At 44.6% G+C, this 144,179-nt stretch overlaps 5 protein-coding genes and 2 pseudogenes across 9 annotated transcripts; 3 read left to right on the top strand and 4 right to left on the bottom strand.

Moving 5' to 3' along the window:
* Positions 1-46,331: 46,331 nt before the first annotated feature.
* On the top strand, positions 46,332-50,541 carry LOC109773216 (protein PHOSPHATE STARVATION RESPONSE 3). Of its 3 annotated transcripts, none has more exons than XM_073501071.1 (8): positions 46,332-46,600; positions 47,879-48,453; positions 48,600-48,813; positions 48,906-48,982; positions 49,071-49,110; positions 49,290-49,356; positions 49,455-49,524; positions 49,743-50,541. In XM_073501071.1, the coding sequence occupies exons 2-8, from the start codon at positions 47,929-47,931 to the stop codon at positions 49,908-49,910; spliced, it is 1,161 nt and encodes a 386-aa protein (XP_073357172.1). In that variant the 5' UTR covers positions 46,332-46,600; positions 47,879-47,928; the 3' UTR covers positions 49,911-50,541. The 3 variants fall into 3 exon arrangements, with proteins under 3 accessions (XP_073357172.1, XP_020187503.1, XP_073357171.1); XM_020331914.4 differs by having other exon boundaries at positions 47,873-48,453; XM_073501070.1 differs by having other exon boundaries at positions 47,835-48,453.
* A 73-nt stretch (positions 50,542-50,614) lies between these two features.
* On the bottom strand, positions 50,615-54,154 carry LOC109773219 (putative vacuolar cation/proton exchanger 4). Of its 3 annotated transcripts, XM_020331918.3 has the most exons (14): positions 53,920-54,154; positions 53,754-53,826; positions 53,502-53,543; positions 53,140-53,358; positions 52,952-53,019; positions 52,838-52,866; positions 52,554-52,750; positions 52,273-52,482; positions 52,015-52,149; positions 51,731-51,847; positions 51,602-51,655; positions 51,391-51,507; positions 51,205-51,301; positions 50,615-50,927 (listed from the first exon to the last, which is right to left on the bottom strand). In XM_020331918.3, the coding sequence occupies exons 2-14, from the start codon at positions 53,820-53,822 to the stop codon at positions 50,905-50,907; spliced, it is 1,377 nt and encodes a 458-aa protein (XP_020187507.2). In that variant the 5' UTR covers positions 53,823-53,826; positions 53,920-54,154; the 3' UTR covers positions 50,615-50,904. The 3 variants fall into 3 exon arrangements, with proteins under 3 accessions (XP_020187507.2, XP_040247935.1, XP_040247936.1); XM_040392001.2 differs by having other exon boundaries at positions 53,754-54,154; XM_040392002.3 differs by having other exon boundaries at positions 53,140-53,363; positions 53,754-54,151.
* A 1,216-nt stretch (positions 54,155-55,370) lies between these two features.
* Positions 55,371-58,376, bottom strand: LOC109773211 (uncharacterized). The gene is made up of 4 exons (XM_020331907.4): positions 58,055-58,376; positions 57,616-57,846; positions 56,600-57,136; positions 55,371-56,497 (listed from the first exon to the last, which is right to left on the bottom strand). The coding sequence occupies exons 1-4, from the start codon at positions 58,277-58,279 to the stop codon at positions 55,655-55,657; spliced, it is 1,836 nt and encodes a 611-aa protein (XP_020187496.3). The 5' UTR covers positions 58,280-58,376; the 3' UTR covers positions 55,371-55,654.
* Positions 58,377-70,662: 12,286 nt separating this feature from the next.
* On the top strand, positions 70,663-73,725 carry LOC109773210 (receptor-like protein EIX2; annotated as a pseudogene).
* A 4,637-nt stretch (positions 73,726-78,362) lies between these two features.
* Positions 78,363-81,681, bottom strand: LOC123494327 (receptor-like protein EIX1; annotated as a pseudogene).
* A 13,672-nt stretch (positions 81,682-95,353) lies between these two features.
* LOC109773214 (uncharacterized) lies at positions 95,354-98,414 on the bottom strand. Its single transcript, XM_020331909.3, has 6 exons — positions 98,286-98,414; positions 97,932-98,056; positions 97,593-97,649; positions 96,436-97,496; positions 96,032-96,302; positions 95,354-95,948 (listed from the first exon to the last, which is right to left on the bottom strand). The coding sequence occupies exons 1-6, from the start codon at positions 98,412-98,414 to the stop codon at positions 95,579-95,581; spliced, it is 2,013 nt and encodes a 670-aa protein (XP_020187498.2). The 3' UTR covers positions 95,354-95,578.
* A 5,446-nt stretch (positions 98,415-103,860) lies between these two features.
* LOC109773215 (NAC transcription factor NAM-A1) lies at positions 103,861-106,333 on the top strand. The gene is made up of 3 exons (XM_020331912.4): positions 103,861-104,334; positions 104,543-104,886; positions 105,002-106,333. Exons 1-3 carry the CDS (start codon positions 104,088-104,090, stop codon positions 105,644-105,646), a joined length of 1,236 nt encoding a protein of 411 aa, XP_020187501.1. The 5' UTR covers positions 103,861-104,087; the 3' UTR covers positions 105,647-106,333.
* Positions 106,334-144,179: the final 37,846 nt, after the last annotated feature.

Raw genomic sequence — 144,179 nt, 5'->3', positions numbered from 1 at the left:
GTATTCTGTGCAAGCACTGAAATTATCGGTAACAGATAGTTTTGCGATAAGGTAATTTGTAGCGGGTAACAAGTAACAAGTGTAGATAAAGTGCAGCAAGATGTCTCAATCCTTTTTGTAGCAAAGGACAAGCCTGGAAAACTCTTATATGAGGGAAAACGCTCCCAAGGACACATGGGAATTATCGTCAAGCTAGTTTTCATCACGCTCATATGATTCGCGTTCGTTACTTTGATAATTTGGTATTTGGGTGGACCGGTGCTTGGGTGCTGCCCTTCCTTGGACAAGCATCCCACTTATGATTAACCCCTATTGCAAGCATCCGCAACTACAAGAGAAGTATTAAGGTAAACCTAACCATAGCATGAAACATATGGATCCAAATCAGTCCCTTACGAAGCAACTCATAAACTAGGGTTTAAGCTTCTGTCACTATAGCAACCCATCATCTACTTATTACTTCCCAATTCCTTCCTCTAGGCACAAACAATGGTGAAGTGTCATGTAGTCGACGTTCACATAACACCACTAGAGGAAAGACAACATACATCTCATCAAAATATTGAACGAATACCAAATTTCACATGACTACTTATAGCAAGACTTCTCCCATGTCCTCAGGAACAAACGTAACTACTCACAAATCATATCCATGTTCATAATCAGAGGGGTATTAATATGCATAAAGGATCTGAACATATGATCTTCCACCAAATAAACCAACTAGCATCAACTACAAGCGAGTAATCAACACTACTAGCAACCCACAGGTACCAATCTAAGGTTTTGGGACAAAGATTGGATACAAGAGATGAACTAGGGTTTTAGAGGAGATGGTGCTAGTGAAGATGTTGATGGAGATTGACCCCCTACCGCTGAGAGGATCGATGGTGATGACGGTGGCGATGGTTTCCCCCTCCCGGAGGGATGTTTCCCCGGCAGAACAGCTCTGCCGGAGCCCTAGATTTGTTCCGCCAAGGTTCCGCCTCGTGGCGGCGGAGTTTCTTCCCGAAAGCTTGCTTATGATTTTTTTTTCTAGGGTAAAAGACTTCATATAGTAGAAGATGGGCACCGGAGGCCTGCCAGGGGGCCCACGAGGCAGGGGGCGCGCCCAGGGGGTAGGGCGCGCCCCCCACCCTCGTGGCCAGAGGGTGGGCCCCCTCTAGTTAATTCTTCCTCCAGTATTTTTTATTAATTCCAAAAATAACTTCTGTGGAGTTTCAGGACTTTTGGAGTTGTGCAGAATAGGTCTCTAATATTTGCTCCTTTTCCAGCCCAGGATTCCAGCTGCCGGCATTCTCCCTCTTCATGTAAACCTTGTAAAATAAGAGAGAATAGGCATGAGTATTGTGACATACCGTGTAATAACAGCCCATAATGCCGTAAATATCGATATAAAAGCATGATGCAAAATGGACGTATCAACTCCCCCAAGCTTAGACCTCGCTTGTCCTCAAGCGGAAGCCGATAACGATAAATATGTCCACATGTTTAGAGAGAGAGGTGTCGATAAAATGAAATACGGACATGAGGGCATCATGATCATTCTTCTAACAGCAACATACATATATATTGTCATATGGTTTCTTATGCTAAAGTAACAATCTATTCACAATGTCAAGTATGAATCAGAAACTTCATTGAGAACTAACAAACTATGATCTCGGTCATTGAAGAAATTGCAATTTATCATAACATCGGAAAGAGTCAATATAAGAGCTTTTCAGCAAGTCCGCATACTCAACTATCATTTAGTATTTCACAATTGCTAACACTCACGCAATACTTGTGGTTATGGAGTTTTAATCGGACACAGAGAAAGATAGGGGATTATAGTGTTGCCTCCCAACCTTTTACCTCAAGGGTAATGTCAACAATAATAGCTCATGCTAACTTACATCCAATTGGATATATATATCAGGATCTTTCCAACACAATGTGCTTGCCAAAGAATAAAATATAAAAAGGAAAGGTGAAGATCACCATGACTCTTGTATAAGGTATAAGACAAGAATAAAAGATAGGCCCTTCGCAGAGGGAAGCAGAGGTTGTCATGTGTTTTTATGGTTGGATGCACGAAATCTTAATGCAAAAGAACGTCACTTTACATTGCCACTTGTGATATGGACCTTTATTATGCAGTATGTCGCTTTTATTACTTCCACATCACAAGATCGTATAAAGTTTATTTTCTCCACACTAATAAATCATACATATTTAGAGAGCAATTTTTATTGCATGCAACATGACAACTTACTTGAAGGATCTTACTCAATCCATAGGTAGATATGGTGGACTCTCATGGAAAAACTGGGTTTAAGGATATTTGGAAGCACAAGTAGTATCTCTACTTGGTGCAAAGAGTTTGGCTAGCATGAGGGAGAAAGGCAAGCTCAACATGTTGGATAATCCATGGCAATATACTTTATTCCGGATATAAGCAAACATAACCCATTATGTTGTCTTCCTTGTCCAACATCAACTCTTTAGCATGTCATATTTTAGTGAGTGCTCACAATCATAAAAGATGTCCAAGATAGTATATTTATATGTGAAAACCTCTCTTTCTTTATTACTTCCTATTAATTGCAACGATGACCAAAACTATGTTTGTCAACTCTCAACAACTTTTATTCATCATACTCTTTATATGTGAAGTCATTACTCTCCATAAGATCAATATGATCTCTTTACTTGTTTTTATTCTTTCTCTTTTCTTTTTATTCCCTCTCGATCATAACAAGATAATCAAGCCCTTGACTCAACACTAATCTTTATTATATATAGCTCACGGACTCGATTACATAGAGGGATCATAAAGCAAAGCTCGAGACTAGATCATACTAGTACTTTATTCTACTAGATCAAGATATTACTAAAAGGATCGAACTAAGAAAAACGGTAAAGATAGGAGTGTGATGGTGATACGATACCGGGGCACCTCCCTCAAGCTTGGCAGTTGCCAAGGGGAGTGCCCATACCCATGTGATTATGTCTCCTTCCTCGGAAGTGGTGGTGATGGAGTTGTTGATGACGTAAATTGTGCTTTCAGTTTCTTCATATTGTAATTGAGAAGAGAAATTTCCTCCTTTAAATCATCGGCCTCCGATTCCAGCTTTAAGATCTTGTCACATAAATCTCCTTTGCTTTTCTGCCGAAAACGAGAAGGAATAGATCGGTTGTTAGACAGTTTAGCTCTCTTAGGGAGACTAGACTTCTTGAACTTCACGTGCATATCCCCAGGTTGAGGTAGAGGGACATCCTCCTCCTCCGAACTTGAATCATTGATCCTCATCAAATGAGCATCCTCCTCCTCATCCGTAGTTCAACCACAAGGAGATAGGTCCCCATAGGTCTTTGGGTCAGCAATGAGGTGTGAAACATAGCTCTCTCCGTCGGAATCCTGAGATGACATCTTGCTCCAAATTTGTTACAGAAACAGCTCGAAACAAAAACAGAGGATATTTGCGTGATACGAGGGTCAAAACCTTCGGAAGATTATATAATGAATTTTTACCTACCAAAAGAAGTATCGTGCAAGAAAACGGAGTCCGGAGGGCACACGAGGTGCCCACGAGACAGGGGGTGCGCCCTCCACCCTCGTGGATGCCTAGTGTCCTTCCTGGACTGCTTCTTATTTTCCTATTTTCTTAAATATTCCAAAACGGAGAAAATTTGCCATTAGAACTGTTTTGGAGTCGGTTTACTTACCGTACCACGTACCTATTCCATTTCGGAGTCTGAAACGTTCTGGAAAGTGTCCCTTATGTATTTCTCCGGGGTTACAGTTTCAATAACATTAGTTTCAACATTTATAGGATTACCTGAGATATAATGTTTGATTCTTTGACCATTCACCACCTTCGGATTTGTGCCTTCGAAGTTGTTGATTTTTATGGCACCGGAACGATAGACCTCCTCTATAACGTAAGGACCTTCCCATTTAGAGAGAAGTTTTCCAGAAAAAAATCTTAAACGAGAGTTGAATAGCAACACATAATCACCTACATTAAACTCACGCTTTTGTATCCTTTTGTCATGCCATCTTTTAACTTTTTCTTTAAACAGTTTGGCATTCTTATAGGCTTGAGTTCTCCATTCATCAAGTGAGCTTATGTCAAATAACCTTTTCTCACCGGCAAGTTTGAAATCATAATTGAGCTCTTTAATGGCCCAATATGCCTTATGTTCTAATTCGAGAGGTAAGTGACATGCTTTTCCATAAACCATTTTATACGGAGACATACCCATAGGATTTTTATATGCAGTTCTGTAGGCCCATAATGCATCATCAAGTTTCTTGGACCAATTCTTTCTAGACCTATTAATAATCTTTTGCAAAATTAATTTGAGCTCTCTATTACTCAATTCTACTTGACCACTAGACAGTGGGTGATATGGGGATGCAATTCTATGATTAACATCATACTTAGCAAGCATTTTACGAAAGCACCATGAATAAAATGTGAACCACCATCAGTCATTTAATATGTAGGGACTCCAAACCTCGGAAAAATAACTTCTTTAAGCATCTTAATAGAGGTGTTATGATCAGCACTACTAGTTGGAATAGCTTCTACCCACTTAGTAACGTAAACAACAGCAACTAAAATATGTGTATACCCATTAGAGGAAGGAAACGGTCCCATATAATCAAAGCCCCAGACATCAAATGGTTCAATAACAAGTGAATAGTTCATAGGCATTTCTTGACGTCTACTGATATTACCAATTCTTTGGCATTCATCACAAGATAAGACAAACTTATGGGTATCTTTGAAGAGAGTAGGCCAATAAAACCGGATTGCAATACCTTATGTGCAGTTCTATCTCCAGCGTGGTGTCCTCCATAAGCCTCGTAGTGACACTTGCATAGGATCTGTTCCTGTTCATGCTCAGGTATACAACGTCTAATAACACCATCTACTCCTTCTTTATAAAGGTGTGGGTCATCCCAGAAGTAATGTCTTAAATCATAGAAAAACTTTTTCTTTTGCTGGTATGTGAAACTAGGAGGTATAAATTTAGCAACAATGTAATTAGCATAATCGGCATACCATGGAGCAGTGCGGGAAGCATTTATGACAGCTAATTGTTCATCAGGAAAGCTATCACCAATAGGTAGTGGGTCATCAAGAACATTCTCTAACCTAGACAAGTTGTCTGCAATGGGGTTCTCAGCTCCCTTTCTATCAATAATATGCAAATCAAATTCTTGTAGCAAGAGAACCCATCTAATAAGTCTAGGTTTAGCATCTTTCTTTTCCATAAGATATTTAATAGCAGCATGATCAGTGTGAACAGTTACTTTAGAATCAACAATATAAGGTCTGAACTTATCACAAGCAAATACAACTGCTAAAAATTCCTTTTCAGTAGTAGCATAATTTCTCTGGGCATTATCTAGGGTTTTACTAGCATATTGGATAACATTTAATTTCTTATCAACTCTTTGTCCTAGAACAGCACCTACAGCATAATCACTAGCATCGCACATAATTTCAAAGGGTAAATTCCAATCAGGTGGCTGAACAATAGGTGCAAAAACCAAAGCTTTCTTAAGTATTTCAAATGCTTCTACACAATCATCATCAAAGACAAAAGGAATATCTTTTTGTAAGAGGTTAGTCAGAGGCCTGGAGATTTTAGAGAAGTCCTTAATGAACCTCCTATAAAAACCGGCGTGACCAAGGAAGCTTCTTATACATTTGATGTCCTTGGGACACGACATCTTTTTAATAGCATCAACTTTAGCTTTATCAACTTCAATACCCCTCTCAGAAATTTTATGCCCCAAGACAATACCTTCATTAACCATAAAGTGCCACTTCTCCCAATTCAAGACAAGGTTAGTTTCTTCACATCTCTGCAAAACTCGATCAAAGTTGCTCAAGCAATCATCAAAAAAAGTTCCATAAACGGAGAAATCATCCATGAAAACCTAAACAATCTTTTCACAAAAATCAGAGAATATAGCCATCATGCATCTTTGAAAGGTAGCAGGTGCATTGCATAAACCAAAAGGCATACGTCTATAAGCAAAGGTACCGAAAGCGCAAGTAAAAGTGGTCTTTTCTTGGTCCTCTTTTGACACAGGTATTTGAGAGAAACCAGAATAACCATCTAGAAAGCAAAAATGTGTATGTTTGGATAGTCTTTCTAGCATTTGATCAATAAAAGGTAAAGGGTAATGATCCTTTTTAGTAGCTTTATTTAATTTGCGGAAATCAATTACCATTCTATAACCTGTAACAATTCTTTGTGGGATCAATTCATCTTTATCATTAGGAACAACAGTAATACATCCCTTCTTAGGGACACAATGGACAGGATAAATTATACCTGCCTCCAGAAGTTTGAGTATTTCTTTTCTTACCACTTCTTTCATCTTAGGATTTAACCGTCGTTGGTGATCAACAACTGGTTTAGCGTCTTTCTCCAATTTTATTTTGTGCTGGCATAGAGTGGGACTAATGCCCTTAAGATCATCAAGAGTATATCCAATAGCAGCACGGTGCTTCTTCAGAGTTTTCAATAATTTCTTTTCTTCATGCTCTGAAAGGTTAGCACTAATAATAACAGGATATATCTTCTTCTCATCAAGATAAGCATATGTAAGAGTATCAGGCAATGGTTTAAGCTCAAAATGGGATCACCCTTTGGTGGAGGATGATCCCCTAGGATTTCAACAGGCAAGTTGTGTTTCAAAATAGGTCCCTGTTTAAAGAATACTTCATCTATTTCCCTTCTTTCATTCATAAACATATCATTTTCATGGTTTAGCAAATATTGTTCTAAAGGATCATTAGGAGGCATGGCAATAGAAGCAAGACCAATAATTTCATCTTTACTAGGCAATTCCTCATCACGGGGTTGTCTCCGAAATTTAGCAAAGTAAAACTCATGAGACATATCCCCCAAACCAATAGTAACAACATCCTTTTCGCAGTCTATCCTAGCATTAACAGTATTCAAGAAGGGTCTACCAAATATGATGGGACAAAAGTCATCTTGTGGGGAGCCAAGAACAAGAAAATCAGCAGGATATTAAACTTTCCCACACAAAACTTCAACATCTCTAACAATCCCAACTGGTGAAATAGCGTCTCTATTGTCAAGCTTAATTGTAACATAAATTTCCTCTAACTCAGCAGGTGCAATATCATGCATAATTTCTTTGTATAAGGAATGAGGTATTGCACTTGCACTACCACCCATATCACATAAGCCATGATAACAATGATCTCCTATTTTAACAGAAATAACAAGCATGCCTACAATAGGTCTCTGTTTATTTTTAGTATCAGGTCTAGCAATTCTAGCAGCTTCATTACAGAAGTAAATAACATGCCCATCAATATTATCAGCCAAGAGATCCTTAACCATAGCAATACTAGGTTCAACTTTAATTTGCACAGGGGGTTTGGTGTCCTAATATTACTTTTGTTGACCACTGTTGAAGCTTTAGCATGATCCTTTATTCTAACAGGGAAAGGTGGTTTCTCAATATAAGCAGTAGGAATAACAGGATCATTATAAGTGATAGTCATTTCTTCAACTTTAATAGGTGCAACTACTTTTACTTCAATGGGAGGATTATATTTAAACCACTTCTCGTTTGGGAGATCAACATGAGTAGCAAAGGATTCACAGAAAGAAGCTACTATCTCAGAGTCAAGTCCATATTTAGTGCTAAATTCACGGAAAACATCGGTATCCATAAAAGATTTAACACAATCAAACTTAGGTGTTATACCTGACTCCTTACCTTCGTCGAGATCCCAATCTTCAGAGTTGCGTTTGATTCTTTCCAATAAATCCCATTTGAATTCAATAGTCTTCATCATAAAAGAGCCAGTACAAGAAGTATCGAGCATGGAGCGATTATTGAGAGAAAGCCGAGCATAAAAATTTTGAATAATCATTTTTCTTGAGAGCTCATGATTGGGGCATGAATATAACATTGACTTAAGCCTCCTCCAAGCTTGAGCGATGCTTTCTCCTTCGCGAGGCCAAAAATTATATATATAATTACGATCACAATGAACAAGATGCATAGGATAAAACTTCTGGTGAAATTCCAATTTCAATCGGTTGTAGTTCCATGATCCCATATCATCACATAGCCTAAACCATGTCAATGCCTCTCCCTTCAAAGATATAGGGAAGACCTTCTTCTTGATAACATCCTCGGGCATACCTGCAAGCTTAAATAATCCACAAACTTCATCGACATAGATTAGGTGCAAATCGGGATGTAATGTTCCATCTCCTGTAAAAGGATTAGCTAGCAGTTTCTCTATCATACCCAAAGGAATTTCAAAGTAAACATTTTCAGTAGGTTCAGTAGGTTGAGGAGCAACTCTTTGCTCTACTGGTCGGGGTGAAGATACCCCGAACAAGCCCCTCAAAGGATTACTTTCCATAGTAACAAGTGACAGTAAATTTCAGCACACTATATAAATTTTTCCTTACCAAATTCCACCTACCAAAGGCGCTTCACTCCCCGGCGACGGCGCCAGAAAAGAGTTTTGATGACCCACAAGTGTAGAGGATCTATCATAGCCTTTTCGATAAGTAAGAGTGTCGAACACAACGAGGAGCAGAAGGAAATGATAAGCGGTTTTCAGCAAGGTATTCTCTGCAAGCACTGAAATTATCGGTAACAGATAGTTTTGTGATAAGGTAATTTGTAGCGGGTAACAAGTGAAAGGGCATGTAGCCCCTAAGTGTGGTTTTGGTAATTGAATGACAATCTCTATGGACTAATGTTTTCAGCGAGATATATTTGAAGGTTTTGTCCATAGATGGTGCCTCAAGGATATTGGATGGAATCAAGGATGAAGTCCATATATATGAAGATAATGCCTCAAGGATATTGGATGGAATCAAGGATGAAGTCCATATATATGAAGTTATATTTGCTCTAAGCTTTGGTATTAAATGACAATTCCTATGGAGCATCAAGTGCATTGGATCTTATATGAAGATATGTTCCATAGTGATGCTTGAAGTTCTTTGGGTTGTTTTGTGAAGATTGCCATCAAAGCATCCGAAGAAGTCCTCATGGTATCCCTCTCTGGATACCCCATGCACACGGGCTTATACCGTGCGCACGGGGTCGAGTGTCAACTCTCTGGATACCCCGTGCTCACGGGGCCTAGGTGTTGGCTCTCGAGATTCCATATCCAGCGAGGTTTCAAGTTGGTCTTCTGAGGATCAAGGCTTGAGAGAATAATCAAAGAGAAGAATTCGAGTTATGGTTTCAAGACAAGATCATGGTGAGCTCATGTGTTGGGTTTCGGTTGATCAAGCCTTGAAGCAAGCAACTAGAGTGAAGAATCATTATGCCTCTCAAGACAAGATCATGTTGATCAAGTCTTGAAGCAAGCAACTAGAGTGACGAATTCATTATGCCTCTCAAGGGTTTGGGATGGAGTTTTTAGAAGGGCAAGTGGTGACCAAGATGATATTCATAGTGGAACTTGATATGGTCATGAAAGAGTCTTTGGTGATATTGTCTTGAAGCAATGAAGTGAAATGAAGAGTTCATTGTGGCTTTCAAGAAACCAAGATGGAGCTTGAAGTAAAGATGTTGGTTGACCAAGATGAAGCTCGAAGAGTATATCTAAGTGGTCAACTCACAAAGCACAAACAATGTACCACGTGAGATCAAGTGATCTAGTGGTATGGTAAGTAATTGTGAATTGTGCTTGGTTACCTAACCCATGCTATATGTTTGTTATGTCTATGTGGGTTAGGTGTTTCTCATAGGCTTGCATCAAAAGGAAAGATCTCGTGTAGCCTATGTGTGGATGACATCAAGTGGTGATGGTCATCGGATTCAAGGAGTCCAAGTGCAAGATGAGATGACATCAAGTGGTGATGGTCATCGAGTTCGGGGAGTCCAGGTGCAAGATGAGAAGCCGGAGGTTATATGCTTTGAAGCTTGCGGTCCACATCATGATAATGTGCATGTGAAGATGGGCTTGAGATAAGGCTTCCCTCATTGCATCATGAGGAAGCAATTCGAGTATCTTCACCAAGTGGTCGTGGACAAGAAAGGGATTCCAACTTGAGGCAAGCATTAAAGTCATCATCAAGCTCAAGTTGAATGTGCAAGGCAAAGGTATACCTTAGCTAGGTTTTCCTAGTTTTGCCGGTCTCATAGTGCTTGGTGGGAGACCGGATTATAGGTTTGATAGCCGTACTATCAAGAGGGACTCTCGGGCAACTAGCTTGATCACGTCGCATGTAGAGAGCTCAAACCTTTGAATTACTTGCATCATTCTTTCTTGTTGATCTTGGGTGGTTCTCTATGTGAGGACCTTGGGCTTTTCCATAGCTTCAAAACGAGCCCAAGATCATCGAATTCGGAGTCCGTATGCCCAAGTTATCGATGTTTTAGTGGGCTGCTGCTGGCTGTCCTGGGGACCCCGTGTGCACGGGGTGTCCAGAATTCTGGGTACTCCGTGCACACGGGCTCGTACAGTGCACACCGGACCCCGTGCACACGGGGTCTCAACCCCCGTGCGCACGGGGTGCCCAGGAAATGCCCGTTGGAGCCCCAACGGCTAGTTTCGGAGTTTGGCTATTTAAGGGCCCTTTCCTCTCACCGGTTGGGGGTTGGTTCACACACATTCTAAACACCATTTTGAGCCTCTCTCCACCTCTCCCAAACCCCTATCTCCCCTCTATGTGAAGGGGGATTTGTGGATGGATTAGTGAGCCATTTGTTGATCATATCCAAAGCATCCCCTCTCTTCAATCTCCTACTTTCAAGAGTGCATCTTATGAGATTGAGAGAGTGAGTTGAGCATTTGTTGCTTGACCTTGCATTGCATTTGTTGCATTGGTTTGAGCTCCCTGCATCGATTTGTTCGAGTGTGAGCCCGTGAGTTTATTACTCTTGGAGGCCTCCGCTTCCTAGACGGTTTGGTGATACATTGAGAAGATTGTGAAAGAGGCCTATGTGGCCAAGGTTCCCCCGGAAGCTTCCTCTTGTGGTGTGCTCCGGGGAAGGGTGTTGAAGTGGCCTAGGTGGTCAAGTTCCTCCGGAAGCTTCCTTGTTTGTGGTGTGCTTAGGAGAAGTTTGTAAAGGTGTGGTGGTCGCCTTCAAGACCAACCCCGAGTGAATCGAGGCTCATCCGTTGGGGGTGACTCAAAAAGGAGAATACGGTGAGTCACTTGGTGACGCCCCAGAGCTTTGGCTTCGGCACCGCTCTAACGGAGATTAGCACTCTCACGAATGTAAACTTTGGGATAAATCCGCGTCTCCGACTCACTTGTGGTTATCTCTTACCCACACCCTTTACTTACCGCAATTCATACTTGCTCATATTGATATATCTTGTGCTAGTTGAATTGCTTAGTTGCTCCTACATTTCCATATCTTGTGATATAGTTTGTGCTTGCTAGTTTCCTTAAGTGCCTATCTTGTTTAGCATAGGTTGTTGGTGCACTTAGTTGAGCCTAGCATATTTAGGATTTGTGCTTGAAAGGTATCCGTTTAGTTTAATTCCGCATTAGGATAAAGCCAAATCCGTAACAGTTTTAAAACGCCTATTCACCCCCCCCCCCCTCTAGTCGTGATCTAGATCCTTTCAACAAGTAACAAGTGTAAATAAAGTGCAGCAAGATTGCCCAATCCTTTTTGTAGCAAAGGACAAGCCTGGAAAAACTCTTATATGAAGGAAAACGCTCCCGGGGACACATGGGAATTATCGTCAAGCTAGTTTTCATCACGCTCATATGATTCGCGTTCGTTACTTTGATAATTTGGTATTTGGGTGGACCGGTGCTTGGGTGCTGCCCTTCCTTGGACAAGCATCCCACTTATGATTAACCCCTATTGCAAGCATCCGCAACTACAAGAGAAGTATTAAGGTAAACCTAACAATAGCATGAAACATATGGATCCAAATCAGTCCCTTACGAAGCAACTCATAAACTAGGGTTTAAGCTTCTGTCACTATAGCAACCCATCATCTACTTATTACTTCCCAATGCCTTCCTCTAGGCCCAAATAATGGTGAAGTGTCATGTAGTCGACGTTCACATAACACCACTATAGGAAAGACAACATACATCTCATCAAAATATCGAACGAATACCAAATTCACATGACTACTTATAGCAAGACTTCTCCCATGTCCTCAGGAACAAACGTAACTACTCACAAATCATATTCATGTTCATAATCAGAGGGGTATTAATATGCATAAAGGATCTGAACATATGATCTTCCACCAAATAAACCAACTAGCATCAACTACAAGGAGTAATCAACACTACTAGCAACCCACAGGTACCAATCTGAGGTTTTGGGACAAAGATTGGATACAAGAGATGAACTAGGGTTTTAGAGGAGATGGTGCTGGTGAAGATGTTGATGGAGATTGACCCCCTACCGCTGAGAGGATCGATGGCGATGACGATGGTGATGATTTCCCCCTCCCGGAGGGATGTTTCCCCGGCAGAACAGCTCCGCCGGAGCCCTAGATTGGTTCCGCCAAGGTTCCGCCTCGTGGCGGCGGAGTTTCTTCCCGAAAGCTTGCTTATGATTTTTTCCAGGGTAAAAGACTTCATATAGTAGAAGATGGGCACCGGAGGCCTGCCAGGGGGCCCACGAGGCTGGGGGTGCGCCCAGGGGGGTAGGGCGCGCCCCCCACCCTCGTGGCCAGGGTGTGGGCCCCCTCAGGTTAATTCTTCCTCCCATATTTTTTATTAATTCCAAAAATAAATTCCGTGGAGTTTCAGGACTTTTGGAGTTGTGCAGAATAGGTCTCTAATATTTGCTCCTTTTCCAGCCCAGAATTCCAGCTGCCGGCATTCTCCCTCTTCATGTAAACCTTGTAAAATAAGAGAGAATAGGCATGAGTATTGTGACATAACGTGTAATAACAGCCCATAGTGTCGTAAATATCGATATAAAAGCATGATGCAAAATGGACGTATCACCGGCCACGATGGAAACGGGATCCTATTCATCGGGAGGGGTCTGGCGTACTGCAAAACGGAGGAAACGGACTTCTGTTGGACCTCCTACGGTCGAAACAGGGTCCTGTTGACCGGGAGGGGTGTGGCGTACCGCAAAACGGAGGAAACTGACTTGTGTTGGAGCGCTACGGTCGAAACGGGGGTCCTGTTCATCGGGGGGGTGGCGTACCGCAAAACGGGAGTCCACGGGATACTGTTCATCTCCACCGTCGACCTCCTCCAGCCTCCACGGGCTACTGTTCATTCACCGTCGACCTCCTCTAGCCTCCACCTGCGACTGTTCATCCACGGGCTCCTGTTCATCCAGCCTCCACCGCGCGCTCCTCCACCGGCTACTGTTCAACTAGCCCTCCCCACGGAGGTCCTGTTCAACCACCCCTCCACGGGCTACTGTTCATCCTGCCCTCCACCGGCTACTGTTCAACCAGCCCTCCACCGGCTACTGTTCAACCAGACCTCCACGGGGTCCTGTTCATCTAGCCCTCTACGGGGTCCTGTTCATCCACTGGCTCGATCGATCGGGGTACTGTTCATCCAGCGGCAACGGCCTCTACTACCACGGGTTCCCATTCATCCAACCCCCACTGGGAACTGTTCATCCGAACCCCCCAACAACGCTCACTGTTCATCCAGAGGCAGCATCGATCGGCTTCAGTTAGCAGCAGTAGCGAAGGAATCGCTCGATCGGGTTCAGTTAACAGCCATCGATCGATCGCTCGGGTTCAATAACGCGTAGCCTGCAGTCCAATCGCTCCGGTTCAGTTAGAGCCCAACTCCTCGCTCGGGTTCAGTTAGAGCGCAACGCCTCGCACACACGCGCGTACGTACGAGAGAAACGCGCATTGCTCGGCCCCTGACCACCCACCGTAACCGGGAACTCCCCCGATATTTTCCTCGCCCTCGCTTCTACCACGGTTTTCTCCGTCATGGACGGCCCAAAGAATGTCATGCAGCTGCGTCTCCGGCCCGCCCAGGACGAAAAGCCCATTTTCTGTCATGATTTTTTGTCATAGAAGTAGGAGCCCACCACATCTATGATGATACCAGGTTTTGTCACAACTATCATCATAGAAGTGTCATAAGCATGACAGGAAACAAATTTGTTCGGCCCAAAATGTCACGGAAGTGTCTTTTTTTTTGTAGTGCACCCCGGAGCCCCATGAGAGGGTGGTGTTCATTCCCCACTTCGTCTGCGGGTTAGAGTTTCCTCTCCACCCCTTCGTCCGCGGACTCATGTTCGCCCCAAACTCCTTCTCAACATCTCGGCATTCATTGTCGTGTGTGAGGCCTTCCTCCGCATCCCACCCCACTTCGGATTGTGGCTGAAGACCTTCAATGTGAAGCCGAAGGTGGTGGATAGCGAACACGTAGAGTGCGGAGGCGCTATGTGAGCAAATTGCCCAACGTGACGTGGCCCAAAGGCACCTTTGTGGAGACTGTCAAAGGGTGGCAGCAGTAGTGGTTCTACGTCACAGAGCCCCACGACACCACCTAGGCCGCGGCTCCTGAATTCAAGTCCGGGGCCCCAATGCGGCTCACCTCCTGGCTAGAAAAGGGCCTGGACTGGGCGTCGTCGGACGAGGTGTCAGCACTGCAGGTGCGCATCAAGAGCATGGTGGACAAGAACATCAAGCTTGTCAATGTGATCCAGGTGATGCTTTTTCGCCGGATCCTTCCTTGCCAAAGCCGGACTTGCAATTTGTGGGAGTTCGATCCGGCCAAGCACCAGACCTTGCAGTAGTTCTTCAGCTCCAAGCACGAAGGCATCTGGAAGGTGCTTTTTAAGGCCAATGAGACGTGGCCGCAGACGACCGAGGACCGTGGGTACAACCTGACCCATCCCGCCAGTTCAGCAAGTTTTTCATATTTCAAGGTGTATCCTTCACCTGTACATTCAAGGAAGATGTCTAAGCTTCCCTATCTATCTTTTCAGGCCTGGACAAAGAAGGCGGAGCGGATCCAGTGTCCGGCACCGTTGCCCGAAAACCCAGCTATCCCACTTCTGACGAATATGCTGGTTCTGGCGCCCTACCAGGCGATAGAGAAGAAGGCCAAGGAGGCCAGAAGTGGCCTCCGCCGTAAAGGCATTTCGGACGTGACATTCGAAGACGCCGAAACCCACTCTCCCCCGCCACCGAAGACAAGGAGGAGGAAAGCAACTCTCCCCCCGAGGGGGGAAGGAAGAAAAGGGCGGCCTCCACAGATCTGGAGGCAGAGGCATCCAAGAAGGGGAGGGTCTCCCTTGCGGGCAACTCCGCGTTGGACACTGATAGCAGCTCCAAGTGGCGCCCCAGGGAGAAGCCCCTGCCCGAATTGTAAGTACTCGAAGGCACTTATACACACATATATCCAACCTCTTTACTCGTGGTTTTAATATGTTGAATCATGCGCTGCAGTCCGGCCCACGCCCGCCCCCAGCAATCCTCATCTTCGGGGAATTCGCTGGATCCAAAGGTGATGGACAGCGGGTCACTTCCGGAGGCCTCCTCTCCCAAGGCCATGGACGACACCGAGGTGTTGTCCCGAAGGACCTTCCCAGGCCAGGGAGAGGTACGGGAGGCCGTCCTGGTGGCGCCAGAGGGTGATACCTCGGCCGCCGGACACATGGGGGAGCAAATCCCCCTGGAGACTGGCGATGGGGGCCATATCCAATTCGGCCCCCAGCCGAATACTATTCAGGAGGCCCATACGGCTCCGGAATTAGGCAAGCAGCCTCCTTCGAAAGAAGGAGGTGCACCTATTCCGCCGGTGACCTCTGTCCATCCAGTGGCACCGGATACTCTACTGGAAGCACTGCAAAGTGCTTCCATTGTTGAGGAACACCGTATCCTCATGGGTACGGTGGTTGAGAGGGTTCAGTCCGCTAAGAGCAGACTGGCCGAAGCATGCACCAGCCTTCTAACAGGCTTTGAGGTATGCGACGTAATTATGCAAAAAGAATGTCATAGTATAGACAGTAGCCCCTAAGACTCTGTCTGGTGTTCGAAAAGAAAAGTCGGACAAAGGATCAAATAATTTTCGCAGGAGACTAACCATACATGTCTATGTGAATGAGCAGGCGTCGATGCTGGCTGCAACTTCCCATTCTACCGAAGTCTCCAAACTAAAGCAGAGTCTGGAGCAGGCCGAGGAAGAGCTCGGCCGTGTGAAAAAAACAACTAGAGGACAAGCAAGGTATGCAATGGCCTATTCAGATCTCGAAAGATATGAATTGTTTGTGTTGATCATATTAGCATGATATTTCATCGGAGGCGCGACCGAGGTAGAGACCCTCAAGAACACGCTGGCCGAGGCCCAGAAAAGAGCGGCAAAAGAACAAGCCGCCCGCGAAAAACACGAGGCAAGGGTCGGGGAGGTCCTGCAGGAGCTCCAGGACGTTGTAAAGAAATGCGAGTCCTTGGGGCGCAAGATTTCGGACCAAGAGCCCGAACTTGCTAAGGCCCGCCAAAGCACGCAAGAGGCCTAGGTTGAAGCCCAGGGCGCCCTCCAGGAAATCCAGGAGGCCAGGAAAATCGCGGCGGGTAAGGCCTTTATTATGCAGAGCAAATTTTTGAAGAAAAGATACCTCTTACTGACCCGGATTTGGAGTTCTCCACGAGCATTTGCGGATATGCTGCGCAGTGTTGCTGATGCTGCGGAGTTCTTCCAAGTCAAAGAGGGGAGCTCAATTGAGAAGCTGTTCTGGTCGCAATACCTTGCGCCAGAGCATCCGGTGCCCTTTAGGGATCAGCTGAAATAGCTGACCGAACTGCATAGGGTGGCCGAATTGGCCATGAAGGATTTGATAATCCGTCTATGGCCTACCGAAGCCATACCCAGCAGCTACTTAGGGCTCGTGAAGCGGCTGGTCGATGCCTGCCCTCGGCTTGATGCCATCAAGCGGTCGGTCTGCATCGAAGGTGCGCGGATGGCCTTCGCCCGTGTCAAGGTGCAGTGGGCAAAGATGGACTCCGTCAAGCTCGCGACCGAGGGACCGCCCGCGGGCAAGGAGCACCGCACGCCCGAGCGGTATTTTGAAGATGTCCTGAAGGGATCCCGCATTGTAGAGGGCCAGTGTGCAAAGGACATTATCTTTGAATGAATACGTTCATGTTATCAGTCCTGTATTATAAAACAAAGCCGATATGTAATATAGTGCTTGTTGTTTGTTTAAAATTTTGCCTCCTGTGCGGCCGTTTTATTAAATCTGAGAGTTGGCTAGTCGTCGGCTTCAGGCCCCACGTAGGTAGTACGGGGGTGTTCGGGTTGAAACCTAAACACTCTTGATCCAAGAGTTTGGTCCTTGAAGGAGGTGTTTAGCGCAACGAACCAGGCAATCGGACTATGTGGCTTTATCACCCTCACTTAGCCATAGGAGTTTGACAATAGAAATGTAGGCACAGCCCCTAGTTAGTATTTGTTAATCCGGACTAGGGTACTGTAGACACCTGATCGGGTGGAGGCCGATCCATTGCAGTAGCTGACCAGCTGACCAGCTCTCGCCGCATCATGACAGTCAGTTTTCGGCTTTCTCTACTGAGGTGTTTACCCGGATAAACCAGAAACACAATCGCAGTAGTTCTCCCTTTACTACCCTAGATGATAGGACGGAACGTAAGGTAGTAAGCACAGGAGTCGGGCAACCCAACTATTGACCAAAGACATGATTTGGAGCCGATGCATATAATGCTAAATTCGGGGTGTCGAACTATACTGTAAAAAGTGTTCGGACTTTGTTGCCGTAGTATTGGGCGCAATGAAGCCCCTGGCGAATTAAAGCGTACCAAAGTGTACGGGTGCAATCGATAAGAATAGCGAAATAAAATGAAGTAGTAAGCCAGTGCCACATAAGTTGGGCTGCAAACTGTTTCCATTATAATTTGATTAATATGTCAAAGCGCATTTGTACAAATAGTGTGATAAGCAACAGGGCTATTTAACATGCCAAGACCAAGGGGGAGCTGCGTGCGGGTCCTGAAAACAGGTAGAGTGATCGTCAAGAAGACCACCTAGAGATTCTTCCGCACGTCTATGCTGCTTGCTGCCTTGGTATATCCATCCTTCAAAAGGATCGATGATCAGGCCGTCCGAGGGGCCTGTGGAAAAGAAACCAAAAAAGGATAAAAAGAAAAGAGAAAGTATGTGAGCCCGGGGAAGGTCGAGCTGTATTATGGACCACAATCGAGTTATGCCTCCGTCTTTGCCCATGGTATTTTGAGTGCGTAGTTATGATTGCGCGGTATGTTCGCCGCCATTTGGTCGGGACTGAGACGGAGGCCGAATTGCTAGTCGAACTCCTGACGAGCTAGACTATCAAGCTGCGGAGTAGTCCGGACCCGTTTGATAGTGTCCGGGAGCTTGGCCGCTGAATTAAAATTCTGCTTGATAAGGCCGCTCTGTACTTCCGCTGCCAGGGCCGCGGTGTGCTCCTCGGTACGGAGGGAGCGTTCCGTGTTTCCATTGATTGTTATGACACCGCGTGGTCCGGGCATCTTGAGTTTGAGATAAGCATAGTGTGGCACCTCATTGAATCAAGCAAATGCAGTTCATCCCAGCAGTGCGTGATAGCCACTGGGGAAGGGGACGATATCGAAGAACAAGTCTTCGCTTTGGAAGTTGTCCGGGGATCGGAAGATGACTTCCAATGTGATTGAGCCCGTGCAGCGGGCCTCTACACCTGGTATTACTCCTTTAAAGGTAGTTTTGGTGGGCTTGATCCTTGATGGATCGATGCCCATCTTGCGGACTGTATCCTGATAGAGCAGGTTGAGGCTGCTGCCACCGTCCATGAGGACTCATGTGAGGTGGAATCCATCAATGATTGGGTCAAGGATCAGTGCGGCTGAACCGCCATGACGGATACTGGTCGGATGGTCCCTGCGATCAAAGGTGATCGGGCAGGATGACCATGGGTTGAATTTTGCGGTGACTGGCTCTATCGCGTAGACGTCCCTGAGCGCGCGTTTGCGCTCCCTTTTGGGAATATGGGTAACGTATATCATGCTCACCGTTTTAACCTGGGGGGAAACTTCTTCTGCCCCCTGTGTTCGGCGGACGGGACTCCTGGTCGTCGTCCTCACTTTGCAACCCCTTCTCCTTATTCTTGCTGGCCTGTTTAAAGACCCAACAGCTTCTGTTGGTATGATTGGCTGGTTTATCGGGGGTGTCGTGGATCTGACATGGACGATCGAGTATGCGGTCCAAGCTGGATGAGCCCGGATTGTTTCTTTTAAATGGCTTGTTCCGCTGGCCGGACTTGGAGCCACTGAATCCGGCGTTGACCGCCATGTCATCGGTATTGTCACCGTTGCTTCGACGCTTGTGCCTGTTGTGTCGGGGCTTGCCGTTGCTATTTCTGGCTTCAGAGGTGCCAGGTTCGCTTGCATTATTATTGCTGCGGGCTAGCCAGCTATCTTCGCCAGCACAAATGCGGGTCATAAGTGCTGTGAGGGCTGACATGGACTTCGGCTTTTCTTGGCCGAGGTGTTGGGCGAGCCATTCGTCGCGGATGCTATGCTTAAAGGCCGCTAGGGCTTCGTCATCCGGACAGTCGACGATCTAGTTCTTTTTAGTTAGGAACCTAGTCCAGAATTACCTGGCTGACTCTCCGGGCTGTTGAACTATGTGACTTAAGTCATCGGCATGCGGAGGTCAGACATATGTACCTTGGAAGTTGTCACGGAAGGCGTCTTCCAAGTCCTCCCAGCTGCCAATAGAGTTTTCTGGCAGGCTGTTTAACCAGTGCCGAGCTGGTCCCTTGAGTTTTAGCGGGAGGTATTTGATGGCATGAAGATCATCACCGCGGGCCATATGAATATGGAGAAGAAAGTCCTCAATCCATACCGCGGGGTCTGTTGTTCCATCATATGATTCGATATTCACGGGTTTAAACCCTTCTGGGAATTCGTGCTCCATTACTTCATCAGTGAAGCAGAGGGGGTGTGCGGCGCCTCTATATCGGGCCAAGTCGCGACATAGCTCGGGTGGAGTCCGTCTGCGGTTTTCGGCCCGGACGTGGTTATACTTGTCACGTCCGGCTAGATAGCCATCATCGCACGTTGGGGCACGCCCCCGCGATCCGTAGATCGATCTGGTCTGGCCTACTCTATTTTCCAGGTCCTGCCATAGGTCATATGTATATCCCCGAGCTGTTGTGTCTCTACCTTTACGGCGAGGTGGTATGGGCTGGTGTTCGGCTTGAGTTGCCGTTTTGTCCCGGCCACGTGGTGGTCGTTCAGCCGCGTTACGCACTGGTGGTACGGGCTCTAGTGCCTCGTCGTCGAATTGAGGTAGCAGTTTACGCTTCGGGTAACTTTTGATTGGGCGATCGAGGCTGTATTCCTTGGCTACCAGGACATTAGTCCACCTGTCGTTGAGTAGATCTTGATCAGCTTGAAGCTGCTGCTGCTTCTTTTTCAGGATCCTTGCAGTGGCTATTAGCTGGCGCTTAAAGCGCTCCTGCTCGAGAGGTTCCTCAGGCACGATAAAGTCTTCGTCGCCGAGGCTCACCTCATCCTCGAAGAGTGGAAGATAATTGATGTCCTCCGAGTCTTCGTTTACGGCCTGTTCATCAGGGCTAGCTTGCCCATCTTCCCGATCGTCCTGTTCGGAGGTCGGCTCACCGGGGTCTTCTTGGTCTTCGGCGTCGTCTGGAGTATTGTTGTCTCTCGTGCCGGTACTGCTGTCTTTTCCACGGCGTGATTTAGAGCAGCGCCGCTGATGTCAGCGCTTTGGTTGTATCTCAGGAGGTTTATCCTCGACTGCATTTTTCTCTTTATAGTTGTTGCCCTCTTTGGGTGTATCCACCATGTACACGTCATACGAAGAGGGGCCGTCCAGCGTCCGGTAAATGGCGGGTTTTGGGCCTGCTCTTCTCCGGCATCGTCGTCCATACTGTCGATGTCTTCGGAGCCGTAATCGAGCATGTCAGTTAAGTCCTCTACAGTGGCTATGAAGTGGGTGGTGGGTGGGATGTAAGATTCCCCGCTCTCAGCCCCTAGCCCAGGCTGGGTGTAGTTCAGACGTTGCTCCTCGTAATGACGAGGGATCGCATCAAGTCCAGAGCCTCGCTTACAGGCGAGGTTTGGCCAGGGAGAAGAGAGTTCGTGGAGTACAGTGGGAAGGAGACTCCTCGGCTGAGCTCACATGATGCTGACTCCGAGGGTTCGGAGACAGTGTCCGGAGAAGAGTTCGGCTTCATGATGGTTGCCAGCGACACTACTTCCTCCGGCTCCCCGTATTGGGCTTAGTGGCCGCAGATAGTCCGACGGGCTTAGGAATCCCGTCTTCGGACCTGGTGATGCACTCCGGATCTAAGGCCAGAGCAGAGGTTGGGGTCGTGAACCCTTGGAAGATCAAGTCTCCTCGGATATCAGCCACATAGTCCAGATTTCCAAAACTAATCTGGTGACCAGGGGCGTAGCTCTCGATCTGCTCTAGATGGCCAAGCGAGTTGGCCCGTAGTGCAAAGCAGCCGAATACGAATATCTGGCCGGGGAGAAAAACCTCTCCCAGGGCGGCGTTGTTGTAGATGAATGATGGAGCCATCGAACCTTCTGATGACGACATAGCGGAACTCTCAATGAAAGCACCAATGTCGGTGTCAAAACCGGCGGATCTCGGGTAGGGGTCCCAAACTGTGCGTCTAAGGTCGATGGTAACAAGAGACGGGGGACACGATGTTTACCCAGGTTCGGGCCCTCTTGATGGAGGTAATACCCTACTTCCTGCTTGATTGATCTTGATGGATATGAGGATTACAAGAGTTGATCTACCACGAGATCGTAATGGCTAAACCCTAGATGTCTAGCTTGTATGATTGTGATTCTGCCCTACGGACTAAACCCTCCGGTTTATATTGACACCGGAGGGGCCTAGGGTTGTATAGAGTCGGTTTACAGAGGAAGGAATCTTCATATCCGAACGCCAAGCTTGCCTTGCACGCAAAGGAGAGTCCCATCCGGACACGGGAGGTAGTCTTCTGTCTTGTATCTTCACGGCCCATCAGTCCGGCCCACGTCACATAGCCCGGACGCCCGAGCACCCCTTAATCTAGGACTCCCTCACCGGTTACCAGCCATTTTCTCGTGAATGATGAGCGGAGTCCACTCATCGTGAGAATAACCCACCTAGCATGGAAGATATTGACAACCCTAGTTGGTACATGAGCGATTCGAGCATACAAAATAGATTATTATTTGAAGGTTTGGAGTTTGGCACTTGCAAATTTACTTGGAACGGTAGGTGAATACCGCATATAGGAAGGTACGGTGGACTCATATGGAACAACTTTGGGGTTTATGAAAGTGGATGCACAAGCAGTATTCCCGCTTAGTACAAGTGAAGGCTAGAAAGAGAGTGGGAAGCGACCAACTAGAGAGCGACAACAGTCATAAACATGCATTGAGATTAACCAACATTGAGTGCAAGCATGAGTAGGATATAAATCACCATGAACATAAATATCGTAGAGGCTATGTTGATTTTGTTTCAACTACATGCGTGAACATGTGCCAAGTCAAGCCACTCGAATCATTCAAAGGAGGATACCATCTTATCATACTACATCACAACCATTTTAATTTCCGTGTTGGCACACAAGGTAAACCATTATAAACTCCTAGCTAATTAAGCATGGCATGAGTAACTATAATCTCTAATTGTCATTGCAAACACGTTTCATTCATAATAGGCTGAATCAGGAACGATGAACTAATCATATTTACAAAAACAAGATAGGTCCAGTTCATACCAGCTTTTCCTCATCTCAATCATTTCATCATGTATCATCATTATTGCCTTTCACTTGCACGACCGAACGGTGTGGATAATAATAATAGTGCACGTGCATTGGACGAAGCTAGAATCTGCAAACATTTATTCAAAGGAGAAGACAAGGTAATATGGGCTCTTTGTTAGATCAACAATAATGCATATGAGAGCCACTCAACATTTTCATCGTGGTCTTATCCTCTCCACCCCCAAAGAAAAGAAAAGAAATTCAAAGAAACACACTGAAATATTTTTGGAGTTTTTGTTTTTCTGAAGATAGAAGAACAAGAACGAGAAAACTATTTACACGGGAAAGCTCCCAAGAAGCAATAGAAGGACGAGAAATCTTTTGGGGTTTTCTTTTAATATTACTACTAAGCATGCATAGAAAGTAAACTAGCTACAACTAATTTTTTTGGCTTTTCTTAAGGTTTTTCTAACACATAAGAAGAAAGCGGGAAAAGGAAATAAACTGTCATGGATAATATAATGAAAAAGTATGAACACCGACAACTGAAATGAGTGTGTGAACATGAATATAATGTCGGTGAGAAATACGTACTCCCCCAAGCTTAAGCTTTTGGCCTAAGTTGGTCTACGGCCACGGCTGGCCTGGTGGATATCCAAAGTTGTAGTCGGGGTTGTACTGAGATGCATCGGCCATTGCCTGAAGTGCTGCAGCATGGAGGTGAGCAGCCTCCGCTGTTATCTCATACTCGTTTGCTTCCTCTCTAGTTATAAAATATCACCCATTTTCCTAAAAGTTAAAGAAAGCAGGAGCAGGAAGAGTAACATGGACGGCGTGCCGCCAATCGAAGATTAGTCGATACTGGAGGAACTATTCGTTCCTCTTAAGAAACTGGTAGCGTACCATGGCCTCATAATCTAGAAAAGCAGGTGGCAACTCAATATCATACCCTCTTACGGGTACTCCCAAATAATTAGCTAAACAAGGTGCATAAATCCCACCAAATAAATATCCATCCTTAGCATTATGGTGTAACCTCCTAGCAATAATAGCCCCCAAGTTATATCGCTTATCGCCTAAAGCCGCACATTTGAGGACACTAAGATATGGAACACATAGGTGGCAATGCTCGTGTTTACCATTAATGCATCTTCCTATAAAGAGAGCAAAGTAGTGTATGGCAGGAAAGTGAATGCTCCCTATGGTAGCTTGCGTGATATTTCTAGTTTCTCCCACGGTGATGCTAGCAAGGAAATCATTGTATTCAGATTTGTGAGGCTCACTAAGACTACCCCATTGTGAATTTTGCATGCATCACAAAATACTTCTAGGTCCATGGTATAAGATTCATCATAAAGATCAAACAAGACAGTATGAGTATTATGCTTGGATGAGAACTCAAACCTCCGCACAAACGAATCAGTGAGATAATAATATTGTAGGCACTTGTCTGATAGGAAATCCTCAAGGCCGGCATTTTGTACTTACGCATAGAATTCATCCTTGAAACCTGCACGATCCATAAATTCATCCGCCAGCCATTCACACGGCTTCACTTGAGCTTCCCTTGGTGGTTCAAGGTCCGGTTCACGTATCGCGCGCCTCGATGCTTGCTTCCTCGAAGAACCACCTTGATACATTCTCCTAGACATTTTTCTTTCTCTGAAAAATTTCTGAATTTTTTAGTGACTCAAAATAAAAGTGAACAAAACTCAACAAAACTGATAGCAACTACTCCTACAAGTTCCTAGAGGCCATATCATGCATCAAAACTACTTTGGACCATACAAATTTGACATGCAAGCTCAAGAACAAGGCCACCACAGCAGCAAAAATTTGCAATAAATAAAGCACTAGAACAAAAACTAATTGGACCATTGGAGGAGTCACATACCGAAGAACAATCTCCCAAAGCAGTTTTGTGAATGGAGCTTTGAGCAAGGAGATCAAAAATGGCAGCAAGATGAGCAAGAACACGAGTTTGAGCTATGGAGTGATTTTTTCTGGAGGAAGAAGGAGTGTATGGGTGCTGGAATAAGTGGAGGGGGCCACGTGGGGGCCCACAAGGATAGGTGATGCGCCCCCCACCCTTGTGGACAGCTGGTGAGGCCCCCTGGTGTGTGTTGAGTTCCAGAAATTCTTAAATATTCAATAAAAAATCATACTAAAATTTCAGTGCATTTGGAGAACTTTTATTTTCGGGACATATTTTTATTGCACGAATAATTCAGAAAACGGACAGAAAATACTATTTTACTTTATTTAATCTAAATAACAAAAAGTAAAAGATGGGTACAGAGAGTTGTGCCTTCTAAATTCATCCATCTCATGCTCATCAAAAGCAATCCATTAACAAGGTTAATCAAGTCTTATTAACAAACTTCTTCCGAATGACATGAAACCGGAGAATTTTCGAATAACAATATGTTACCTCAACGGGGATATGCATGTCCCCAACAATGAGAATATTGTATTTCTCTTTGACAGTAGGAAGAGGGAATTCAAAACCTCCGATAGTAATAGTTGAAAATTTTCCAATAGAATTGATACTATGAACTTGAGGTTGTTTCCTCATAAAGTGAACCGTATGCTCATTACCATTAACATGAAAAGTGACATTGCCTTTGTTGCAATCAATAACAGCCCCTGCAGTATTCAAAAAGGGTCTACCAAGGATGATCGACATACTGTCATCCTCGGGAATATCAAGAATAACAAAGTCCGTTAAGATAGTAACGTTTGCAACCACAATAGGCAGTTGATTTATCAGCCATTTGCAAAGAGATTTCAGTAGGTGTCAACTTATTCAATTCAAGTCTACGATACAAACAGAAAGGCATAACACTAACACCGGCTCCAAGATCACATAAAGCAGTTTTAACACAGTTTCTTTCAATGGAGCATGGTATAGTTGGTACTCCTGGATCTCCAAGTTTCTTTGGTATTCCACCCTTAAAAGTATAATTAGCAAGCATGGTGGAAATTTCAGCTTCCAGTATGTTTCTTTTATTTGTAACAATATCTTTCATATACTTAGCATAAGGGGACATTTTCAGCATATCAGTCAAACGCATGCGCAAAAAGATAGGTCTAATCATTTCAGCAAAGCGTTCAAAATCCTCATCATCCTTTTTCTTGGATGGCTTAGGAGGAAAGGGCATGGGTTTCTGAACCCATGGTTCTCTTTCTTTACCATGTTTCCTAGCAAGGAAATCTCTCTTATCATAACGTTGATTCTTTGATTGTGGGTTATCAAGATCAACAGCAGGTTCAATCTCTACATCATTATCATTACTAGGTTGAGCATCAACATGAGCGTAATTATTAACGTTATCACTAGGTTCATGTTCATCACCAGATTGTGTCTCGGCATCAGAAATAGAAATATCATTGGGATTCTCAGGTGTTTCTATAGCAGGTTCACTAGCATGCAAAGTCCTATCATTTTTTCTTTTTCTTTTTATTATTAGGACTAGGTGCATCAGTATTAATTCTCTGAGAGTCTTGTTCAACTCTCTTAGGATGGCCCTCAGGATACAAATGTTCCTGGGTCATTTTACCACCTCTAGTCATAACCCTAACAACATTATCATTATTCTTACTATTCAACTCATTAAGCAAATCATCTTGTGCTTTAATTACGTGTTCTACTTGAGTTGTAATCATGGAAGCATATTTACTAATAAGCTTGAGATCATTAACAGCTCTACTCATATAATCACCCAAGTGATCAAGCATGTAAGCATTATGTTTTAATTGTCTACTAACATAAGCATTGAAGTTCTCTTGTTTAACAATAAAATTACCAAACTCATCCAAGCATTGACTAGCAGACTTATTATGAGGAATATCACCGTCATCAAATCTACGGAGAGAGTTTACCTCTACTACTTGTGTTGGGTTATCAAGACCATGTATTTCTTCAATAGGCGGTAAATTCTTGACATCTTCAGCTTTAATACCTTTTTCTTTCATAGATTTATTTGCCTCTTGCATATCTTCAGGACTAAGAAATAGAATACCCCTTTTCTTCGGAGTTGGCTTCGGAGTTGGTTTAGGAAGTGTCCAATCATTATCATTACTCAATATATTATTCAATAGCAATTCATCTTGCTCAACAGTTCTTTCCCTGAAAACACAACCAGCACAACTATCTAGGTGGTCTCAGGAAGCATCGGTTAGTCCATTATAAAAGATATCAAGTATTTCATTTTTCTTGACAGGATGATCAGGCAAAGCATTAAGTAACTGGAGAAGCCTCCCCCAAGCTTGTGGGAGACTCTCTTCTTCTATTTTCACAAAGTTAAATATTTCCTTTAAAGCAGCTTGTTTCTTATGAGCGGGGAAATATTTTGCAGAGAAGTAGTATATCATATCTTGGGGACTACGCACACAACCAGGAGCAAGAGAATTAAACCATAACTTAGCATCACCCTTTAATGAGAAATGAAACAATTTGAGAATATAGGTGGCTATATCATTCAATTTAGTAAGATGTGCCACAACAGTTTCAGATTCATAACCATGAAAAGGATCAGATCCAACCAAAGTAACTAACTCGGGATCGACAGAGATTTCATAATCCTTATCAGTAACAAAGATAGGTGAAGTAGCAAAAGCGGGATCATATTTCATTCTAGCATTCAAGGATTTTTCTTTCAGCTTAGCTAACAATTTCATAAGATCTTCTCTATCATTGCAAGCAAAGAAGTCTAGCAATTTCTTCAACCATAACATAACCCTCAGGCACAACAGGCAATTCATATCTAGGGAGAGAATCATAATCATCAGTTTCAATAATATCATCAGTTTCAGTAATTTCATTCTCTCTAACCCTAGCAAGTTGTTCATCAAGTAAGTCACCTAGTGCCACAATATTATCAAGCAGAGAAGTAGTTTCATCATAAGCATCATGCATAGTAGAAGTGGCATCATCAATAACATGCGACATATCAGAATCAATAGCAGGTGTAGGTGTCGCAAGTTTACTCAAAACAGAAGGACAATCAAGTGCAGAGCTAGATGGCAGTTCCTTACCACTGCTCGTAGTTGAGGGATAGATCTTGGTTTTGTTGTCTTCCAGATTCCTCATAGTGATCAACAGATATAAATCCCAAGTGACTCAGAGAATATAGCTATGCTCCCCGGCAACGGCGCCAGAAAAAGGTCTTGATAACCCACAAGTATAGGGGATCACAACAGTTTTCGAGGGTAGAGTATTCAACCCAAATTTATTGATTCGATACAAGGGGAGCGAAAGAATATTCTCGAGTATTAGCAGCTGAGTTGTCAATTCTACCACACCTGAAAGACTTAATATCTGTAGCAAAGTATTTAGTAGCAAAGTAGTATGGAAGTAACGGTAACAGTGGCAAAAGTGATAGTAGCAGTATTGTAGCAATTGCAACAGTGGCAATGGAAAAGTAACTGAGCAAAGATCAATATGTGAAAAGCTCATAGGAAATGGATCAGTGATGGATAATTATGTTGGATGGCATTCATCATGCAACGGTTATAACATAGGGTGACACAGAACTAGCTCCAATTCATCGATATAACGTAGGCATGTATTCCAAATATAGTCATACGCGCTTATGGAAAAGAACTTGCATGCCATCTTTTATCCTACCCTCCCGTGGCAGCGGGGTCCTATTGGAAACTAAGGGATATTAAGGCCTCCTTTTAATAGTGTACCAGACCAAAGCATTAGCACTTAGTGAATACATGAACTCCTCAAACTACAGTCATCACCAGCAGTGGTCCAGACTATTGTCACTCCGGGGTTGCCGGATCATAACACATAGTAGGTGACTATAACTTGCAAGATAGAATCAAGAACACAAATATATTCATGAAAACATAATAGGTTCAGATCTGAAATCATGGCACTCGGGCCCTAGTGACAAGCATTAGGCATAGCAAAGTCATAGCAACATCAATCTTAGAACATAGTGGATACTAGGGATCAAACCCTAACAAAACTAACTCGATTACATGGTAAATCTCATCCAACCCATCACGATCCAGCAAGCCTACTATGAGATTACTCACGCACGGCGGTGAGCATCATGAAATTGCTGATGGAGGATGGTTGATGATGACGATGGTGACGGATTCCCCTCTCCGGAGCCCCGAACGGACTCCAGATCTGCCCTCTCGAGGAAGAACATGGCTTGGCGGCGGCTCCGTATCGTAAAACGCGATGAATCCTTCTCTCTGATTTTTTTCTCCCCGAACGTGAATATATGGAGTTGGAGTTGAGGTTGGTGGAGGTCCAGGGGGCCCACAAGGTCGGGTGGCGCGCCCCAGGGGGTGGGCGCGCCCCCCACTCTTGTGGCCAGGGTGTGGGGCCCCTTCACTTGATTCATTCGCCAATATTTTTTATTAATTCCAAAACTTACCTCCGTGAAGTTTCAGGTCATTCTGAGAACTCTTATTTCTGCACAAAAATAACACCATGGCAATTCTGCTGAAAACAGCATCAGTCTGGGTTAGTTCCATTCAAATCATTCAAGTTAGAGTCCAAAACAAGGGCAAAAGAGTTTGGAAAAGTAGATACGATGGAGACGTATCAGCTAGCTCCATGCTAGCCTTCCTTGTCGCAGCCCTCTGCTACTCGGCCTCATGTTGAGCTTTCTTGAGCTCAGCTTCGAGGGCCTCGATCTCCTTTGTGGCAGCTGCAAAGCAACAAAGCGCACCCGTGGTTAAAAAACACCTCGTGTTGTTATTCTAGCATTCAGGTGCGGACTTTCGCCGTACCTTCCGCCTGATCCATTTGCTTTCCGAGTAGATCCAGGTCCTGTTCGAACCACGTCAGCTTGTGATTCAGCTCCTCCAACTCCTTGGAGTTGGACGCTAAAGCGAAGGCCAAGGTGTGAAAATAAAACTATTAGTCCCCGAGTCCGATATCGATCCTCTAATCGGCTTAGTTAATCCGACCAGAGTCTCGGGGGATACTGCATATTTGCTCTTACAAATAATAAACTACATTCAGTCGACCCCCAAGTCAGTTTGTCAAACTTACTTAGGGCTCGGGGACTATTGTTACTATGCATTAAACAGACATGTGCAATCTATCTTTGTTATACAAATTAAAGTGTTCGGACAAATTCCTTTCCGCACTTCTCCGTCAAGGGCTACTGGGTATATTGGGCATCGGCTAAAATCCTTAGAACCATACAAAATAAAAATAGAAAGGTAGGTCATACCTGGAAACCTTTAAAAAGGCCTTTGAAGGCCACCTTGATTCCGGTCTCTGTGGACTAGAAGTTGTTTAGCGCCGTGCCGAGAAGGGAATGATACGTCCCAAACGTATCTACTTTTCCAAGCACTTCTGCTCTTGTTTTGGACACTAATTTGCATGAATTTGAATGAAACTAACCCAGACTGACATTGTTTTCAGTAGAATTGCCATGGTGTTATCTCTGTGGAGAAATACAAGTTCTCGGGTTGGGCTGCAAATTTACCGAGATTATTTTCAGAACATATAAAAATTATTGGTGAAGAGAACTACTGGAGGGGGCCACTAGAGAGCCACAAGCGCAGTGGCGCCCCCTAGGGCGCGCCCTGTGAGCTTGTGGGTCCCACAGGTCTCCGTGTGCCCTACCTCCAACTCCATAAGTACTGTCTCGTGAAGAATAAAATCAAGCAGAAAGAATCATTGCGTTTTATGAGACAGAGCCACCGCCACCTCGTGTTCTTCATTGTGAGGGCTGATCTGTAGTCCGTTCGGGGCTCCAGAGAGGGAGATTCGCCGTCATCGCCGTCATCGTCATCATCGACCCTTCTCCATCAATAATTCCATGATGCTCACCACTGGGAGTGAGTAATTCCTTCGTAGGCTTGCTGGACGGTGATGGCATTGGATGAGATTTGTCATGTAATGGAGTCAATTTGTTAGGGCTTGATCCCTATTATCCACTATGTTCTGAGATATGTTGCTATGACTTTGCTATGCTTAATGCTTGCCATTAGGGCTTGAGTGCCATGATTTCAGATCTGAACCCTCTATGTTTTCATGAATATATTTGAGTTCTTGATCCTATCTGCTAGTTATATGCACTTGTTATTGTTCTGAACCGTAGACCCCAAAGTGACAATAGTTGGGATATTCTCCGGGGATGACTGTAATTCCAGGAGTTCATATATTCACCATGTGTTAATTCTTTGTTCCGGTTCTATATTAAAAGGAGGCCTTAATATCCCTTAGTTTCCTTATGGACCCCACTGCCATGGGAGGGTAGGACAAAAGATGTCATGTAAGTTTTTATTATAAGCACATGACTATATACGGAATACATGCCTACATTACATTGATGAATTGAAGCTATTGTGTATCTCTCTAGGTTGTGATTGTTATATGATGAATATCATCCAACACAAATATCTATCGCTGATCTAATGGCTACGCTTTTATGTACTACTCCCTCCTCATCATGGTGGGCGTCGGGATGATGAAGATGGCCTCCGGTGATCATTTTCCCCTCCGCAAGGGTGCCGGAACAGGGCTCAGATGGTATTTCGAAGGTACAGAGGTGTGCGGCGGCGGAGTCCAAGTTATAGGGTTATTTCTGGGGGTTTCTCTATTTATAGGATTTTTGGCGTCGGTTTCACGCGAAGATGAGCCACAGGGCGCCCACTACCCACCAGCCCATGGTCAAGGCCCCTGGCGTGCCCTGGTGGGTGGTGGCCACCTCCTTCATCTTCTGGTCCTCCCACGAAGCTTCTAGTGTCTCTTTTGTTCAAAAAAATGTCCAAAAGTTTCACTGCATATGGAGAACCTCTATTTCTGCACAAAAAACACCACCACGTAGTTCTGCTAAAAACAGTGTCAGTTCGGGTTAGTTCCGTTCAAATCATATCAAAACCATATAAAATTGTTGTAAACATGGCATGAATAGTTCATAAATTATAGATACGTTGGAGACGTATCAACAAGCTCAACGCCCCCTGCGGTTAACTTGGCCCTTTCACTAGGCTCCAAGGCGCATGCCTCATGAACTTGGACTCGGAGATGGCCTTCGCTAGCGTTCCCCTGGGATAGGGAGTGGCATCTTCCCGGAGAGTCGGACCACGCGTCGGCGTCACCACTCAAGTTTTTACAGCATGTCCACACTCGGACCTCAAGTCTATCTCTCCCGAGAGACATATGAATGCCACCAAGTTTTACTCGGCGATTAACAAAACCCGGTCACTCGGGGAACCCTTTAGTCCAGAATCCGTTGTGTTTTCATCCAAGGCGCAGTAGGCTACTCTTCGGAAACATATTTCAAGTGCGCTTGAAGCACTTGGACTTAACCGAAAAGCTTAGTCAGTTTGCCCTATGAAACCTCAACCGATTCGGGGGCTAATGATGAGGTCACCTACTACAGGTAGGGTCAAGGACCTGTCATCTGGGGCCCCACACCATCATTAGTAGGTCTCACGACGACACAAGCATTTAGATGCAAATAACAGGAAGTCCACTCGGGCACCTCGCCGACGCTCGAATACCCACTCTCCAGTCAGCACGACCACCATCACTCAGACAAGAGAGGTGAAGGGACTACATGGGAGCTGCAACGGTCGAGGAATCCTAAGTCATTCTTTAAGTATAGTCATAGCTACTGTTACCTGTAACTGCCTTAATTATCTCTGACCATTTACACTTGTAACTGTTGTAGTTATGGACATTAAACACCCCGACAATGTGCGAGTGATGGAGGGTGCGACTCACTCTATATAAACTATCCTCCTCCTCCTCCTGGGCAGGGGTTAAGCAATCTCTGTAATCATATCCCCCCAAAGAAAATAGACCTTAGGGCACGAGACGTAGGACTGTGACCTCCTCCAAGAGGGGCCTGAACTTGTAAAACATCAAGTGATACACCTAGATTGTAGCTAGGCTCTGCCCCTCTTTCGTACACCTAGTACTCATCGTCAGGATCATAACCCCGACACTTACGACTAGGGTTTCTGACATGCTTTTACTAGAGAATTAAATTACAATTTTTAGACCGGATCGTGATCACCTTTGCTTCTGAAACAATCATAATAAAAACATTATGGATATGAAAAATTGATTCTTACAACCATATGTTTGTGATTGGGATCATCATGATCTTAACTTGTGCTATGGAAGACACCTGTTAAGACGTGCTTGCAAAGACTCAAAGTGGGGGATGCGTACAAATTACATCTTGACTGAAATGCGCCCTGTATCAGGAGTCAGCTGTCCAATCATAGGCCCTTTCCATCATACATGGTTACCTCGGTAGTTAAGATAAATCAGAAAAAGACATTGGACATTATTGACTATGTGTCATGTATCCCCAAGTATTGGCTTCACACTACCGTACTAAACCTTTCTGTCACAGGTGTTCACAATAGCACTCCACTTCCTCCTTGCTCCTAACCTCCTCATGGCTCGAACTGCGTGACTATGGGACCTACAGGGTCGAAGAACATGAGAGATATAAGAGACAAGTACGATGCAATTTTATTTCACACATACATGCCGTTCATTCAAATTCGTTCCATCGGTCCCTCTTACAAACACATCGCAAGGCTATGCCTCAACCCATTGCATTACCGAATTACTTACACATGGCGATCAGATCGCAGGAAGAAATCATTGAATAAGACATGAAGAAGAAATCTTTATTGATAATATGTCTTACAGTGATTGCTGGATGCGATACACAATTACAAGTATGGCTAACTTGAAGGTGGATTGCTGCGATGGTGAAGATGGTGGTTGTTGTGGAGATCAGGTGGGAAATGACGGCACGAATGGCTTCTGGTGCGGAGATGGAGGTTCTTGGCAACACTCCTTCGTGAATCTGGTACATGGCCCTTTATAAAAGTTGTAGGGTTGGATGCCACTGTGTGGTTCACACTTGATCTCTTCTTTCTTCATTCTACTTCTTTCCATTTAAATGATTATTTTTATCCATGTATGGCTTCTTTTTCCTTGGAAACAAAATAAGGAGAGGATTTCGTAATCTCAAACATTCATTAAACATTCATCAGTCACTAGTGGCAATATCTGAGGGAATGTCTCAGATTTTATAAGATAAATCGCTTTAAACAACGGTGTGATGAGCGTAAAAATACACTCATCAACTCCACCAAACATAAAATTTGATCGTACTCGAGGAACATAGATATAAACACAAATCTTAAGGAACTCAGTTGTTTAAACCGAAATAACGAGAAGATTTTATTTTACTTATGATTGGTATTCCTAGATAGCCCTCCACTTCTTTACATGAAAACTTAGTATATTTGTATAGGTGGCATGGTTATCATGCAAGTGTTAGTGAAGAAAAGATATCAACACAAAGGTCTTTCTCAATTAGATAAAAATAATAGAGTAGCTCTTATTTTATTACTCTAGTTAACACTTTGCTTGCCGGGAACGCACAAAAGAGATTTTATTTCTTGAGAAATAAAAACATAAATTATGGGAGTGAAAGATATGTAAAGACAATATGATATTAGAGTAACTTGCTAACACCTACGAGTGTCTCCTCATCAAGGCTCTCAATTACTTCTTTCAATCATTGCTTGTTGAAGCTTTCGTTGTCCAGTGATGGGATCATGCCAAAGAAATGACACATGCATAGGGTATTGTTGCGGCTTAAGTTTGAGTACTATGGACCAATATGTTGTCTGTTTCGAGCTCTTGTGATCAGTACTCAGTTATTACCACATACACACACTCTTCAAGAGAAAGCCCAATACTATTAATTGTAGTGTTGCTACTACGAACGTTAACAAACTCATAGCCGAAATTTGAGCAGAAACTTGGTCGTATAGTTTATTGGCCAGCAGAGTTCTCATCATAACATCAAGAGAGCTGACGAAAACACATCTACGCACGTAAGCGCACATATAATGACAAGGCCATGGCACCAACGAGAATCTAAAGAACCATGTAAAAATGCAAAATATATTTTGGCATAATCTCGATCACCTTTCAATTGGGTTCCTCTTGTGCAAAAGACGGGAGTCGTAGGACATACCTTCACGGCCATGAATTTCCACACTTCTTTTCTTTAAGGATGTGTTCCTTGCTGCCCGATGTAGATCAACTCCGTTGTAAAAATATAGACAAGTGATGCGGGCAAGACACCATTGATCGATAATTCTACTAAAGCTGAGCCATTTGATGAGTCAAGGCATGAAAAAGTTACGGAAAATAATGCCAAGCATGTGACCGGATTATGCGTGCGACAGCTTTGTGGACCAAAAATTGCTCCTCTATTTGGAAAGGAATTAATGCATGTTGATTGGGCGATGCTAGGCGCCGGCGCACCGGCGCAATTTCGGCCGGTCCACCTAGAGCCGTTCGATCTGGACGGGCATAACCGTCAGATCTGTCCTCTCTCCCCTTTCGTCATCCTCCCCCACGGAAAAAAGAGGAGAAAAAGCTAGCGCCACCGCCGCCGCTCGCTGGATCCCGCACACAGACCCAGACCCATGTTGCCCTTGTTTTTGACTACCGCTGCCCTTGCTCGCCGCCTCGCTGCCGCCGGCCGCAGCACCATCTTCGTCGCCTCTTGCGTTCCTCGCCGGATCCACAGATGCAGCTGCGTATACGACAGGGTTGCAGCTCCGGTGGCGACAGTCGCCGGCCGCAACACTCGTCGGCAAGCTCGCAATGTACCTCGCCTCGGTTGCCGTCCATGGTTGTAGCACTCTGGTGGGTCGCCCCGCCCTCGCTATCGATGCTCGCTGCATGAGTTTCCAAGAACAAAATGGCCACCAGTCGCACCATAAAACGAATGTAGCAAATAAACATGTCGGTCGTACCAAAAAGCATCCACGGTTGTAGCAAAAACATTGTTGTCGTCGCCGCGGGTCGCAACTCACCATGAATGGACGTAGCAAAAGCATTCGCCGGTTGTAGCAAAAATCAACGACGGTTCCAGCAAAATCATCATCGTCGCCGTGACGGGCACAGCTCCGCCGTGAATTGAACGTAGCAAAAACATTTGCGAGTTGTAGCAAAAATCGACAACGGTTGTAGCAAAAAATTCTAGTTCTGGCACAGAACCCACATGGTTGTAGCAAAAAAAATGTGTGCTGGCTCCAGCAAAACACAAAGCCGATGGTAGCAAAAAAAATTGGCCGTTTCCACCAAAAATCCAAAGATGATGGTAGCAAAAAAAGATCCGTGGTTCCAGCAAAAAAATGAGATGGTGGTAGCAAAAATTGATGCTGATTCCAGCAGAAAAACAAAACCGATGTAGCAAAAAGAAATTGGGGGTTGTTCCCCGCACATGACAACGCCCGCGGGTGGCAGCAATTTTGTGGCCGGTTGTAGCACGTGCGGATGCCAGCTCCAGCAAAAATCCTTGCACGCGCAGCCATCACCGGGGAAAGGTGGAGCTACGGCCATGGCGGGTTGCAGGCTCGCAGCACCATAGGACACAAAAAGAAAGGAAAGAAGAGGGGGGGGCGCAGGGCCACAAGGGCAGAAAGGGGGGCCGGGGGTGGGCATCGGCCACGGCCACCACATAGCAGAAGGGGAGGAGGCGAGCCTCATCGATGTCTCGATGGTGGCAGCCATGGCGGAGAAAGAGGGTGTGGGGAAAAGAATCAGAGGAGGGAGATGATGGATGGGTGCGTGGATGGATAAGGGAAAGGTGGGCGGTGCGCGGGTCCTACAGGACACAACATAGTACAACGTGCGAGAAGCAGGAAGCGTTCGATCGATGTGTTGCATCGTACGTGCCGCGTGCGACCGGCCCAATCTTCAGCCGGCGCACCGGCCACAAACGTTTACCATGTTGATTTGCATCATACAGTGCTTGTACCAATACCTAGCAGAATGTACAACAAAAAGTCCAGATCGGATGCTAAACAGGAACCCAAGCCAGAAGATATAATTCCAACCTTTGGTACGCCTCCGAAGATAATAAGGATCCGCAGTTTCTTGTTTAAACTACAGGCATGCAATTGATAAGATCTGCCAAGGGATAAGTCTCCGTCTTTTATTTAATCATCAAGTCATTTTCTCTTTGGTGATAGGCCATGTGAGTTCCATCAAGACCTGTAATTTTGCTTGTACGTGGCAGACGTGAGAGTCAAGTTATACTAGTTACGTACATATTTTGAGTCTAGGTTAATTGCAAGGTGACCAATGTGACTGGATAATTAATTAGTCAAATTCTTAGTTTGTTAGGGGAGTCCGTTTCAATTTAGTTTGGCTTAATCTATTCCAAGTTCGTGTGGCCTATAAAAAAGGCCGGCCAGGTCCGATGTACGGCAGTTTTGAGTTTTATTTTGAAAACACTAACGTTCACACATGTTGCAATATTGCAACTTGCCCATACGCCTGGATCACTGTCTAGTTAAATTTGCACGAATCTTGACACACCGAGGCAGTTTTCGCGTGCCACGTAGGACAAGGCCGGTGTGTGGGCGTTGGAGAGGTTGCCCACATGCCCCACAGCACGCGGTTGCCAGCTGCGCTGTGTGGACGAACTAGTTTCTGCCCACACAGCCACCACCTAGTCCACGCGCGTGTGGGCGAACTGCTTTTCGCCCACACGACAGTCGTACGTTGTTGAATGGTAACTGCAGTTATGCGTACATGGCAACTAGGCAAACACACATGGCAACTATAATTCGTTTGCTAGACAACAACTGCAGTTGCGCGTACGTGGCAATCATATAAACATACATGGCATATTTGCCATCACGGATAACTATATCTGCCATCCCGGATGGCAACTAAATCGTCATCCGTGGTACCTAATGTAGCTGCGCCAGAACGTGTGGGCATATTTGCTTCGTGCCACACGCGTGGGGTGAAGATGAGTAGTACTTGTTGGGCGTGTGGCATAAAGTAGCTCCGCTCACACGTGTGAGCAATTCTACTATTTGCCCACACATAGCTCGTGTGGGCTGCCCCTGCTCATGCCACACAGTGTGTGGGCGAATGCCTATTATGCCACACGTGTGGTGGATATCGGCGTCCTTTTATTTTGGAGCATGAGATATACAGAAAAACGTCCGAGTTATGGGCGGCCATATGTTGTGTATTATCTGTGATTTTCCCATCGTGAAAATTTACTAGCAACGGAGGGTTAATCATCACATTAACGCCTACGTGTTGATCCGAGGGGGTTATTATTTTCGTTTGTGTATTTTGTACACAGGTGAAAATTATCTTGAAGATTGCGAAGAGGAATAAAGGGACGAGTTGTTGATCAAGCATCGCCGTGAAAGATCGGGCCATCTACACGCGCGAATTAGCGTCTCGCTAGTTTGTGTCTCATCAACAAGAATGCAAACGAAATCTGGGGCAAAAAAAAAAAAGCAAAGCAAAACAAACTTTATTCTACATATTTTTAGATTGGGGGGGTGGGGGGGGGGTGGAAGCTAACTTGCAAAAGAAATTGCAACCGGCGAAAGGAAAAACAAATGAAAAATGAAAAGCTAATAAAAAGCAAAGTGTTGGAACAAACCAACACGAGTGCTTGAAACTCTCCGACCTAAAATACAACTTCATTACAACTTGACGACATTGTTTCTTCCTTCAACCACCAGGGTGCCCTCCTTTAGCTGCATTAAAAATCTCATTTGCTACTTGCTCGAATAGCCTTAGCCCCATATTAGCTCTCTTTGTCTTTCCTAATTTTTCTACAAAATGCATAAACTCTATGCAGAATCTTAAAAGGATCAATCACCCGCTTGCATTCATAGCAAATCTCATTTCTGTGATTTCATCTGCTTTCGTCATTAACAGTAAAAAAATATTAGATAAAAAATATGATATATTTTTTGCATGGAAGATGTTTCAGTGGTGAGGTATGTGCCAAATTGCATCTCATTTGGGCATCTGAGTAGCGCTTAGAAAGAAACAAATTTGAGGTCTGTGAAATAGTTTATTGTTCATGTACTGTTCGGACTCCTGTTTTTGCTGAAAACTACTCAGATGTCCAAACGAGCCAAAAATTGGCACGGACCTTACACATTGAAACATTTTCTATAAAAATATCATTTTTTTTTTTTGTATTTTTCTGAATCTACTGTTTACCGAGTGTAGATGAGTCAGAGCTCAGAAGTGGATATTCACTAGTAAGAATACTATTGCGCAAAGCAAGCCTTTAAAAGACCTTAATTTTTGGTGGTGTTTTAACTTTCCACAAAAAATTAAAAGTAACTTGCATCTCATTCAGAATCATCTGATTGTATAATTAAATGAATTGTAGTGAATAGTATATTTTTTTTATTCTAGAAAGCGTTGTAATGAATAACTGGGAGCCAAACGAGTTGTATTTGATTTTAAACTCCGAGGCCGTACCCATCAACTTCACAAAACCAGCCGTCAGAGACAGCGGTGAGCAGAGTAGGAGCGGAGCCGAACACCGCGACCGGAGTGTACTCGGTTCCGCATCCTGAAAGGAATCTCATCCTGAAAGGTGCAGGACGAACTGGGGAGAAATGAAGCCATGGCCGTCATGAGTCAAGCTAAGCTTGAGATGCAAGCAACCAAATCCAAAGCTTGTACGAACTGACTCGGAGTGCATTCCGATTTCTACCCGGATCACCGCAGAACACGGCTTCGATCCCATCACGGATCACTTCACTAGTTAAAAGGCCTTCGATTGCCCTGCATCTTCTACAGCGCCCATCCAAATCTTTCCCATCCTCTCCTCTCCTCCACCGCATCCTCTCGATCGCATCTTCCAGCCCTTATCCCGGCGACCGCCGTCCGCTGTTCCCATGGAGATTGCCCACCGGGAGCCCTTCAGGGTCATGTCCGGCCGGAAGCGCCCGCTGGAGCTGGAGACCCTTCGCCAGCGGTTCCAGTCAGAGCTCGTCGCGGTCCGTCGCCTCCTCGCCGAGGCGGCCGCCGTGCTTCCCGCCTCGTCCCCGTTGGCTCCCCGCGTGCGCGTTAAGGACAGTCGTCCAGCCGAGGAGCCGCCAGCCAAGAAGAGGAAGGCGTCCTCCCATGCCGTTCCCGTGAAGAAGATGACGTCCAAGGAGCGGAACCAACTCTACGCGGACCTCACCAAGCTAGCCAAGCTATCTGAATCTCATGTGCTCCCTGCTCATATCCTGGAGCTGTTGAAGAAGCACAGCCGCCGCGGCATCTGCGACGATTACATCGAGATCGAGATGCACGCCGTCCAAGACGCGGCCCTTGTGGAGATGCAGAAGCAGCTGGACGAGTTCGTTCGAGAGAGGGCGAATCCGTCGACGCATCAACGCAAAAACATGATGGCCGAGGAGGAGAACGAAGACGTTGACATCGTCGGCGGCGTGTCCCCTATGCCGGTCAGACCGACACCCGTGCAGCTCGTCAAAGAGGATGAGGAGTACGTGGACATCTGCGGCGACGCCTCACCAGCGAAGAATCTTGGCCAAGATGCAACCATCATCACCGGCAGCAGCGGTTCGGTTTCTGATTCTTCTCACCGGAGCGTCGACAGTCCAGCTCCGGCAGAGCGCGCCGCCAACACTACGCCTCCAACACGCGACCTCATCGCCCGTGCCAACGAGATTCTGGAAAGGCGGCGAAAGGAGGCGACATCCCGGGCGAGGGAGAAGGCCCGTCAGCAAGTGCTCAAGACGGAGAGGACGGCAATGTTCAACGAGACCCTAGACGAGGAGGTGAAGGCGCTCGGCATTGATCAGTACAACACGGCGAGGCCGAACAACTTGTTGCGACAGATGGGACTCTTCCGCAAGGACAAGGCTGACGACGACGACGACGACCTGAAGCAGCAGCAGCAGCAGCATCAAAGCTTGCAAGAAGATTTAGAGGAAGGGGAGATTCGGCTGTAATCGTCGTGGCTAGCAAAGAAAGCTTTTGCAGTTCTCTTCTGCTGCTGAACGTGGTGTTTTGTTTGTGTACACATGTTTGCGATGTGACGATGGCAGCTAATTGATTTGATTGCCATCTTGTCTAGCAACATGCTGACACTAGCTTGATGCTGTTCTTGAGGCCTCAGAGTAGGCGTGTAAGCATGATTGAATGAGAAAGTTACATGATCGATTATATTTGGTCATCTACATCATATTCCAAGTACATGATCGATTAATTAGAACAACAATTGAACCTCAACACCAGTTTATCAAATATGCTATTTACAACAGGAAGATAAACTACATTGTAGATTGCCAAGCAATTAAATTGGTACTCTGACCAACTGTCAAAAAAAAAAAGAATTGCTACTCTGACCGAACATATGTGTGAAGAACCTAGCCTCAAGTCTTGTACACATCAGATCAGCCTCACTCCCAATTCATCTTATTTGCGGTAATTATAAGTTCAAGAGCAGCAACATGTGACTTCGATGTGGATCAAACACAGGCAACTGAGGCAAAAAGCAACAGTGATTTCAGAGAGCACATCTCTGCTCTGGTTGATATATTGGAAATTCTCACAATTATTTTGTGAAAGACACAAGCTGCCCTTGGCTCAAACCTGGGTTCCTTGTTGCAATAAGAGAAATGGTATGCCTCATGGTGGTAGCCTCAAGAATACATGCTTGCATTTTGATGGTTGTTGCATTCACGGAGTATGCATTTCAACCTGTGATGTGGCATTCCATATTGCCGATGCTCATATGTGGGGATTTAGGGATGCATGTGTGGAGCATCACGTACAGAAGGGACAGGCATTTCTCTCAAACATGCTCTGCTTCTCGAAAGATCTCAGTCGGGTCTCTAAACTGAATCATCATCCCCTGGCACACTATGCTCGTATATTTGGATTAGCTACCTGTATTGCAGTTTTCTAGCAGAGTTCTTACACCAGTGATGATGTTTAAATATTGTAGTTTCTCCTGCCACCGGATTACCGAGAAGATGGTGAGAAGCAAAAATGCTGCTTTAAGAGTCTATGTCAGTTCTAATGACACACAATCTCTGCAGTTTGAAGGCATCTTCTCATGGAGACTTTAGTTCTCCTCAGTTCAGTCACATTCCGAATGGGGGGCTGAAGGAAACAGATGCCCAGAATCCAGAAAGTAGGCAATGTGAATCACCTTTGGTGCTTGACAGAAGCAAAAGGATGCGAGGGAACACTGAAAATGCTTCAGCAGGCAACAGCGTTGTCCAACATCATCCTTCTACAAATGCGCCGAGATCAAAATCAAGATCAATAGCATGGAATCACTTCAAGAGGGAGGATGGAGCGTGGGCGATTTGCAAGTACTGCAAAAAGGAGTACGCAGCTGACCCAAAACAACATGGGACTTCTCGTCTGTTGAGGCATCTTAAAAATGACCATGGAATTGACCCCAAAGCCTCATCTTCAGCAAGTGGGAAGTGACCCCATTTTGCTTGGTTTTAACTAGATTGTGGGCAACGCAGCTATTCTTGGAAATCCAACTTGCTGATGAATGGCTGCTATATCTATCAATTTATGCACTGGTGGAGTGTCGAGTATCTTTCCTCATCAAACTGTTACATTTGTATGTGTTCGCTGTATAGATGCACCCTTCAATTTCCTTTATCAAGCAATGAGCCGTGTTTTTTTGGTTGTGGAAAACTTCATATAGGGTAGGCAGTGCTTGTCAATATGATGGCTTCATGGAAATAAATGTGACCCAGGCATCACCTATTTGTGAACTATAATTTTCAGTGACTTCTATATCGAGTGAGCTACATTTTTCTTTAAAATTCTCCAGTGGCACGAGATTCCCTTGTGAATACACTGACAGTACATAGTGATAGTCCTTCTTAATCATTTCTATATAAAATAGATGATTGTCCGTGATTTACCTGTCCATATTAATATGGTTGTGTAAAAAAATAGAATTTTACACTTATTTGATAATAATTTATTGTCTTATCAAAGAAAACCGAATTTTATTTGATAAGTCAAAAAAAGGCGGTTCTTGCTCGTATTTTATTTATTGTTTTCCTCCGGTTCGGCACACTCCACAACCTCTTGAGGTTGTCGACGTACCGTACAATGAGCCACCAAACTATTGCGAGTTGCGGAAACCGTGTGCCCTCCTCCTGTACCGCAAGCCGGATGCCCTCGGTCGCCTCGGCTCCTCCAGCGTGCTTGGCTTCTGGGAGAAGATGATCATCGTACGCTACAGGCGTGTTTGGTAGCATGCACTAATTTTTACCCCCTTGCATATGTGACTCAGTTGGGCCTGGTTCGGTGAATACAGTCTAAAAACCATGTTGTGCATATAGTTTAATAGTATGCATCCTCCCCGGTCTGGCTGCGAAGAAATGCACAGACGGTATTAATTGAGAATGGACCCGAGGAGTATAGGTTCACTAGTGGCATCTCTCTCGAAAGCAGGTAATGGCATAGTAGACAAATTACTGTTGGACAATTGACATAATAGTGACAATTTGTAACTATGATCATTCATGGCACAATCTCACATAGGCATTACGTCTGTGATAAGTAGACCGTTAATCCAACTGCATCTACTACTATTACTCCATCCCAAGACCGCTATCCAGGATGCATCTTAAAGTATTAAGTTTACAAGAAACAGAGTAACACAATAACAAGATGACAGTGTAGAAGAAATAAATCTAGCAACAAGATTAAGCCCCATCATTTATCCTTAGTGGCAACGATACAAATATGTGTCTTGTCCCTTTCTGTCACAGTGATATAGAAATCACCGCAACATTGAACCCACTACTATGCACCACTCCCTCTGATGAACTACACATCTATCTTGGCCAGAAAAGACAAATAGATCTGAAAGCATACATAGCTGTTTAATTATGCAGCAAAGAAACTTCAAGAGATTCAATATAAATCAATGAACAATCTAATCATAAATCCACAATTCATCGAATCCCAAGAGAATTACATTGGATTGGACTAAAAAAAAGAACATGGTATTGAAGATCCAAGAGAGAGAGAGAGAGAGAGAGAGAGAGAGAGAGAGAGAGAGAACCATCTAGGTACTACTATGGACCGGTAGGTCCTGAAGGAATTACTCGCACCATCATGGAGGCAGGAAGGTTGATGAAGATGGCCACCACAATGGTTTCCCCCTCCGATAGAACTCCGGAACACGGCTCCAGATGAGATCGCTTCGGAACAGAGACTTGCGGCGATGATAAGAAGAAAGATAATGACAAAATTTGCACACAATTTACACAAAAATTGGGCTTTTTACAATATGCAAGAATAAGAATGTAATAGTGAAATTTTAGGAAAAAGAAGCTTTCGAATAAGTAATGAATTAGTAGCATTGATACTACCCTTAAATAAGAAATAAAACTAAAACAAAATAGAAATAAAAATAAACAAGTTTATCTAAGAGAGAATGGATTAGTGGCACTCATATTACCCTTTAAGAAAAAAAATTAAGAATGACAAAATTAATTTAGTGTCATTGGTATTATCAATTAAGAAGAAAGAAAAGGAAAATAATAAAATTTCCACACAATTTTTACAGGAATTGTGCATTTTTATAAATATGCAAGAATAAGCCTATAATAGCGGAATTTTTGCAGAAAGAATTTTTCTAAGCATGAATGATTTAGGGAAATAATGAAGTTTTCTAAGGAAGAATAAATTAGTGGAATTGGTATTACACTTTCCGAAGGAAGAAAATAAAATAAAACTAAAAAATCAAAATAATGAAGTTTTTTAAGGAAGAATAAATTAGTGAAATTGGTATTAGCCATTCAGAAGAAAGAAAATGAAATAAAACTAAAAAATCAAAATAATGAAGTTTTCTAAGAATAAATGATTAGTGGCATTGATATTACCCTTCCAAAAGTAAGAAAATAAAAAAACTAATAAATCATAGTAGTGAAGTTTTCTAAGGAAGAATAAATTAGTGTCATTGATACTGCCCTTTCCGAAGAAACAAAGTGACGAAAAAACTATAACAAAATCAAAATAACCAAAATTTGCACACAATTTCCCCAGGAAATATGCTTTGTTATAATATGCAAGAATAAACATATAATAGTGTAATTTCACAAAAAAGGATTCCTAAGAAGGACTGAATTAGTGGCATTAGTATTATCCTTAAAGAAGAAATAAAATTAAATAGAAACTTAAAAAATCAAAATAATAGAGTTTTCTAAGTAAGAATAAATTAGTGGCATTGGTATTACCCTTTAGGAAGAAAGAAGTTAAAAAAATAAAACAAACAATGACAAAATTTGCACACAATATTCATAAAAATTTGTTTATAAAAAATATGCAAGAATAAACATATAATAGTGGAATTTTTTCAAATAGTTCTTAAAAAGGAATGAACTAGTGACAATGGTTTTACCCTTGAAAAAGAAAGAAAATGAAAGAAAACTAAAAAAATTCAAAATAAGAAACAATGGATTAGTAGCAATATTATTACCCTTCAAAGAAGAAAGATAATGAAAAAAATAAAAAACTTGCACACAACTTCGTACTAAAATTGCACTTTTTATAGTATGCAAACAGTAATCATATAATAGTGTAATTTTCGCACATAATGCATAGTATTTATGTGTATACATTTACACTCACCCCACATCCCAATAATACTGACAAAAAGGAATAAAACCAGCTAACAAAGAAAAACAAAAAACAAAAGCAAAAACACATAAAATAGAAAAAACATAAAATAAACAAACTGGAAGAGAGGAGGGCTGGATCACACAGTTAATGGGCTTCTATATACCAAATATGGGGTCAGTAAAAAAAGTCAATACATGTCTGGCTAGGGCAACCCCATGATCCCACTTGTATTCCACCATGTGGACTTTGAGTAATAGAGCTTGCTTTAACCCTCAAAAAGCAAACAACACAAATCAAATCTAAAAAAACAACAACAACACAAGCCAGGAAAAGAAACGTTGCACGAATCTTAGGTAAAAATCAACGGCCAAGAAATCAACTAACTCAAATTTAAAATTCAGGCAACTTACAAGTAGCTAAAGTGTCCTAATAAATGTTCCACTACTTGCGTCATGCAAAACAATATGCATGATACTAGTATATAATACTTCCCACTACGAGCAGCCTCAACATCAAGATCCTTGTTGCTAATTTACCTTGTAGCTTGTGCCCACTGTCAGCGCGTTGGTTCTGGATGATACGGCTTCCTTCTCTCCCTACATTTAATTTGTGTCACATCATCAAAACAGTCTGCGTGGCATATTTACCAACGATGATGATAATACGAGTGCCGGATATGCCCTCAGAGATAGCTCAGATTCGGTCTTCTGCTTGTATCCCGGTGCTTACGTTTTGCACACGGCCTTGCTAAACCAGTTCAATAATCCTAGCTACTAGTTGTAATAATAAGTTGGTCAACCACAAGTGGTCTCACAACACAAGCGACTGCTCCGTGTGCTTCCTCCTTAATTTCCCCATCTAATCAATGGCCGTGCTAGCTAGCTGTGCTGCATCGTATGATCAGGTCAACATGTCGCTTTGTTCAGAAGTTAAGTAAGTTGACAAAGCTTGGTAGTACAAATATTGCTAGGATAGAAAAACTCAACTCGCAAATGACATCAACTTAGATAGGATTGCTCTTCTTTTTTCCTCGTAAAATAAACCTACAAAAAAAAGTTATTCGGGGAAAAAAAACCGGGTACCATACCGGCCTGCATGCATGATTAAAATGTGGCGATAGATAAACAAACCTTGGACAGTACCACAAGTAAGAAAGAGCATAGCAGCAGCAAAGGCAAGAGAAAGCAACTGCATATTGTTAACTAACTCCAGAGAGTTGTGAGAGGGAAGCCAAGGCAATCAAGCGTCCAATTAAGATGGTGCACTGAAAAGGCAGGATGGAGGCTTAATTTATAGCGGGACAGAGACACAGGGAGCTTCTGGACGAACACGGAGAGAGAGAAGACAGAGGGATCATCGGAGGAAGAGGAGGACTGGCGGCTGATTTGGCACTGAATCTCTTACCTCTTCCCGAGACCAGACTCCTCTTGGATTTTCAGGTGAGAAATGAAGCTTCCATCTGCATTCCCATGGATTTCTAGGCACTGATCCAGTCCTAGTTGTGCTCTTCTCCTTGCCAAATAGAGTAATTCTGCTTTGTGTTCTTGTTCATTTGGGATGCTAATGGCTCATCTGCGCTCTCTCCCCGCGGCAAAGGAAATTTGCCCATTTCTTGTGTCGTGTTTCATGTGCCCTTTTGATTTCTGCGTTTACATTTTGTCCTGCTTATGGGAAGGAACCATCATCAAGTTTTGGTAGGAGTAGCTTTTTTCCGGAAAGGGGATAGCCCCGGCCAGGTTTTGGTAGCTTAATAAATCTTCCCTAGCAGAAGAAGATTAGTCAAGTTTGGCACTGGGTTTATATATTTTCTAAATTTTGCATAAGTGCATCCATCTATTTGTCCCAAGTGAAAATTTATAAAGTTCGACGAGTTTATAGAAAACAATAGGAACATTCACAATAACAAAAATATCTGATGTCAAAATATATCCAGTGATGAATCTAACGGTATTGATTTGGAATTGTGTATGTCAATGATTTCTTTATAAACCCCCTCAAAAAAATGATTTCTTTATAAACTTGGTCAAAGTTTAGAAAGTTTGACTTGAGACAAAACTAATGTCCAGATTAAATAGAAACGGAGGGAGTGTCTATTCTCTCCCTGTACGTGAGTTTGATTTCATGGTTTGTGAAAAGAAGTTTTAGACATGACCGTAGCAATCATAGGAAGCAAACGATCATCTCTACTCTTATAAAAAATGGAGTTGGTGATGATGGTGTGCCTGCCATCCCGCAACATAGGCCGTCCGATCTATATCTGATGGATAGGAAGGAAACTATGACAATTTTGCAAAAAGATACCCGCACTCCTTTCCACATTTGCAGATAAGGCCTTCCCTTGTTCATCTTTATCTCCCAAAAGATAAACTACTCATATAAATGCATCTTGATGTTCCGTGCAATGCACGGGCATCTTGCTAGTTACCTCTGAAATATGAGTGGCTATCGTTGAAGGGTCTAAATCATCTGGGAATATTCTTATGTCCCTTATGTACACTCTTTTAGCATATTTCTTAGGTCAATCTGGATCATTCTATTGATAGACTAGTACTCCCAAGTCAAATAATGCTTTGTTTTTCTTCATAAATGATGTCCACTGGACAAGATTAGACTTCCTGCGCCCATATTTATGAACAATTTTTCATTTACATATTGAAATACATTGTTTGACAGGCTTTGGAACTTATATTGTGCTTGACTGGATATTTAAGCTGTAGGGTTGGACTGGAGCAAGCTTTCCATCTCAATTCTCATTTTCTAAGGCACAATGAGCACACAGAGTGTAATTCCTGTGAAACATTTCATTGCTCCTGACATCAGGGCTCACACCTGCAATGCTCCACAACCTTCAGTCCATCAAATGTTCAATGCTAAATCCGATATTTACAGTTCGGCAGATGATACTTCCCGAGTCTCGTATGCTGACCTATCAGACCCGAATTCATCCAGCTCTTCCACATTCTGCACAAGCATGTACTCATCGTCGTCGACAAAACCCAGTGGATTTTCTTTCCTGCCCCATCCTTCTAAATGTGAGCAGCAGCAGGTATCAGCTGCAAAATCATCGAGCTCTTCTTTGCTGTTTGCTGCTGATCCAAGCACTGGCGTTCATGGTGATCTTGAACATCCACTTGATCTCAAGGACTTCCTTAACCTCTCCGGCAACGCTTCTGACAGTAGCTTCCGTGGAGGAGGCAATGCCATGGATTTCAGTGAGCAGCTGGAGTTTCAGTTCTTGTCTGAACAACTTGGGATTGCCATCACCGACAACGAGGAGAGCCCTCGGTTAGATGTGAGTACCTTTAGGTCCATGGTTGATCCTTCACTTAACATCATTATCTGAGTATTTCTTCAACTAGCTTCTTGAGTTCACATGCACCTTTATCTTGGCTAAGTTCAGATTTTAACTAGTCATTTTCCATATAAATCATTGCTTAGGACATATATGGCATACCGCCGCAATGCTCACCTAGTCTAGTATCCCCTTCCTCTGACCATGAGGATCTGCGCAGTGGGGGTTCTCCGGTTGAAGCCCAGTTGACGTCATCACATTCTTCATCTGGAGCAACATGTAGCAAAACGAGAATGAGATGGACACTTGAGCTCCATGAGCGTTTTGTGGAGGCTCTGAAAAAGCTCGGAGGACCGGAAAGTAGGGTGATCCCTCTGTTAAATTTTTGGGGTAATTTTTCTTGAAAATAGAACCGTCCCTTAGATGTTTTGTTCCATGTACATATCTTCCAGAGGCAACTCCCAAGGGTGTGCTGAAGCTTATGAAGGTAGAAGGCTTGACAATCTTTCACGTAAAGAGCCATTTGCAGGTAAATGGCCAAATATCTTTAAATGCATACTCACAAACATATCATCACATTACGATGTTTATACACAACTTGTTATTTCAAAATGCAGAACTATCGACATGTGAAGTATATTCCGGAGAAAAAAGAAGGTAAGACAACTAAGGTGAAGGGAAAATCAATACAGATTAAGTGTAAAATAATTTCTGAATATTTGACATAGTGGCAGTTGTTTTCATTCATAATCTTGTCATTCTCATGAAAAGTTGCTTTGAGTTGTAATTTTGTCATTCTCATGAAGTTTTTTTTTTTGGCTCCATGCTAAATCTAGTGAAGAGACCATGTTCAGAAGATAACAACGCAAAATCAGCATCTGGAATTGATTCTGGCAACAAGAAGTATCTCCCTCTCCAGAACTTGCTATCTCTTTTTATGTTAGCATGAGGGGCATGCAAAAACTGTGTCATCAAAGTTCACATCGATTTCCATTTCTTAGGAGTTTTCAAATGGCGGAAACTCTACGGATGCAAATGGAGGTTCAGAAACAGCTCCATGAGCAACTAGAGGTAACAGTGTGATAAGAAGATGTTGATAGGTTCAGAAACAGTTCTTGGTTAATCTATATAAGCATACTGCAACTTATCTTTGCAAGCCTTTGTCAGCATTCTTGGTTAATCTATGCTTTACCTATTTGATAAGAAGAATTATTTTTATTAGTCATCACATATATTCAGAAAAACTCGTAGCTTATCAGCAGTGTTAACTTTGTTGTTTTGGCCATCAGGTGCAAAGGGAATTACAGCTGCGCATAGAGGAGCATGCAAGATATTTGCAGCAGATACTAGAACAACAGAAGGCCAGAAAATCTACGGTGCCGAAACCAGAGGAGAAAACAGAGGTCAACACCACTTCAGCTCCGCCGCTGAAGCGTAAAATTTCAGACACCGAATAGAACACAACTCGCAGATGGATAGCAGAAGGCCAGAGCTACAACTTGATCTTGAAAGTGAACCATGATGAACGATAATGGTGCATGCTTTAACCCTCTTGCCATGTAGAGTTCTAGTGCTTGCAATTGCATATATCATGTTTTTCTTGAATATACCTTATGACAAGGTCCATCCATTAATGCTGAAATAGGTTCTAGCTAAGCCATTGTATATAATTAGTTCTGCTGCTTGTTTCCATGAAAAAACAAGATATTCTCATATGTAATTAAACTAGCGTTGTATTTCAAACATAAATGTCGCATTGCTCCCTGTTCATGCTCATGAGCATCTTAAGCATCCAAGATAAACTGAATTAAATCAAAGTTTGAGGTTGCGATGTGAACCCTACATATGGGGAGTACTGCGACGAGATGATGCGCGTGGCACTGGACACTACGGACATCCTGGCGGCATGCCTGGACGTTACAGACGTCCTGAGCACCCTAAACGCCTTCGTCGCTTGGATTGCGAAGGGCCGTGGCAAAGGTAGCCAGGAGGGAGAAAAGGAATCAGGTGGTCTCTAAGAAGTATACCATCTAAGCCTCTAAGGAGTTGACGCAATTTCGATGGGTTTGAATTTGATGGAATGGAATAAGTTGAACCCGATGTTTTGATTGATCTTACATGTTATGTAATGATGAGACCTGCACTTGATGCAATTAGTTGGTAAAAAATACCAAAACTAAAATATTGTTTCAACTTTCATTCTTTGCTGGTACCATAACAAGAGAATCTGCCTACACAACTTCATACTTTTTTACCTGTATTGCCTATCTACAAAAATGGATGTGCGGCTTTCTGAAAAGACTTTCAAGAATGGATGCGCTTGAAAGACCTCTAAATGTGAGGAAACACTGCGAAATTAGTCAAAAATACACAAATAGTCCCTGTCCTGATTGCAAATGTTGTCACATCGTAGACATCTTCTGTAGAATCCATGGGATCATCCAGGTACTGCTAGTTTTGCGCAGGGTTATTACCTGCAGGTAAAAATTTGGAATATTAGTGAATTGTGTAAATTAATCAAAATACAAATCTTTCTTGTTTTCTTATTGGGTGTGTATTTTGAGATTCATGAAAATAATATTTAGAGCAGCCTTGTTTGTAGCTAAATGCCCAACTACTGAAAATTCATGCAGCACAAACACTAATCAACCATGTACCCGAACCCGGTGGCTTTAATCAAAGCCATGCATAAAGCCTTTGATCTGAAAGATAAAAGAACAGGCAGAGGAAGTGCAGAAGTGAAGAACTTGCCATCAGGATCCTGATCGGAATGTACATAGAAACTAGCAGCGACTATCAGATAGCATAGAAACAGCATCAACCCTTTTAAGCAATTTGAAGTCCCATCCTGGAAATTGGGAGAAAAATAGAAGAGTGAATTCTCGCAAAAGCAAGACAGAGATCTTAAAGAATGCTACCAGTATATAATTTTAGTACCTGCAACAAAAATGCGACAACCAGTACCGTCATTAAGAGGCTTGCGGTCTCGAAGAGATGAAAGTTCAAGTCCATGGGCTGGCCCATCATCCACCCTATCACTACACAAAATGGTATCTGCAAAATGAGATGCAGAGCAATCTGTCAGTAAAACAATAGCTGATAAATTCAGATAAATGCCAGTAAGGCACAAACGGTTCGACCAACCTACCCCAAACATGGACATTTGTGTTGATGACCCTATTGCAACTCCCAGGGAAAGATCCTATAAGAAAAATATAAGAACCTTATGTGATCTGTCGGAATGGAAAGACTGCTAAGAATTTTAAACTTCTCTTACTAATTTATCTTTCATTGCGAACATGACCGCACTAGCATGTTCTGCAGCATTCCCCACAATTGGAAGTAAAATAACACTGATGAACGCAACCGGTATATTCCAAGCCTGTGAAGCCCCCTGATAAATTTGCAAGGTTAATATTACCATTTTTTTAAGGGAAGTAATAAGTCAGTACAAATCACATAATCTGTTTCCATGAGGATAAATGCATATATGTATCTGTTAAGTAATCATAATCAACATAAGTGAACATACTCATCTAGTGGATCAGTCAGAGAGCTTACGTCGATTGCATTAACTAAGTAGTCAGAGAGTACTGAGATCCAAATTGTCAAAATTGCAAGCCAGGCAATGGCTTCCCATTTTGAAATGTCAGGAGCTTCATTGTTGTCAGCATCCCCTACATTCTCACCTCTTCCCTGGTACAATCAAATGCACATATGTAACTCAGAAACTTGAAAAAGAAAATATGGAGAAATAGCAAGCCCAGCAAAACATCATTCGTAAACTATGCATATCAGTATGGGCAATCCATCACTTACTTGATTAGATTCCTCGCGACGGCGACTGGTTGTCAGTTCAAAGTAGATGTAGCAAGCGTAAGCAACAAGCATGACGCAGCTGCTGAACCTTGACAAGGCTAGTCCTGACTTTCCAGAGTGGACTTCTGAATGAGTGTAATGCAGCACAGTAGGAGGCAGCAGCCCCAATACGGCCATCAAAAGCAGCCCAGAGCTCACTACTGCCTCTGACTGCAACAACAACACAGAATGAGCACTCTCATCTACATTGTGCAAATCTGTGAACAGACAAGAATGGTCACCTTGCTGAATTTCTGCTCAGTTTTGCCACAAGTGACCCCTCCACTGAAAAATGCGCAACCGAGAACCAGAAGCAAGTTTGACAGGATGGACCCTAGCAGAGACTGCTGGACAACTCGTAACTTTCCGCTCCTTAGCGCATGGATCGATATAATCAACTCGGTTGCATTGCCAAATGTAGCATTCAGAAGGCCCCCAACTGCATGCACATGAAATTTGTCAAGCCAACGACAATTAGAATGCTACTTGGATCAGAATGCTTCAAAGAAGAGCAACAGAGTGAGACCTGTTGGGCCTGTGAAGAATGCTAACTGCCTGCAGTAAGAAGCAGAGTGTCAGATGTTCGTTCAGTAAGATCAATAAGGACCACCAAACAAGTGTGAAAACTGTAACAAATTACTCGGTGGCGAAACCCAGTCGCTCCGCCAAAGGAATAATGCCCAACAGAGTCAGGGGAAACACCCAGCCCTTCAACAGAAACAAAGGAGTAATAGTGTAATATCAGGACAAGAAAACAAAAAAAATGCAGCATAAAGCAGATACTAACACAAATTGATGAAACACTTGGATGCAATTTAGCACACATACATTGTTTCCTGTCATGTCCTTGACAACGATCGCCACAAAGCCAGACGGTATCAACAGGTTGAGCTTTGACTTGAGCAGCACAAACTTCAGGCTACCAAACATCCCCAAATTCCCAGGGCCTGCATTTCTCTCAAAGCCGCCAGTTCTGCGGGACAGCGCTTCCGAGGCAATAAGCGTGTCGTCGTCGAATTCGTCTGCTCCATCGGAGAATGTGGATGCCTGTTCTATAGGAAGATCAACGAGAGCAAATCCAGTGAATAAGTATGGAGACACGAAAACCAAAAACATAGAAAAAACCTATGCAAATGAGGAATGTATGATGAATGCACTAGACGGTAAGGAAAATTGTTGTGATCACTCACTTGAATGGCAGACTTCTGGCCATTTCCATTGATCCTGTCCATCTGTGAATCAATGGAAACCATTAACTGTATAGCAATTAGTTGGTTAATATTAATTGATCATTCCCACCCGATTGCCATGTTAATTATTGCAATATCTCAATCAATTCTCGGGTTGATTTGGGTCGACCGGAAGTAATTACTACAGAATGCAGAACAGGAAAAACAAAAAAGAATGCAGAACAGGAAAGGAGACGGATGGGAGAACGAAACCTGATGGAAGTTTTGACGGCCGGGCAAGAGCCGCCGGGAGTCGGAGCCGGCCGCCGCCGTGGACGTCATCGTCCTGATCCACGGATGAAAGCCGGATGCGGGGACGTAATCCTCATGGATAAATCGCAAGAATAGGAGGGAGATGATGGGGAGAAATTAATATTACCTGATCTCCTGCGAAATGCGCTTTTATATATATCTCCTAAAACCTGATCCTAGTTAGGGCGCTCGTCATCCATGAAGGAATCATGACGAAGAGGAGGACGAGAGGTGAGATGCGTGCATGGTCAGGTTAGGTTGGAGACGGGTACGGCACCACCTCGCCCCCACCAAAATCCACCTCTGTCTCAGGTTTCTTTTAGGTCGTGGTTTGGAAGAGAGAGAGAGAGAGAACTGGGAGAGTCTAGAGAGAGAACGTCAGTTTTAAGGGCCGCCTATTCATTCATTGCCTGAATATTTTTCAATCGGTTGATTTTTTCAGCTGTTGATCCGACGGTCGGCATCTTCCTCCTCTCGACCCTCCGTATCACCGTGCCCGTGGTCAGACGTCAACCCTCTTCCTCCCTCCTCGTCTCAGCCCCGGGCCTGCCTTCAGAATTTTTCATCAAAAACAACTGACACGAAGTGTGTTTTCAGGCCACTGAAATTTAGCAAATGCATAGTTCTAATGGCGGCCCGGGTGAATGGCTGAGCTCTTCACATCTAAGAGCATCTCCAAAAGAGGCGCTAAAAGTAGCCCGCGCTGGAAAAAACGTTAATTTAGCGCGCGGAGCATCTTCGACAGACGCTGCAAAAGCCAGCACGCTGTAAAATCCATCCAGGGCGCTGGGAATTTCTGCATCGCACGCGGGATATTTGGTGCGCGGCGTACAGCGCGCTGGACAATTTGAAGCGCGAAGACGAACTGCTCCGCTTCCTCTGCTCGTCCCGCCTCGAGCTCACCGCTGTAGGGGCTGCAGCGCGCCGCCGCCGGCCGCGGCCACTCCTATGCGTTCTCGTCTCTGCTCGTCCTAGCACGGGACGGAGCCGACGCTGCCCTTCTACTCGCCGGCTGCAGCTCGCCGCCTCGAGTTCGCTGGCCGGGAGCGCGTGCCGGCCAGGAGCCGCCGTTACCCTTCTGCTAGCTTGCTCCAACGATTAAGGGAAGCTAGCTAGCTCGGATTTGCGATTCACAGCAAGCTAGCTCGCGTGCGGAGGCCGGCGAAAAATGATTTGCAAGGTCAGCAAGCTAGCTTGCTCCAACCATTGGGGACCCAATTGCGTTTTTGTTTTGATCAGATGGACTTATTTGTAAATGTTTAGGGATCTGTTTGTTGTAGATATATTTGTGGTGCTTTATTTTTTAGGGCGTCTGCTGGACTGCTGCGCGCTGTCCTTTGCGCGCTATATTTTTGTGCCTCTGCTGGACTGAATCGGCCACGGCGCGCTAAAATTACTAAAATGGCGCTGTAAAATTATTTTAGCGCGCCATTTATTTGGGCTTCCGTTGGAGATGCTCTAAGAGTGGAAGAACACAGCAGTAGTAGGGCCAGTTTTTTGCAAAGGAGCCCCCGGTGTTAAGGGGGAAACATGCAAGAGTTGGAACAATAGTACTAGGATATTAAACACATTGCAAGATAAGAAAATGGAGATGATCATTCAAGAGACAGGATACAGTGATTTACTGAAGTCTCACGTAATACTGCAGATACATCGGAGCGTTCCTCGGATCAATAATGCTACAAGGAGCCACAGTTGATATATGTCCTCGAGAGGCTAGAAAACTTAGTTGAGGTAATACAAAATTTGCAAGACTCGAATTTGCAGGAGTCAAGCTTCGCACCGAAGCGTGATTGTTCGTTTGGTAAGCTTTGGTGATGGTACGAGGTAGCTCCGCAAGATGTGACCCCAAGAACATCCGGTTATCCTCTCCGTGACTGTGGCTTTCCTCTCCTGGAGTTACTGGATCCGGCCTTCTTCTCGTCGCCCCTCTTGCTGAACCCGGTTAGAACCTTCTTTGCCTTCGACCATTGCTGAACTGACTCTTCGTTTCTCATGAACGGGCAGACTTCACTGATTGTAATCTTTGGGACCACACACGGTTCTTCTACCTTGTTGCTCTCGTCGTGCCCTCGGGTTTCATGACCAGCTGAACCAATTGTTGTTCCAGCGGATGGTGTTCCCGTGGAGCTCAGTAAGTTCTGCTCAGACGAGGGCTGAGTTATAGCCGCCGGGGATTCCAAAGATGTCATACCTAATGATGTCACTTCCCTCCTGGCTTCGGTGCATGCGACAGAGGTCTCAGTAGCAGGTTCAAGTTTTGGTGGTGCTGGGCTGATGTTCGGCAATATCTGCGATATACTGAAAGATGTAGCCCCCATGCCTCCTACAAGATCTCTCCAGGCAGACTTCTGAGTCCACACAGAACCCTTTTTAGGTTCAGCAGTAGGAAGCTCATTTTGTGAACCTTCGTTTTTGGTAGAACGACCTGTTAGAGCGTCAACACCTTCAAGACCAGCAGAACTTTTAGCTCTATCAAGTACGGAAGAGAAACCATGTGTTCCTTTTCCTGACAAAACAGAGGATTTTTGTTCATTTTGGATGGCTACTGCCACAGATGGCAAAGACCTCCCTGTAGTCCTCCTGTCTGCATTCATTGAAGTAGACTGCTTCTGGTTTCTAGGTTCAGATAAATCCTCTGGTTTCTGTCTCTTCTTTTGTGGAGAAATCTCATCAAAATGCTGACGTTTTCTGAACCGCTCGTCCTAATATTTAGAAATTAATTAGGAGTGTTCTTGCACATAATTGAATGGAAAAATTGTGCATCACAGGAAAATTATTCAGGCAAGTAACTGCAATATGCATACCTTATTCACTGCTTGGTTTGCCCTATTTAACTGTGCAGCTGAGTTGTTGGCCTTGCGAGGAGCAATGTTGATCACAAGGTCATCATCCAATTCTTCTTCAGAAGGATCGTCTGTTTCTTCCATTTGGAGGTCATCCAAATCTTCTTCAGGAGTTTCTGTTGTTTCTTCCATTGGTAAATCATTGTCGGAATCAGAGGGTTCTGTCTCCGTATCAGAGGGTTCTGTCTCAGCATTAGAGGGTTCTGTCTCAGCATCAGACGGTTCCATGATGTTAACAACATCACCTTGTTTCTGCAGTTCCGATGAATCGATTTGCTCAGTGTCCTTCTCAAAGAGCTTACTCATCACAGAATTCATGATGTTGCGCTCCTTCTCATATGCAACACGATTAAGAACAGCAGCATATTCTTCATTAGCTTTCTCAGGAGGTCCACAGTGCTCCTCGCAGTCACAGAAATGAATTGGGTAGGAAGGGACTTCAATATTTCTGAAACTGTATTTGTGCTTTCCACTGCCTTTAAAAGGCAAAGGTTTCAGCTGCAAAACAGATCATTGGTTAGGAGAATGAATGTCAAGGAAATAACGGAAACATTAGATGATCATTTCGGTGGGAAATGCACAGCTGCTATTTTGATCAATATACTGCATGATAACTACCCTTTTACCATTGCTGTTTCTGTTACAACCAGTCTCAACAAGATATTTATCTACACACAAATTTCATACTGAATTGCTATTTCTCATTCAAAACCTAATCTTACAAATTACACCTGCTAAGTTTGTCTCATATTCCGTAAAATGAACCTGATTCAAGCATCAGCTCATGGTTATGAAAAAAAAAAGGTACAACGAAGCAATTCCAAGAACATGCTATCAATCATCAGGAGGAATGGCATACTATTACTTGCATGGTCACACCTATTTGCAGAGACTAAAGAAACTACAGAACACACGATTTGGAAAATTCATCAAAACAGTCAGACCAAAGAATTATGCAACACAGAGAGACAACTCACCTTCCTCAATCTCGGGAAGTAGATGTTAAGCTTTGAACTTTCCAGAGCATCCTTCTCCAGCTTCCGCTTCTCCTTCTCCTCCTGCTTGTCCACATTATCTTCCGCATGCATTTCTTGAGCAGCTGCCGCCGCCGCCGCCTCCTGCTCCCATTCTCGCTTCAGCCGAACGAGGTAGTGCTCCTTGGCCTTCTCCAGTTTCAGCTTCCCTCCTTTCCATTTGCACCCATTGTACTACACGCAAATTAACATCTTCTCAGAAATTCTCAGCGCAACCACGAAACGCGACATCAAACAGCAGGCCAAAATCTCGTTCACCTCCAGCAAAGGCGCTAATTAGGACGAACGGATAGAATTAACAAGCCCCAATCTGCTACTATTAACAAAGATGGTTTCCCTCGGGGAAAAAATGAGATGGTTGGATGGGGTGGCGGATGCTTACGGTGGAGAAGAGCTTGGCCAGGGCCTTGTGGGAGGGGCATTGGAAGTCGACGTAGGCGAAGCTGCGGCCGCTGGTGCGCACGAACTCGACGCCGGCGACGCGGCCGATGGAGCCGAACACGGCCTCCAGGTCGGCCGCGGACACGCCCTCCGCCAGCCCGCCCACGAATAGCCGCGTGGTGACGGCGCCACCGCCGTCTGCCTCCGCCGCGGCCGTCGCCGCCATGAGAAAACTGTGTTCGCGGAGCGCAAGACGGTGGCGGCGGCGAGGGCAGGGCAAGGGCGAACAGAAGGGGGAGCCGCGTGGCTGTAAGATTCGTGCGGTGCCAGCGTCGATGGCTGAGGGGGTTCCTTTCTCGCGGGGCTGTGGTCGGTGGCTGGAAGGTGGGACCCAGGAGCTGACGTGGTGACAGGTACACTGGCTTCGGTTGGGCTTAGATTGGGCCAAATTGTAGACCCGAATGGTAGCCCTAAGAGAGAGATGCCTTTAACGTTGTGTTGTGCGTATGAAGATGTTGCCGTATTGTGGAGTCCAGTCTTAGGCCTTGTACAATGGGCGATGCTTAGAGAGGTGCTTAGAAAAATAAACCGAATTTTTCTGAAGCACCGGTGCCTATTTCTACAGGAGAGACGCTTAGTTAAGCGTCTACCCTGTGCAAATAAGCACCGGTGCTTAAGGAAAGCCTGGTTTATTTCACTAAGCACTTTCCCTAAGCATCTCTCATTGTACAAGGCCTTACGGTCAAGTCGCCGCTCGGCGCCTGAACTGGGCCAAACAACAGAAAGTCGACGAGCACCTTCTCGCAACGATGATGTCGACGAATCTTCAAGTGAAGGTGGCGAGCTTTGGCCTGATCGACTGCTAAGAACATCTCTGTCAGACCCCTATCGTGGTCCCTTATCGCACGTTTACAGTTCACGGAAAACGCATTTTACGGGCTCGTGAATGTTCTTTTTTACAGTTTCGCTATGTGGAATATGTTCGACCGCAATCCCCGCGAGCCCGCAAAACACGTGATTTTTTCTGAATTTGACACATATCTCACATATTACACAGAATTATGAATTCAAATAACATAAAATATGAATATATGAATCCAAATTACAATAATTATTCAAATCACAGAGTGAAACTAATAATTCAATACAACAATGATGCCGATCACACATGAATTAAAGGAAATGAATGTAAAATTGGCCGATGCCTTTGCCAATGGTACTTAATGACTTTGGTCATGCCTTTGCCAATGATGCTCAATGAGATCCAGTTGATGGTGGATGTTTGCATCTTTAATCTGCCGGTATGTCTGAAGGAATGCTTGTATGCGGTCAGGGTCTCTCTAGCTGGCTTCACACGGCTACCGACATTGTCGTAGAAGAACTCCAAGTTTATGTCCCTCTCATCTTCGATGGTCATGTTGTGAATAATCACACAACATGTCATGATGTTGTTCAGGGTTTGATTGTCCCAAAACGAGCAGGACCACGAACAATAGCAAATCTAGATTGCAAAACCCTGAAGGCTCTTTCAATATCTTTTCGGGCAGCCTTTTGTACCTTTGTAAATTCAATATGCTTCTTAGTTTTAGGCCTTTTGATGCTCTCGACAAATGTACACAAGAAGGTAAATACCATCTGCAAGATAGTACCCCTTTGTGTACTCATGCCCATCAACCGTGAAGTTGCAAGCAGGAGCATCACCACTAGCAAGTTTAGTAAACAAATGAGACCGTTGCAACACATTGATATCATTGAGAGTATATGGTATACCAAATAAAACAATGCTAAATCCATAAATCTTCGGATGCTACGGCCTCTAGCACAATTGTTACATCACGAGACTTGCCACAGTACTGCCCGTGCCATGCCTTCAGGCAGTTTTTCAATTCCAATGCATGCAATCAACACTTCCTAGCATGCCGGGTCAACCTCGCTTCTCATTTACTGCCTTCAACTTTTTTGCGTCTTCCTTGTTGGGTGCACAAAGATAGACAGGACCAAAGACGCGGATGATCACTTTGGCAAACCTACACATTGACTCAATTGTAGTATCTTCGCCAATGCGAAGATACTCGTCGACATAGTCAGCCGGAAATGCCATATGCAGTCACTCGCATAGCTGCAAAGATTTTTTGATAAGCGCTAAAACCCGACAAGCCTGCAACGTTTCTCCTTTGAGTAAAAAACCGAGAATTGCCCTCGCAAGTTTGCACAATTTTTACGAAGAGGGATCGGCGCATTTGATAGCTTCTCCGGAATAGGTGCGGTGGATAGGTAGGATTGTCCGCAAAGTAGTCTTGCATCAACATCATGTTCCCGAGATGGTGGTTATTGCGAGGGATGCAAAGACGACCGATGGTCGATCCTCGCCATCTCTTGTGGTTTCGATCCTCGACCTCCTTCACGGCTAGGACCTGTTGGAAATATGCCCTAGAGGCAATAATAAATGGTTATTATTATATTTCTTTGTTCATGGTAATTGTCTATTGTTCATGCTATAATTGTATTGTCCGGAAATCGTAATACATGTGTGAATACATAGACCATAAAGTGTCCCTAGTAAGCCTCTAGTTGACTAGCTCGTTGATCAACAGATAGTCATGGTTTCCTGACTATGGACATTGGATGTCATTGATAACGGGATCACATCATTAGGAGAATGATGTGATGGACAAGACCCAATCCTAAGCATAGCATAAAAGATCGTGTAGTTTCGTTTGCTAGAGCTTTTCCAATGTCAAGTATCTTTTCCTTAGACCATGAGATCGTGCAACTCCCGGATACCGTAGGAGTGCTTTGGGTGTGCCAAACGTCACAACGTAACTGGGTGACTATAAAGGTGCATTACGGGTATCTCCGAAAGTGTCTGTTGGGTTGGCACGGATCGAGACTGGGATTTGTCACTCCGTGTGACGGAGAGGTATCTCTGGGCCCACTCGGTAATGCATCATCATAATGAGCTCAATGTGACTAAGGCGTTAGTCACGGGATCATGCATTGCGGTACGAGTAAAGAGACTTGCCGGTAACGAGATTGAACAAGGTATTGGGATACCGACGATCGAATCTCGGGCAAGTAACATACCGATTGACAAAGGGAATTGCATACGGATTGATTGAATCCTCGACACCGTGGTTCATCCGATGAGATCATCGTGGAACATGTGGGAGCCAACATGGGTATCCAGATCCCGCTGTTGTTTATTGACCGGAGAGGCGTCTCGGTCATGTCTGCATGTCTCCCGAACCCGTAGGGTCTACACACTTAAGGTCCGGTGACGCTAGGGTTGTAGAGATATATGTATGCGGAAACCCGAAAGTTGTTCGGAGTCCCGGATGAGATCCCGGACGTCACGAGAGGTTCCGGAATGGTCCGGAGGTGAAGAATTATATATAGGAAGTCAAGTTTCGGCCACCGGGAAAGTTTCGGGGGTTACCGGTATTGTACCGGGACCACCGGAAGGGTCCCGGGGGTCCACCGGGTGGGGCCACCTGTCCCGGAGGGCCTCGTGGGCTGAAAGTGGAAGGGAACCAGCCCTTAGTGGGCTGGGGCGCCCCCCTTGGGCCTCCCCCCATGCGCCTAGGGTTGGGAACCCTAGGGGGAGCTTCCCCCTTGCCTTGGGGGGCAAGGCACCCCTTTCCACCCCTTGGCCGCCGCCCCCCCAACCCTAGATGGGTTTTGGCCGCCCCCCCCTCCCAAGGGGGCCTATATAAAGGGGGGAGGGAGGGCAGCAACCTACAGCCTTGGGCGCCTCCCTCCTCCCCTGCAACACCTCTCTCTCTCTCGCAGAAGCTCGGCGAAGCCCTGCCGGAGACCCGCTACATCCACCACCACGCCGTCGTGCTGTTGGATCTCCATCAACCTCTCCTTCCCCCTTGCTGGATCAAGAAGGAGGAGACGTCGCTGCACCGTACGTGTGTTGAACGCGGAGGTGTCGTCCGTTCGGCACTCGGTCATCGGTGATTTGGATCACGGCGAGTACGACTCCGTCATCCACGTTCATTGGAACGCTTCCGCTCGCGATCTACAAGGGTATGTAGATGCACTCCTTTGCCCTCTTTTCTAGTAGACTCCATAGATGCATCTTGGTGAGCGTAGGAAAATTTTAAAATTATGCTACGATTCCCAACAGTGGCATCATGAGCCAGGCCTATGCGTAGTTACTATGCACGAGTAGAACACAAAGCAGTTGTGGGCGTTGAGTTTGCCAATTCTTCTTGCCGCTACTAGTCTTTTCTTGTTTCGGCGGCATTGTAGGATGAAGCGGCCCGGACCGACCTTACACGTACACTTATGTGAGACAGGTTCCACCGACTGACATGCACTAGATGCATAAGGTGGCTAGCGGGTGTCTGTCTCTCCTACTTTAGTCGGAACGGATTCGATGAAAAGGGTCCTTATGAAGGGTAAATAGAAATTGGCAAATCACGTTGTGGTCATACGTAGGTAAGAAACGTTCTTGCTAGAAACCTACAAACCACGTAAAAACTTGCAACAACAATTAGAGGACGTCTAACTTGTTTTTGCAGCAAGTGCTATGTGATGTGATATGGCCAGAAGATGTGATGAATGATATATGTGATGTATGAGATTGATCATATTCTTGTAATAGGAATCATGACTTGCATGTCGATGAGTATGACAACCGGCAGGAGCCATAGGAGTTGTCTTTATTATTTTGTATGACCTGCGTGTCATTGAATAACGCCATGTAAATTACTTTACTTTATTGCTAAACGCGTTAGCCATAGAAGTAGAAGTAATCGTTGGCGTGACGACTTCATGAAGACACAATGATGGAGATCATGATGATGGAGATCATGGTGTCATGCCGGTGACGAAGATGATCATGGTGCCCCGAAGATGGAGATCAAAGGAGCATAATGATATTGGCTATATCATGTCACTATTTGATTGCATGTGATGTTTATCATGTTTTTGCATCTTATTTGCTTAGAACGACGGTAGCAAGTAGGATGATCCCTTATAATAATTTCAAGAAAGTGTTCACCCTAACTGTGCACCGTTGCGAAGGTTCGTTGTTTCGAAGCACCACGTGATGATCGGGTGTGATAGATTCTAACGTTCGAATACAACGGGTGTTGACGAGCCTAGCATGTACAGACATGGCCTCGGAACACACGCAATACACTTAGGTTGACTTGACGAGCCTAGCATGTACAGACATGGCCTCGGAACACGGAGGACCGAAAGGTCGAGCATGAGTCGTATAGAAGATATGATCAACATGGAGATGTTCACCGATCTTGACTAGTCCGTCTCACGTGATGATCGGACACGGCCTAGTTAAACTCGGATCATGCTTCACTTAGATGACTAGAGGGATGTCTATCTGAGTGGGAGTTCATTAAATAATTTGATTAGATGAACTCAATTATCATGAACTTAGTCTAAAATCTTTACACTATGTCTTGTAGATCAAATGGCCAACGTTGTCCTCAATTTCAACGCGTTCCTAGAGAAAACCAAGCTGAAAGATGCTGGCAGCAACTATACGGACTGGGTCCGGAACCTGAGGCTCATCCTTATAGTAGCCAAGAAAGATTATGTCTTAGAAGCACCGCTAGGTGATGCACCAATCCCACAGAACCAAGACGTTATGAACGCTTGGCAATCACGTGCTGATGATTACTCCCTCGTTCAGTGCGGCATGCTTTACAGCTTAGAACCGGGTCTCCAAAAGCGTTTTGAGAAACATGGAGCATATGAGATGTTCGAGGAGCTGAAACTGGTTTTTCAAGCTCATGCCCGGGTCGAGAGATATGATGTCTCCGACAAGTTCTTCAGCTGTAAAATGGAGGAGAACAGTTCTGTTAGTGAGCACATACTCAGAATGTCTGGGTTGCACAACCGCTTGTCACAGCTGGGAGTTAATCTCCCGGATGACGCGGTCATTGACAGAATCCTCCAGTCGCTTCCACCAAGCTACAAGAGCTTTGTGATGAACTACAATATGCAGGGGATGGAAAAGACCATTCCCGAGGTATATTCAATGCTGAAATCAGCGGAAGGGAAGATCAGAAAAGAACATCAAGTGTTGATGGTGAATAAAACCACTAAGTTCAAGAAGGGCAAGGGTAAGAAGAACTTCAAGAAGGACGGCAAGGGAGTTGCCGCGCCCGGTAAACCAGTTACTGGGAAGAAGTCAAAGAATGAACCCAAGCCCGGGACTGAGTGCTTTTATTGCAAGGGAAGTGGTCACTGGAAGCGGAACTGCCCCAAATATTTAGCGGACAAGAAGAAGGCCGGCAACACCCAAGGTATATGTGATATACAAGTAATTGATGTGTACCTTACCAGTACTCGTAGTAGCTCCTGGGTATTTGATACCGGTGCGGTTGCTCATATTTGTAACTCAAAGCAGGAACTACGGAATAAACGGAGACTGGCAAAGGACGAGGTGACGATGCGCGTCGGGAATGGTTCCAAGGTCGATGTGATCGCCGTCGGCACGCTACCTCTGCATCTACCCACGGGATTAGTTTTAAACCTCAATAATTGTTATTTAGTGCCAGCTTTGAGCATGAACATTGTGTCTGGATCTCGTTTAATTCAAGATGGCTACTCATTTAAATCCGAGAATAATGGTTGTTCTATTTATTTGAGAGAAATGTTTTATGGTCATGCCCCGCTGGTCAATGGTTTATTTTTGATGAATCTCGAACGTGATGTTACACATGTTCATAGTGTGAATACCAAAAGATGTAAAGTTGATAACGATAGTCCCACATACTTGTGGCACTGCCGCCTTGGTCACATTGGTGTCAAGCGCATGAAGAAGCTCCATGCAGATGGACTTTTGGAGTCTCTTGATTATGAATCATTTGACACGTGCGAACCATGCCTCATGGGTAAGATGACCAAGACTCCGTTCTCCGGAACAATGGAGCGAGCAACCAACTTATTGGAAATCATACATACCGATGTGTGCGGTCCAATGAGTGTTGAGGCTCGCGGAGGATATCGTTATGTTCTCACTCTCACTGATGATTTAAGTAGATATGGGTATGTCTACCTAATGAAACACAAGTCTGAAACCTTTGAAAAGTTCAAGGAATTTCAGAGTGAAGTTGAGAATCAACGTGACAGAAAAATAAAATTCTTACGATCAGATCGTGGTGGAGAATATTTAAGTCACGAATTTGGTACACACTTAAGGAAATGTGGAATAGTTTCACAACTCACGCCGCCTGGAACACCTCAGAGAAATGGTGTGTCCGAACGTCGTAATCGCACTCTATTGGATATGGTGCGATCTATGATGTCTCTTACCGATTTACCGCTCTCATTTTGGGGTTATGCTTTAGAGACTGCCGCATTCACTTTAAATAGGGCTCCGTCGAAATCCGTTGAGACAACACCGTATGAATTATGGTTTGGGAACAAACCTAAGCTGTCGTTTCTAAAAGTTTGGGGATGCGATGCTTATGTCAAGAAACTTCAACCTGAAAAGCTCGAACCCAAGTCGGAAAAATGCATCTTCATAGGATACCCTAAGGAAACTATTGGGTATACCTTCTACCTCAGATCCGAAGGCAAGATCTTCGTTGCCAAGAACGGGTCCTTTCTGGAGAAGGAGTTTCTCTCGAAAGAATTGAGTGAGAGGAAAGTGGAACTTGATGAGGTGATAGTCACCCCTTCCGAACCGGAAAGTAGCGGAGCGCGGGAAAATGTTCCTGTGGTGCCTACACCGACTGGGGAGGAAGTTAATGATGATGATCATGAAACTCCGGATCAAGTTACTGAACTTCGTAGGTCCACAAGGACACGTTCCGCACCAGAGTGGTACGGCAACCCTGTCCTGGAAATAATGTTGTTAGACAACGGTGAACCTTCGAACTATGAAGAAGCGATGGCGGGCCCGGATTCCGACAAATGGCTAGAAGCCATGAAATCCGAGATAGAATCCATGTATGAAAACAAAGTATGGACTTTGACTGACTTGCCCGATGAGCGGCGAGCCATAGAAAACAAATGGATCTTTAAGAAGAAGACGGACGCAGATGGTAATGTGACCATCTACAAAGCTCGACTTGTCGCTAAGGGTTATCGACAAGTTCAAGGGGTTGACTACGATGAGACTTTCTCACCCGTAGCGAAGCTGAAGTCCGTCCGAATCATGTTAGCAATTGCCGCATACTATGATTATGAGATATGGCAGATGGACGTCAAAACGGCATTCCTTAACGGCTTCCTTAAGGAAGAGTTGTATATGATGCAGCCGGAAGGTTTTGTCGATCCTAAGAATGCTAACAAAGTATGCAAGCTTCAGCGCTCAATCTATGGGCTGGTGCAAGCATCTCGGAGTTGGAACATTCGCTTTGATGAGATGATCAAAGCGTTTGGGTTTACACAGACTTATGGAGAAGCCTGTGTTTACAAGAAAGTGAGTGGGAGCTCTGTAGCATTTCTCATATTATATGTGGATGACATATTATTGATGGGAAATGATATAGAATTCTTGGAAAGTATAAAGGCCTATTTGAATAAGTGTTTTTCAATGAAGGACCTTGGAGAAGCTGCTTATATATTAGGCATCAAGATCTATAGAGATAGATCAAGACGCTTCATTGGTCTTTCACAGAGTACATACCTTGACAAGATATTGAAGAAGTTCAGTATGGATCAGTCCAAGAAGGGGTTCTTGCCTGTATTGCAAGGTGTGCAATTGAGCACGGCTCAATGCCCGACCACGGCAGAAGATATAGAAGAGATGAGTGTCATCCCCTATGCCTCGGCCATAGGGTCTATTATGTATGCCATGCTGTGTACCAGACCTGATGTAAACCTTGCCATAAGTTTGGTAGGAAGGTACCAAAGTAATCCCGGCAAGGAACACTGGACAGCGGTCAAGAATATCCTGAAGTACCTGAAGAGGACTAAGGATATGTTTCTCGTTTATGGAGGTGACGAAGAGCTCGTCGTAAAGGGTTACGTCGACGCTAGCTTCGACACAGATCTAGATGACTCGAAGTCACAGACCGGATACGTGTATATTTTGAATGGAGGAGCAGTAAGCTGGTGCAGTTGCAAGCAAAGCGTCGTGGCGGGATCTACATGTGAAGCGGAGTACATGGCAGCCTCGGAGGCAGCACAGGAAGCAGTCTGGATGAAGGAGTTCATTACCGACCTAGGGGTGATTCCCAATGCGTCGGGCCCAATGACTCTCTTCTGTGACAACACTGGAGCTATTGCCCTTGCGAAGGAGCCCAGGTTTCACAGGAAGACCAGGCATATCAAGCGTCGCTTCAACTCCATTCGTGAAAGTGTTCAAAATGGAGACATAGATATTTGTAAAGTACACACGGACCTGAATGTAGCAGATCCGTTGACTAAACCTCTCCCTAGGGCAAAACATGATCAACACCAGGACGCAATGGGTGTTCGATTCATCACAATGTAACTAGATTATTGACTCTAGTGCAAGTGGGAGACTATTGGAAATATGCCCTAGAGGCAATAATGAATGGTTATTATTATATTTCTTTGTTCATGGTAATTGTCTATTGTTCATGCTATAATTGTATTGTCCGGAAATCGTAATACATGTGTGAATACATAGACCACAAAGTGTCCCTAGTAAGCCTCTAGTTGACTAGCTCGTTGATCAACAGATAGTCATGGTTTCCTGACTATGGACATTGGATGTCATTGATAACGGGATCACATCATTAGGAGAATGATGTGATGGACAAGACCCAATCCTAAGCATAGCATAAAAGATCGTGTAGTTTCGTTTGCTAGAGCTTTTCCAATGTCAAGTATCTTTTCCTTAGACCATGAGATCGTGCAACTCCCGGATACCGTAGGAGTGCTTTGGGTGTGCCAAACGTCACAACGTAACTGGGTGACTATAAAGGTGCATTACGGGTATCTCCGAAAGTGTCTGTTGGGTTGGCACGGATCGAGACTGGGATTTGTCAGTCCGTGTGACGGAGAGGTATCTCTGGGCCCACTCGGTAATGCATCATCATAATGAGCTCAATGTGACTAAGGCGTTAGTCACGGGATCATGCATTGCGGTACGAGTAAAGAGACTTGCCGGTAACGAGATTGAACAAGGTATTGGGATACCGACGATCGAATCTCGGGCAAGTAACATACCGATTGACAAAGGGAATTGCATACGGATTGATTGAATCCTCGACACCGTGGTTCATCCGATGAGATCATCGTGGAACATGTGGGAGCCAACATGGGTATCCAGATCCCGCTGTTGGTTATTGACCGGAGAGGCGTCTCGGTCATGTCTGCATGTCTCCCGAACCCGTAGGGTCTACACACTTAAGGTCCGGTGACGCTAGGGTTGTAGAGATATATGTATGCGGAAACCCGAAAGTTGTTCGGAGTCCCGGATGAGATCCCGGACGTCACGAGAGGTTCCGGAATGGTCCGGAGGTGAAGAATTATATATAGGAAGTCAAGTTTCGGCCACCGGGAAAGTTTCGGGGGTTACCGGTATTGTACCGGGACCACCGGAAGGGTCCCGGGGGTCCACCGGGTGGGGCCACCTGTCCCGGAGGGCCCCGTGGGCTGAAAGTGGAAGGGAACCAGCCCTTGGTGGGCTGGGGCGCCCCCCTTGGGCCTCCCCCCATGCGCTTAGGGTTGGGAACCCTAGGGGGGGAGCTTCCCCCTTGCCTTGGGGGGCAAGGCACCCCTTTCCACCCCTTGGCCGCCGCCCCCCCAACCCTAGATGGGTTTTGGCCGCCCCCCCCTCCCAAGGGGGCCTATATAAAGGGGGGGAGGGCAGCAACCTACAGCCTTGGGCGCCTCCCTCCTCCCCTGCAACACCTCTCTCTCTCTCGCAGAAACTCGGCGAAGCCCTGCCGGAGACCCGCTACATCCACCACCACGCCGTCGTGCTGTTGGATCTCCATCAACCTCTCCTTCCCCCTTGCTGGATCAAGAAGGAGGAGACGTCGCTGCACCGTACGTGTGTTGAACGCGGAGGTGCCGTCCGTTCGGCACTCGGTCATCGGTGATTTGGATCACGGCGAGTACGACTCCGTCATCCACGTTCATTGGAACGCTTCCGCTCGCGATCTACAAGGGTATGTAGATGCACTCCTTTCCCCTCGTTGCTAGTAGACTCCATAGATGCATCTTGGTGAGCGTAGGAAAATTTTAAAATTATGCTACGATTCCCAACAGGACCGCCACCACCATCTGCTGCCGATGGCGCTCAAGCTTCGATTCCACATCCGAGTCGTCGGGCGAGGATGAATCCTCGAGCAAAAATTGCTCGCAAGGGCTGAAATCCATCTACAAAAAACCGCATCCAAGCTCGCATCAACGAAATTTCACATGCGGTCGAGCTACAAGGGGCAGAAAAGAGGCTCACCGGGGGCGGCTCGACGAAGCTGGGGCGGGCGGCGACTCGGTGGCGGTCGATTCGTAGCAGCGGCGTCCCGGGGTGGCTCCGCTCGACGAATCCGGGGCGCCAACGAGTGGACCCGGGCGTAGTGCTGTCCGGCGGCGCGATTCCGCTGGTGGAAATGGCCGGAATCGCAAGCGTGGCCCGGCGGCGGGCGGCTGCGGGAGGGGGTGTGGGGAGCGCGTGCGCAGAAATGTCCCGCCTGCCAACCGCTTCCGCGGGATACATGGCGCCGACGAGTGGACCCGGGCGTAGTGCGGCCCGGCGGCACGATTCCGCTGGCGAAAATGGCCGGAATCGCAAGGGGTGGGCCGGCGATGGGCGGCTGCGGGAGGGTTGTGGGGAGCATGTGCGCTGAAATGTCCCTCCCGCCAACCGCTTTTGTGGGATACAGGGCATCGACAGGGCGGGGGAAAACCTGTGTTTTCGCGGATGGGGGGGGGGGATTTACCACGCCCCTCAAAATTCTTTAAGGGTCGGACACGTTTAAGGTTTCTATTCGAGTCATTTTTTTCATTCAAAACCATAAACTGAGGATTATTTTGTCGGTCGGCACGATATAAAGGGTCTGATAGAAATGCTCTAGCACACGCGCACGTACACACGGTCGCATGGGGTAGTGAAAGCATAAGCACCGAAACGTTCGGAGTACTGCGCGGGTAGTACGACCCGGCCCGATTTTCTGAGCTCGATCAGAGTTTCCGGTCCGACGGGCCCCGGCCAGGTCGCCCAACACGTCGGAAGAAATTTCAGGTGATACCAAATTTTAGGTGCTGCCATGATATAACTTTCTGGGTCATTGGATCTTAGATACGACGGCATCTAAAGAGCTATTATACCTATGGGTAGTGTTAAAACTTTGAATGACTTTTTGTTAAATGTTCAAGAACTCCCAGAAGCCATCGGATCTCAGATCCAACGGCTCCCTGGACCCCGTATCATGGCAGCACCTAAGCCTTTGTATCACTAGATATCTTCCCGCAGCCAGCCAGGGTGCCGTCTGCCGAGACCTCGATGTACCGACCATGGTACTTTTTTGTACGTGGCATGTTCGCCACCATGCACCGACCTCCGCTGCATTAGTGTGGCCGCACTTCGTCAGTGGGCAGCGACCCAACCAAAATTACGACTGACTCGGCGACTCTGACCGTGGACTCACTATCCATCAAAAGCATGGAGTGCCCATGTGGAGTGCGCACACCACTACTGTCTGCCGAGTGCCCACCAACCACCCACCATGCATCCTCCTCCAAAGTCGCTCCTCATCCTCCTCCTCCACGCGGTCCTGCTCGCCGCCTCACCACATGCGCTGGCGCAGCGGCTACCGGCGGCCGCCTGCACGCCGCAGGAGAGGGACGCGCTGCTGGCGTTCAAGCAAGGCATCACCATCAGCAGCGACACCGCTGGCCTCCTCGCCTCATGGCGCGAAGACGACTGCTGCCAGTGGAGGGGTGTCCGGTGCAGCAACCGGACCGGCCATGTCGTCGCGCTCAACCTTCGAGGGCACGAACTGGTCGGTGAGATAAGTCCTTCTTTGCTCTCCCTGCCGCACCTGGAGCATCTCGATCTCAGCTCCAACAGCCTCGTCGGCCCGGCTGGCAGTATTCCCGAATTTCTGGGTTCTCTGGGTAACCTGATTACCTGAGATATCTCAATCTATCTGGAATGCCATTTTCAGGGGAAGTGCCTCCCCATCTTGGCAACTTCTCCAAGCTGCACTATCTGGATCTATCAAGCTATGCAAATGTGTACTCCGAGGATATCTCATGGTTAAGACGGCTACCATTTCTAAGGTTTCTCAGCCTGATTTTCATAGACCTGAGTACGGTGCCCGATTGGGCTCATGTGGTGAACGCCCTTCCTTTGAGGTCCCTTCATCCTGAAGGTTGCTCGCTAACAAGTGCGAACCAATCGCTCCCACACTCAAACCTTACTTCAACTCTTGAGGTGCTCAACCTCTCTGTCAACAAGTTTGACCACCCGGTCGCATCTTGTTGGTTCTGGAACCTAACAAGACTCAAGCACCTCTACCTTGATTATAATAAGGGTCTGTATGGTCCGCTTCCTGATGCACTGGGGGGCATGGTATCCTTGCAAGAATTATCCTTCTTAGGTAGTAGCCACATGATGAGCATGGCCTCGGCGGATTTGAAGAACCTATGCAACTTGAGGTTCCTATACCTTGACAATTGTTTCTCAAACGGATTTAAAGCGGAGAGGCTCCCACAATGTTCCTCAGACAAATTGCAGGAATTGCACCTGATGGGACAGGAACTCTAGCGAATTGGATGGGACACCGCACCAGCTTGGTCATTCTTGATCTCAGCGTAAACAACATTACTGGACCTATACCAAAAATTATAGGGCAATTCATAGATCTGAAGGCTCTATACCTCTCTGTCAACCACCTGACTGGACACCTGCCATCTGAAATTGGTACTCTCACTAATTTGAGTTGTTTACATCTTAGTCAGAATCACTTGGATGGTCTGGTTACAGAAGAACACTTCAATGGTCTAAAAAGCTTAGAGCGCATAAACTTAGCTGACAATCAATTGGAGATTGTGGTGGGTTCAGAATGGGTTCCTCCCTTTAGACTGCAAGAAGCTTATTTTGCATCTTGCCAGATGGGTCCTCTATTTCCTGCATGGCTTAAGTGGCAAGTGGATCTTACTTACCTTGACATCTCAAGCGCAGGAATAACCGGTAGGTTTCCAGATTGGTCTCTAGTTCCTTCTCAAAGATCACACACTTGGATATCTCCAATAACCGAATAAGTGGTGCCTTGCCAAAAAATATGGGTAACATGTCATTGGGAGCACTATATTCTAGTTCAAACAATATATCCGGTAGAATACCTCAATTGCCCAGAAACATAGGGACATTGGGCATATCAAGAAACTCTTTATCAGGACCACTGCCATCAGATTTTGGGGCTCCAAACCTAGTTACGATAAGTCTATTTTCCAATTACATCACAGGTCAAATTCCACTGTCGGTATGTGAATTGAGCTTGTATTCCTTGGATTTGGCCAATAATCTTCTTGAAGGAGAACTTCCTCAATGCTTCAGCACAAAATTCCTGGGGTTTCTATTGTTAAGTAACAATAAATTCTCGGGCAAGTTTCCACCATTTCTGGAAAACTGTACAATGCTGTCTTTTTTTGATCTGGCACGGAACAGGTTCTCTGGAACATTGCCAATGTGGATTGGGAACTTGGGGGAACTACAATTTCTACGGCTGAGCAACAACATGTTCCATGGGCATATTCCGAATACTATCACAAGTCTCAGGAAACTTTATCATTTGAATCTGGCGGCCAATGGGATATCAGGTTCCATACCTCACCATCTATCAAATCTAATAGCGATGACAACGCCATATGTAGAGGTTCCTGGCACGGTCGTTGCAGGGTTCCAAGATATAGTCGGTGATATGCCAGTAATCTTCAAGAGGCGAGAACTTAAATACAAAGGTGTTGGTGTTTTGGAGATATCGAGCATTGACTTCTCATGCAATCGTTTAACTGGTAAAATTCCAGAGGAAATAACAACTCTTGGTGGATTGATTAATCTGAACTTGTCTTGGAATCAATTGAATGGAGGATTACCTAACAAGGTTGGGGGCATGCAGGCGTTGGAGTCACTTGACTTCTCGAACAATGATATTTTAGGAGGAATCCCGTCAAGCTGGTCAAATCTAACGTACTTGAGCATTCTCGACCTGTCATATAATCATCCAGCAGGAATAATACCATCAGGAGGTCAACTTGACACTCTTTACACGGAGAACCCATCCATATACAATGGCAACATTGGCCTTTGTGGGCCTATCCTTCATAAAAGCTGCTCTGTCAACAATAATGCATCACATCCTGACCATCAACAGAGAAGTCAAAAAGTTTCGGAGTCGACGTTGTTCTTTTACTTTGGACTTGGGTCAGGGTTTGTGGCTGGCCTCTGGGTTGTGTTCTGTGCTCTGCTCTTCAAGAAAGCATGGAGGATTGCTTATTTCCGCTTCTTTGATAAGGTTTATGACAAAGCTTATGTGTTTATAGTTGTCACTTGGGGCAGGTTAGCCAGGAAAAGGTAACTAAAATTCAAGTGCTAAATTAAATCAGCTTATGACGAGTGTCGGTCTATCATATGGGTTGTACGAATAAATGAAAGTGAATAATGCGTATTAGAGACTTGTGCTAGTATATGCCTTTTTGTTTTCGGTAAACTTGTACTCCCTCCGTTAATGGAGTAACAATGAATGTTGCATGATGCATGCAACCGTTATTGGTTTGTACTACTTGTGAGCCATGATGAACCCTAGCGATTTTGTAGCATATATGCAGCTAATACTAGAAAAAGCCATCAGGCATATGCCAGAAAAAATGCACAGCGAAGCTGCTGCTTACACACAACCAATATTGCACTAAAAGCTTTTCTTCCCCATTGCACTAGCTTAAACTTTGAACACAGAGAGGCTCATTTTAGAAACCCTAAAAGCTTTTCTTCCCCGCTGCACGAGCTTAAACTTTGAAGAAGAAAAAAAAATCTTATTCTCCAAGATAAATGCTACCACACATAAGACTGAACAACACAAAACACATCTGAAGAAATATTATACAGAAACAAACAAGTGTCTATAGATACCTCAGAAACAGAATGCTGTTTCCCTCCGCCTTCTGCTAATGGGTTCGCTGGACAAATGCCCCGCGTAACTAGTTTTCGTTTTTTGGACTGGACCAGCTCCAAAGTTGACTAACAATATGTTGGTTTCGGATTGGTTGGGCTGCTGAGCTATGGTGGGCATGTAGAAACAGAAAAACGCTGAACAAATTCTGAGACAAGACTAAAAATTGGCCAAATAGAGGAGGTAATAAGACCCCCTCAGCTCCTATACCCCTCACTGCCTCGATCTGAGAAATGAAAACTGAAGGACAGATGAATGAATGACAAGACTGAAAAATGAATCACTGAAAAGTGATTCAAACATAAGGACTAGAGAATAAAGGAACGATTAACTGTGGACTGAAGAATAAAGGAACGATTAAGTGTGGACTGAAGACTAAAGACACAACAAAATGAGAGAAGTAAACTGAAGATGACCAGGAGTTGTTCATTTTGGAAATTGCAACTAAATGAATAACTCAATTGCCTATCTCTCATGTCAGGCTTATCTTAATTTTGAAGGTTGAATAACAAAATGAGAAATTTAAGAAATAAGAGGGAGTGAATTGATTGACATAATGAGGACCATAAAACTGAGAATATGCATAAGAAACTGATAAAATTGATAAACTGGTGACTGACAAAGATGATAGCAGTACCAAATATAGACAAATAACTTATGAAAATACGAAATATAAATAATGAGGGTCTGAACACTGCTAAATAATACACTAGTGTCAAAAACGGTCTTATATTATGGGACGGAGAGAGTAGAAGAAAACAGAGGTGGTCGCACAACTGGAGGCTGAGTCGCTGATAACTGAATTTAGCATTTCATTTGCTACTTGTACTAGATGTGTAAGTAGCTGATAACTGGAGGCTAGTCGCTTATATTATGGGGCCATTTTTTTCTGTTAATACCTTTTCAACTATGCACATGTACAAGTAGCAATTGGAGTGCTCAATATCTTTTTTGTCATACTAAATGCAGTTTTCAACGCTGAACATGTACTAGTAGTACAAGTAGCAACTGGAATGCTAAATTCAGTTATCAGCGACTCGGCCTCTAGTTGCGCGACCACCTCAGTTTTGTTTTGCTCACGACCACCTCCAGTTTGCTCTTCAGTCTCAGTCCACAGTTAAACATATGTTCAATTTACTTCTCTTATTTTGTTGTGTCTTTAATCTTCAGTTCACAGTTAATCGTTCGTTTGTTCTCCAGTCCTTATGTTTGCACCACTTTCAGTGAATTTTTCAGTCGTCATTCATTCATCTGCCCTTTAGTTTTGATTTCTCAGATCTGAGCAAACGACTCCGATTTCACCGTCGGCAATTGTCAACTCAACCCACACTGTTGCGGACACGTGAAGTTGCATGAAAATCTACGCCAAAGCTCAGCCACTTGCAGCCAGACAACACAGCTCCGACTCTGACGGAGAGCTCTGAAGGACAAATATAGGTAGGGTTGGCGCCGCGGAAGATCACCTGCAGCCGGTCATCGTATACCATAGGGCCCGCCGCCGCAGCTTTGACTTCACAGCAACAAACGAACCGAGGCAATACCGCAGACACGCCAGAGAAGAGCCGACTACCGCAACTATTGCCGCGCTGCTTTCATAGCTCCCACCATCATCGTTGCCATAGAAGCCCACAACCACCGCAAACCACCCACCGGTCTCGCTTGTCGATGCCGAGCTCTGAGACGAAACTCCCAAGAGGGAAACGACACACCAAAGCGCCGCCATTGTCTAATCACAAGATCAAGCTGAGTTTCCCCTAGAGAGGCCACAATGGCCGGATCCATGCAGGAGGGGTGTGGCAGCAGATCATCGATGCCTCCAGGGAGGTCAACGACGGACACAACCGCCGCCATCGCTGGTGACGACATAAGGCCAGGACAGGGTCTTCACCCAAGCTCTCACACCACCTCCGTCGCACACCATCCCGCACCGGCGTCGGTAAGCCCACCAACCGCCACCACCATCGAAGCTTCCCATCGATGAAGAGGCACCGAGACCGCCGTAGCCAACCGCACCCCGGGAAGCCCACCGATGGTCAACCTCAAGTACGAGGGCCCACTGCATCACCCCTGCCACCACCACCGAACAAGCACATCACAGCCAACACGACCACCCGCACCTTGCGGCGGCCACCGCCGGCCCTCCCGCCATGCAGGTCATCAAACTCGTTGATGCTCGACCGAAGCAGAAATACCGGACACGGCACGAGCCACCGCGTCGTACCGAGCATCATTTCGTAAGGCACGGAGGAGTGCTGCCCGAGGCCATGGACCACCACGATCCCTTGGCCCACGCGCCCGCCGGTGATCAGAGCAAGCACCTCGTGACGAGCCACCTCCCAGCGCCGCACCGTGCCTCCGAGCACCCCAAGCAATCTGCGACAATACCAGACCGCAGCACCACTCAGTCCGGAGAGCCACGGCGGCCATGCCGTGCCCGGTGCGCGTAAGCTGCACCATCCCGTGCCAGTCCACCGCCACGCTAGATCCGCACACAGCCCCGCACATGGCCACGCCACGCGCCATGGCCACCTAGCCCCGCCCGGTGTAGTAGAGCACTGACGCCGCCCCTCGGTGCCACTCCAAGCTGCCGTCGGCCTGATGCGCCCCGCCGAGCTGCGTGCCTCCACAAGGCCGACCGTCCCGCGCCGCCCCGACGCCTCGTGGGGAGGGAAGAGTCCCGCCGACGCCACACGGGCTTTGCCCGGCGGCATCCCCTATCTGCGGCGAGGGAGGGGAGCGGCGAGATGGGGGAGGGGGGGTGGCGGCGACGGGGGGCTAGGGTTGCACCCGGGCCGCTCGCGGGAGTGGCACGGGGCTCGGTTCTCAATATGCTGGATACCACCGTGCCATGTTTTGTGCTTTTCAGTCCTCCTTCACTGAGCATTACATGTTTCTTGTGGCTCGGTTTACGTGTGGTAGTCTTTATCTTGGAGAATAATATTTTCTTCAAAGGAAAATATGTAGTTCATATATCTCCTGATTTTTTCAGAAGGCACATATACTGGAATGACATTTTCAAAGTTTAAGCTAATGCAATGGGGAAGAAAATCTTTCAAGGTTTCTAAAATGAGTCTCTCTCTGTCCAGGGTCACTTGTATTGGTTGTGTGTAAGAGCATCTCCAGCCGCGCCCCCAACAAGGCCCCCCAGGCGATTTTTCGGCCACCGGCGCCAAAAAATTGGCCCAGTCGCGCCCCCAGGGGCCCTTTTTTCGCCGGCTCGGGCCGAAATTGGCGCCGGCGGACCCAACCCGAACCCGGCGCGCTGGGGGCGCTCGGGGGTGCCGGGCGAATCGTTTTTGGCGCGAAAGCGCCGCGTCAGCGACACCGCGACGGGCAATGGGCGCCAAGGAGGTTCGGCGCCTCCTCCTCCTCTTTCTCCTCCCGCTCCTCCTCCCACTCCTCTGGCACTCCAACGCTGCTCGGCGTCAAGGCCGAGCCCGCGGCGGAGACGCCGCTCGGTCGGCGCACTCGCAGCGCCGGCATCGTCATCAACGAGGGCGGCCGGCGCGCCTCCTCATCGGCCCCTCCTCCGCGCTTCGTCAAGCCAAAGACGGAGCCGGGGCTCGCGCCGGTGAAGATGGAGCACGGCGAGGTCGAGCTCGACGACGACGCGACCCTTGAATGGGCACGCCAGGACTCCATCAAGATGGCGACGGAGCGCCAGCGCGCCGCCCTGCGGCGCTTCGAGCAGCGCCGCCGAGGCCGCGACGAAGGAGGAGTCGTCATCATCGACGACAGCGACGACGACGACGACGACGCACTGCCGCCGCCACCAGCCGGGGAGGGGTCCAGCAGGGGCGCCCGAGTCAAGGAGGAGAAGGCCGACGATGGCAGCGACGACGGCGACTTCTCGGCCTTCAGCAAGTTTTTTTTGATTAGTTTTTATATGTAATGACGACTACTCGACTTAAATCCGCGAATATAAGCCCAAGTTTGCCGAAATTTGGCGTGTTTTAGCCGAACTTTGCGTAAATTTGCTACGCAATTTTTTTCCCGCGCCTGGGGCCGGCCCTGGGGGCGGCGGCTGGGGGCCAACTCGCCCCCAGGCCCATTTTTTCGCCGGGTCACCCCCAGGCAGCGATTTTAGGCGCCCCCTGGGGGGGCAACGGCTGGAGATGCTCTAAGCAGCAGCTTCACTATGCATTTTTTCCGGCATGCCTGATGCCTTTTTTTAGTATTAGCTGCATCTATGCTCCAAAATCACCAGGGTTCATCAGAGCTCACAAGTACAAACCAATAACGGTTGCATGCATCATGCAACATTCATTATTACAAGTTTGCCGGAAATAAAAAGGCATACAGTAGCACAAGTCTCTAAATACACGCTATTCAGTTTCATTTATTCACACAACCCATATGATAGACTGGCACTTGTTGTAAGCTGATTTAATTTAGCACTTGAATTGTAGATTTATAGTCACCTTTTCCTGGCAAACCTGCCCCAAGTGACAATTATGAACACATAGGCTTTGTCATGCACCTTGTCAAAGAAGCGGAAATAAGCAACCCTCCATGCTTTCTTGAAGAGCAGAGCACAAAACACAACCCAGAGGCCAGCCACAAACCCCGACCCAAGTCCAAAGTAAAAGAACAACGTCGACTCTGAAACTTTTTTACTTCTCTGTTGATGGTCACGCTGTGGTGCATTATTGTTGACTGAGCAACTTTTATGAAGGATGGGACCATAAAGGCCAGTGTTGCCATTGTATATGGATGGATACTCCGTGTAAAGAGTGTCAAGTTGAACTCCTGATGGTATTATTCCTGCTAGATGATTATATGACAGGTCCAGAATGCTCAAGTATGTTAGATTTGACAAGCTTGACGGAATTTCTCCTGAAATATCATTGTTCGAGAAGTCAAGTGACTCCAACATCTGCATGTCCCCAATCTTCTTTGGTAATCCTCCATTCAATTGATTCCATGACAAGTTCAGATTTATCAATCCACCAAGAGATGTGATTTCCTCTGGAATTTTACCGGTTAAATAGTTGCAAGAGAAGTCAATGCTCAATATCTCCAAAATAGCAACACCTTTGTATTCAAGTTCTTGCCTCTTGATGACTACTGGCATATCACCAACTATACTTTGGAAACTTGCAACGACGGCGCCAGGAACGTGTACATATGGTGTTGTTATCATTGTTAGATTTGATAGATGATGAGGTATGGAACCTGATATCCCATTGGCAGCCAGATTCAAATGATAAAGTTTACTGAGACTTGTGATATTATTCGGAATATGCCCGTGGAACATGTTGTTGCTCAGCCGTAGAAACTGTAGTTCCCCCAAGTTCCCAATCCACATTGGCAATGTTCCAGAGAATTTGTTCCTTGCCAGATCTAAAAAAGATAGCGTTGTGCAGTTTTCTAGAAATGGCGGAAACTTGCCAGAGAATCTATTGTTACTTAACAATAGAAATGCCATGTCTTTTGTGCTGAAACATTGAGGAAGTTCTCCTTCAAGAAGATTGTTGGCCAAATCCAAGGAATACAAGTTCAGTTCACATACAAACAGTGGAATTTGACATGTGATGTAATTGGAGAATAGACTTATCATATCTAGTTTTGGAGCCCCAAAATCTGATGGCAGGGGGCCTGATAATGAGTTTCTTGATATGTCCAATATCTCTAGATTTCTGGGCAATTGAGGTATTCTACCAGATATATTGTTCGACCTAGAATATAGTGATCCCAATGACGTGTTACCCATATTTTTTGGCAGGGCGCCACTTATTCGGTTATTGGAGATATCCAAGGATGTGATCTTTGAGAAGGAACTAGAGAACCAATCTGGAAACCTATCGGTTATTCCTGTGCTTGAGATGTCAAGGTAAGTAAGATCCACTTGCCACTTAAGCCATGCAGGAAACAGAGGACCCATCTGGCAAGATGCAAAACTGGCCTCTTGCAGTCTGAAGGGAGGAACCCATTCTGAACCCACCACAATCTCCAGTTGATTGTCAGATAAATATATTTGCTCTAAGCTTTTTAGACCATGAAAGTGTCCTTCTGTAATCAGACCATCCAAGTGATTCTGACCAAGAACCAACCAAGCCAAATTAGTGAGACTGTGAGAGTACCGACTTCAGGTGGCACATGTCCAGTGAGGTGGTTGTCAGTAAGGTCTAGAACCCTCAAATCTGTAAACCGCCCTATAAATTCCGGTATAGGTCCAGTAATGTTGTTTGAACTGAGATCAAGAATGACTAAGCTGGTGCCGTGTCCCATCCAATCCGCTAGAGTTCCTGTCAATTGGTTTCCCGGCAGGTGCAATTCCTGCAATTTGTCCGAGGAACATTGTGGGAGCCTTTCCGCTTCGAATCCGTTTGAGAAACAAAAGTCAAGGGACAGGAACTTCAAGTTGCATAAGTTCTTCAAGTCTGCCGAGCCCATGCTCATCATCTGGCTGCCACTCTCTCCGAAGGATAGTTCTTGCAAGCGTACCATACCCCCCAATGCATCAGGAAGTAGACCATACAAGGCGCCGTTGTTAACTTCAAGGTAGAGCCGCTTGAGTCTTGTTAGGCCTTGTATAATGGGAGGTGCTTAGGAGAGATGCTTAAAGAAATAAATCAGGGTTTTCTTAAGCACCGGTGCTTATTTGTACAGGGTAGACGCTTAACTAAGCGTCTCTCCTATAGAAATAGGCACCGGTGCTTCAGATAAACCCGGTTTATTTTCTAAGCACCTCCCTAAGCATCTCTCATTGTACAAGGCCTTAGGTTCCAGAACCAACAAGACGCAACTGGCTGGTCAAAGTTGTTCAGAGCAACGTCGAGCACCTCAAGAGTTGTGGTAAGGTTTGAGTGTGGGAGCGATTGGTTGGCACTTGTCAGCGAGCAGCCTTCAAGATGAAGGGACCTCAAAGGAAGGGCGTTCACCACATGAGCCCAGCCAGCCACCGTACTCAGGTCCACGAAATTCAGGCCGAGAAACCTTAGGAATGGCAGACGTGTTAACCAGGAAAGATCGTTGGAGGACACATTTCTATTGCTTGAGAGGTCAAGATGTTGCAGCTTGGAGAGGTTGCCAAGGTGGGGGGGCACTTGGCCAGAAAACGGCGCTTCCCCAGAATACGGCGCTCCGGATAGGTCGAGATATCTCAGGTTTCCCAGAGAACCCAGAAGCCAGAAATTCGGGAATACTGCCAGCCGGGCCCACGAGGCGGTTGGAGCTGAGATCAAGATGCTCCAGGTGCGGCAGGGAGAGCAAGGAAGGGCTTATCTCGCCGGCCAGTCCCTGGCCTCGAAGGTTGAGCGCAACGACATGGCCTGTCCGGTTGCTGCACCGGACGCCCCTCCACCGGCAGCAGTCGTCTTCGCGCCATGAGGCGAGGAGGCCGGCGGCGTCGCTGCTGATGGTGATCCCTTGCTTGAAGGCCAGCAGCGCATCCCGCTCCTGCGGCGTGCAGGTGGCTGCCGCCGGTGGCGGCTCCGCCAGCGCATGCGGTGAGGCGGCGAGCAGCACCGCGAGGAGGAGGAGGAGGAGGAGCAGCTTTGGAGGAGGATGCATGGTGGATGGTTGGTTGGTGGGCACCCGGCAGACAGTAGTGGTGTGCGCACTGCCCATCGGCACTGCATGGTTCTGATGGATATAGTCCAGTTCACTAGTCCGTCCACGGTCGAGGTCGCCGAGTCAGTCGTCGTCTTGGTTCGACCGTGGCCCACTGTTGACGAAGTGGTCGCCTGTGGAAAGACGCGGCGACAATAATGCAGCGGAGGTCAGTGCGTGGTGGAGAACATGCCACGTACATCGACGCCCGCGGGGCAGAACAACGTGGCATGCGTGAGTATGCCCTACTCTGCATGTAGGCTGCCGCGTGCATTTGGTTGCAGTGCTTTCACTGCCCCATCCCCATGCGATGCGTGTGTAGTGTGTTAGCAGTCGATCAGGCCAAAGCTCGCCAACTTCGTTTCGTGATTCGTCGACATCGTCGTTGCCACAAGGGACTCGGCGTCTCAACTGAACCGGGCCAACCGATAGAAAGTCGACGAGCGGCGACTTGACCGTAAGGCTGGACTCCCACGGTACGGCAACGTCTTCCTAGACAAGGCACGACACACCGCTTGGTAGGACCGGTGCCGGGATGTACCCGCAGGCAATCCATCGTCCGTCGCTTTCGTCAAGATCCGTGCAGGTTTTATATTCTATTTTCAAATATCAGACTAAACATAGCAATACATGTACTAGTGTCAGATATTGTCAGCATTGTGCATGCATGCATTCACTCACGCCATACATATGACATGCATTCTATTTCATCCTCATATTTTTTGAACCAAATGTTCATTATTGAAACTTTTTGTATATTTGAATTCGTGATGACAAGACCTTCAGAACAAGATCAATTTCGGATATGTTTGAAATATATTTTATTTTATATGTTTCAATTATCTCTGAAATCACTTTCGTAAAACACTAAATTGTTTCACTATTTCATAACAGTTTTTTCTAATGTTTCGCTCATTTTCACAAACTGGAATATGAAACTCACAAAGACACAGATATATTTCATATAGTAGTGAAATAGAAGTTTAATATATTCTTTTTGGGGGGGGGGGGGGGGGGGGAGTTTAATATGTTCTTAATAATAAATTCAACACAATGAAACAACCAAGTTCTCATATTTCAAATAACTAATTTCACATATTTTGGCAAGGGGGAATAAGCACCTTGACAAACACACTAAAAAAATTGAGTGAAATATGTGGACTGCAACTTAGACGTGTTTGAAATAGTCAATTTCACATATTTTAAATAACCTATTTCACTAATTTTTATTTTTATATTTCAATTATCTTTTAAAACACTTTCATAAAACATAAGATTGATCCACTATTTCATAAAAGTGTTTTTTATTGGTTCGCTAATATTGGTTAAAAACCATTTCACTCGTTTCGAAAATAGGTTTCACACATTTCAGAAAACACATTACTCTCATTTGCAATACTAATTTCACTACAAATTTATGAAATATACTGAAATGTATTTCGCTCATAAAAAATATTAGTTTCAAATACTGAAAAATTAGTTTCATAGCAAAAATTGGTCTTATTTCACTTTGATTCAAATAACTTATTTCACTCATTTCAGAAAATACACTGCACCCATTTACAAAATATAGATTTCACCCATTTCACCAGTTTCAGAAAACACATTACACTCATTTTCAGAAAACGTATTACACTCATTTCAATAGTTTCCAAAATAAGTATTTCACAAATTTGAAACAACGCATTCACTGATTTGGAAAACTGATTCCACTCATTACAAAATATATCTCAAAAACTAATTTCACTTCGTATTTATAAAAAAATTGAAACATATTTCACTAGCAGAAATATCAGTTTCACACATTGAAAGTCGTTTCACACCAAAAAGATACATTTCACTTTTTTCAAATAACTCATTTCAGAAAACACATTACAGTCGCTCAATTGAAATACTATATTACACTTGTTTCAAAAAACTGATTACACTCATTACAAAAGATAGATTTCACTAGTTTCAAAGAAACACATCACAATTACTCCATTGAAGAAACAGTTTCACAAGCTGGAATATGAAACTCACAAAGAAAACTATATTTAGAAAAGTGGTTTCAATCATTTCAATAACTGATTTCAATCATTTAAAAAATTGTAATTTGAAATGAGTGAAATCAATATTTTGATATGATTGAAATAGTAAAAATTAAACTAGTCTAAATATATTCAAGATTGGTCAAATCTTATGTTCAAGAATTTGAATATATGAAAATTTTAAATAACAGAACAATGCAGTAAAAATACTGGCCAGCTAAAAATGTAAACAAAAATAAAATACATGGATTTGTTTGAGAGAGAGAAGAGATGATGCATGCATGCGTACATCCCACTGCAAAAAGTACTACTGCCACTCCTGACATGGGCCCTATTAATCTGACATTGATTTGATTATATACAAGAGATTAACTGCCACAATACATGGCTATACATATGAATGGGTCCCACTTAGACACACATCACAAAGCATGTGAACGGTGGATGGTTAGCCGGTAGCTCCCAGCACGGGTAAAAAGAGCTGTCCCCTTGGTCCTAGCTCCGGGCCTTCCAACCGATTTTGGCTTGACAAAAAATGACACTGACGCAGTGCTATATATAGCATGCTACGCCGCTATGTTCCGTCTCGCCTCAAGGAGTTTCATGTCGAGGCGTGACTGAGCCGGCCCAATGGGTTCCTCCAGCAGCGGTTTTTAGGCACGGCCTTCTCAATATATTTTTCTATGTGTTTTCTGTGTTGGTTCTCAACGATTTTTCTTGCGGTTTCTTGATTTTCTTTGTTTCTTTATTTTTTTATTTTTCTTTCTTTTGTCTTTTTTTGGTTTTCCATGTTGGTATTCAACAGTTTCTGTGTCAGTTTTCAAGGATTTTCTTTTCGCGTCACAGTTTTACGTGTTTCTTACTGATTTTCTTTATCTTTATTTTTATTTTTTGTACACGTTTTATCAACACATGCTACCTTTTTGTCCATACTGTACATTTTCTGTATACATCAGAAATGTTTTTATACACTTTTTTTTGAAAAAATACATGATTACCAGTTTTTCAAATGTATGTTTTGATCCATTTCTTCATAAATAGTGTACATTTTTTGTATAAATCCGTAACATTTTTAAAATGCATGATTACCATTTTTAGACTACATATTTTTGAACATGTTTCTGAATACGAGTTAATTTTTCTAAATACACTTTGAAATAATTATTTGAATGTAAAAAACATGTTTTTCAACGTCAACACTTTTGTTTACATGGTATAAACATTTTTTACAATGTCACAAACATATTTTTCAAACACGTGAACATCTTCTGAATTGCAACGTACATGTTTTAATTTTATGATTTTTATTGAAATTACAAGAATACATTTTTATGTTGTATAAATATTTGAATGCACGCACATTCTTTCTAATGCGCGGACGTTTGAATTGATAAACATTATTTTAAAGCTATAAACATGTTTTTAAATTACACTTACAAATATGTTACACCGCGTTAACATTTTTTAAATTTGCAGTTATTTAAATTTTAAATAAATTTAGTTTTTGGAATATATGTATTTAAAATGTTTTTGCAAATATGAATAAAAATTAAAAAATACACAAATGAAAAAACAAAGAAGATAATAAACTAACCTCAAGAGGCCACTTGGGCTGGCCCAGCAGAACGCTCGTTTGAGTCGAATAGCTTCCATCTCGTGTCAAGCGATATATAGAAGCTCCTGTTTACTCTTGGCGTCATAGTTTTTGTCTTTTAATGAACCCCTCCGTGTCAAAGTTACTGACCAATTTTGGCCACAAATGTTGTCGCTCATTGCGAGTGTTAAGACTGTGATCCTCTGCTTCGCTATGAAGATGGGCAGACCCATTAGAACCGAACCGAAGCGAGCGTGACGACCAATTTCTTCTTCCTAATTTTCCGTGTTTTATTTTATTTCTTTGTGTTCTTTTTCATCAAATTTTAATTTTGTTCACATACTCGAGACAATGTTGGTGTTTTCAAAAATGCCTGAGGGATTTCAAAAAATGTTCGCGTTTTTCAGAATTTATTTGGAATTTCCAAAAATTATTGCCAGTTCCATAATTTTTTCATATACTGGAAAAATGTTCAGATACTTCAAAAAATTTCAGAAGTTTCAAAAATGTTTTTTTCTAGAAAATTCACACATTCCAGAAATGTTCAAAAATTTAACAACTGTTCTCGTTTTGCAAAACTTGTTGGGAATTTGTAAAAATGTTCTTGTATTCATTTTTTCACATATTCATAAACTTTTCAGGAATTTCAAAAAGTGTTTGCATTTTTCAAAAATTGTTTGGAATTTCTGAAAATGTTCTATTTTCAAATTTTTTTCACAAATTTATAAAATATCCTGGGGTTGTCATTAACTTTTTGTGTTTTCTGAACTTCTTTCAAATTTTGTTCACAAATTCACAAAAAAAATCAAATTTACACACATTTTTCAAATTCATGGACAATTGTGAAATTTTTTAATCCATATTTTTTATTTGTACATCTTTTTGGAATTTGCAACATTTTCTAAATTCGTAAAAATTTTCAAATTCTAAACAATTTTCATTTTTTGGATTAAGAAAAAACATGAATGGGCCGGCCACCATGCTAGCGATCAAGTGGGGTTGTAGGCGACTGGAGTCGTATTGCTTGTAGCGAGCAATACATCATACTCACTAATTAAGGACGGCCCTTTGCAAAGCTCACTCGCACATTTTTTATGCTCACAAGCAACAAACTACATGTGCGCTACTTGTCATAACCTGGGAGGTTTTTCTTTCTTCGTAGATTCGTCTTTTAAAACATTTTACCTCTTCAACATTCATCTAACTCATGAACTGTTTTCACAATCGAATTTCTCGTGTCAGGATCTTCGAAAGTTGAACCATTGTTAATAGGCTTCGACATTTTTTTCATGAAAACACCAAAAAACACAAACTAAAAAATAACTAAAAACCAAAAAAATGAAGACCCCCAAAAAATGAAAACGAAAGAAAAGTGAAACCGGAAGAAAAGAAAACAAATCAAGAAAATAACTGAAACAAAAAATGAAACACGAAAGCACAATTGTGCTTTTTCAGTTTTTTGGAAGTATAGTTGCGTTTCTTTCTTTCCAAAAGCATAGTTGTGCTTCTCCTGGAACCACAGTTGTGCTTCTCCTGGAAGCATAGTTGTTGTTTCTTTCTCGGGAAGCACGAGCTGTGTTTTCCCTTTTTTGAGAAGCACAATTGTGTTTTTCCTCTTCTTGTTGCTCCTCATGGGAGTACAACTGTGTTTTTCTCTTTTCAAGAAGCACAACTCGAGAAGCAGAGGTTGTGCTTTTTGCCATTTCGGGAAGGACAATTGTGTTCTTTCCAGAAGCACAACATGTGCTTCTCATGAAAAACCACCGCTTCCAAAGAAATTTATACCAAAACCAAGCAAAAACGAAAAAGCAAAAAAATCCGAATAAAATCCGAAAATGTGTGTAGAAAATAAACAAAAAACCGAAATCATGAGGGTGCGCCCAACACGTGACACATGGCAGCAGTTGGGCGCACCAATTGAGGTGCTTCTGTTGGAAATATGCACTAGAAGCAATAATATTGTATTATTATATTCCCGTGTTCATAATTAAGACTTTATATTTCATGCTATAATTGATATGATCCTGGAATATGCGATTCAGTGGAAAATTCATATGCATACGTGGAATGATAAACGGTAAAGAATAGATTCCCAGTCTTGCCTCTAAAACTGGCTCATGTGTTGTTTGTGATCATGTGTTCTGGATCTTAGGATATCGTTAAGTAATGATAGTCCTAAAACAACGTTGAGAGTATGACGTTAGAAAAACGATCATATGAATCGACCCAAACTTGTGTTTACTTTGAGATAATATCGTCTGAAATCAACTGTTATAACACAAAGTGTTAACATGTGTTTTCAGTTCCTTAGACCATGAGAGTATCATAGTCACTTTCTACTATACGGTGGACTTTGGGGTTGCTCAAACGTCATCTGTAACTAGGTGATCACAATGACAACGTACAATTTCATCAAAAAGTTTGACACGGGACTATATAGCTCGAGAGTGAGATTTGCTCCTCCAATGATGGAGAGATATTCTTAGGGCCCTTTTGGTGTGAAGGCATCCATCATCGTGTGGCCGGACACAGGTGGCTACGTCGTGGGGATGCCGGAACACTTCAACGAGAAGGAAGAACAAAACCAGCAACGAGAATGATGGTATAGTGAGCATGTGTATGACTCAAGAGGATACCGACACACCTAGGGTTTTGTAAAGTATCATGAAGCAAAGGGAACATCACATGATAGCCAAAGGTTCACTTGAGTGTCATTCGTGTAATCATAGGGATCGATATGGACGTCCACAGTTCCGCTATCGGTCATTGAACCAAGGGGTTTCGTTCATGTCTATGTTTTACCGAACCTATGGGGTCACAAGGTTAAAGTAATAACGATCCTGCTGCTGAGTGTTAGTAGGATGGGACTATCGTGGATTTATTTTTGGAATAGTTTCATTGATATCTGGAATAGTTTCGAGAGGAACCGAAAGCGTTTCGGTGTCACCGGGAGGGTTTTGGAGTTTATCGGGCGATACCGGGTATTAGCGATAAATTTTATATAGGTGGAAAATGTTTTCGGTGATGTTAAAATTATATATAAAAGGCTATTGTTAGAGGGATTTTATATTTAATTTAATATCAACGAGCCTCAAAAGGCTAAGTACTGAAAAGCTACTTGGGCCCAACTAGGAGGTGGCGCCCCTTCCCCTTTAGGATGAAGGGTAAAGGGGAGGCCGAATTGGAGGGGGTTTGCCCCTCCTCTTGGCTGGCCCGGGGGGGGGGGGGAGGGACTTCCCCCCTTGTGTTGCGCCTCATGTCCCCTCTCCAACCTATATATACTAGAGGATTTGGACCTTTTGAACATAAGTTTTGGAGTCTCCTCTAGTTCATATAGTTCTAGTTCTAGTTGGTCCTATTTGACTAATTAGAGCTAGATCTAATCCTTATAATTAGAAGCCTGATGTGGTTCGTCCCTCTAATTCTTCGGCGAAGATTAGCTCTGGACAGCGAAGCGCTGCCGGATTACGAAGACCATATGCTTGCAACCAAGTAGAGAGGTCGTGCTTTTGGTCTTCCGTTCGACGGATCTGCGAGGGCGATTCACATGATCGTCATCAACTGTTCAAGGGACTCCAAGTATGATCTACACCAACTTCTCTACTTCCGCTGCACTCCGGAGTCGGTAACAACCATTGATCCAAACCCTATATGCATCTTCATATTGTTCCCGGGTGTTCGTAGGGCAATTTTTTTCTACTACGTTTCCAAACAGTGGAATCAGAGCGGTTCTATGAGTAGATGCAGGTTTCGATCTAGATCACATGTGGATGTGAGGGTTTAATGTTCTTGCTATGCTTCCCTTGAGTGTTGCTTTGGCTTAGTTCATTGACAGCGTGATGTAGCTTTGTACAAAGTTCCAACAATCGGTAGGCTCTGGCTGTCAACGATTTGCTAACAGTTCTTTAGGCTTCATCATAGTCAAGAACCGCCGCGTACACAAGAGGGTGATCAAGATGAACGATCTTCTAGGGGGTCATGCGTATTTGACGAAGTTTAGTGTGGGGGGGGGGGTGAGATTTTTAATTAAGTCTCTTCTTTAACACACCCGAAAGTCAATCTAGCAATAAGAAGAGGTAATATCATTGGTAGTCATATAACTTGCGCTCAATATTCAGTTTGGTACTAGAACTTTGAAAATATGGAATTGCAGTCAGTTAACTTGACAAGCATGCAGATACAGTCACAAACGCGTATGAGGGTATATCATTGTGTAATGCCCCATCTGTCAGCGAGTGGTTGTGCTCGGCCGAGTTTTTTTTGCATAAAACACCCTCATATTCTTTTTATTCACGGTCAAGCCTGACAACCGCGGTGCATTTTTGCAGAAAACCTCCTCACATTTTTATTTGCAGAAAAACTGATTACTGTACTGCTCATGAATGGAAAAACTAGTATTGCTCATGAATAAAACACCCTCATATTCTTTTTATTCGCGGTCAAGGCTGACAACCGTGGTGCATTTTTGCAGAAAACCTCCTCGCATTTTTATTTGAAGAAAAACTGATTACTGTACTGCTCATGAATGGAAAAACTAGTATTGCTCATGAATAAAACACCCTCATATTCTTTTTATTCGCGGTCAAGGCTGACAACCGTGGTGCATTTTTGCAGAAAACCTCCTCGCATTTTTATTTGAAGAAAAACCGATTACTGTACTGCTCATGAATGGAAAAACTATCACCAAAAAAGATCAGCTCTAGGCCTTGAACATGCAACCCATGGTTAAATGATGGATTGATTTAGCCACTACACCATTCACGTTCGGCTGCCAAACATTGATAACAATATTTTATTTATCGGCAGAAGATGGCGATAAATTTTTCGCATAATGGGAAGTGGTCCCACCTTTTATTACAGAGAAAAAAATAATTGAAAAAACCGTGCCGACCAGCTATCAAACCCACGACCAGAGCCTGGCTCACATGATGTGCTAGCCAATACGCCCAGTACATCTAAATGTTAATTCTGGATAACTAGCCTTTATGTACTACTAGTACTAGAAAAATAAGCGTTATGGTTACTGTAGCCCATTTTGCATATTTTTTTTTAGAAATTAGTAGATAGTATGTTAATTATAAATATTGTAATAAAAATGTAAGTTATAATTTCAGTAATAAATAACCTTTAAATATTCATGTGTTATAATTCCTGTACATGCAAACGTAATAACCTACTTTAAAAGTATTCATGTATTATTTTAAAAATATACATATATTTAAACATATTCATGAATTATAGAAAATGTTTATATCATTTGAAATAATAATAAAATACTATAAATATTATTTTAGTTATACAATCATTAAAAAAGTCATACATTTGTATAGTTGAATGTTTGTACAATTTAAAGTTTTCATAATTTTAAAGTTAAACGGTTGATCCGAATATTCATCTGTGTCAAATATTTCAATTGTATAATTTCTGAATATAAGTCATGAGTAAATATTATAAATAAGTGAATATTCATAAATATTTAGAGTGTATATATATTTTGGATTCAATAAACATATTTATTTAATAAACATTTTCAATGTCGGTATATTTTTCATATGTACATGTTTATATTTAAATTTTTTCATTCTAACAATCATTTCTATATGTAATGTTTTTAAAACGTTACTTTACCTTATTAATTGTGTTTCACAAATAGCGCGTGCAAAATGGGCTGCAGTATCTTCAGCCTATTTAAGCTGCACATGCGTCTGCTTGTTAATACATGTAGTATTGTTATTCAAATTTGACACTGGAACTTGATTAGTGGATTGGTTAGAGAACCTGGCGTCGTAAGCGTAAGCGACCAAGCACCTTCACTCACTGACATATGGGTCCATGCAAACGGATACGCCCGCATAAATATTTGTGAACGTATCTGCACCTTGAGTCAAGTTTAGTAACTGCAATTCCGTATTTTTAAAGTTCTAGCACCAAACTAAATATCAAATATAAGTTCTGCGACTTCTGATGATATTACCTCTTGCTGGGAATAGCAATGTGCAATTTTAGGTGTCTCAGAGGTTTACAGAAATCTAGTGAAATTTTGGACGCATCACCGAATGTATAAGGTCGTGTATCCTGGGTCCTGGCTACCTAGGTGCTTGAAATTTTAGCATTTATTTTAGCATTTTGACAGTGTTATATTCCTTTTTGTTTGTAGACGTGGATCAAATTTGTACCAAATATATGTGTACATTCCCGCCAAAAAGAAGAATATGTGTACGCGTAACATTGAATATGATGATGTTGTAGTATTGTAACAGACTAAGGACCAGTTCTTTTGAGCTATGCTGTGGAAATAAGCTCCTTTGAGAATAAGCTTCAGATAAGCTCTTATGGAAATAAGCTTCAGATAATAAGCTAGCCAGTTCTTTTCCATGTCTGTTTTGTCAGCTTATCCCTGTATGGTCAGGAAAAAGTCTGTAATGCCCTTGGACTGTATTGTTGTTCGGATTAAATGATATCATATTATTTTTTATCATTTTGATACCCATATGATCATGAATTCGACTTCCAAACGCTACAATATGCCAGTGTGCTTTCATCTATTATTCATCATGTCAATAAAAAGGAATTGGAAGAATTAATATGTATTACAAACAACAACTAGATATTGCTTTCTATGCAAATACAATGATATCAACCAGAGGGCAACAATCTTGTACTTATACTTGGCACAATCATCACATCCATATCAAAATTAGTTCTGCCATATATGAGAAACACGTCGTAGCAAATCAAGATGAAAACAACATACATCAGCAGCAACTCATAGCAAATCTACATGAAAATTTTGCAAAATCAAAATCAGAGGAGCTCCTAGCTGATGCTCGGGCTCACGGCCAGGCAGGAGGGGAGGGGAGCGAGGGTCCTTCGTCGGAGTAGCACGTCGGCCGGAGTGGGCGTCGTCCACCGGAGTGGAGCCCTGGCCGGACCAGGCCAGGACCTGCTGCTGGACACTGGGGGAGGGAGGGAAAGCGCCCGAGGCAGCTGGGGTGGGAGATGCAGGCCTACCTGCCGGCCATGTCGCCGAAGCTAGGGGCGTCGAGGAGCAGAGGCCCAGCGGCGGCGGCGGGTTCACTGGAGGAACCCTAAGGAGGAGCGAGAGGCATGTGGTCGAGTGCGGGAGGGAGGGGATCAAGTGCCAGCCTCATCTGTCCGTTTGTTTTTCATCGGGCATGTTTCTGGTGCAGGACTAGGCAGTGGCAATTTTGACGTAATAAGATCGAATGACAGGGCCACATCGCTATACCCTTTCGGTTTTAAGTGAGAAGCTGCGGGAAGTTGCAGGAAGCTACCCTCCCCCCCAGCTTTTTTCCATTGTGAAGGAAAGGAAATGAAAATAAGCCGAGCTAGCTTTTACAAAACGAGTTCTTTTGATCTTCTAGCTTATTTTGACAATAAGCTGTTAGTAAGCTGAAAAAAATATTTGGGGTCAGTTGATTTTTCCAACCGTTGGATGCAAAATCAACGGCTTGCACCTTTCTTCAACCTCCCGCACCTTCCTTCAATCTTTCTTCCTCCTGCCGCCACCTACCAACGGCCAAACCGATGGCCCCCGCCACCCGCGACCGCATCGCCGCCCCGCCCTACACTAAACAGCCCCCGCAGCCGCACTTCCACACCCCCGCCATCCCTCTAGCCCTGCCCGCGTCCAGTGTTTTCTGCGGTGAAGCCCCACCACCGCCCCCACCCTAAACCCTAAGATAGATAATGGGGTAGCCCTCTGGCGAGCCCCTTCCTTCTCCTTCCTTCCCTCCGGGCTCGTTCCTTCTCCTTCAAAATCGACTGACCATAATAGCTAAAGTCAATCGACTGACATTTAGCTATTGTGAATAAGATACTACAAGATCTACCTCGTGAGCCCACCAAGATTTAACAGTGTTGAACCCATGCCAAGAGGAAGGGTCGATGGAGGGAAGGTCAAGCCAATATATTGTCATGTTCCAAACATTGGAGGCGCAAAGCAGCATTACTAAATGATATGGGGCAGCTTACACAATGTTGTCGGGTTTTACTTTTTCGTAATTTTTGCGTTGGTTTGGGTCTTAGGGCATCTCTAATGGCATGCATCAAAATGGTCACACCAAACGCCCATGGATAGCCAATAGGGGGTAGCAATGTAACCCGGTGCACAAAAATCCGCCCCTGTTTTTTCCTATATCCGAGCACTCAAAATAATTAAACATTAATATCATCCTTCGTCCATAATCATGATATGAAAATTCCAATGCAACAATAATTCGAATATAAATATTACAGTCAGAGCATGAAGTTTTGCAATAAAATAGTTCAAATTTGAATTCAGCTTATTTAGTTACATTTTGTAGTTTTTCCCTCGAAGCGTGCACAAATGCTCAACCAGATCATTCTGAAGCTGCACATGACTTGCTCGATCGCGAATTTGTTGATGCATTTGGATAAAATCCTCAAATGTTGCCGGATTCTGCTATGGAAGTTGGATAGGATCATCCATGTGCTCAAATTTCAGACCATAGCAAACTCCCTCACCATCACCCCACAAACATGTTGTGCATGATCGTACAACCTATCATCACCTCCCACAACGTCTCTGGATCCCATATTTTTGCAGGTCCTCAAACAACTGCAAAACGAGCTTGGAACACTCTAAATGTCCTCTCCATCCTTCTTGGTCTTTTCTTGCCCCTTGGACCAGAGATGTTCTTGACGAAGGTCGCCCACGAAGGATAGATACTATCACAAATATAATAATCCATGTTGTAGTCATAATCATTGATGGTATAGTTGCATGAAGGAGCTTCCCCGCACACAACCATGCAAACAATGCATGCCACTGCAGCATGTTGATGTCATCGTGAGATCCGGGCATCCAAAGAAGGAGTGCAAATCTAGAGGTTTTGTGATGCAACTACTTCAAGAATGATGACAGGCTTCTTACAGTGTCCCTGATATTGCCCTTGTAGAGCATGGGCAATTCTCCATTGTCAGTGCATGCAATCCAGGGATCCGAGCATACCTGGCCACCCTCTTGCTTCCGACAATGTCATGAGCCTAGCTTGCGGTGTCTTTGGTAGTTGGTTCTCTCAACTACTTCGGTCCAAACCCCTTGACCACCTTAGTAGCAAACCTGACCATGGCTTTGAGACATGTGCTTTCAGACATCAGAGGTACTCGTCCCACAAATCTACGGCCATGCCATAGGCAAGCATCCTTAGCAGTCATGTACTTCTGGTCACCAGAGAATCCAATGTTTACAATGCCATCCTTCTTCAAGATGAAGTAGTCATCATAGGCCCGGACATCATTGTAGAGGCGATTGAACATAGTTTCCCTAATCCGGAATCGAGGGCTAAAATAGGGCTCGAATAGCACATCAGGACAAAGTAGTCGCCTATCAGCATCATGTGCCCCCTTGTACTATTCCGATTCTTCATTCGATGTCGCTTTATTGATCACTTCAAATTGAGAACACGCTCCTCCGCATGTTGGGCATCTTCAATACCCGCATGCATAATCACAATTTCATCCCCATCCTCCGCATGTTGGGCATCTTCAATACCAGTCATATACATCCACCATTTGGATCCCTTGGGTTCTCAACTCCTCCCCCATCAGGATTGGGTGTGTCAAAAGCATAGGCCTACCAGACGGACGTCCAGACGCCCGCAAACCTCTCCAGCTGTGCTTCTGGTTTGTGTGCACGGTTTTGGATTATCTAGCGTGTCCGGACAATGTGGTCCAGATATTTGCGGGCATTTTTTTTGAACACAGTACAAACGCAAGCGCTCATATACACGCGCATACACTCACCCCTATGAACGTACACACGCACACTCTACCCCTATGAGCACCTCCGAAAGACTGAGCCGGCATATTATCTTAAAATTTACGAGTCATCGTAGGCACCTCGCCATCGACGGGAACGTCTCCTCCCACTAAATGCGCATCGCCGAAAATTCTGAAATAAATCCAGAAATAAATGCGAGCACCAGGACTTGAACCCTGATGGGCTGAAAATACCACAGTCCCTCTAACCATCAACCACAGGTTGGTTCGCTATTTGCGGGCATTTTGATGCACGGCATTGGATTTGACCTTAGCTGTGTGCAAGATAGGCTGGTCGATTGTGGGGTCATGGGACCGTGGCACAATGGCACCCGTTAACAATTTGAAAAAGGAAATTATTTATATACAAATACTCATGTTCAACTTAGTCTTCCAGAACATCATAACAAGCAACAAGCAACTCTGTTCTAGATCATTCAAAAAAAGAAAAAAAATACTATGTTCTAGGAAGAACCGGGAGGTCCTTCAAACCGTATGTAGTCGTACATGACCCCTAAGAATATGCTGTTCGCCCTCGTCTGCGTGATGTGGATGGTGTTGTCGCCTTCCCGGAGCAGCCTCCCGCTGATCGGGAACTCCAAGCTCCACTGCGTGCCGTGGTCGCCGTGCCTCGCGATCGCGTTGCCGTCGCCGAACGCCGGCGTCCCGAAGACCCCACCCACGCGCCTCGTCGCCCCGTTCACCTGGAACTGCAGCCTCGCCGCGTGAGCGGCCGCGAGGGCGACGCGCAAGGTATAGGTGCCGCCGGGCAGGACGCGGTCCAGGTTGAACCGGATCTGCCGCGTCGTCGGCACGATGTCGTCGCCGACCTTTCTGCACGACAGATCAACATCGATCAGTACCTATGCCGTTTTGGCTTGGACTAAAGTGGAAATGGACCCATATGTGTGTCTTACCTTGTGACATGGGCGAAGTACCAGTCCTTGGAGTGATGGCTTTCGCCGACGGTGTAGACGAGATCGTCCGTCGGGTACAGTTGGGCGTACCTCTCCCACAGCCCGTACTGTCTGTACATGTCTTTGTTCTGGAAGAGCTTGTTGAGGTACTTCGGGTCGGGGTCGGGGACGAACATCTCCTTCGCGCTCCGGTCAGGGACGCCGATCTCCCACAGCGTCGGCCCCGATCTCGGGGCCTCGTACACAAGATCGCCGAGGTTGATTGCACCGCCTGTTTCAAAGTTGAAAATCGAACAAACCAGATCGTCAACAAAACAGTACAGAGTTGGTGTTGGATCTTGCAGACTTTGAAATAAATCTGCAAACTGAGACGCTAGCTAGTAGCAGTATCCAGCAGTACTAACCGGGTGTTACGGTGACGCGGGTGGTGTTCATGTAATCGCCGAGAACCCCAGGAACCCACGCGTAGAGGTTGTACTCCCCTGCCCGAACGTTGTCAATGGTGAACTTGCCGGAAGTGTTCGACGCCGTCGTCCAGAACTGGTAGCCCTTGCTCTCCGTCGCCCACGAGCCAAGCTGCCCGGGCGCGGCCAGGCCAACGTAAGCTGCCCGAGCAGGCATGTTCTCCCTGCTCACGTACCTGTCCCTTACGAGAAGTCGGCCGGTGACGGAGCCTCTCTCGCCGGCCTTGTTGAAGTCCGGCGACTCCGGGAAGCTGTAGGGCCACTTCTTCGCCTCAGCCTGGGCGGCCGCCTTGGCGTCCTCCCAGAGCGCCCGCGGGTCTCCCTTCTCCGAGTTAGAGTTGAGGTAGACGAACACGGGGCCCATGACCTTCTTCCACTGCTCGCCGTCCCCGATGCGCGCCACAATGTCGTCCCCGACGTAGTGCCTCCCGTGGAACATGCTGATGCACGTCGGGCCGACATGCGAGGTGAGGTCTCGCTTGAGCGGCCCGCCGCTCTTGAACTCGCTGCTGGGGGTGACGACCCAGAAGCCGACGTGGCTCGGCTGGCCGCTGCTAGTGCTGACCCACCCGTGCACCCGGTTGTCCTTGGTGTCCAGCGTGTACTGGTACTTGTCGTCCACCTCCCCCTTGAACTGCGGCTCCGCCGGGTCGACCAGCAGCACCGCCTCCTTGTACGCCAGCGGGGAGCTGCGGGGCGCGTCCCGGTCGGCCGCCCGTGGCATGTACCGCTGTACGTCGTCCGAGACGGCCATGTAGTTGAACCTGTCCGTGTTGAGCTTGAAGGCGAGCCGGGCCTGGGTGATGTCGATGGCCGGCGTGTCCGCGCCGTGCTCCAGGATGGCGTAGCTGTAGAACCCGGAGCTGCCCTTGAGCATCACCAGCCTCTTGTCGACGTTGAGCCGGACGCCGTTCCGACGTTCCGGGCTGTACGTGCTCCGGAACGACAGCTCCACCTGCTCGTCGCTCTGCGTTACCACCCTGAACTCCGAGCCATCCAGCCTACGTACGTACACAATAGAGCGATTCTAGCTTAGTATTTGCACTTCATATATTTATATCAAGACAATGCGATTAAGTTAATTCGCGACCACGTACGAATTGAGCAAGTCTCGTTGATCGGAGCCGGGGATGTCCCACACCATATCCCAGTACCTGCAAAAGGTTAATTACAAATCATATATACAGATCTTGTTTTATTAATTACCAGAACAAGTTAATTAACACGCAAGCAAGCATGAAGCATGTACTAAAGGGGTGTTTGGTTTCAGAGACTTTTTTTATGTTGGGACTAGAAAAAGTCCCTAGCAAACCAAACAGGGTGGGACTTTTTACTAAAAGTCCTTAGAAGCACCTCCTTAAGAGTCTTTTTCAAAAAATCCTAGGGACTAAAAAAAGTCCTAGGACTAAAGAACCAAACACCACCTAAATACTAACCCGCCAGTGTTTCTGCTCCTGGTGGAGTGCAGCAGGTTCGTCCCTTCCCCGCCGTAGCGGACGCCGGTGATGTGGCCCCCGGGCCTCGACAGCGACACCTGCACCAACCCGTTGTCCACCACGACCTGCATGCACACGTAAGTATGTAAGTCATACGTACATGCAGCTTAAAACGCTTGATTGCATGTGATTTTATGGCCCAAAAAAGCCGTCTATATAATCAACATCCAGGTAGTTTGAAAAGAAAAGAAAAAAAAATGCAGATAACACAGCTAGCTGTCGGAAACCGACGACGAATTCGATCCATGAACTTGCACCAACGACGAGCAACTAGCTAGCCATATATATGCGCACCTGTCTACTATCCACGCGCAGCGTAACGCCGCCGCGGGATCCCGACGGTGGCGCCGCCGACACGGCGGCGATCTGCAGCATCAACGACACGGCGACGGCGAGCAGGATCAGGTGCGCCGTCGTTGCCATCGTGAGGTGTCAAGTTCGCGCGCGCGTGCCGTCGCCGGGTTGGCGTACGTGCAAAACTGATGAGCAGCTAGCACGCGATCGATACCGTGATGCCGAGAGTCGATTCAACTTATTGCTTGTACGTCGTAGCTCATGGTCTCCATATATTGGTGCTACGGCCTGGGCGCCGAACTAGCGCGGGACCGAACCGGACTGCCATACCTTTTACTAATTTGGGAAAACGTTTCAAACTGAATTTAAGCACGCGTAAACCGCTCGCAGCACCGTCGGATCTCTGTTCCTTAATGACGCGTGATCGCCTTGTCTGTACTTTGCACAAACCTTGAGCATGTGTGTTCACTCTAGCATGTGCTGGCATTGACTTCACGTGATAGCACGTTGTTGGTGAAAATATATCTAGCTAGAAACTGCTTTTATTTTTTGCGAGAATATAGTATCTAGCTAGGAGCTTCTCACTCATTATCATTGTGTGAAAATTGGCACCGTTGTTGCTGCGTGGTATTTCCCTACTTTTATAACTAATTATTTTTTACATCATTGTTGCCGTGACACCGCCATATTGCTAGTGGTGCTGCGAGGGACACCGTGTTACAGGATCCACCATTGTGATGCAAAGGTGTACGACAAGCCGGTGATATGAGGGGATCGACGCCTCGTCGTGAAATGGACGCGTCGTCGGTGTTGTGACTCCAAATGGGTCTTTAAAGTCAAGAAGCATGTTGATGGATCTGTTGAACCCTTATAGCAGGCCTGGTTGCCAAAGGTTTTAAACAACGTTATGGTCTTGATTACGACGATACTTTTAGTCTTGTTGTCAAGCCTACAACCATTCATCTTATTCTCACCTTGAAAATTCATCGTGGTTGGTCTCTTCGTCAATTGGATATTCAGAACGCATTCCTCCATGGTGTCTTAGAGGAAGAAGTTTACATGCGGCAACTTCCTGGTTTTGTTGATCCTAATCCGCCTCAACATCTTTGTCTGCTGATCAAGGCAATCTATGGTCTCAAACAACACCCCCCCCCCCCCCCCCGGTTGCGTGGCATGCCTGTCTTGGTTCAGCTCTTCGGTCACATGGCTTTGTTCCATCTAGTGCAGACACGTCTCTGTTTCTGCTTCCACAGCGCCCTAAGGTCACGATGTATCTTTTGGGTTTGGAGGTTACACATACTGCTGCTGGTCTCTCACTCACTTAGAAAAAGTATTTCTTGGATCTTCTTTGTGGTGCTGGGATGCTGAAGTGTAAGTCTGTTTCCACACCCATGTCTGTGACTAAGAAGCTTTCTGCTGACACTGGTGTGCTTCTTGCTGCTGATGACGCTACTGAGTATCACAGTATCGTTGGTGCTCTACAATACCTCACTATCACTCGACAAGATATTTCCTTGCAGTTAACCGTGTCTGTCAGTATTTTCATGCACCACGTGATACCCACTGGTCGGCAGTTAAACGCATTCTGCGTTACGTTCGTCTCACTGCCTCGTTTGGACTACATCTTCGGCATGCTTCTTCTATGTTGTTGTCTTCCTTTTCTGATGCGGATTGGGCAGGGAGTCCGGATGATCGGTGATCCACGCAGGGATATGTTGTGTTTCTTTGTTCAGATTTGATCGCCTCCAATGCTCGGAAGCAAGCTACCGTTTCTCGGAGTAGTATGGAAGCTGAGTACAAAGCTGTTGCCAATGCTACAACTGAACTTTTTTGGGTACAGTCCTTGCTGCGAGAATTGGGTATCCCTCAAGATGTGCCTCCGGTTCTTTCATGTGATAATATTGGCGCCACTTACCTATCATCTAATCCTGTCTTTGCGCAGGGACGAAGCATATCGAAGTTGATTTTCATTTTGTAAGGGAACACATTGCACAAAAGGTACTACAGATCAAGTTCATCTCATCTAAAGATCAACTTGTTGATGTCTTCACAAAGCCGCTTCCACTTCCTTTGTTTGAAGTCTGTCGGCGCAATCTTAACCTTTTTGATACCGGTTAAGATTGAGGGAGTGTGTTAGACTCCTTCCTGTATACGAATAGGACTTGACTTACCGTATATACTTTGTATTTGTATCTCTATCATTTCATTATATAAAGATATGAGCCGCACCCTTTGGAGGCGTGCGATCCCCTCAAACCTACGTGAACCCTACTTTTACACCCGGTCACGGTCAGTATCCGATTTCGCCCGACCAAAAATGTCTCCCGAGAAGAAATGCTTAGGGCCTTCCCGTTACCGCCCAAGCTTGTCACTATAATCCAATCCAATCCAAAAGACCGCGCGCTGTGGATGAAGAAACATTTTTGAAATTCGTTCTTGGTGTTGGCTAACTAGCAGCCAGTTGACTCAGGAACTTACTAGCAGCCAGACAAAGAGAATCATGAAACTCAATTTAACATGCTTATGGCGGCTCCTACGCAAATACACATGCGCATGCACGTTACCTGCGCATGGTTTCTCAGGCAACGATCGGATTGGATCACGAGGTAAACGGTACAGTTTTCCACGTTTCCACCTCCTAAATTATCGACCGTATACATCTCTGATTTATGTTGTCCACTGTCCAGCTATAAATAGCACTGGCTAGTTTATCCGTCGATCCGCACCACTGGAACAGTAGCACCTTTCTATTAGCTGGCTTTGCGAATTGTGAATTAGCCTGCCCGATCTCCGGCCGGCCAACAACAATGGCTCCGGGCGGCGCCGGTGCCACCGCTGCCTCCAAGGTGACCGTCGCTGTTGCCGCCGTCTGCATCCTGCTATCCATGCACGTCGCAGCGGCCGCGGCGGTGGCTGCCGGGGACTGTGGGCGCTGTATGCAGCAGCTGCGCTGTCCGACCTCCTGCAGCTGCGAGGCCTGGTGCCGAAACCGTGGGCCTGAGTGCGAGTTGTGCGTGGAACTCGAAGGGCTCTGCCTCATCCATTGCTCCCAGCGCTGTCCCTGCATGGACATACGCCTGCAGTCGTCTCGAGAGCTGCATGCATGAGCTCCGTGCAAGAAGCATGCATGGGATATGGATGGTAGACGCAGTTGTGTTGTTTCTTCGTGTGGATCTATGGATGTATCTATAAGTATAGCCTTGTTTAGATGTGGAAGACAATTTTCAAGAGAGGCTTTAGTCAGTACAAGCTTGTGTTCCTCAGTGTAGCCTCTGACCTTTCTTAGTTCAACCGAATGAACTATTCTTTTTTAAACACAATTGTGCCTTTCCACTTTTTCTTAGGGAAGCACAGTTTTTGTTTCTTTTTCGAGAAGCACGGGCTGTGTTTTTTTCTTTTCTAGGAAGCATAACTGTGTTTTTTTTTCTTTTTTCGGTGCTTCTCATGTGAGCACAACTACGCTTTTCTTTTTTTGAGAAGCACAACTCAAGAAGCACAGACTGTTTTTTTTTTTCTCTCTTCAAAAAGCATAAGTATGTTTTTTGCTTGCGGAAAAGCACCGCTTCCAAAAAAATTATACCAAAACCAAGCAAAAACTGAAAAGCTAAAAAAAACAACAAACAAAATTAAAATACAAAAACACGTGTAGACAAGGAAAAAAAATCATGAGGGTGCGCCCAACACATGACACGTGGCGGCTGCTGGGCGCACCATTGAGGTGCTTCTAGGTAAAAAAACATGACCTCTGCGGGAACCCTCCAAGTGGTACCGTTAATAAGTCGCTCCCTAGCAGTGCCCGATTTTGGCCATGTCACCGTGGACTCCTGAGTTATAGTAACAAGTGATTTTGGCCCAACGAAAATTGTCGTTGTTTCGTCAGTATCCGAGGAGTCACTAACGAATGGTGACCCCTTTCGGGGGACCTCGAGGGGTCACTTTTGATGGTCTGGAGCGCACAAAGTGGTGCCTCCAGTCGGCGTTATGGAGCCGCCGTCACATGTCGCGTGTTGGAGACTCCCTATGAATTTCAGTTTTTTTTTCTGTATGCATTTTCAGATTTTAGTTTTTTTTTATTTTGCTTGGCTTTCCTATGTTCTGAAGAGAAAAAAATTATTTTTTTGCGAAGCACGTCTGTCTGTGATTCTTGTGAAAGAACATATTTGCTTCCAAAGCATAACCTATGCTTCCGCTAAAACCATCACATGTGCTTTCACGAGAAACACAACCCGTGCTTCCCCAAAAAGGAAAAACACAACATGCGCTCCCTCCACCCCCTCCCCCCCCCCCACCCCCAAAGTGAAAACCGTAACCTTGCTTTCGGACTCTGGTTTTTTCTTCCGCATTTTCTTTTGCCAGTGTGTCTGATTTTTTGGATTAGTTTTTTTGTTTCCATTTTTTTTCCGGTTTCTGTTTTTTTGGCTTTTTCATGGGAAAAAGTTTACTAAAACCTATTAATAAGGGATCTTGTTCCAAAGATCTCAATGCGAGAAATTCAACGATTAAAACAGTTTGGTATTTGGACACATGGTTGAAGAGATAAAACATTTTGAATAAACAAAACAATAAAAAAGGAAAAAATATTAGGTTGCGACAAGTGTGCGCACAATAGTGCTTCACTTCTCTGAGAAGGTGAGGAGTGACCTTTATAAGTGGTAACCCTTAAATAGTGATTTTCGCAGTATCCGGTTTTTGAGCGAACAAATTTTTTTGCGCTCTTGGCCAATTTTGGCCTGAGAAGAAATGCTTAGGGCTTTCGCGGCGCCCAAGCCTATTACCATGATCCAATCCCAGAGATTTTCCAACCAATCCAAAAGACTGTGCGCCAGATGGAGAAACATTTATGAAATTCGTTCTTCGTGTTGGCTAACTAGCAGCAGGTTGTTTTCATAGAAAAAAATAGCAGCTAGTTGTTCCCGCAGGAAAAAAACTAGCAGCCAGTTGACTTAGGAACTTTCTAGCAGCCAGAGAAACAGAATCATGATAATCCATGAATATTGTAAGCATCAATATTAAGTCTAAGACTTGAACTCTGGTGGGTTGGAGATACCTGCATTCCTAACCATCTAATCACAGGTTGATTTGCTCTTTTTTTTGACGAACTGGTTGGTTCCATAAGGTGTCTGAAATGAGGTCACCGTGTTAAAAGAGGTATCCCTTGATTAGTTGCCCCGAGGATACTGAAATGGTCACGCTGTTAAAAAAGAAAGCAAGAAAGAGGTCACGATGTTAGGTATCATGCGGCCCACCAGAATATGCTGAAATGGAGCTCAGCACGGGCCGACAAAACACCTAGCCCAGGAAGCTACGAAGCCGGTGCAAACTAAGGCCTTGGGCTGAAGGATGGGGCAAGGTGAGCCGTGTCCGGTCCGGCTCCCCCGCGCCATCCCAGAAGAAAAAAAAGTGAGGAAGCGGAATGGGTGGCCGTGGTCGCGCGAGCTTGCGCCGTCCGGTGGCGATCTGACACGCGGTACGAGCGGCGGCCGGCATACGTGTCCAGCGGCGACGGCCCCGCGGCCCCGGGCAAGGTACAACGGAGCCGTATTTACTCCTCCCCTGCTCTCCTCGCCACGGTTTTCACAGCCGCCCCGAAATCACCAGAACTCCCACCGCAGATCACTCGCTCGCCTCTCCTCTCCTCTCCTCCCTCCCAACCGTCGCTGTAACAAATCCCAGTCCGTTCCTTCCTTCACACTACCTAGAAGCTTTGGCAGTTGAGTTAGGTGCCCACCACAGGGGCGCTCGATCTGGTGGGATCATCCGGTGTGTTTGTTGGTAGCTAGCTAGCTAAGGGAAGAGGATCCGATGAGGTCCATGGGCAGCTCGGACTCATCTTCCGGCTCGGCGCAAAAAGCAGCGCGGCATCAGCATGAGCCGCCGCCTCCGCGGCAGCGGGGCTCGGCGCCGGAGCTCCCGCCGGGCTTCCGGTTCCACCCGACGGACGAGGAGCTGGTGGTGCACTACCTCAAGAAGAAGGCCGCCAAGGTCCCGCTCCCCGTCACCATCATCGCCGAGGTGGATCTCTACAAGTTCGACCCATGGGAGCTCCCCGGTATGTTATGTCTATCTCGTCGGTCGTGCTTAGTTTATCAAGCGCCGCAAAATTCCGGCGCAATTAAATAATCGAATAATCCATCCATCTCATGCTTATACTCCTGTGCACAAGTATTTTTATATTCTTGTAGTACACATGTGTGTAGATGGTTTATGTATGTGATCCTGTCGTGCTTGTTCATGCGCTCGGGATCGGGATCCATCAGAGAAGGCGACCTTCGGGGAGCAGGAGTGGTACTTCTTCAGCCCGCGCGACCGCAAGTACCCCAACGGCGCGCGGCCCAACCGGGCGGCGACGTCGGGGTACTGGAAGGCCACCGGCACGGACAAACCTATCCTGGCCTCCGGGACGGGGTGCGGCCTGGTCCGGGAGAAGCTCGGCGTCAAGAAGGCGCTCGTGTTCTACCGCGGGAAGCCGCCCAAGGGCCTCAAAACCAACTGGATCATGCATGAATACCGCCTCACCGACGCGTCTGGCTCCACCACCACCAGCCGACCGCCGCCGCCGCCGCCTGTGACCGGCGGGAGCAGGGCTGCTGCCTCTCTGAGGGTACGTACACGTGTCGATCGCACGGTCTAGCTAGCAGTATTTAATTGCTCTCCAGCTTAATTAGGGTATTGTTGATGGTTGATGAAGTTAATTATGTACGTCGTCGTCTCATCAGTTGGACGACTGGGTGCTGTGCCGCATCTACAAGAAGATCAACAAGGCCGCGGCCGGAGATCAGCAGAGGAGCATGGAGTGCGAGGACTCCGTGGAGGACGCGGTCACCGCGTACCCGCTCTATGCCACGGCGGGCATGGCCGGTGCAGGTGCGCATGGCAGCAACTACGCTTCATCTTCACTGCTCCATCATCAGGACAGCCATTTCCTGGACGGCCTGTTCACAGCAGACGACGCCGGCCTCTCGGCGGGCGCCACCTCGCTGAGCCACCTGGCCGCGGCGGCGAGGGCGAGCCCGGCTCCGACCAAACAGTTTCTCGCCCCGTCGTCTTCAACCCCGTTCAACTGGCTCGAGGCGTCAGCCGCTGGCATCCTGCCACAGGCAAGGAATTTCCCTGGGTTTAACAGGAGCAGAAACGTCGGCAATATGTCGCTGTCATCGACGGCCGACATGGCTGGCGCGGCCGGCAATGCGGTGAACGCCATGTCTGCATTTATGAATCCTCTTCCCGTGCAAGACGGGACGTACCATCAACACCATGTCATCCTCGGCGCCCCACTGGCGCCAGAGGCCACCGCAGGCGCCGCCACCTCTGGTTTCCAGCATCATGCCGTCCAAATATCCGGCGTGAACTGGAATCCCTGAGCAAATGATATGAACACCACATACGCGCATGCACGCTCGCATGCATAACTTTTGCAAGTGTAGCCAGTAGTTGTTGCAGTTTGTGGTAGTCGCTTTCAGTGAGCACTGAGTAGCTAGCTGCATGCACATCACCATTGCATGGATATATATGGCTGCATTGCACCATGGGCACGTACTTGTGCGAACTTGCTAGCCATATAGTAGTACATAGCTAGGAGTATTTTCGAAGTAAAAAAGATCATGACATAGTACTCCATATATATTGTATTAAATATATATTATAGATATATGAGTATGACATTAGCTTCATACGCATATATATTGTAGTGCATATAGTAAATATATATATATATATATATATATATATATATATATATATATATATATATATATATATATATATATATATATATATGCAGTTGATTACAATCCCCAGTCGGATATAATTTCTGGCCTGGTCGAGCTACTCATCATGTATAAATAGGCGTGTATGTAAATAAGCAACGCATGGTAATTGCATGCACGCGTATGATTGATCTACATGGACGCACATTGTATAACGTTTTTTCCCGCAAATTAAGATTTGTGAACTAGTATATTGGAGTGGTTTAGTTATTATGTGAATGGCCCTTATGCGCCAACCTTTTATATATAGATTGGAATTTATATGCTAAATATGCTTGAAAATTGTGTGTCATCTCCTTAATTTCATTTTTCAAAGGAGAACATCATCTTGACAGTTGTCACATGTCCAAGATGTCCATGGATGCCTCCCTAATCACCGCGCTCATGTAAGTTCTATGTCGCCTTGCTGCCACACTTAAACTAGGGAATGATATGTCCACGAAAGACATAAGTACACCTCTATTTCATCCTTCGATTCAGCTTTCAAGATGTGTGCCATGATTATACAATGTCTCTTACTAGCCCATAAACAGTTTTACGTGGGACACGCTAGGATCCCTTTCCCAACTAGATCAAACGGCCAAGATAGGGTGTAGATGTACTAATTCAACGTATGTTCCCCTTAGGTGCACCCCTAACTTGACGACGGTGAGGATAACCCATCCTTTGGTCATGTAGCATCATCTCTTTACTATGGACTAAGGGACTACTGCCTCGAGATTCACTATTACTTCCCCCTTTTCCTACGTCATTCACATGACATATTCTCTCATGAGGTACCCGTTTCTCACTAGCCAACCAAAATTTAAAGTTAAGAAATCCATTTGTAACCCTCCGTAAGGAAATATAAACGATCTTATATTGTACTCCTTCTGTCCCAAAATAAGTGTCTTAACCTTAGCTAAGACACTTATTTTAGGACGGAGGAAGTATCATATCGTGACGACAGACTTGAGGTATAACCTTAGCTAAGAGTAGAGTGATAACCGGTTTTTTTTTCAACGAGAGTGGTAACCTACATCGAAGTAACAATGTGGCCCATATCTGTTATGAGAAACTTGGTAACTTTTGTGTGGTGTTTATCAAAACTCTTGAAATGAAAGGATTAGTTTCCTGCATTTTCTTTTCAATATCAGTCGCATGTCTAAGAATTTTCATCATTCCTCCTTAGATCCCTTTTTTTACTCCGATAGTATTTCGGATCATAATCAATGCATTCTAGATCAGAGTTAGGCGACATACCTACGCGTAGGGCAAACGACAAGGAGACTGGTGAGGTCGTTAACACTGGCCATCCCTATCTCCACTCGCTTGATATATAAATGAGAATAAAAAGTGTTCTGATAAACTTGTATTTTAAAGACTATACTTTGTAGGTAAGGCACAAGAATAATGTATGTTGCAATTTTCTATAACAAAGACACACTGGATAATTAGCTAAACCAACGAAGTAAGGTTAGACTGTGATGCACGACAATGTCCATTTCAGCAACAAATATGTGAGAACATTGATGATCATCACCAACCATCCTTATCTAGCGCCGCTTGCTCAATAATATAAATTAAACTACATATTAAAAACTGAACGTTTTGCTAAAGTTGTAATCTCAAGACTTTTAATTTTAGGCACAATAATGTGAAGTTCTCCGTGGCCAAGATTGACTAGAAAATTAGCTAATCTGATCGATTAAAGTCAGAAAAGTTATATGTCAATTTTGATTAAAGCCACAAATATGCGAGAGAATGATATGGTTCACCCTGACTACAATAGAATTCAACAAGCTCCACCTGGTTGATCATCAATAAAATCATCCACATGTTTCCTTTCCCTAGCTAGGCGTGGTCCTAATCAACCAGTTCTTTCGCTCACGCACGGTACGGTGACAACTGCTGCTGCACTTGCCCCGCTAGAAAAATCCGCAAGAAAAACATGGGCGCACTCGTTGATATACACATTGTCAGAGCGATACGCCCAGGCTGTGGCGGGTAGGGGAAGGAAAGTTCGACGACTTCACCCAAGAACAAGGAGTTAGGCTACAAAACGACAACCTTTTTTGTGTCCCTAGAGGGACAAGAGCGCGAGCATATGGGCAATCGATACAACGGTGTGTGTAGGGCGGGGTAGGGATGGCCGTGCGTCCCTATGCCTTTCGGGCCTGTCGCCTTCCGGCTTCCCCGATTCGGATGATTTTGACGACGCTGACTTGCAGACAAGGCCCCATGGCTGCGAGCTACTAAACCACAAATAACCCATGGTTTTTTAAATACTCCCTCCGTCTCAAAATTCTTGTCTTAGATTTGTCTAAATACGGATGTATCAAGTCACGTTATAGTATTAGATACATCCGTATCTAGACATATTTAAGACAAGAATTTTGGGACGGAGGGAGTAGCAAATATTAACAACAGGTTTTTAGCAAACTTTTCTAGGTAAACTGGTTTTACAGGTGTAACTTTTTGTAACCTGTTTATATTTACGGAGTACAAAATAATGTATGTGCGATTTTTTTTTGTAAAACGGTCCAGTACCTGCTTGGAGACGCAATCAGCTTTCCTATTCCCCGTACCAAAAATATACTAATCACCATGCCTATCTCGTCCGGTGAGCTGTGAGCTGGTGTCCTTCCCAAGCTGAGGAACTTTCCCAATTTAGCCGCGAAGTCTCCGATCGATTCCATATGTCGTCGTTTCCTCCTGTCACCACCACCATTACTATGGAGCTCCTAGACGCCAATGCTGGCTTCCAATCAGGCGCAGGCGGACGCTGGTCGCTGCTTTCCCTCGTTTCCAGGGTCACCGCGCCTGCCGCCCTTCGTCGGCCCCCGCACGTACAGCTTCTCATGCTCAACCGCAGCAAGCCGTGGCTTTGACGGCTCAGCGCGCACGAGCACCGGCCGCTTCCCCTCGACGCCTGATTTCCGGCCGCAGCGAAGGCTTGCCGCTAAAGCTCAGGAAGATGGCCTCGGTGCCGGTGATGACCTCGACGGGGACGACGACCACGGCGGAGGGCGCGGAGCCGAGCGAGTATATCCGCGGATCAGTTAGAATAGTCAAGCACGAATTTTATTATGTTTGTCAGTTTTCTTGTTTATGTAAAAAACTGGATTCTGTACGTTCCATCTATCCAAACAAGACAACCCGTCTTGTCGATCGATCTGAAGCGTAATTACCCCGCTATCTCTTACCTTATGCAACGATCGATCCTTATCTTATCTCTGGAGCTCACGAATTGACCGCTCTTTGGTGGCATCTTTTACCCTAGCCTGTTTTACATGGCCTTTTTACTAGCCTTCGCGCGGTGGAAACCAGCAATGCGTGGTAAATGTTTTGACCACGAGCGCCTCTTGGCCAATCCAGAAGACGCCCGCTAGGTGTTGCTCTGCGATTGCGGTAAAACTATGCCCCGGCGCGCACGTGATTGGCCAGCTGCTTAACCATCACACGGTCGCTATCCGCATACGTAGTCTTAGCATGTCGCTGTCTAGAGATAATGTGTGATGCTAGTGATAATGTGTGATGCTAGTGATCATCCTATCGACATCGATGTCAACGCGACTAGGGTATAGACAAGCAGATCGAGGGCATTGATGCTGAGATTTTTATTGCAGGATACGCCGTAGCTAGGAGACGAGGACAAGTGATATTTTTCACTTTGTACCTCTGGTCGAAAGCCCGTTACTTAGCCGGGGAATACAGCGGCAAAAATAGTGTGTTTCGTTTTCGTACCTGGGAATGCAGAATAACTGAAAAAATCTTGTTGAAAACTATCTGTCTGGTCTCGGTGCTGGTCTAACTCAGCACTGAGCTAGCAAGGACTCATGGTTAGACACTTAGATGTGGACATAACAGTAAAGAAATCCTACTAACATACTTACTAGAGAAATCGAGAAAAATACTATTGGATAACCGCAAGCTATAACTTTTCTAGACAGTCGAGTGATTAGAGAGATGATGGTCCTCCTAGTCTAGTGGACATCAAACGCACTCAAATTTGACATATTATATGTCTCATGTAAGGGAGATTGTCTTTCTGTGTAAACCATGTATACGTACGTAGACGAGGTGCTACTAGCTAGTGTCTTTGCTATTATCTTCAAGTTCGATGACTTTATTAATCTTTAGTAGAGATAGTGTGACTATGCACATTGTTGTATCTATGTGTTGTACTTACTATCTATTCCCTCCGTCCTAAAATATAAGATCACTTTTGACACTATGTTAGTGTAAAAAATGATCTTATATTTTGGGATGGAGGGAGTAACATTCCTTTTTATCACATGTGCCTCCTTAGTATTCGGGAAAGCCGGGAGCAACAGGGCAGAAAGGCACCGGGAGAATTAGCTAAACCAGTGAGCTAAGGCTAGACTGCCATGCACGACAATGTCGATTGCAGCCACAAATATGTGACAACATGCATTATCAACACCCACCATCCTTATCTACCTCCACTTGCTTGATAGTAAAAAAATAAATTACATACTCTAAAACTTTAATTTTAGGCACATAGACGTGCAATTTTCCATGGCTAAGATTGACCAAAAAATAGCTAGACCCCGTAATTAAAGTACGATAGATCACCTCGATGTTGTCACGCATGCCAATGTCGGTTGTCGCCAAAATGTGCCAGAACATGATATTGTTGGCCCTGACGGCAACAGAATCTCAACGAGCTCCAGCTGGTAGATTGTCCGTAAAATCAGCCACATGTTTCAACCAGATATTTCACTCACGCACAGTACAGGCGAGAACCACCGCTGCGCTCGAGCTGCTAAAAAAAAACAGTGAGAAACGCAGTATGTATTGCATTGCGAATGTGGTAATTAACTACGCCCTGGTGCATGTGATTGGCTAGCTAATTAACCATGGCACAACCGGTATCCGCATACGTATTAGCATGTCGTTATTGCGAGACTATGTGTGCTGCTAGCGATCGACCTATCAACGTCGATGTCATGGCGACTAGGGTATAGACAAGTAGATCAAGGAGAATTGATGCTCAGATTTTTATCCCGGAATACTTCAGGGCTAGAAGACAAGGAGAAGTGATTTTTTTTTTTTCACTTTGTACCTCTGGTCGAAAGCCCATTACTGGGCTAGGAATTCAACGGCAAAATAGTGTGTGTGTTTTTGTATCTGGAAATGCAGATTAGCTTGAAAACGTCTTCGTAAAAACTGGCGGTCTCGTCTCGGTGTTGGTCTAAATCAACAATGAGCTAGCAAGGACGCATGGTTAGATACTTGGATTGAATCAACAGCGAACAAATCCTAGTTACATGCTAAAGAAATACAAGGAAATCACTACTAGATAACCCCAAGCTATAACTTTTCTAGACAGTCAAGTGGTTACTTTTTTTCTAGAACGGAGACGCAAGTCAAGTGGTTACTGAGATGACGGTAGTCCCAGTGGACATCAAACGCACCCATGTTTGACATATTATATGTCTCATGTAAGGTAGATTGTCTTTTGGGTGTAGACTATCTATTCGTCGACGAGGTGCTATTATATTCAACCTCAACAACTATAATCTTGAATAAAGATGTTGTGTACACAAAAACAAAAAACCTACGAAGGGTGGCCTGCACGTATAGTACCTCCACCAGCTGAGAGGATCGGAGGACTAAGTGATATTATTTTTACTTTGCACCTCTGGACGAAGCTTGTTACTTACCCAAAACGGTCGCCAAATATAGTGTGCTTGTTCTCATACATGAAAAAGCAGAATCACTGAAAACATGTTTGAAAAAAAATCTATCTTGATGCTTATCTAAATGAACATTAAACTAACAAGGAAGCATGGTTAGACACTAGATGTGGACCTAACAGTAAACAAATCCTACTTACATCTTGAATAAATAAGGGAAATTACTACCAGGTAGCCTTAAGCTATAACTTTTCTAGAAAACCAAGTTTTCTTTGGTTGATTAAATCATAACCCCAGCCTACTGGACATCAAACCCACTCAACTGTTTGACGGATTGCATGTCTCACTAAAAGAGATTATCCTTTTGATGTACACCATGTATCCCTCAACTACGAGGTGCTAGTGGTGAGGTGATGACTTGTAATATGTTTAAGCTTAGTGAGGTTTATGAATGTGTGTATCTTTGTGTCTACAAGTTGTACTAGGCATGTTTCAATAAAAAAAACTTGTGTAAAGCAGGAACAATAAACAACCAAAAGCAGCATGTACATATCTTGAGCCATTGAACTGGGTTATTGGAGAGGTTTAATCAACTTTTTGGTCTGCGAGAATTACATTAACCATTGTCAAAGTCTGCTTTTAGTCCTTGACACTGAGCTAAACTAAGTAGCCATAATAGTTGTACTCCCTCCGTCTCAAAATAAGTGTATTTGATTTAGTACAACTTTATACCACCGGAGGAGGTAGTAGAAGATAATAATCTGTCACATATAACTCTTCAATTAAATTATGTTTTAATGTTTTTTTGCTATACATACGACCCGTGTTACCCCGTCTACCATTGCAAGACAAATACATATGCTGATCTATTTACTTGTCTCAAACATAAAATAAAGGTAACTACGAACTTATCCCCCACAACAAAACCCTGAACTCAACGTAGAAAACCAGCCACATGGTAAACTCCAGATTCTATTTCTCACTTGCATGCCACTGACAAGACGCGCGCGTTGATAGGATTCCCTGACCCGATCGATTACAACTTTCATGCCCCCGCATTCCAACTTGTGAACCAACGAACGGCGCATAAAAATCACGGCGTCTCTGTCAGCCGCGCGCGGGACAGGTGCTAGCCAGGTGAACACTGATCGGGAGCGCCAGAAGGGTTACCTCACTGTAGAATCTGTCCGGTGCATGGCCGGAAGCCCGGAACCGAAGGCGAAATTCTGTTCAGCGTCGACAAGCCTAGCTTAGGCCCCGCGCGCGTGTGTCCTGCTTTGTTTTCCCACGTGTGTGAGCTCCGAATGACTGATGATCGCTGCAGTGTTGCATGTCCTGTCAGGCTCGCGGAGTCAAAGCGATGAGAAGGCACCGTCGCGGCCATGTCGAAAACGCAAAAGCTGGGGCTAATCAAACGCCTACACGCGCTCGCACCGGTCGCTGTGGTGATCTCTCGATCAATTCCGATTAATTCGGCCTTTGTGTCCGGCGCGCTCGCGGTTACTATTCGGGGGCATGCAGGCGAACCGATGGCGGCAAAGCAAGAAGACCGGTCGTGATCCCATGGACGACCTGGGGCCTGGCAACAGTACGGTGATCGGGGTTCGGGGGTGGGCCCTGGCTTGCTATCTCTTGCGGCGGCCGCGGGAAAGCGGAGTGTAACGGCTCGGTCGCCATCCATGGCCATGTTGCCAGCCTCCGCCCCCGGCACGTCGCTGTCGCCGGCCGATCACCGCGGTGACCACTCCCCCTCCGAGCCCATGCCCGTGCGTCCCAGCGCAAAAGCGACAAAGGATAGCAGATCGGGAAGAAGGGCACGGCGCGTGAGAGAGAGGTCGCTTTAACCTACTGCTTGAAGCTGGCTGCAACAGATGGACAGGCCGGGGACTGGATGTGACCGCACTGCGGCCAGAGCGGAATGCGGTGCGGTGCCGATGTGACCGTACTGCTGTCAGGGTCGTACAGACTGGAGGATGGCACCGGCCGGCCGCGGCCGCGCGAGGGCCAAAGCTGCTCCTGGTAGTTATCAATCTATCGTGTGTGGGTTAATAATGATGGGATAGAAGTGCTGCGATTCGCCATTGACACGCGATACGTGTCGGTTAGACGGTTCTTGCAGCCAGGGGTTACAGCTTGCGCCGCACAGAAGAAGTAACTTTTTTTTTTATTTGAGAATCACAGAAGAAGTAACTGGAGCCCCTTTGGGCCTATTTCTGGCTCAAAATTGGACCATTTGAAGAAACGATGAGCCCAATTATGTAACACAGGGTCAACTCAAAAAACAAATTATGTAAGACAGGATCACATATGCAGTAAAAGGACCCATTAAAATAGTTGGAGCGTCACTCTCTTGGAGGTCTAGGGCGCCCATTTCTCTCTTTTTTCTTCCTTTTTTTGTATTTCGGTTTTTACCTCTTTTCCTGTTTTCATTTTTCTTTTATATTTTTAAGGAAATTCAAACCATATTCAAGAACATGATAAAACATGCATGAATTGGAAAAGGGAGATATTTATAAATGTGTGTGAATTTTAATAATGCTCCAGGGATTTCAAAAGTATTCATGAATTCCATTTTTTTTTTGAATTTGAATCATTTTGAAAATTTAACACTGTTTAAGAAATCAGAAATTATCCCTGCAATTCGCAATTGACACGGGATACATGTCGGTTAGTTAGACGGTTCTTACGGCCATGGGTTGCCGCTTGCGCCACAGAGAAGGAACTGGAAACCAAAATTGGACCAGGCAATCCATTTGAAGAGACCATGAGCCCAATTTTGATTTTTTAGCACATGAGCCCAATTTTCTAAGACAGGATCATATGCAGTAACCCGGCCCATTAACATACTTGACCGTCACTCCATGTAGGTCCAGGGCGCCTTTTTCTCATTTCTTTGCATTTCCGTATTATTTTATATTTTCATTTTTTCATTTTTCGTTTTAGCGAAATTCAAAACATATTCATAAAATTTAAAACGATCACGAATTTCATAAAATATTCATGAATTAAACAAATCATGGAATAAAAAAAATGTTTTTGAATAACATATGTCCAGAATTAAAAATGTATTCACAAATTCCAAAAATTATCGAGAATTTGAAAAACATCATGCACTAACAAATTTGAAACTTTTTTTATCAGTTCAAAAATCTTTATAAAAAATTAATACTTCTGAAAAACATCCATAAATTTTAAAATATTCCTGAAATAAATATGTTCATGAATTTGAAACTGTTGAAATTTTATGAAAGTTCTGTGCATTCAAGAAAATTCAAGAACTTAAAAATGTTCACAAGGTTATAAAAATAATGGATTGGACAAATGTTCTCACATTTCAAAAAAATGCTCCAAATTCAAAAAAAATCCTGAATTCAGAAAATTTCCTGAGTTTCAAAAAGTATATAGCAATTTAAAATGTACATGAATTAAAAAATGTCCCTAAACTTCAAAAATTGCTCAAGGATTTGAAAATATATTCATGAATTAAAAACGAATAAATAAAGAGAAAAGGAAACCAAAACTAAGAAAATATAGGGAACCCCATAGAGAAAACACATTAAAAAAATAAAAATCCAGGCGTAGAATGTTCGTAAAACCGAAAAATGCCACCTTCCATGGGAAGACCCAATAGCACGCGGGGGGGGGGGGGGGGGGGGGCATGGAGGATGCGTGTTTGGTGTGTAGCTACCGCGTTATGCGGTAAATAGGAATTGCCGTCCCCGCCAATACCTATTTGCCACTTCAGGCAAAACTTATAGACATTTTTTGCAAATGGTGCATACCCTCCTTTTTTTAGGCTGAGTCACAAAGCTTTTATTCATCTGTCACACAGTTTACAAGGACGAAACAGAGATCTCCAGGATGGCCTAACCAAACATGGTGGCCGATCCCTAGCGTTAACGCATGCTTTGCTAGTTTGTGTGCCTCGACATTCGAGCGTCTAAACTCCTGTAAGAAATTATAGGAAATAAAAGCCCTAGACGTCTGAGTAATTTCTAGTATAACTGCTCCATATGATGGTGAGGATCCCCTTCTTATCGCCTCCTCGGCATTTTTACAGTCAGATACAACCGAGACTTTGTGAACATATAGATCATTCGCTAGGGCAAGAGCTTCGCTGATTGCCAACACCTCGAGCACCTCTGGATCCCCAATATTTCTGATCACAACCAATGATACCCCCTGTAAGTTTCCTGCCTCGTCGCGGCAGATTGCTCCAACAGCACCGAAGCGCCCCGACCTTGCAGCCCTGGCGTCAGCATTAATCTTCGCGTAGCCCTCCTAGGGTGGGATCCAGCTACACTAGTGCAGAACCGGACTTTAGCGCCGGTTCGTAAGGGCCTTTAGTGCCGGTTCTGCAACCAGCACTAAAGAGTGGAGACTAAAGCCCCCCCCTTTACTACCGGTTCGGCACGAACCGGCGCTAAAGTGCCTCCACGTGGCACGAGCCAGGCCCGGGTGCTGGTAGACCATTAGTACCGGTTGGTAGCACCAACCGGTACTAAATGTTGGGGGGGTTTGGTTTTAATTTTTATTTTTCCATTAATTTTGTGTTTTCCATTTAATTCTTTTTTGTTTGCTGGTATTTTACGATACTACATATTGTACACGTTATGCATATATATAAATATATTTTCTCGTAGAACCGATCATATATATATATATATAATCGAATGTCTCACAATCACCATTAATTATTCACACATACACATGTATATATATATATATATATATATATACAATTTCTCCTACATGTTGCCTTGGTGCCTTCGGAGCACGATGACAAGTGGTTCATGGGGGCGGTAGCGGGTAATAGTATTCTCCTTTGGGATCCATGACCTGGTCGAGCAAAAATCCCGCTATTTCCTCTTGAAGTGCTCGTATGCGCTCTGTTGGTAGAAGCTGGTCCCGCACCTCTTTGAACTGTTAAGAAGGAGATCAATATGCATGTGTATTAGTTGTGTGACTAGATATCGACAATCATGTAAGATTTGTGAATAGTGTTCTGGCAAACGTACCCAGTTCTGTCTATCAGATCTGCTCCTTTCGGACGCCATCATGCGAATGTTCTCGCAAACGTAGTATGCACACACTTCAATCCCCGGCGCCTGCTTCAGGGCCTTTACGAGAATAGAATTCAATCAGATAATAATTAATCAAGCATGTTAATTAATTAATGATATTGAAACAAGAATTAAAGAGATGGTAGCTAGCTAGCTAGTACTACTTAATTACTTACCTTCGGTCGATACCAACGTAGCTTTTGTCGCCATTTTTCTGGAGTCACCTTGATGTACTTTGTCCAAGCCCTGCCCGCCGGCAAATAAAATTAATAAAGGGGTTATTAAAAATAGTTCATATCAGGAAATGACGAACTAAATAGGCCGAGATATAGTTAATAATGATTGAAATAACCTGTCGACTATCCCCTTCACGATGCGGTAGTCACTATCTTTTTTAAGTAGTGAGTCCAGTACTTCAACTTTTCCTTCGTCAACTTTAATGTCTAACAAGATCCAGTGGAAGCTGCATGCGCATACGTTTGCATGTATAAATTAAGCGGGCATGTGCATAACACTAATCAACTATAACCCTAAACCCTATACACTTATTAACATCTAGCTAGTAAGCAAAAACAGAATTTGTAGTATAAGACAGTGTGACTCACTCGAAGTTGTAAGGAAGTAGTATATCTTCATTGCTATTGAGGCGCTTCAAGAACTCTACCATGTTTTTCTCTACATCTTGTCTACACCATTCCAATTTCCATGTGTATTCATTAATGGTATTTGGGTCAATGAACCCAATGCCATAGCATCTAGCTTTTTTCATTTCATACATCTTCATCCTGCATAATACCACAGAAAAGAATATATAGTGAGGATATATAATTACAGGTAATTAATGATCAATCAATGAGCACTAGAGCTTGCTTGAGACTTAAATTACAGAAAGAAATCACTTACAGACAATAGCAACTGACGATAGATTTGTCGAGTGCATCTTGATTGAATAACTGAAATAGTTCTGAATACTCAACGGACAGAGCTTTCTTATTGAAGTAATGATCTTCCTCGACTTGCACCATGAGGGACTCTCGATTGGAAATCTTGGTAATTTTCATGTACTAATCATGCAATTCATACATTCTCGTTGGGAGGTTCTTGACCTCCTCGGGCTCGACCAAAGGTTGGCCCCGGACATATTTCCGTTTTATTTCCTCCTCTCTAAGCAGAGACATGGGCTCGATATCGAGGAGTTGTCCAACAGTGATCTTGAGCATTTCAGCCTGCATTATATGCTCCTCGGTTATTACCACATCGCCCAGCTCGGGAACGTAAACGGTTTGCCCACAATAATATTGGGCGCGCGTACTCTCATGTGTTGTTGGCACAACAAGCGGGGGGGGGGGGGGGGGTCGATTGCGCCGCCTGTTCTCCCAGCTGGGAACTGTTTTCCCGCATTTTTTGACAGCTGCTTGTTGGCTCGAGCTCGAGCTCGCTTCTTTCTATAGTCGTGCTCGATGTGCCTTCTTGATTTGGCGCTCATAGTCTGAGTCAACAGGCTTGGGAGCTGGTGGTCTAGCCATACGAATGAAGTGGTCAATCTTTTCCTCAGGCACTTTCTCCCTCGGCGGCGTTGCCGGTTTCGGTCCAAAATGAGCGTCCACTTCGGCCCGCACTATTGCATCGTTTTGCTCCTCGGTCATGTCGTAAGGCCTCTGAGGAAGAGGAGCGAGGCTGCTTGGACCATATTTATATCGCTTGTCTCCGCTTGTACTTCCTGTACTACCTCGACTCGTACCGCTACGCACCATAGTTGCGGCGTGTCTCTTCTGCGATTGCTTAGGCGGCGGAGACGGCTGACGTGGCTTAGTTGGAGTAGGAGGAGTGGCCTGACGCTGTGCCGGACTTGAAGCAGGAGGTGTGGCCTGACACGGTGTCGGACTTGAAGCAGGAGGTGTGGCCTGACGCTGTGCCGGACTTGAAGCAGGAGGTGTGGCCTGACACGGTGTCGGACTTGAAACAGGAGGCGTGGCCTGACGCTGTGCCGGACTTGAAGCAGGAGTCTGCTCACGCGTTCGTGGACTTGGAGGAGCGGGAGTCTGCTGACACGGTGGCGGACTTCGAGGAGGAGTCGGCAGACGCGGTGTCGGTGGACTTCGAAAGATGATGCAATCCTTTCTCCATAGGATGATACGATGTATGGCCTCTCCCAGTGTGTGCTCGTCGTCACCTCCAGGAATGTCAAGCTCTAGCCCCGAATATGGGTCGACCACCTCATCAACCAAGACACGAGCATAGCCCGCTGGAATCGGGGCGCAATGGAAGGTTGCTTCGGGGGTAATTGTAAAAGCAACGGCGTCCGCCACCTTCATGGATATGTTCTTCATTTTGAAGTGTAGCTCACAGTTAGTGTTCTCTATGATGTCATCCACAGGGTATGTATCCAGTAGTGCGTCGCCCGGGGCGGAACCAACGCTGCTTCTCGGCATGGATGGGACGGTGCTATCCAATGCTGGATGATCATCCGCTTGCTGCTGCCGCTGCTGAGACCCCCTTTCCTGGCTAAGTGAGTCGATCTGCTGATGCTGCTACTGGAATTTGAGTGCCAAGTCCGCGTGCCTTGCTTCTAGGCCTTGAAGGCGTTCCACGTCCTGCTTCCTCTACTCCTCCTCCAGCTTCCTCTTCTTCTCCTCCTCCATCTTCTTTCTTGCACGGGTCCTGTAGTCGTCGTTCCATTTCGAAAGCCCTCATACCAGGGAATAACGCCCTTGCCTCGTGTTCTTTCCGGGTGTTCAGGATTTCCCAGGGCACGCGTAAGCTCGTCGTTCTCTCTGTTGGGCGTGAACACCCCCTTTCGAGCATCTTCTATTGCGTCAAGTAACTTTTGTTCTGCTCCTTTTAGACTTGCCTTCTTCGAAACCAGGCCTGTCTTCAGGTCCAACGCCCCCCATGCGCATAGAACCAAGTTCTGCACCTGGGGGGCTAGCTCCTAGTAACCGGAGTGACCCCTGCATCCTCCATCTCTTGCTCAGACTTATCCCACTTAGGCATTGCCACCGCGTAGCCACCTGGACCCAGCCTATGGAACTGCGTCTTTTTTGCGGCATTGGCTTTGTTTTTTCTCGACCGTTCCTTAGAAAATTCTGATTCCTTGAATTTCACAAAAGCGAGCCAGTGTTTTCTTTGCTTCTCCAGTGTTCCCTTGAAATCTGGAGTCTTCCTTTCTGCAGCGAGGTAGTTGGCCCATACAGTTTTCTTGTGGGTGTTGAATGCAATTGCCATCTTCTTAAGAGCAGCGTCCTTGACTTTCTGCACATCTGCATCAGTGAAATAATCTGGTAGAGTGAAATGTTCCATCAGAGATTCCCAAAGCTTTTGTTTTGCTCTGTCGTCGACCCAAGTAACATCTGGGCGTTTAGTTTTTGGCTCTTTCCATTCTTGAATGGAGATCGGGAGTTGGTCCTTCACAAGAACTCCGCACTGACGAACGGACTTGTTCGCAATGTTCTTAGGCGTGAGGGGTTCGCCACTAGCTTTGATGGAATCGATGTTGTACTTTACACCCTCCTTCAACTTTTTGCCCGGGCCACGCTTTGTCCTGCTGTCTGTAGAAGCAGATTTGCTCGATCTGGAGGGCTGAAAGAAGAAAGATCGATTCGTTAATATATCTTCAAATAAAAAAACATGTGATGATCACTAGATGCCTGCTTATATAAATATACCTCGCCGGTAGTCTTTGTTATTTCAAGATCAACATTGTATTCGTCATCATAATCATTGTCTGCGTCATCATAATCATAATCATAGTTCATGACTTCATCAGCTCGATCGTTGAGATCGAATATCTTATCATCACCCTCCCCGGTATTGTTCAGATATTGGGAACCGTCATTTGCTTCATTCAGATCATCTGGCCTGTTAGGGCCGCGTATGATCTCGAACAGGGCCTCTTCTCCCTCTCTACCGGTATTGTCCGCCATAGCTTTTATTTAACTAATACAGAAGAAATATAAAACAATTTAGTATTCAAATTACAATGCATGGATGCAATCAATAAGGAAAAACTGAATCATATAGTACATAATATGCATCGTCTCGAATAATATATAATCTCGAATACATCGTCTTGAATAATATATAATCTCGAATACATCACTGGCTAGGTAGCTAATAAAGATCGAATACTATAGAAGAATCTAGGCTACTCGCGGTTCCTGGGGCGCGGGCGATGGACACCCAAAGACAAGGAACCATCACAGGATCATATCTCCGGTCATCTGCCCAAAGAACCTGCCAGGTATTGGAGAACCTGACGTCCATAGCGGCCATGTAGCAATGGACGTGCTCGTCCTCCTCCCTGACACGACGACGCACCACCTCCGGCGGGGCCAGCTCCCTCTGCACCGAATGTGGCCCACGCGAACGCCACCAAAGGAGATCAGGGTCGACGACGGGACCCGAGGCCGGGTTCCTCACCAAGCGGCGCCCCCCTCCAGGTAGCACCTCCCAGTGCCAGCCCGGCGGAGCCCAATCCTGTACATGGGTCAGCCGGACGTCGTCGCGAACGGGTCGATGGCGAGGATGCGGGCCGGGCATCGTCGAGAACAAATACTATATGCCCGCAAAAAGTAACATTTTTTAAATGATTGGATTGTGATAACTAAAATTCTATATGCAAATTCTAACAATTTGACATTAATCTAATTCATCTAACTAAAACTAATTCTAAAATTTCTAACATTTCTATATATATAACTAACATTTCTATAACATTTCTAATATTTCTATAACTAAAAAACAGAAAAATGGCTAACATTTCTATAAATATTTCTATAACTTAAAAACAGAAAAATTTATAACATTTCTATATAACTAACATTTCTAATATTTCTATAACTAAAAAACAGAAAAATTTCTATAACTAAAAAACTAAAAAACAATGTGTGTGTGTGGACATGGCGGCCGGGGCAGGAGCTCACCGGCGAGGCTAGGCGACGGGGGGCGGCGACGACGGGATGGGGATGGGGCGGTGACGACGGGGACGGGGACGGGCCGGGCGGGGACGACGAGACGACAGGGCGCGACGCGGCGACGACGGGGACGGGGCGGCGACGGGGACGGCCGGGGCGGCGACGACGGGGACGGGGCGGCGACGGGGGCGTCGACGAGGGGTGGCGACGGGGGTGGCGACGGGGGGCGGCGGGCGACGGGGTAGAGGAGAAGAAGCAGATGAGAAACTGAATTTTTTGAAGTGTTTTCTTATATAGGATGGGCCTTTAGTACCGGTTGGAGCGACCAACCGGTACTAAAGGTCAATTTTGGCCAGGCCAAGCGGCGGGAAGCGCCCACCTTTAGTACCGGATGGTGGCTCCAACCGGTACTAAAGACCCTCCCTTTAATACTGGTTTGAGCCACCACACGGTACTAAAGGTGGTGCGCTGGCGCAGGTGCGGTGCGTCATGTTTAGTCCCATCTCGCTAGCCGAGGGGCGTCCGCACTGGTTTATAAGCCCCAGTGTGGTAGCTCTCTCGAGCTCCTCTCCAAAGCAGGCCTACTGGGCCTAAATGTTCTGTGCTGCCCTGTGGGCCTACTGGGCCTTTGCGGGCCTGCATCCTGGCCCAACAACAGGTTGGGTTTCTAGTCGTATGCAGGCCGTTGTGGCGCAGTAGGCGGGCTTTTTTATTTCTTATTTTTTTTGCTTTATTTATTTTTGTTTTATTTATTTTTGAGTTGTTTTTTGCTGTATTTAGAGTTTTTTTTAATATTTTGGCTTTAGGTACAAAAATTACAAACTTTCTATTAGTGCCGGTAGTTTACAAATTTGAATAGTTTACATTTTGAATTATTTGAAATTTGTGTGAATCACTAGTTTGTGAATAACTTAACTTTGAAAATATATTTTTCAGTGATTCTTTTTTCTGATGTTTAATATTAGTGTGTTTTATCATTATATTCAATTTGGTAATGCTTAGGTTATTTAAAAATGAAATGCCTTTGTAACGGATGAGTTTTCGTCCGAAACCCTGATACTTCGAAAGAGATTGTCCATTTTGTACATGAAGTGCATCAAGTTTTTGCGGTAACCCTCTCTACTTTTTTGCACATGCTATGTGGGTGAAATTATGATACCATGCCAACTTTCAACCTTTTCTGAGTTCATTTGAAATGCTTTTCAATTTCAGGGTCATTTAGTTGAAAAAATCAGTAAATGCATGAAAGAATTTGTTTGCACATAAAATTTCTTCGCGTTTCAAATGCCAAAACACATAACTACCCTAACTATTACAGAGATTCCCTCCTGGGTGTGAAACACAGAAGAAAGTGATGATAGTGAAGCCGATCACATCCCAGATCTTTCGGTGTGAAACTTTTTCTTTGCGTGTGTCGCCTTTGCGTCGTAGCCATGGAAAATCTTCATCATTTAACTGGATGCTCGGGTCAATATTCACTGTGAATGGAGCAATTTCATCAAACTTTTCATAATCTTCTGACATGTCTGTCTTATCATCCACTCCCACGATGTTTCTCTTCCCAAAAAGAACTATGTGGCGCTTTGACTCATCGTATGATGCATTCGCTTCCTTATCTTTTCTTTTTCTCGGCTTGGTAGACATATCCTTCACATAGAAAATCTGTGCCACATCATTAGCTAGGACGAATGGTTCGTCTGCATACGCAAGATTATTGAGATCCACTGTTGTCATTCCATAATGCGGGTCTTCCGTTATCCCGCCTCGTGTCATATTGACCCATTTGCACCGAAACAAAGGGACCTTCAAACCACGTCCATAGTCAAGTTCCCATATCTCCTCTATGTAACCACAATATGTTTCCTTTCCCGTCTTGGTTGTTGCATCAAAGCGGACACCACTGTTTCGGTTGGTGCTTTTCTTATCTTGGGCGATCGTGTAAAATGTATTACCATTTATCTCGTAGCCTTTGAAAGTCATTATATTCAAAGATGGTAACTGGGACAGCGAGTACAGGTCATCTTCAATAGAGGCGTCATGCATGGTACGTGTCTGCAACCAGCCGGCGAAACTCCTGGTTTGTTCACGTGTAATCCAGTCATCAGACTGCTCCGGGTGTTTGGAGCGTAGAAAATTCTTGTGTTCGTCCATATACGGAGCCACCAAGGCGGAATTCTATAGAACTGTGTAGTGTGCTTCAATGAGAGAATGTCCGTCCATACATATTTTTTGATTCCCTCCTAGCGTGCCTTTTCCATCCAGTCTGCCCTTATGCCGCGATTCAGGAACACCAATTGGCTTAAGGTTAGGAATAAAGTCAATACAAAACTCAATGACCTCCTCATTTTCATGGCCCTTGGAGATGCTTCCTTCTGGCCTAGCACGGTTATGAACATATTTCTTTAAGACTCCCATGAACCTCTCAAAGGGGAAGATATTGTGTAGAAATACAGGACCCAAAACGTTAATCTCTTCGCATAGGTGAACTAGGACGTGCGTCATGATGTTGAAGAAGGATGGTGGGAACACCAACTCGAAACTGACAAGACATTGCACCAAATCATTCTCTAACCTTGGTATGATTTCTGGATCGATTGCCTTCTGAGAGATTGCATTGAGGAATGCACATAGCTTCACAATGGCTAATCGAACGTTATCCGGTAGAAGCCCCCTCAATGCAACCGGAAGCAGTTGCGTCATAATCACGTGGCAGTCATGAGACTTTAGGTTCTGAAACTTTTTCTCTGCCATGTTTATTATTCCCTTTATATTCGACGAGAAGCCAGACGGTACCTTAATACTGAGCAGGCATTCATAGAAGATTTCCTTCTCTTCTCTGGTAAGAGCGTAGCTGGCATGACCCTGATGTATGCTGTCTTTTCCATGCATACGTTGCTGGTCCTCCCGTGCCTCAGGTATATCTTTTGTCTTCCCATACACGCCCAAGAAGCCAAGCAGGGTCACGCAAAGATTCTTCGTCACATGCATCACGTCGATTGCAGAGCGGACCTCTAGGTCTTTCCAATAGGGCAGGTCCCAAAATATAGAATTTTTCTTCCACATGGGTGCGCGTCCGTCAGTGTCATTCGGAACAGGTTGTCCGCCAGGACCCTTTCCAAAGACTACCTTCAAATCCTTGACCATATCATGTACATCAGCACCAGTACGGTGGCGAGGCTTCGTCCGGTGATCCGCCTCACCTTTGAAATGCTTGCCTTTCTTTTTTACGGGATGCCTGCTCTGAAGAAATCGATGATGTCCCAGGTAGACATTCTCCCTACAATTTTCCAAATATATACTGTCGGTATCATCCAAACAGTGCGTGCATGCGCGGTATCCCTTGTTTGTCTGTCCTGAAAGGTTACTGAGAGCAGGCCAATCATTGATGGTCACGAACAGCAAGGACTTTAGGTCAAATTCTTCCCCCATGTGCTCATCCCACGCACGTACACCTGTTCCATTCCACAACTGTAAGAGTTCTTCAACTAATGGCCTTAGGTACACATCAATGTCGTTGCCGGGTTGCTTAGGGCCTTGGATGAGCACTAGCATCATAATGAACTTCCGCTTCATGCACAACCAAGGAGGAAGGTTATACAAACATAGAGTCACAGGACAGGTGCTATGGTTGCTGCTCTGCTCCCCAAAAGGATTAATGCCATCTGCGCTTAGACCAAACCATACGTTCCTTGCGTCATCTGCAAACTCCTTCCCGTACTTTCTCTCAATTTTTCTCCACCGCGACCCGTCAGCGGGTACTCCCAACTTTCCGTCTTTCTTACGGTCTTCTGTGTGCCATCGCATCGCCTTGGCATGCTCTTTGTTTTGGAACAAACGTTTCAACCGTGGTATTATAGGAGCATACCACATCACCTTGGCAGGAATCTTCTTCCTGGGGTGCTCGCCCTCGACATCACCAGGGTCATCGCGCCTGATCTTATAGTGCAATGCACCGCATACCGGGCAAGCGTTCAAATCCTCGTACTCACCGTGGTAGAGGATGCAGTCATTAGGGCATGCATGTATCTTCTGCACCTCTAACCCTAGAGGGCAGACAGCCTTCTTTGCTTCGTACGTACTCTCGGGCAATTCGTTGTCCTTTGGAAGCATATTCTTTATCATTACCAGCAACTTTCCAAATCCCTTGTCAAATACACCATTCTCTGCCTTCCATTGCAGCAATTCCAGTGTGGTGCCCAACTTTTTCTTGTCAGCTTCGCAATTCGGGTACAACAATTTCTTGTGATCCTCTAACATGCGCTGCAACTTCTTCTTCTCCAAATCACTTGCGCATTTCCTCTTTGCATCGGCAATGGCCCGACCTAGATCATCAGCGGGCTCATCTGATGCCTCTTCTTCAGCTTCTTCCCGCATTGCCGGGTCAGCTTCTTCCCCCATTGTTGTATCATCGTATTCAGGAAACCCATGGCCAGGATAGCTGTCATCGTCCTCTTCTTCTTCATTGTCTTCCATCATAACCCTCCGTGCTTGGTCCAAACATTATAGTGGGGCATGAAACTGGACTTAAATAGGTGGACGTGAATGGTTCTTGACGTAGAGTAATTGTGATCATTCTTACAGACTAAACATGGACAAGGCATAAAACCATCCGCCCGCTTGTTTGCCTCAGCCGCAAGCAGAAAAGTTTGCACGCCATTAATGAACTCGGGAGAGCATCGGTCATCGTACATCCATTGTCGGCTCATCTTCATTACACAACACCGAAAAGACCAAATTAATACAAGTTCATACATAAAGTTCATACATAAAGTTCATACAAGACTTAAATGCAACAAACAAATAACTCTCTAACTAAAGAATTTAAATGCAACAACAAATGCTAACAATTGATCCAATAGCATAATGATACCAAGCCTCACTATCAATGGCATATTTTCTAATCTTTCTAATCTTCAAGCGCATTTTCTCCATCTTGATCTTGTGATCATCGACGACATCGGCAACATGCAACTCCAATTCCATCTTCTCCCCCTCAATTCTTTTCAATTTTTCTTTCAAATACTCGTTTTCTCTTTCAACTAAATTTACCTCTCGACAATAGGGTCGGTTTTCTCTTTCAATAACCTCCCCTTTGGCAAAGTCACCCCAATCTTTTTCGGATCGCTACTGACACCAACATCTTAGTGGGAGAGGCAGCCCGTACTGACCCTCCAGCGATCCATTTTATGAGGGCCCTTACCAATGCCGAACGGGAGGCATGGGACGACCTAGTGCATCAAATTGGTGACAACCGTATAGGGCCGGGCGAAGATTTGGTCGAATGGAGCTTGACAGCGTCCCGAAAATTTTCGGTTAAATCTTTATACAACAAGCTTACTGAAGGGACAACGCTAGACATAGCTAGGGGGCTATGGAAGGCAGGCCTGCCCTTGAAAATTAAAATCTTCATGTGGCAAATGCTCAGAAATAGGCTGCCCACGTCGGATAATGTGGCAAAACGTAACGGTCCGGCTGACGGTACCTGCACTGTGTGCGGTCTAGGTGAAGATGCTAACCACGTCTTTTTTAGATGTCACCTAGTCAGGTTCGCGTGGAGTGCAGTTAGGGAAGCTTTCCACTCGAACTGGAACCCAGCCTCGGGGAACGACTTGATTGCCATCCTTAAAACCACGAGAGGGACTAGTAGTAGAATCGCTTGGCGTTGCGTAGGGGCGCTACTGTGGGCTATTTGGACGACGCGCAATAAAATTACGATTGAGAAAAAATTTCCTAATCACCCTGCGGATGTGATCTTCAAATGTCACCTTTTCTTACAGACTTGGACTCCGCTGGGAAGGAGCGCGATGCTGAGCGCATGTCAGAGGCCATGGCGCGAATCAAGACTATCCAGGTGATGGCAAGACAAGACTCGACGACTCGATGATGTTTTTGGTGCCTTCGGTGGATGTTTCATGTTAGATAGGTCTTCTGCGTTGGATGATTTGTATGGTGTAATGTTGCCTTCGCGTGGAACCTCTGTGCTGTTTTCTGTCGTCCTCTTGGACTGAACCTGGTTTCTGCTTTCCTGGTTTGTAACTTGCTAAACTAGTGCCTGAGGGCTTTATTAATTTAAAGCCGGACGCGTCTAGCGTCTTCGTTCCAAAAAAATAGGGTCGGTTGGAATTTCCGGTTCACAAACCTCCTAGACAAAAATATCTATGTCGACTTGATGGGCATAATTTGTCATAAACACGAAATGCAACAACTAGTTTTAAAAGAGAATATACCACATCCGAATCATAACAAGGACGAGGGCCGACGGGGACGGATATCAAAACCATGGCAATATGTATAACAAACAACGTACGGGTTAGATAATTATACGAGTGACTATATATCCAAATCACACAAACATCAATTTGGTAATGTAAAACATTCATGAACAAGAGGCTCACCACAAGGTGGTGCCGGCGACGGAACGGTGCGGGCGATCGACTGTGGTTACGACGGAGATTTAGAAGGCACTAAGTAAAACACACCTACATATGCAAACTAAGTGTTATTTTTGACCTCAAATTGCATATAAATCAAATACTAGCACATATATTTCCTCTCAAATTACTAAACTCATAAATTAATCACTATACAAAGCATTGCAAGAGCTAATCTAGCAATGAGAGATGAAAGGACAAAGTTGCTAACCTTTGTGATCATTTGAATGGATGGGGGCCTTCAAATCTTGACAAATTTTGGGCAAAATATGTGATAAGCTCGAGAGGAAGAGGGGAAGAACAGAGAGGAGAAGGGAAAGGGGAAGAACAGAGCGAGCTCGGGTGGACGAAGGGTTTATGTAGGACGACCTTTAGCACCGGTTCGTGCCACGAACCGGTACTAAAGGTGTTGGAGGGTCCCCGGACTGACAACATTCCGCCACCACTTACTTTAGTACCGGTCCGTGGCACGAACCGATGCTAAAGGTCGGCCATGAAGCGGTACTAATGAAAGCGGTCGGCTAGCCGTTGGAACCGGCACTAATGCACACATTAGTGCCGGCTCAAAAGCAAACTGGCACTAATGTGCTTGACATTTGACCCTTTTTCTACTAGTGCTAGTAGGTCTAGGCTGGGGTGGTGAGTGTACCCTAGGGGCCGGTTTAGCCAGGCACTGAAGATCAGCAAGAAACCTGTCTATGAATGCATGTGTAGAGAAGGGTGTTGCAGAATTCCTTCGTGAATGACTTTCCGCTGTGCATACCAGATGGCACAGAGAGTGGTTATCAGAATGATAAATTCCTGCTGTGGTAGAGAGTCACTCATAGCAAATAACCAGGACTTAGCATTTTCATTACCGTTCATGCACATATGTTGAACTAGCTCATCACCTGACAGTGCCCATACGCTACGCGATAAGTTGCAGCCCAATAGTGAGTGCAACCAATTATCTTCCGCCCCGCATATGGCATAGACATGCGAAGGGGACATATTACAGTGGTGAAGAACATTGTAGGTGGGTAGCGAGTGCTGAGAAAGTCTCCATGTGAACACCCTGAGTTTCGATGGCACCCGTAGCCTCCACACCGAAGACCAACCCCGACGCTTATAATCAGGATTTGAGGAGTCTTCGGTTCCTTCAAGCCATGGTTCTCTGCCAGTTTTTACTCGATATATAAGATTGTATGTTGTCTTGACCGCGAAAATGCCCCATGGATCCTCGGACCACGCCAAAAATCATCTACTATTATCTCGTACAGATTAGGATTTTGAGAACCGATTCAGCGTCGATCGGAAAGAACACTTGTCTAACAAATTCCTCCTTCCAACTTGCCGTTGTAGCACCAATCAACTCAATCACCTGCTGTGGCGGGTTGTCTACCAGGGAGGTGATCGGTTTAAAGAGGCCGGCCTATTTAAACTTTTGTTCTTCTCGTTCGCTCTATGTGCCTATCGCATGTGCAGTTTTCGCGTACCACATGTGTACTATGATTTTGGAAGCTTCTAGATGCTTCACAGACTAGTTCTCCCTTTTTTTGTTTTCCTTTTAGTTTTTTACTTTTCCTTTTATTTTGTTTTCTTATTTTGTTTTCTTTTTAGTTTTCTCTTCTTCCTTTGTTTTTAAATTATCTGTTCTTGTAATAAAAATCAAATCTGCGATTTTCTTGTCAAAGTCGTGATTTTTGTAGAGTGTTGAACTTTTTTCGAGTTTGCTAAATTTTATTCTAATTTCATTAACTTTATTCATATCAATGATTCGATTTTTTTAAATACATAGGGATTTTTCTAATGCAGGATTTTGTTTTCCAAATTTGTGAAATATTTTTAAAATGGTTTAATTTATTTGAATTTTTTAACTTCGTCAAATTTATTATTTTTTAAAATCATGGACTTTGTTTCTTGTTTTTTAAAATTTGTGAACTTTTCAGGCCGATTATTTTTCAAATATAATTAATGAACCTTTTTGAAATTAATATTTTTCTAAAAAATGTTAACTTTGTAAAATTTATGAACATTTTGTAAAAAATCATGGAATTTTTCTAATGCTTAAACCTTTTCCAAATTTGTGGACTTTTTTCAAATTTCATGAACTTTTCTTAAAGCAATGAACTTTTTTGAAATTCACGAACCTTTTCAAATTCATAAAAAAATTCTAGTGCGCGAAGTTTATTTCAAATTTGTGAACTTATTTTGTATTCGCGGACTTTTTCTGATTTTTTTTATGTCACCAGTCAAAGGGTCTGTGGTCAAGTCAAAGGAACGACCAAGCAAAGCAAAAACCATCGAGTGAGATGAGCGATCGATCGAGTAGTTGCACATGCTTGATGGGCCGTCTAAACAGAGAAGATGCATGAGCGCCGCTTGCCAAGTGGCGCATAAGGCGCCGTATAGGACCCAACAGCTGTACACCGGTTTCGCCCTTGCGGCGAATGCCCCGCTCCTCTCTCCCTCTCTGGTTTATCTCTCTTTCTAGAACCAGGAAGAAACACCCATGGAAAGCGGTGGGTAGGGGGCCCACATCCAAGATATTTCGATGGCAAAGCGGTGGGTAGTGGATCTGAACCAAGTAAAAAACAAGCAACGCGTGGCAGCTAAAGAGAGCTCACGCCTTGGCACTTTTTTCAACACAATAACATAAGCGCTCATACATACGCGTATACATTCATCTCTATAAACGCATACACGCACATCCTATCCTATAAGCACCTTCGAGAAACTGAGCCGGCATATTATCTTGAGATTTACGTTGAAAAACAGGGGATGGTCGATAGCTTAGCCATCTTGCATATTGTGTGTGTGTGTCGCTCTATGGAGTTGTTCCAAGCCTACAACAGAACGTTTGGCCTTAAAAAAAACAGAATGTTTGAGCAACCCCGGCGCCCATGTGACGCGTGTCAAACGTGTCTCATGGTTTCAACACTCCATGTGAACAAAGATGCGATGGTCAAACTCCTGCGGATCTTACTGTTAATATAAGTGACTGATTTCTCTCGATTTTTAAGCGATAGACGCGTAGCATGCGCCACTTATATACGTTCGAATTGTACAAGAATCAATGAGCAACCCCAAGAAAAAAGATACACAGAATGAGGCGTCGGCCCGGTGTTGTGTGGTTGCACGTGCGAAAAAGAAAAAGGAAAACAAAGAAAGGGGCTCGCAGGAATATGCACCTGCATGGCTGGTTGACTTGGCTTGAGGTTTGAGGTGGTGGGTCTCGATGGCGTGTGGTTGCATGTGAAAAAAAAAATAGAAAGAAAGGGGCTCGTGGCCGTGGGGACATGCCTGTCATGGCTGGTTGGGCTTGGCTTGGCTTGGCTCCCTAATTAAACGAGATTGTGGGATGTGCTTGCGTGCATGGCTGGTTGATAATTGACTAATGGTTGAGGCGTCGTCCTGTGGCATCGTTTGAAAGAAAGTTGTGCGCATGTTTTTATTTAGAAAAAATACATAGAGTTTTTGCCTTCATCTAAAAAACATCTCAGAAAAAACCCTCACCTTCATTAAAAAAATAAAAAATAAAAAAATACCATCACAGCCTACCAGCAAGCGGCACTTTACGTAACCCTCCATTTAAAAAATATCAGAGATTCTCACCTTCATCTGAAAAAATACATTTAAAAATAATCCTCATGTTCATCTAAGAAAAATTGTAAAAAATTTCTCACCGCGACCAACAAGCTTGCGCCACGTGGCATAGCTGGTTGGCCGCCCTTCATGCGACGTTTAATGAGTTTAATAATTGCTGCTGGGGTTGGCTCCTAGCCATGGCTGTTACTAGAAGTTAGAATAAGAAGGCACTCCTGTGAAGGAAAGGTAAGGACTAGCTTGATTTGAAGGCCGTAAAAATAGTCCGTTGTAATGGCATCCTCGACCAACGCACCACCCACTCCGAGAACCACCCACGTCGCCGACTGGCAAAGGAGCAAAAGGCTGGTCCTTTCGCCCCCAGAACGTGTCCCTTGGCCGGATCGGAGCCCAGCCGGCTAAATCTTGGCCGAGGGAAATCGCCGGTGACTAGCAGCCACCCAAACCGAGATCTAGGTCCACCCTTGCGCTTGATCTAGCACCATCAGATCCTGACAACTATTAGTGCAGAAAAGGCTAGTTATGGCGTGCCAAAATTGCCTTTCGCCAATGCATTTTTTTACTGGTGGCGTTGGGGCAAACTTCAGCAGTATTTTGAGTACTGCTAGCGTGACACGTGTCCAATGCCAGCAATATGTTCGTGTTATCTATGGCGTTAAGTGTTTGCTAACGCCAGCAAATATATTTTCATTAATACAATTTTTTATACACATCAATTTAAATCTAGTCCATTATGCAGCAAACGTACTTAGTTTCAACTTCACAAAAGGTTAGTAGTTTTAAACTACGTAGTTCACAAACTCCACAAACAGTAATATATACATATACTAGTAGTTCAACTTCACAATCTCCAAACTATCTACATCACATCTCTCTTCGAAGAATTAAATTCATCTCACCTTACTTATTCCTATGACATTCCCCCTCCCTTCTGTAGCTGGCTTTCTCCGTCTTTAGTTGAATCCTCTCAGCCCTCAGGAGTTGTATGTCCTTCTGCAGCCTACCCGTCTCGCGGACCAGTTCATCCTTCTGGTCGTTTAGCTTAAGTATCTTATCGTAGAAATCAACATTATCGTCGATAATCTGACCCCCTCTCCTTGATTGTACTCTCATGTGACGCTACAAGCTCGCAGTTGAGCACGTCGATGTCACATGGCTGCTGCTCGAAGGGTGCTGGAGACGGGTCCTGTACGTATTCCTGGCAAGTCAAATGTATGAAATTATTAATAAATAATGGTTATATATATATTGTAAATTATATATATGTACGTGTGTGTGTGTGTGTGTGTGTGTGTGTGTGTGTGTGTGTGTGTGTGTGTGTGTGTGTGTGTGTTTGCAATGCTCATGCATGTTTTTGTAATCTTATCTGGTTGGTGCTCGCTTTGTCTTTGTCGACGTCGGCATATGTCGCGAAGTTGCACGATGACCGGTAGTGGCTATTCCAGGTACTCATTGGCTGCAACTATAAGATAATAACAAGTCAGGATACTAGTGATATAAACTAGAGAGGATGAACTACCATCTAATGCATATACATATGTCATTTTTTACAAATGCACACTAGCCATATTATGATCAACAATACATGACATTTTTACAAATGCATATACCATGACAAAGTAGTTCAACATATGCTACACATGGCATTTTTACAAATGTACACTAGAGCAAATTATCCATCGATCTATTCAAATTACCTAGCACTGCCATAGAAATAAATGTACACTAGAGCAAATTATCCATCGATCTATTCAAATTGCAGTTTCTACACATGGCAGTTTCCATCTATTCAAACTCCTAATTATCGTTTCTACATATACAAATTACCTAGCACTGCCATACAAACAAATGTACACCAGAGCAAATTATCCATCGATCTATTCAAATTACCACGCATTGCCATACAAACACATGGTAGTTTTTCTACACATACAAACACATGGCATTCATATCCAGAGAAGTATTCTCTATTTTTCTGGATTTTTTCCTCATACGGTTTCCCTATTTTTCTGAACTTTTTCCTCATATGGCATTTTCTTCTATGAAGGTCGCACAGGAAGAACTAAGCTGCTAAGCAATCTTTATCTTTACCTAATAATAAAGCAAATTGGGTTTCTTTCGTTCGTCATGGTCTTTTTCAGAAAAGTCCCTCTATTTCAGAGAATTCAACCCGCCGTCCGGATTTAAGTCACACCCGAACCGTTATTTTACATTTTTCGAAACCCCCCCTGATGTTTTAGTAATTCATCCGCGGATCATATTTAAGTCAAACAAATGCTTTTTAAAATCATCCATATCTTTTAAACCGTAACTCCGATTTGAACATGTTATATATGAAATTTGATTAGAAAAATATGTAGAATATGAATATCAGATTATTTTTACCTGTTAAGTATTTTTAAATATTATTTTGGAATATATTTGAGTCAAACCAAATGATTTTCTAAATTATGTGTATCTTTTAAACCGTAATTTCGATTTTAACATACTATATATGAAATTTTATTAGAAAAATGTGTGGAATCTAAATATGATGTTAATTTTACCAGTTAAATATTTTTAAAATATTGTTATGGAAGCAAACTTATAATTTATAGCGCAAGATCCTTTTTTTCGTACCGGCGGCGATCCAGATTGCAAATAAACACCCCACTATAATCATATAGGGAAAAGAAAACATCGATAACTACACATGCGTACCTCTGAAAAATGTCACAGGGGAAAACAACAGATTTCTCATCGCGAGAGTGAGAGAAAGCGAGCGAGAGAGAGAGAGAGAAAGAGAGGGAGAGGGAGGAGAGAGGGAGAGAGAGACGCCTTATGATTAACCATATTCAACACACGTTTTTTGTTGTTTTGTGTGAACACCGAGGCCATCGCCGGCGAGGGTGAGAAGGAGGATAAGCGGCAACACAAATATGATGCCTCGCAAAAATAAAGTAGATGGACCATTGTGGTCTTGAGTGATGGTTGTTGAGTTAAGAGCGTGTGTTATGTTTTCTCCCCCGTTGCAACGCACGGGCTATTTTGCTAGTGATATAAATCTATGAAAAATATGATTAAAGGTGATCATGTACATACCAAAAATATATCTAGAAGTGAAGTATTGCAGTAACTAAATTTTTTAGCATTAAAAAATAAAAAATCAAGGACTAAACATAAACCTAGATCCGTGTGAATCGGCAGCGGAGGATGGGGAGGTGGGTGCTCACCGGTGAAGGAAGCTCCGGCGGCGCTGTTGGGCTTCGAGGACGATGGAGACCTGTGAGACGGTGGCGTCGGCGGCGACCTGCGAGACGGAGAAGCAGCTGCAAGGGCGGCGCCGGCGGAGACCCGGCCGGGGGGGGGGGGGGGGGAGTTTATTAGGCTTCGACCCACTTAGTCCTAGCGGAGCGGGCCAGTCCCACTAGACAAATTACCTATGGCGTCCTAACAAATCCAATGCCAGTACTAGCTACCAACTAGACAGTACAGCTGGGCCCGCATATTTGTGGCGTATAATAAAAATCCCACGTCAGCAATATTCTTACAAAGCTGTCGTATCAAATATGCCAACGCCATCACTATTTGAAAAATATAATGTTGTCGTTGATTGAAAAGGGGGCGCCACCAACTAAAGTTGTGGCTAACTATTTCTCCACTAGTGAATGGCAAGGCCGGGAGGTCCGTGCCTCCCTCCCTGGAGTCCCTATGCTACTTTAGAATTACTCGTAGTCGCAAATGATCAGGAACACGTTATTTGTTTTCGTCCATTGCAACTTGCAACCCACGGACATATTTGCTAGTGACTAACTAAATTGCAGTCCCTGCCGTCTATTTGGAGCAGTGTTGCTACCATTTCTCGTTATATGGTGAGATGTCCTGTGAGGTATTTTATATCTATGCAAGGGTTTAATGGCGACAATTGCAGCTCCAGGGCACTGGTTCTTAGAGGGGGAGCGGCGACAACAGCGCATTGGCGGCTCGTCCTGACAACAGGAGTGGTCATTTCTTGGTCTCGGAATCTCGATACAATCTCTACTCCTAATGAACGGGTTAGTTAAATAGTCCACGGTTTATTTTCGTCTGGCTTTTTTCGTCTGATTTATTTTCGTCCTTCCTCCCACCACCCATCTACTGGTATATTTTTGCCTCACCTCTTACACAACGAAAAAATATTTAAATGTATCCGAACTTTCCATGCAAGTGCAAGTTATTTAGCAATGTCTTTATGTGAAAAAAATCAATCAGGATCAATCTTTAAATACCAAATCTAAATTAACTAATCTTATCATAAGTCGATCAATCACATTAATTAATATTTCCATACATGACCCAAATTACCATACGTTGTTTAATCGCATCTCTAATCTAATCGTAAACAGGAGTACATCCTACGTAGTCTCCACTCCTAATCTTTCCCAAATGAATCCCACGATCCATGCATAAAAAAAGAACCAAGAAAATATCAGCCCGTGGAAACCTAGGGCAGGCACACGCGCGTTCACTTGCCCTATCTCCCAGCGCACGAGGGGGTTCCTGCGGCTGGCCACCACGCGACAGCCGCCGTGCCTCGCTCGCCCGATCTCCCGGCGCCGCCGTGCCTCGTATCCTCGGTCGACACCGCCGCCGTGCCTCGTATCCTCGATTCCTCGGTCGACACCGCCGCCCTTCCCACAGATCCTCCGGGGAACCTGCTTCCCACGCTGTCCCTGTCACCGGATTCCCTCGCCGCTTCTCCTCACCATTCTTGTTCCCGTCGCTATCTGCAGTTGTCCAGTACCATGCCGTCGTCCGGTTCAAGACCTACCCCAACCATCACCCTTGCCCGACCAGCCACTCGATGTTCAAGGCAGAGCTTAGTGGCTCTGTACTGCTCCGCGTGCATGCTGCTTCGTCTAATTGAAACAGGCAGGTCCAGCAGTCGCTTCTACGGGCGTCCTGTTTCTCCTCTGCCAACCGTCCAAGGTCTCAGCAACCAGCGCGGCAGTCTCATCGATGGACTGGAAACACTCTATCCACGCCCTCTTCGGCGGTGGAGCAGCAAAGTCAGCTCGCCAGGAGGCTATCACAGCGGAGCTTGGGAGATGGCACCGTAGATTAAACATACAGTAGTGTTTTATTTTTGGTCTTACTGCTTTTTCTTGTTGATGGAAACTTCAGGACGATTCGATGGACTGGTGGAGTCCTTGGCTATTTATCCAGCTGCAAACATGACATGGCAAGCACGTAGAAATGGTTTCCAAATATGTTGTCATGCTTTTTCATAAGGACATATTAAGATATAGTTGTGGGTTGTGTACTGAAGACTTCTAACTTGTTCAAATCTATAGATGCAGGTGCTGCCGGTTGATGGTGGCCTAACCATTTGAGTGTAAGTGAAACTGAACCAGAGCAAGGTGCCGAAACACAAATTTTCAAATGAGAGACAACATTGTGGCACAGCCAAGCAAAACAGGCTCCATGCCTTTTTGTCAGGCTTGTAACATACGGAGGTTGGAGAAAGTTGCAATACGAATTGACCATAACATGTTATTGTAAATTACAGTTTTCATCACATACTTATAAGGTTAAAACTGAATAATGAGCAGCAAGGAAGCTGTGAGTACTTTTTGGTTTAACTGAAAGCCCTTTTTTTCTTTCAACAATGACACACTAGAGGTAAAAGCCCTTTTTTTCTACTGAACCGGGGACACACGTAGACTCTTCTGTTATGATGCTCAGTTACCACGACAAACCCCACACTCTAGCCATACCAGTGCATGCACATAGCCAAGCTTCACTACAGAAAATGGTCACATACTCTGAACACTCACTACTTGAACTGATGGCTGCAACATATGCACCATCATCCCACTTTGCAGAACACAATTGTGAGTATCTTAATTCATGGCTTGCTGATTTCTCATACTTGCTGGTCCCTTTCTCTTACACTCTTGTAGCAACAACCACTTCGTTCTAAAGTCAAAACTGCATATTCACGGTTGTTCTACCAATAAAAATATTCAAACAAAATTGATCACCCAGGTCGTGGGAAAGGAGGTATATCAATTATGTTTTCATATCTGTCCCAATTAGCTCAAACTGAAGTTTATCGGATTCTAGCTATATGATCTGATGTGTATGGATTTCCTTTTTCTCTTCTTGTGTGATGTAATTCCAAACTCCGTATTAATAATTAGGTTAACCACTGCCATTAATTCTCTAATGAACATGCCATGTGCATAGGAAGGGTGCACTTTTTTCTTTATCAGAGTTAAATCTGTCCAATGTGTATGCAGGAACTAAAGACATGTACCTGAACCCAGAGCATCAATCCTCTTATTATTTATTGTTCGTCAAATGCTACATTCAGCTACCCTATTAATTCTATTGTTACTTGTGGGATTATGGCTCTTTGCTCGTCATGGTAAGCTTCTCTGGCTGCTCCATTTTTCATATTTTTTTCACAGTATTTGTGATTTATCCTTCACTTACTGAGCTAGCGCAAAATGGAATTCTAGAAAGAACTCTTCGAAATCAGTTTGCCCGGACAAGATGGAGATGATAGGAAGCCTCTCCATCTTCTTCTTCATGACGCACTTATATCTTACTATGCACAACTGTCGATGGGGCCACGACATCTCTATCTCTTCCTCCCTTCCCTATTTTGCTAGGTCGCATACATTCAACAGTTGAGGTAACATCTTGTGAAAGATATCTTCATATTTTAATCAACTCCCACCAGCTATTCTCCTTGTTTCTGCATTTGTCTTGAGGTAACATGGATAGTGTACATTGTTGTCATGATATCTAAGCTTCATGAGACGATATCACTGTTGTGATGGATGTCATATGTTTTATGTTAATCCGTGAAATGTTTACAACAGGTCTGTAGATTGGAGTATGTAATACGTAAGTGCTATGTTCAGGCATGCCTACATTGTTTGGCTATGAGGGTCATATTTTGTTTTATTCATTTTTTGTATGTACTCCTCCCATGATTATTTAGGAAATGCTAACTATTGGGATTGCTTTCATGCCTACATCATTTGGCTAGGAGTTTTTTCCACTTTAGGAACTTAACATAGATTATATAGTAGACTAGATTGATTATGAATATAAATTTTGATGATAGAATTCTATTTTGATTTAGTGAAAACAAATGGGGTCAAACTTGCTTTGCATGTACACGGTTACTTGAAAAACTACTACATACCTGGCCTGGGACATACTACAATATATTATCATGCAAATTAGGAATATTGATTTCCATGTCCATTATCATGCAAATCATAAAAGTTTTTGTCACTAATATCTTAACAAATTTCCATTGTTCAGGTTTTGACTTCATTTGTTGAGCTATTTTAATTTTCGTATGGGAGAAATGAAACACTAAATGACAGACATGTCAAAACTTTGACCAGTACCTTGTGGAATCATGGCGGTGATTTAGATTCTTTACTAATTTATGGTAGGCTTCCATTTTGGAGGCTCTGATTTGATTTAGTGTGTTTTTTTGTTACCAAATACACCCTCTAGCGTTTTAGCAGTTCCATCTTGCATTTAGGAACAAAGGTAGTAGAAATACTTCATGTTGGTATCGTAGAGTTTTACTTATTAGATATAAATAGCCAAGTAATTATTAATTTTGTTTGTAGTGTGTGCCAGTGCCCTCATACATTTCGGACGCTGCTTCGGTGCGACACAAAGGTACCTGCAGTTATGGCACCGAATCTCAGTCCATACATTTCAGATGAAACCCTGAAGAGAAGTAGAACGAAGGCTATGCAGATGGCAGTGGCGACACAAAGATAATAAGGGAGGGTGTGATACGTCTCCAACGTATCTATAATTTTTTATTGTTCCATGCTATTATATTATCTGTTTTGAATATTTAATGGGCTTTAATATACTCTTTTATATTATTTTTGGGACTAACCTATTAACTGGAGGCCCAGTGCCAGTTGCTGTTTTTTCTGCCTATTTCAGTGTTTCGCAGAAAAGGAATATCAAACGGAATCCAAACGGAACGAAACCTTCGCGGGGATCTTTCTTGGAACAAACGCAATCCAGGAGACTTGTAGTGGAAGTCAGAGATGCAACAAGGCGGCCACAAGGCAGGAGGGCGCGCCCAGGGGGTGATGACCCACAAGTATAGGGGATCTACCGTAGTCCTTTCGATTAGTAAGAGTGTCGAACCCAACGAGGAGCAGAAGAAAATGACAAGCGGTTTTCAGCAAGGTATTCTCTGCAAGCACTGAAATTATAGGTAACAGATAGTTTTGTGATAAGATAATTTGTAACAGGTAACAAGTAACAAAAGTAAATAAAGTGCAGCAAGATGGCCCAATCCTTTTTTTAGCAAAGGACAAGCCTATACAAACTCTTATATAGAGAAAAGCGCTCCCGAGGACACATGGGAATTATCGTCAAGCTAGTTTTCATCACGTTCATATGATTCACGTTCGATACTTTGATAATTTGATATGTGGGTGGATCGGTGCTTGGGTGCTGTCCTTACTTGGACAAGCATCCCAAACTCCTATTGCAAGAATCCGCAACTACAAAAGAAGTATTAAGGTAAACCTAACCATAGCATGAAACATATGGATCCAAATCAGCCCCTTACGAAGCAACACATAAACTAGGGTTTAAGCTTCTGTCACTCTAGCAACTCATCATCTACTTATTACTTCCCAATGCCTTCCTCTAGGCCGAAATAATGGTGAAGTGTCATGTAGTCGATGTTCACATAACACCACTAGAGGAGAGACAACATACATCTCATCAAAATATCGAACGAATACAAAATTCACATGACTACTAATAGCAAGACTTCTCCCATGTCCTCAGGAACAAACGTAACTACTCACAAAGCATATTCATGTTCATAATCAGAGGAGTATTAATATGCATATAGGATCTGAACATATGATCTTCCACCAAATAAACCAACTAGCATCAACTACATGGAGTAATCAACACTACTAGCAACCTACATGTACCAATCTCGGACTTAGAGACAAGAATTGGATACAAGAGATGAACTAGGGTTTGAGAGGAGATGGTGCTGGTGAAGATGTTGATGGAGATTGGCCCCCTCCCGATGAGAGGAGCGTTGGTGATGACGATGGCGATGATTTCCCCCTCCCGGAGGGAAGTGTCCCCGTTAGAACAGCTCCGCCAGAGCCCTAGATTGGTTCCGCCAAGGTTCCGCCTCGTGGCGGCGGAGTCTCGACCCGAAAGCTTGCTTATGATTTTTTCTCGAACGAAAGACTTCATATAGCAAAAGATGGGCACCGGAGGGCCACCAGGGGGCCCACGAGGCAGGGGCCGCACCCAGGGGGGTAGGGCACCCCCACCCTCGTGGCCAAGGTGTGGGCCCCCTCTGGTATTTTCTTCGCTCAGTATTTTTTATTATTTCCAAAAATAACTTCCGTGGAGTTTCAGGGCTTTTGGAGCTGCGCAGAATAGGTCTCTAATATTTGCTCCCTTTCCAGCCCAGAATTCCAGCTGCCGGCATTCTCCCTCTTCATATAAACCTTGTAAAATAGGAGAGAATAGGCATAAGTATTGTGACATAATGTGTAATAACAGCCCATAATGCGGTAAATATCAATATAAAATCATGATGCAAAATGGACGTATCAACTCCCCCAAGCTTAGACCTCGCTTGTCCTCAAGCGGAAGCCGATAACGATAAATATGTCCACATGTTTAGAGATAGAGGTGTCGATAACATAAAATACGGACATGAGGGCATCATGATCATTCTTATAACAGCAACATATATGGATATTGTCATATTATTTCTTATGAAAAAGTAAAAATCTATTCACAATGTCAAGTATGAATCAGAAACTTCATTGAAAACTAACAAACTATAATCTCAGTCATTGAAGCAATTGCAATTTATCATAACATCAGAAAGAGTCAATATAAGAGCTTTTCAGCAAGTCCACATACTCAACTATCATTTAGTCTTTCACAATTGCTAACACTCACGCAATACTTGTGGTTACGGAGTTTTAATCGGACAAAGAGAAAGATAGGGGCTTATAGTTTCGCCTCCCAACCTTTTACCTCAAGGGTAATGTCAACAACAATAGTTCATGCTAACTTACATCCAATTGGATATATATATATATCAGGATCTTTCCAACACAATGTGCTTGCCAAAGGATAAAATGTAAAAAGGATAGGTGAAGATCACCATGACTCTTGCATAAGGTAGAAGATAAAAGTAAAAGATAGGCCCTTCGCAGAGGGAAGCAGAGGTTGTCATGCGCTTTCAGGGTTGGATGCACAAAATCTTAATGCGAAAGAACGTCACTTTATATTGCCACTTGTGATATGGACCTTTATTATGCAGTCCGTCGCTTTTATTTCTTCCACATCACAAGATCGTATAAAGCTTATTTCCTCCACACTAATCAATCATACATATTTAGAGAGCAATTTTTATTGTATGCACCGATGACAACTTACTTGAAGGATCTTACTCAATCCATGGGTAGATATGGTGGACTCTCATGGCAAAATTGGTTTTAAGGGTATTGGAAGCACAAGTAGTATCTCTACTTGGTGCAAAGAATTGGCTAGCATGAGGGAGAAAGGCAAGCTCAACATGTTGGATGATCCATGACAATATACTTTATTTCGGATGTAAGAAAACATAACCCATTACGTTGTCTTCCTTGTCCAACCTCAACTCTTTAGCATGTCATATTTTAATGAGTGCTCACAATCATAAAAGATGTCCAAGATAGTGTATTTATATGTGAAACCTCTCTTTGTTTATTACTTCCTATTAATTGCAACGATGACCAAAACTATGTTTGTCAACTCTCAACAACTTTTAATCATCATACTCTTTCTATGTGAAGTCATTACTCTCCATAAGATCAATATGATCTTTTTATTCTTTCTTTTTTCTTTTATTCCCTCAAGATCATAGTAAGATAATCAAGCCCTTGACTCAACACTAATCTTTATTATATATAGCTCATTGACTCGATTACATAGAGGGATCATAAAGCAAAACTCAAAACTAGATCATACCAAAAACTTTATTCAACTAGATCAAGATAATACTAAAAGGATCGAACTAAGAAAAACGGTAAAGATAGGAGTGTGGTGGTGTATGATACCGGGGCACCTCCCCCAAGCTTGGCAGTTACCAAGGGGAGTGCCCATACCCCATATGATTATGTCTCCCTTGCTGGTGAAGAAGATGGTGGTGATGATGGGTAGTCGCACATCGAGCGTAAGAGATCCTCCAACTTGCGGATAATGCCCTTGAGTGTGACAATATGCTCCTTCAACAAAATATTTTCACGTGTGAGATACTTGTTTTGTATACGAGCTAACTCAATCATCTTGAAAGCTTCGATCTCAGTTGGGGTAAGAAGATTGTGATCAAGTTGAAGGATGTCTTCTGCTGTCGGAACTTGGTCCTCCTTCTTGATCCCTTCATCCTTATTGATCTCCATGGGTTCTTCCCTCTTCAGCTCTATCTTCATTAGCCAAGCATCGTTGTCACCATTGTTGGAGGAGCGGGACGACATGATGCCTGGCCTTGACAACCCTAACAGAAAACAGCTCGAAACAAGAACAGAGGATAATTGCGTGATACGGTGGTCAAAACCTTTGGGAGTTTATATAATGAATTTTTACCGACCAAAATAAGTATCGTGCAAGAAAACGGAGTCCGGAGAGTACACGAGGTGCCCACGAGGCAGGGGGCGCGCCTCCCACCCTCCTGGAAGCCTCGTGTCCTTCCCGGACTGCTTCTTATTTTCCTATTTTTCTAAGTATTCCAAAACGGAGAAAAATTGCCATTAGAACTGTTTTGGAGTCGGTTTACTTATCGTACCACGTACCTATTCCTTTTCGGGGTCTGAGACATTCTGGAAAGTGTCCCTTATGTATTCCTCCGGGGTTACGGTTTCAATAATATTAGTTTCAACATTTATAGGATTACCTGAGATATAATGTTTGATTCTTTGACCGTTCACCACCTTCGGATTTGTGCCTTCGAAATTGTTGATTTTTATGGCACCGGAACGATAGACCTCCTCGATAACGTAAGGACCTTCCCATTAGAGAGAAGTTTTCCTGCAAAAAATCTTAGACGAGTGTTGAATAATAACACATATCACCTACATTAAACTCACGTTTTTGTATCCTTTTGTCATGCCATCTTTTAACTTTCTCTTTAAACAGTTTGGCATTCTCATAGGCTTGGGTTCTCCATTCATCGAGTGAGCTAATGTCAAATAACCTCTTCTCATCGGCAAGTTTGAAATCATAATTGAGCTCTTTAATTGTGACGCCCCGAGACCGATGCTTCAGATGCCTTCCATGTATTTCGAGTTTCGCCGTGTGTTTCAATTGCTTTGTTGCATTCATCATGTCATCTCTTGCATTGCATCATGTCATCTTGCACCCCTTTTAAAAACTCAACTAAATAAATTGCATGGATCTTTGATCCATTTAAATCGAGGGAAATGCACATGGTGATTTCTCTTTAC

The sequence above is a fragment of the Aegilops tauschii genome, chromosome 6, assembly GCF_002575655.3.
Source record: "Aegilops tauschii subsp. strangulata cultivar AL8/78 chromosome 6, Aet v6.0, whole genome shotgun sequence".
NCBI lineage: Eukaryota > Viridiplantae > Streptophyta > Magnoliopsida > Poales > Poaceae > Aegilops > Aegilops tauschii.
Note: the sequence above shows the minus strand (reverse complement) of the source record. Positions and strands in the feature narration are given on the sequence as shown.

Bases quoted from the DNA above. Each gene is read 5' to 3' on its own strand.
- LOC109773216 (XM_073501071.1), top strand. From the start codon at position 47,929: ATGAGCACACAGAGTGTAATTCCTGTGAAACATTTCATTGCTCCTGAC. The intron at 48,454-48,599 runs GTGAGTACCTTT...ATCATTGCTTAG, and splicing joins AGGAGAGCCCTCGGTTAGAT to GACATATATGGCATACCGCC. The intron at 49,525-49,742 runs GTAACAGTGTGA...TTTGGCCATCAG, and splicing joins AGCTCCATGAGCAACTAGAG to GTGCAAAGGGAATTACAGCT.
- LOC109773219 (XM_040392001.2), bottom strand. From the start codon at position 53,822: ATGACGTCCACGGCGGCGGCCGGCTCCGACTCCCGGCGGCTCTTGCCC. The intron at 53,020-53,139 runs GTATGTGTGCTA...TTTCTGTTGAAG, and splicing joins AGGACATGACAGGAAACAAT to GGCTGGGTGTTTCCCCTGAC. The intron at 51,302-51,390 runs GTACTAAAATTA...CCCAATTTCCAG, and splicing joins TTGTCGCATTTTTGTTGCAG to GATGGGACTTCAAATTGCTT.
- LOC109773211 (XM_020331907.4), bottom strand. From the start codon at position 58,279: ATGGCGGCGACGGCCGCGGCGGAGGCAGACGGCGGTGGCGCCGTCACC. The intron at 57,847-58,054 runs GTAAGCATCCGC...ATTTGCGTGTAG, and splicing joins TGGCCAAGCTCTTCTCCACC to TACAATGGGTGCAAATGGAA. The intron at 57,137-57,615 runs GTGAGTTGTCTC...TCTGTTTTGCAG, and splicing joins ACTTCCCGAGATTGAGGAAG to CTGAAACCTTTGCCTTTTAA.
- LOC109773214 (XM_020331909.3), bottom strand. From the start codon at position 98,414: ATGGCAACGACGGCGCACCTGATCCTGCTCGCCGTCGCCGTGTCGTTG. The intron at 96,303-96,435 runs GTTAGTACTGCT...ACTTTGAAACAG, and splicing joins CCGCGTCACCGTAACACCCG to GCGGTGCAATCAACCTCGGC. The intron at 95,949-96,031 runs GTAAGACACACA...TCTGTCGTGCAG, and splicing joins TACTTCGCCCATGTCACAAG to AAAGGTCGGCGACGACATCG.
- LOC109773215 (XM_020331912.4), top strand. From the start codon at position 104,088: ATGAGGTCCATGGGCAGCTCGGACTCATCTTCCGGCTCGGCGCAAAAA. The intron at 104,335-104,542 runs GTATGTTATGTC...GGGATCCATCAG, and splicing joins CGACCCATGGGAGCTCCCCG to AGAAGGCGACCTTCGGGGAG. The intron at 104,887-105,001 runs GTACGTACACGT...TCGTCTCATCAG, and splicing joins GGGCTGCTGCCTCTCTGAGG to TTGGACGACTGGGTGCTGTG.